This window comes from Mobula birostris, chromosome 3 (genome assembly GCF_030028105.1).
Source record: "Mobula birostris isolate sMobBir1 chromosome 3, sMobBir1.hap1, whole genome shotgun sequence".
Classification (NCBI taxonomy): Eukaryota; Metazoa; Chordata; class Chondrichthyes; order Myliobatiformes; family Myliobatidae; genus Mobula; species Mobula birostris.
In genome coordinates, this window is record NC_092372.1 from 60,150,434 (window position 1) to 60,294,612 (window position 144,179).

General features: G+C 40.3%; 2 protein-coding genes across 3 annotated transcripts; one reads left to right on the forward strand and one right to left on the reverse strand.

The window, feature by feature from the left end:
• Positions 1 to 12,551: 12,551 nt before the first annotated feature.
• Positions 12,552 to 26,603, reverse strand: gsx2 (GS homeobox 2). 2 transcript variants are annotated; one of them, XR_011885250.1, is made up of 3 exons: positions 26,434 to 26,603; positions 26,156 to 26,332; positions 13,394 to 13,454 (listed from the first exon to the last, which is right to left on the reverse strand). XR_011885250.1 is itself a non-coding variant. In XM_072251830.1 (2 exons), the coding sequence occupies exons 1-2, from the start codon at positions 14,416 to 14,418 to the stop codon at positions 13,114 to 13,116; spliced, it is 714 nt and encodes a 237-aa protein (XP_072107931.1). In that variant the 5' UTR covers positions 14,419 to 14,451; the 3' UTR covers positions 12,552 to 13,113. The 2 variants fall into 2 exon arrangements, 1 of the variants encoding a protein (XP_072107931.1); XM_072251830.1 differs by lacking the exons at positions 26,156 to 26,332; positions 26,434 to 26,603 and adding an exon at positions 14,046 to 14,451 and having other exon boundaries at positions 12,552 to 13,454.
• A 48-nt stretch (positions 26,604 to 26,651) lies between these two features.
• Positions 26,652 to 81,083, forward strand: LOC140194601 (cysteine-rich hydrophobic domain-containing protein 2). Its single transcript, XM_072251832.1, has 6 exons — positions 26,652 to 26,866; positions 54,432 to 54,486; positions 60,605 to 60,760; positions 76,255 to 76,311; positions 76,490 to 76,549; positions 80,235 to 81,083. The coding sequence occupies exons 1-6, from the start codon at positions 26,721 to 26,723 to the stop codon at positions 80,283 to 80,285; spliced, it is 525 nt and encodes a 174-aa protein (XP_072107933.1). The 5' UTR covers positions 26,652 to 26,720; the 3' UTR covers positions 80,286 to 81,083.
• Positions 81,084 to 144,179: the final 63,096 nt, after the last annotated feature.

The window sequence follows — 144,179 nt, forward strand, 5'->3', positions numbered from 1 at the left end:
AAGCCATGCTGACTAATCCTAATCAACAAAGCTCCAAATGCTCCTATCTCTAAGAATCCAATTCAAAAGTTTGCCCAGAGCTGATGTCAGGCTCACTGGTCTATATCTCCCAGGATTATCTTCTTGAATAAATGAACATCATCTGCCACCCTCCAGTCTTTTGGTACTACTCCTGTGGGCAGCAAGGATGTAAAGATCATTTCCAAAGGATCAGCAATCTCTTCCCTCTTCCTAGTAACTTGGGGTATATCCTGTCCTACCCCAGGGACTTATCTATCCTAATGTTTTTCAAACATTCCAGTACATCCTCTTTCTGTGTGGCTAGGCATAGCTCAAATGCCATCGATAAATTTGCTGATGATACAATTATTGTTCTCAGAATCTCAGATGGAGACGAGACTGCATACAGGAGTGAGATACCCCAATTCGTTGAGTGGTGTCACAATAACAACCTTGCACTGGACATCAGTAAGACTGAAGAGTTGATTGTGGACTTCAGAAAGGGTAAGACGAGGGAACACAGACCAATCCTCATAAAGAGATCAGGGATGGAGAGAGAGAGACAGAGAGAGAGAGAGAGAGAGAGAGAGAGAGAGACAGAGAGAGAGAGACAGAGAGAGACGGAGAGAGAGAGAGACAGAGAGAGAGAGAGAGAGAGAAAGAGAGAGAGAAAGAGAGGGAGAAAGAGAGAGAGAAAGAGAGAGAAAGACAGAGAAAGAGAGAGAAAGAGAGAGAGAAAGAGAGAGAGAAAGAGAAAGAGAAAGAGAAAGAGAGAAAGAGAAATTTCAAGTTCCTGGGTGTCAATATGTCTGAGGCTCTAAGCTGGTCCCAACATATTGATGCAACTATGAAGAAGGCAAGACAGTGGCTATATTTCATCAGGAGATTGAGGAGATTTGGTTTATCAACTATAACACACAGAAACTTCTACAGATGTACTGAGGAGAATATTCTGACTAGCCACATCATTGTCTAGTATTGGGGGGAAGGGAGCTACTTGTACAGGATCATAGTAAGATGCAGCGAGTTGTAAAATTAGCCAGCTTCGTCATGGGCTATAGCCTCTGTAGTATCCAAGGCATCATCAAGGAGCGGTGAATCAGAAAAGTGGCTTTTATCATCACAGACCCCCACCACTTAGGCACACATTCAGCAATTCGGGAACTGCTTCTTCCCCTCTGCCATCTGACTCTTAAATGGATATTGAACCCATGAACCTTACCTCATGACCTTTTTTAATCCCTTTTTTTTGCATTACATGTCTTAATTTAACTATTTAATAGACATATAAACTACTTACTGTAATTCAGTTCCTTTTTTATTTATCATGTATCAGAATCAGGTTTAACATCACTGGCATATGTCATGAAATTTGTTAATTTTGCAGCAGCAGTATGATGCAATACATGATAAAATAGATTAATATCAAGGCCCCTCTCTGTCATGGTCCAGTCCGTGAAGTCCAGGTTCCGGTTCATGGTCCGGTCCGTGGGCTCCGGACTCCGGGTCTTCCAGCCTTGTTTCAGTTGGGCTTATCCATAGGCACCTGATGCTCATCTTGGGACTGGGAATATAAGTGGCCCTGGGGTTGAGTGTGGTTGCTGGTTTGTCTTGTCAGTATCCTGTCCTTGCCTCTGTGGGGTAAGTCAGGCTGGCTTTGCTGTTACCCTGAGGCTGGACCGTTCCCTTCCCTTCCCCTTCCTTCTGGAGCCTTGCCCACAACCTGTGCCTGGAGCCTTGCCTGCAACCTTGTCAAGTTCTACCACCGGAGCAAGACCGGAGCCTTGCTGTGTCTAGATAAGGAACTGTCTATTGTTGTCTGGAACTGTCTCTGTGTCCACGCCCTCGCTGGGTAGGTCTGGCCGTTTGCCACTACCTAGTGTTGGGAACCATCTCTGTGTCCACGCCTTCACTAGGTAGGTTCAGCTGTTTGCTGCTACCTAGTGTTGGGAACCATCTCATTGTGTTCAGCATTCTGTGTATGAGTCCCAGCCCTACATCCTGTTCCAAAGGAGGGGTCCTGGCTCTGTGTTCCATTTGCCTGTCTCTCAAGTCCAAGGCTCTGTGTTCCCATACTCTAGACCAAGGCTCTGTGTTCCTGTCCTCCCCAAAACCAAGTCAAGGCTTCCGGCTTTTTGTTCCAAGGTTTCTGTCTCCCAAGACCATGTCATGTCTTCGCCTAGTTCCGGAGTCCGAGCCCGAGTCAAGAACCAAGTTCTGAGTCCTTGTCATGTCTGCGGCTCGGAGTCCGAACCCAAGCCCCGTCATGTCCGCGGCTCAGAGTCCGAACCCAAGCCCCGTCATGTCCGCGGCTCGGAGTCCGAACCCAAGCCCCGTCATGTCCGCGCCTCGTTCCAGGGTCTGAGCCCGAGTCAAGATCCAGGTTCTGGGTCCTTGTCCAGTCTCTGGCTCAGAGTCCAAGCCCAGGCTCCTAGTTCCCAGTTCCTAGTCCTGGTCCCGTTTGTCTAGCCAATGTCCTAGCCAAAATCTGTGTTCTTGTCCCAGCTCTCGAGTCAAGTCCTGTTCCTAGTACTTCAGTGTCTGTGTCTTGCATTTGGGTCCGCCTTCAGCACCCCCCCCCCACCCGTATGACACTCTCACTGGTAAATACCATAGCAAAGAAGAGAAGAAAGCCCTTATCTCCGAGTGGAGTCACTGGGACGCCGTCATGACGGCATTGTTTTAGCAGGCTTTCTTATTCTTGAGACCGAGTTGCTAGCTCGACGCTCAACCCAGCACAGATGGAAAGTGTGCGAGGGAACCGGCTGAATTTGAACTCGGGAGCCTTCGCTCCAAAGTCCGGCATTGATGCCACTACGCCACCATCCAGCGGCCATAGTAAAATATTGAATAATAACCTCCCAGGCTCTGCTGACTCCAGGCACACTTTTCTTCTTCTACTTCTGATCACTCCTACACTCACTCTAATTATTCTCCTGTTCTTCATCAACATATAGAAAGCATTTCCTGAATCTTACTTACCAAGGCCTTCTCCTAGGTCCAGTTCCCTGTCTGATACTTGTTTCCTAAACTATCAGTATGCTTCCTTCTCTTGATTTTTCTTTTTCCCTCTTGACTAGATGATCCACATCTCTTGTTCCTTCACTGTACCATCCTTTCCCTACGTCAGTGGGACAAATCTATCCAAAATCCCATGCAAATGCTCCCTAAACAGCCTCCACATTGAACATTTTACTGACTACATCTGTTTCCAATTAATGCTTCCAAGTCCCTGCCTAATAGCCCTGGACACAACTAACAAATTCCATCCTATCTAAACCTTTTGCACTAGGAATACTTGGGAAGATGAAGTCACCTATGACTACAACCTTGTTATTTTTTTCTTTTTTCTTTTCCAGAATCTACCTCCCAGTCTAGTCTTCAGTGTCTCTGTTGCTATTGCAGGGTATAAAGAACACACCCAATAGAATGATTGCTTCCCTCTTGTTTCTGACTTCCAACCACACTGACTTAATAGACAATCTGTCCACTACGTCCACCCTTTCTGCAGCTGCAATACTATCTTTGATTAGCAATGCAACTCCCCACCTCTTTTGCCTCCATCCCTGCCCCATTTGAAACAACTAAACAACACAATGATCAGCAGCTATTTCATTTCTTGTGACAGCCAGGTCTGCATAATGGCCACAACGTCATAGTTCCATGTAATGACCCTGGCTCTAAGTTTATTAACCTTGTTTGATACTTCTGGCATTAAAATAGACATATTTCAACCCATCTATCTGCCTGGTTTTTGTACCCTATCCACTGCTATTCCTTCCTCATAGTCTATCTACACATTGCATCTACCTTAACATTAATTGTTCCAACCTCTGACCTAACACTTTGCTTCCCATCTCCCTGCCAGTCTATTTTAAACCCTCCCCAACAGCTGTAGCAAACCTGGCCAGAAGGATATAAGTCCCCCTCAAATTCAAGTGTAGCCCATCCCTTCTGTACAGGTCATAACTTCCCCAGAAGAGATCACAATGATCCACAAATCTGAAACGCTGCCCCCTGCACCAAATCTTCAGCTGCACGTTCATCTGCCATATTCTTCCCCTCAAGTACACGTGGCATAAGCAGCAATCCATAGATTACAACCCCTGAGGTCTTGCTTTTCAATTTCCTTCATAGCTTCCTACATTTGCTTTTCAGGAGCTCATCCCTTTTCCCATTCGACATCGTTGTTACCAACATGTAGCACGGCTCCTAGCTGCTCACCCTTAAGTCCACTGAGGACCCGATCTGAGACATCCCTGACCCTGGTACCCGGGACGCAACACATCATCCAGAAATCTCATATCCACAGAATCTCCAGGCTATTAAATCTCCTATCGTTACTGCTCCTCTCTTCTCCCTCTCCCCTCCCCTTCTGAACCACAGAGTTCGACAGTGCCAGGGATATGGGTCGCTGCAGCTTTCCCCTGAGAGGTCATCCCCCAACGGTATCCAAACCAGTATACACGTTTGAAGTTTGTATTAAACTGCATTTTAATGGCAAGATAATGCTTTTCAACCGTTCGCCGATCGTTATATATGCCATTGAATGCCAAAAATTAAAATTAAAGCTCAAATCATATCATTCCAACACAAAATATTAGCAGAGTCAGTTTGTGAAGAAGGCGCACGGAGCAGACCTATTAACTCACAACAGAAAGCCCGGCGATCAACGACGACCTTCAATGCTGTTTGCATGGCTTGTACAGGTTGTATCGGTGACTGCCTGATTTTCCTTCGGGTGCTCTTATTTCCTCCCTCATTTCAAAGATGCGCGGGTTGATAGGTTACTTTGCTGCTCCAAGGTGATTGGTCAAATTTTGCGAAGATTGTTGAGAATGTGGGGAGAATAAAATATAAGATTAACTGTTCAAACGGGTGGTTGGTCGAGGGTGGAGTCGGTGGGGCTGAAGAGCATGTTTCCGTTTTGTATGTTTCTATGATCACCCGGGGAGTAATTCCATCAAGGTGCTCTAACACGCGTTTTAAGAAATTGGGTGGATGAGCATGTGGTCTTGCACGTTATTGGACGGATGGTTGGAGCAACCTGGTATTTTATAACGTGTCCCTGATCAGTTCTGGGAGAACCAAAGCGGAGGCCCTCATTCATAACTTAAGAGCGAGAGTTGCCTTACAAAATAAAAAGACAGTTACTAAATAACATTGCCTATTCGTCAGCCATGGTCAGTGCGAAGTGCAATACTCCTCAGAACTCATCACCCTGGATGGATCAAAACGTTAGTTAAATGAGAGTTAAATTAAAACTTAAACTTGGAGTATATTTAATGAATATATATATATATTAGAGGTATATTCATTAACTACTTACGTCATTCTAATATTCTCATACCATTTTAAATGGATGGAGGGGAATGCAAGGAATAATGGTTCAAACACGCACATTTGCTTTTCAAAACAATTGCAAAACTACACCTATTTAGATTCATACTGTACAGGAACCGTAGAGTACCGATCAACAACTTTATTTTTAACTCTTCCCTCCATTTCCGTCAATCCATTCCTTACTCTTCCCTCCAAAAATAACTCACCCTCTCCACCCATACTCTAGCAACAATTTACGGAGGCCAGCTAACCGTACGTCGTTGGCCTGTGGTAGGAAATCTGAGCACACCCGGGGAAACCCACAGGTGAAAAGGGAAAACCCATAATCTTCACTAAGGCAGTGGGGGTCAGGACTGACCGCAGGTCGTTGGAACTGAGGTGGCCACTTTACTAGTTATTCCACTATGCCCTGGTCCTTCTGCATATTCTCGTAACTGTGACTATCAACCATAGTTTTCAGTGCTATATATTTAATGAAAATGATCATTGTCAAGTGATTATTGCATTTAACCGACTATTTCGTAGTTTAACTACCGATATGGGACAGAGTCAAGAATATGGTGCAATGCGGAGTGACGAACAATTATTGTACAATTAGCTCTTGCAATTACACTCTGCATGCGAGAAATAGAGACGTGTTCTGATTAAACGAATGATTTGTAATTTCCATTACATGTATACCAATATTCAACTGCATTAAGAAAATGGAAAAAATGACGTTTAAATATAACTTCTCAGTAGACTGTAGTTATAGTTCACCAATAATTGCCGGTGATGTGAAACTTTGCTTTGGTTGGAGTTACGCCCCTTGGCAAACTGAGTGTCGAAAAGATCGCTGAACAAACCCCAGTCTTGTAGCTGGTCTTGCCTGTGCACAGTCAAATCCGCTGCGCATTTAAGCAAGGAAAAAAGCCCCGTTTACCTCTGTATTAGACAAAGGGTCAATTTTCCTCTGAATGGAATATCTGAAGGCTAACCTCTACGTTTCACTTCCCTAATGCTTTTCTGTGGGGTCTGTAAATATCTGATTCATTGGACCAGATTACAATTTGGAGAGCGCCCGCTAACGTGCCCTTGTGCCGATATATTTATGTGATTTATTTGTATCCTTGCTCTTACGACAAGCTGCCATAAGGTATCAGATGTGTAAAGGACCATTGTAAAAACGCTGTCAGCACTATATAAACACTGTTCCAAGTGCGTAATGTTCTATTCCAACATATTTATTACAATTATAAGATAATTCACAAAACCTTGCATTTTTATCTAGTTCATAACCAATCGACGTCAGGTATATAAAATTGTACCTGTACAAAAAGGCACATGTTGAATATGGACCAATTCGATTACCAAGAACACAAGGAACTCTACCACATTTGGTTTTAGCTCAGAAGCAGATGCACTTCCGCACCTTTTCAGAATCCCTCTCTTTCCGACACACTTTCTGAAATCACAACAGACGTTAATATACGGTTAAAACGATGCCTTCAAAGTTGCAACCTAACATTGAAAATATGAAAGTTTGTGTGGAGTATCAGCCGCACATAAGATTTTACTGATGATCTGAGCTCGGCCTTTAAATGCAACATAAATTAACAAGTCTCGTAGATACAGTTCGGCTCACTGTAATACATTATTTTTATTTGCTAAGTTCTGCATAGGAGGATCACACCACCATTTATTTTAGATCTATGTTACCATTCTCTTTGCTTGGACATATCTACAGCTGTGGCAATGCATGGAGAGCATGGCGCAAAGCGCCTCGAACTCAGAGCTGTTGCGGGGAAGTATACGTGACCACGCAGAGAAGGCCGTTTAAGGTTATGAGAGGTTGCGGCCGATATGACAGTATTATGCAGTCCAAGTTCTTCAGGGCATGATTGCACAATATACTTTATAATCTTTAAAGACGGGTCTCTTAGGTAAAGTTAAATTAACAAAACTAATATTCAAATAGGGTTCACACGCATCTGCGCCGATTTTTAGGACGGCAGTGCTACTATGTGTCCATATTTACAAGAGTTCTGAGTTCTTATTTTTGCTGGATATATATTCAAATTGACAAAACTACCGCAGGAGGACTGAGCGCATTATTGTACCCACAAACTAGCTACAGTGCCACTTCAACGGTGTCCCATGAAGCATTTATATCTTCCAACAAACAATGTAATTGTGCTGGCAATAAAGTATTACAATCATCTGCTAATTAACCTTTATGTGTGCGATTGTCGTAAGATTCGCCTCAACCATATCTATAACCCTTTGACTACTATTTTGGTTTAATTTATTGGAATTACATTCTTTCTTATAATCTTTTCTTCTGCACTTTCTAATTCCTATTGTTTTCTTATAGTTAACATACATTTCTTCTATTGAAGTAATTTAAAACTGTTTAGAGCAATAGCAACTGCATATCGAAGTTCTGATTTCCTTTAGTCCACACAAGTAACGCGGAGTTCTTAAAATCATTCGAATATAAAAGTATAAAATAAAGACTTTTATCGGCCACTTGTTAATACGTTACCGTAATATACTTCTGGGTTGCACGGTGGATGTAAGTAAGCTAGCTGTGTTTGGAGTATGGTGGTGGTGGTGGTGGTGGCGGCGGGGCGGGGGGGGGGGGGGTTGTTGGAGACGATGGCCTTCAATTCTTACAAAAGAAAAATAAATAACATTAAGTAGCTTCATTGGTCGGGCTCCCTTAACACAACAGGTCCAGCTTCTTTCAAGCAAAAGTACGCATATAAAGTATTTCCAGTTTAAATGCAATATTGCCAATATAATTCATATCTTAGCTAAATAAACATGCAAATCTTCAACATGCTCCACGCTATTTTTATATTTTACGATAAAGTTTGTTTCAAAGGAGTGAAATAGGGAGAAGAAACGCACTGCGCTGGTGCGGCGCTTGCCGCGTAATTCCGTCTCCAAACTGATCCGCCACGTGTCCAACCTTCTCCAACATAACCACCTCCGACCAAAGGGTTTTCTAAAGCTCCTGCATTTGATTCGAGATGTTTTATGCTTATTATAAGCTCCTGATCCTTCACAAGTGTTCTTTTTTGATCAACATTGTTCAGGTGGCCGCAGTTCCAAACAGTAGATGTCGGTGCGCAAAATAAAACTTTTGCGCGCATTCATCTCTGATTTTCCCCTACTTTCCCCACGGGGTACCAGCTGCTAGCTCGTGAAAAGACGGCTTATTAATTGTTCTTTGTCATGCAGAATTCCTTGATTTCTAAAGAAACTCACAAAAGAAGCATTTGGAGGATTCGAGTATTTTTCCTTGCGAATATTGTCATTTGCATATATCACCTCGTCTACCAGACACAGGTACTAAGTTCTGGTTCTATTGTGTGTCCCGAAGGCTTCTTAACTAAAGGATCTGATTTATTACAAGCTGCCTTTTCAATCCTACACAGCAAGTTTGAGAAACTTTTAAAATCTGAACATTGTTTAACAAAAAAAAACCTCTAAAGCTGGCGGCGAGATAGAGTCGGCGCGTTTTGCGCTTTGTGCTGGGAACTAAACGGTGTGCTGGCCAGATTATAAGCGACCCCGTTTGCTCAAGCTGTTCTTAAGTAATTTCTTTATTGCCATTTCCATCTCTTGTTTGCTTGGAGAAGTTAAATTCAACGGAGTCAATAGCCCCCTTTGCGGAATTAGTATCAATTTGGGTTCTTCCCGACGACGCGTCTTTGGCAGTAATAATAGGAAGTGTAGCCACGAAAGCAAACGCATTTGTCAGGTGTATCATACAAACTTTTGGAAAACTTACTACAATCAATATTGCAAGCCACTGAGGGGAACAAAAGGTAGAAATAATTGCTATTAATTTGCCGCGCTGGCTGCTGAGCGCTGGTTGATTGACGCTAATCAGCGCTGAATTTCTCCTCTGTGCCTTGTTTTGACAGTTCTCCTCATTCTGTGGGATTTTCATTTGCTGCCTACAAAGAGCGGTATGGTCCCAGCAGCTGGTCCGAAATCTTAAAACTGGGGCCCACAACCCAGCAAATAGGATCTGTTTTTTTTAATTATTAGTAGTAATACTTACAAGTTGATAGGATGGCTTTGATCTCTCCACCTGCGAGACAGGATCTAATTTAATTAATGAAAATTTAAACTAATTGTTATTCTGCGTCTTTCTGCAAAGATAAATTGTCAACAGCGAGTTAAATGGGACCTATTTATTCCCATCCTAAATGCGAGATTGAATGTGCTTGGGCTTCAACTTCACCTGCCTCCCTAGGCAATTAGGAATGTATCGAAAGTTCTGCCAGAAACGAGTTAAATTAACCGTTCGCTAATTTTCTTGTGTCCCTACCACATAATCCTTCTTTTTTACGGCGGTTAACTTGCCCCTAGAAATTACCACATGTTGTAAGGTTCAAATACTGCTTAATGAAACAGTGACTAAATCGTTCACTAAGCCGACATTGGAGCCCTTCAGCTCCGTGTTCAAAGGCTCTGGGTTTGCAACCGTCGGGGGTCCCACTCAATGCAATGCAAGTCTTTGGCAGCAGAATACCTGTCAAAGCGTTCTTTTGGTGAACATAGTCTTTTTTTCTGCTTTTACAGAGGTTCCAAGCGCGAGAGAAATATATAAACCTTTTAGTGCATTGAAACTGAAAATAAACGGCGCCGTTTGGATAAAGTTGTCAACGTTACTCATGTTCTTCAGACTAAACATGTGGCGACTGCGCAATACAGGCTCTACACAGTTCTGAACCATGTACAAAATAAAAATTTAATAACGCTGAAAGATCAAAGCAGTGAACTTGGTGACTTTAATATCCAGAAATCGCACTTATTAAAAATACCCAAGATGTTAAACAATCAAATATATTAAATGCCAACAATCAAAGCCTCCCATACGACGTCTTTTGTTAATAAAAGTTCCTAAACAACATTTTACTATTAAATGTGCGTTGATAGTTTAACATTAAGAAACGAACTAGAAAAGAAATTTTATTGAAACCAACATTAATTTTGACGATCCAGTTCAGGGTGTAGATCATTTATAAACTTTTCCTTTTTTACATGAACATTAATAGCACTGTTAAAAATGAAGGCTTCAACTTTTTGCCAATGAATGTCATCCATTTTACAGAAAAGACACATGCTTATTGTACACCCAACTGCATTTGGTTTAAAGTCAATTAAAAGGACGTCAAAGTCATATATCTTTGACCGATATTGTATAGATAGGGCTAATAAGGCATCATAAAAGCACCTCGGGCCATGTCTAACAGTGACACTGGTTTACGAGTTGCTGAATCACTCCTCTGGGTCCCTCAATGCTTTCCTATCCATCATTGTCGCTTGCATAGAAAAAATACACAATGCGCCCTTCGCCACAGCGAGCTCCGCCGGGCTCTCCACGCTCAGTCCTGGACATTGCCAACTTCGGCCTTTCAACAGATGGAAATTGTCAATAGTTCATTAATCTGTGGCTATTTTCTCCATGCTGCCAATGAATAATGTTCCAATTTATCTTCTCTTATTGCCCTAACAATTCTGCGAAGTGCCCGAAGGACTGTCTGTTGTTTGGGCGATGGCAGAATTCGAGAAACTGATAGCCTATGCTCAGTTGAAAGTTGCAATAGAATTAACAAGAGCCCTACACAACCAAACCTGGCCCTAAAATTCCAAGTGCATTTTCTAGCAGATATTTTAAGATGGGTGTCTTGGACTTGCAGATTTATGTACACAATTGCGCTGGTCTTCTTTACAAGCTATGCGTTGCACAAATGCTGTGGTCCCTTATGTAAGCTGGATCTATTTTAAAATACGTGGGTGATATTTTTGAAAGTGACACAAAGACCAGCATACTTCTGAGATACTTGTAAGTGCACGCACTCGAACCTGGGCCGAAGAAGTGTCTCGGCCCGAAACGTTGACTGTTTACTTATTTTCATAGATGTTGCCTGGCCTGCTGTGTTCCTCCAGCATCTTGTGTGTGTGTGTTGCTTTGGGTTTTCAGCATCTGCGCAATTTCTCGTGTTTATTTTTTCATTGTAATTAAGGTTTAAAATATAGCACTTATTTCCAGAAACCACTGATGTACTCTGCAATCCATAACGTCCGTCCCAATTGACAAGACACTTATGACAGGAGCAACTAAATATATTCATTGGGATTTGCCTGTAACTGACATCAGATAGTCACCCCACGTATTAAAATTAACATTTCTCGAATCATCAGCAGCCTCTCACATAATCGTTGCTTATTTTCAGTAGAAACATTCTCCATTTCTCCCTTCATCTGCTCGTGACAAGTTCGCAGTGAACGTGCCACCTACAAGAAACATACACAGGGACGAAAATGATTGGAAATGTTTCTTGTCATGGTAGGAAATTACAAAAGATGATCTCGGTCAGTAGGCCTCTTGACATCCAAAGCAACTGTAGACTTTCTTGGCGATAATTATTTATTACTGTCAGTGATAAATTAGACTTTTGTTTCTTGGATGAGAAGGGAAGGGTGGGTCACGGGTACAAATAGGTTTTTATTTCGCGTGCTCATGAATGAAGATGATAACACTCACTTCGCTGTGCCTGAGGTTTTCTGCAGCATGTACCAACAGATGAACATGTGCATTGCAGAACCAGATTTGAAATGGCTACTTCCTTCTGAAGGATCTATAATCTATCCAGTGAAGCGGTGATGTAATACAGAATGGAAATCCATATATTTTATCATCCACACTTGCATTCAAAGATGACAGATAATCAATCATTCCTCATAATCATATCAATTTTATATACCGGTATCTTAACATTCAATATTACGACCACGTTATTTTCCATAGGAAGCATTGAATGAACCTCCCTTCTCCCCTAACTCCACCCTCTTTTCCCAGTGACCAAGCAAACAAACACACACACACACACACACACACACGACTTGTTTTGTCTGGGAAAGAGCAAAAATGTGTACCACGAATTATTATTACACAATCAATTAACCGATCTGTCAGGATTTGCTTCTTGTTTGCTGTTTTGTTAAGTGGGAGGCTTTCCCGGATCCGCTGCTGCTTATATTAAGGTGTATTTCAGAAACCACTGCTTCCTGATTGTTGAAATGGAGGGAGAAGAATATAATTCGTGAGAAATGTCTCAGCACTTCTTGCTTTCTCTTTTTCCTTTACATTTTTATGTCTATCGAGTTATATTATTAGCTAAAAGTATTTTTTTCAAAGATCCCAACATTTTATTTTAAATAAATATAAATATAAATGTCATATAAAACTATTCGTAACGAATGAACTTTAACCTCGCCATTTTACAGTAATGTACCAATAGCTAACTATTTACAGTTATTTTCCCTGCTCAAACTACTTCTGTTTTTTAAGTCTGACGCATTTACATAAATGTCTACTTTTTTTCTTTTTACAAGTTTTAACAGAGTATAAAATACAATATTTACATAATTCACTTGGATTTTCAAAAAAGCCAGTGCATGAATATTACTTCACCATTTGGAGAAAAGAAACCCTGAATGATTCAGACAAATCATGTTAGCCTCAAACGGCAGCACTTCAACTAAAGTACTTGCACTTATGAAAACAGTGCTCATAGGACGGTTGCGTGTTCCATCCTAGTACAATTCTACAATGGATCTATTCATGCTAGCAGGGCGAGCAGGCAAATACAACTCGACTTCGGATTTCTTTTAAATGCTAAACGAATGAGAAGATAGGTACGTCGAAGGGATGTAGAACTGCAAATGGCTGTAAACTCTAAAAAGTTGCAGTTCTGTTCCTGATGACTATGCGGGTGACATATCTTTGTCTTCTTTGCCAGATGATATCGGTGAGAGGGATTCCTCGTCCTCGGAGCGCAGACAGTGACCTTGGCTGCTACATTTACAAATGCTGTGCGCGTTCCGCGGGGTCCCTTTGCCCTCTTTTTTGTGCTTGACGCGCCGGTTCTGGAACCAGATCTTCACCTGCTTCTCGGATAGGTTCAGGTAAGTTGCAATTTCAATCCTGCGAAGCCTCGACAGATACATGTTTGAGGCGAACTCCCTCTCGAGCTCTAAGAGTTGTGTGCTCGTAAAGGCTGTTCTCATCCGCTTGCCGTTTTGTAAGTGACTGTTGCTTTCAGGACCTATGAACACGTAATGATACTGCAACATTACCAAATGAAAGAAAGAAAAAGCATCAAACATATCATGCTAACCCGCCGTCAGTTCGACATCAACATAATCCCGCCAAAGTAGATATCTGTGTAATGTCTCCCCCAGTCCCGAATCAAGTCCAAACTGTTCTAGCCTTCTCAGTATTAAATATCAACAGCGCCTATAACTAAATGTGCTTTGTGTTAACCCCATCTTTTAAAATTAAATTTGTTGTTAATATTTACATTGCTCGTATAGTTAGGACACAGTAAATATATCCTATTAATCATATTAATTCTGAAGCACGGTGTCGATTCTGCAACCATTTATCTCTAACAATTATTGTAAACGTTCGATTTAATCTTTAAGATGAAAGCAGAAAACATCTTAATGTTTTCTTCGAAATAACATCACCACTTTGAAGTATTGGATGTGTATATGCAACTCTAAGCTTCCCATTTGAAATTAAAGTAGCAATGAACTTTTGGCCATAAGCCATCACTTCTCTCCCAAGCACATATCTCGCTAAACATGAAACCTGTATTCAAGTGTCTGATGTATTAGTTCCTTTTAAAACTTACCCACGGAAAGACAGTGATATCTTCTAGGGTCTGTTACGCTGTAAGTAGGTGTGCAAACAGGTGGATGCCCGAGCCCAGGGTTTGACTGCTGGTTAATTCGTTGACAGTATTGTGGATCTCCACTTGGGAACTGGCTTTTCAGCAGTGGGATCCCACTTCGAGATGAGTGAATATGGGACGTGACACAGAGGGGGCAGACGCAGAAAGTACCCGTCTTTCTGGACGGACAGACGGGACCAGAAACGGACATCATTGTTGGTGAATGAACGCTAATAGGAATTAGAAAGTCTTGGCCGTGGTCGTTCAAGACGGGAGATGGTCTTACTGAAGAGTCTTTGATGATCAAGGAATCAACATAAAAAGATCGAGACATTGTGTATTCTTCTTGGTTCTTTCTGGCTTTGCTGGATTCCTGGTTCAGTAAACACTGCGCAGGGAGAGAGTCAGAAGGTGCTTATGTTTGGAGGCTAAACAAAAGGGTCTCAGACGATGGTTGGTCTGAACGTCACCCACGTGTGCGCCCTATTCCAGAGCTTTTAAAAAAAAGTGCTGCCAGTGAACTATTAACACGTGATTATAAAGCGGGGCGAGATCAACATTTCCCCATTTGTCAGGCAATCCCTTGAGACGCACTATCAAAGTCTGACAAAACAAGAAACAAAAAACTTTTTAAGTGAATGTTTTGTAATTTTTCTGTGTGGAAAAGGAAAGCTCCACAGCTGACTTAAGACGGATACACCACAAGTTAACCAGCTGCCGTTAACAGTGTCATTGTCATGAGATTTAAAATCACTTTCAATTGACTCACCGAGCAAGGGAATGGTTTAATCTAGTGAAACTTTCTGGACCTTTGTGAATGCTTTGTCGCATGTGCAGACGTCTCCAGTGCAACATAGAAGTCATTCCATTGAACATTTACTTTATTTTTCTGGACTCTGGCAGCAAACCAAATGTATTATTATAAACATATAATTAATTTTTCATACATGGCGTGCGTTCATGATATGTTATGACTCCATCGACTGACAAATCTAGACTCAAAATGATTCTTACTTCAATTTAGAATTATCTGGTTATGAATGTAGTTCCTCAGCATGTGCTTCAGTATCCGAAATGCATAATATATCCAGGCTATTGATACATTGAAAGACAAAGCACACTCTTAACGATCTGCAAAGTGTGTCTTGATTTAGAAATACACCAGTTCATCCCCCAGTGGGTCAGTTTGAAGGGACAAGGGGTGAAGGGTCGCGTATCCAACGAGTGGGCGCTCGAGTTTTACGCAATATCTTACGCTAATGTTGTTTATTACACATCTGAGTTATTTATAATCGATGGAATCGCAGTTGACCTTATTTGTCTGTTCTATTCAGTGGTTGGATCAGCATAAAAGAAATCAAGGGCATTTATTTTAACTGCACCCGAACAAAGGAATGGTATATCAATTTATATTAGCATTACCGGATACGATATGCCCCACCATAACCAAGGGAAAATCGTATTTTCTAAGTACTAATCTTAGCATGGTGCAGAAAATTGATCCTGGACACAGTTCATAAACTTACATTATTATTTGAATATAAAATTGGTAAGAAGCAGGTGCCTTCTAATGTGAGCGTACCCGTGGCGAATGAAACATCTACTTTACGCAGTATATGTCACCATTGGACAAATAGAATATGAAATCCTCAAAAAATCATTAATTTCTGTTATTATGTTAAGTACTCATATCGTTTGAATAACCAACGAGGAGTTTAGAAGTGACTCTGGAATCTACACTGAAACATCTCATTAACAGATACCAATGCCACCAGTGGCGACAATATCCAGATTATAGTTATTAGTAAAGAGTAACAATTCCGAAAATTAGTCATGGAATTCAGGTTATCCTTTTTCCCTCTCTGACGATAAAGTCAGTTAAAATATGCGATACAATTTCGTAGGGAAGCACCTGACATTTAACATAAATGTTATTAAATAGCAAAAGCCCTATCCTTTAGGTTGTTACATACAGTATATTCAATGGAAAGGTACTCAGTGGAAACTGCTCGTCAATTTAACATTTATTTTCAATCTCCTTGCTACAATTACAGCTAACAATTGCAAATATATTAAATAATTGATCCTATACTTCGAGCTACAAGTTGGGGTCTATGAGAAGTATCACTTATGGGCGACAATTCACTATTTCGTGAATTAGCACAGTGACTGATGATTGCGCTATTTGTTTGCGATTATTGTTCAATCAGTAAGTATTTATTATGCACTGGATTAGCGAATATTTGCTGAGATTGTTAGCTGCCTGCTATGTGTTAATCCTAGATCTTGTGACAATTATTAGGGATTTTTGGTCTCCGTCAAGGTCCTGGCGAGTCAATTTGGGGCTTCACACGTCTTAAAGGAAAAGACCTCCAACACGAATTTCTGCAACTTGCAAAAAAAAGACAAATAATCTGAAAATCAAGATTTTCGAGACGCTTTGGGGCAAATAAGTAAAATTTCAACCCATTTAATTAATTTCGTGTTTTCAAACAACGACGCTCCAGTTCCCTGTTCGTAAAATGAACTTTATATTGTCTTTGTTGTAATGGGGTTCACCGTCCTTGTGCCCCGACGAAGCTTCCTTGCAACTAATCAGAGTAAAGTACACTGAAAGATCGTAAATCGTAGAAGAACCAGGCTATTCGGCCCATCGAGTCTGATCTGTCTTTCCATCATGGTTCATTCTCCTGTCTTCTCCCCATACTTCTGCCACCTTTACTAATCACGGACCTATCAACCTTGACTTGGCGTCCACAGCCATCTGTGGCAATGAACGCCACAGATTCGCCACCGTCTGGCTAAAAAATTCTTCCTCGTCTCTGTTCTAAAGAGAAGAATGAATTCCGATAAAGTGAACATCGATGAGAACCTGTTCAAGAAAACCACTTCCCTACTGGACAAAAATGCTATTACATTAAATAATAAGTGTCAATAATTTAGTACATCCGTCTCGTGTTATTATTCCATGTTAATGCTGTGAGCAGATATTTTCTTCAAACCTTTCACCGTCTTGAGACAAAATCCACGTGTGTTCTCAGCAATTTGAACGCCACGAAGTACAGTATTGCTCAGCACTTCCGTAAACAAAGCCAGCAGCAGGGCTGGTTTAACCCAGCATCAATTTCTTTCACTGCTCTCTATATCAAGACAAAACCATACAAGATAATAAAAATATAAGTGACGTACATTGGAATGGCCTAGCTATGGTTCCCTTAACCATAAAACTCTTGTTTTTCAAGTGACGCACAACCTCTTTCGCACTAAAACATAACAAGGATTTTCAACGTCTTTTGTTTTTTTTCGCTCTATTCGCAAGATTTCCACAAGGGCTAAATAGTGAAGAGAAGCATGTAAAATTCAGTGGTCACTTGGGATGGTCATAAAACTCGATCCAGGAAAGTTTCGCAGTGAGTTAGCTGAATGGAGGTCAGGTAGCCTCAATCAAATCACTAGGCAGCTTTGTAATTGTACTAATAAAGCCAGTGAACGATATTACAGAAGCAGCGCGCTGGAAAAAAAAACAATGATTACAGTGAAATAAAATGCAAGAATGTCTAAGCCAGGCGGAATGATGCAAGGCGCGCGCCCACATCGCATAGCCCTCGTTACAATATTATTTTCTATAATTATAACCAATAAAATTTCATTGTTCATGAAGTAATCCCGGGAATGAGAGTGGTTATGAGCCTATAATGAGGTCAAATTGCCTCGACTAGCCAAGACACGTGTAAGGACTTAAGAGGAATTAAGCGGCTGGTACAGAGCGCCGACTGTTACCTGAACATTACTTTCATAATTCAAGTATAAAATTAGCCTATTTAAGGGAAATCTTTTTGAATCCGTTTATTCTACTCGGGTGACAAAGTAGCTTTGTCTGTGTTGGTTAAGCCTGTGTAAAAATGCGAATATAACAAAATTGCTCTTTTGTGATTCCGGTTTCTAAAGAGCAAAAAAGAACGATAGTGTACTGCGTTGGAGGGGGCTGCTGTCTGTTCTGGGTTTTTTTTTCATTGGTTTTCTTAATAATTCTAAATAAGCTGTCACACAACAGGAAATGAATTCAAAACTTCTTGCAAAATGTCTGAAGAAAAGTTTTGTATCATTTCAGTGACTTAAATATTATTGAAATACTGTGTGTGCTACTTGTATTTGTGATGAGATGCATATATTTAAGCAATTTTTCCAGTATATATGACCCTCCATGGAACGTCATGAACGTGGACTTGTCTTTGCTGTAAAGCCTTTGACTGATATTTGAAGGAGGAATGGATGAACCAGCATTACGATTCTTTTCTCCTTTGTCAACATACATCGAGTTTACATACAGTTGATTAAAAAGCTTCAATTTTTTTCATTCATGAATTCCCACCAAAACAACAAATTCTGCAATCTCGAGAAATGAATGTTGCTATTTCATTCTACAAGTTGTAGCTGTAAGTCCATTGCCGACATAAGTATTCGTATTGGGACACTTCTTGTTTATCTTAAACCAAGTCTAATCTGTTGTATTTTCAAACGCTTCAAATTACTGCTTCAAAAAGAACTCGCGCCAAAGCTTTGTTTAAGATGACATTCAGCCGGAAAAACAGTATGTATATTCAATATATCATATTGTTTACTTTAAATCATTGCTTTTCAAACGATTGTATTTACTTGCCTAAAAGTGCAATTTAATCAAATTTTCCAAATGTTGACCAAAATTATGTGGTTAGTCGTCCTGGAGCTGAACAGGTGGACTGATATTATTAATTTGTATCAAACTTTTTAAAAAATCTTAAATGTTATTTTGCGATATTTACCGTGAAATACACTTGCAATTTGTTAAGTTTTTGTTACTAGGCAACAGTTCTTGAATAACAAAAATTGAAAAGAACCGCTCAGTCTGCTGTCCTCTAAACTTCAAAAAAAGTCTTCAATAATAGTGAAAAAGGACAATGATCAAAGAGACAACAAAATGCCACTGGGGTGACTTTTCACAAGCAATTATTCTTCAGTTATCCATTCAAAAAAGGGTCTCTGATATTCTTATTTTGTTTTATTTATTATGTTCGCTTCCAGCGATTTGCATGAAAAATTTGTGTTTGGGTAATAAAATTTCAGATTTGCACAAAAACAACCAGCACGGCAGAAAATGGGCGTTTAGGCGTGTTTGATGTATAATTAAGATCGAAAATATGAAGTCAGGCGTTATGGGATCTGTCCCAAAGTGTCAACGTTGGGCGGTTCGTCCATTGAAACATTTCAAAGGAGTCAGGAAACAAACAAAGTGGAAAGCGCGTGACACCGGGAATGGTTGTAAATGTGTTCATTTCAGACAGCTCATTTCTGGAGAGAATTGAACCCCTTCTCTTCACCACTAGCCAACCCCCAACCACCGTATTTATAAACCGTATTTATATTGTTTGAAATAACAGAAACGACTAAATATATGAATCTATAATTTCCTTTTCACAGGCACATATTGTAGTTGAAAAATGTGATTGTACCCCGATTTTAAATACTTATTTCTTGCTCGATACTACGATTTTAAAATAAAAGCATCGTTTTGCTGTTCTTTGCAGTCAAGTATAAAAGCACGCTAAACGACAATTGTCTATTGATTATCCACATCAATTTCACCAAATTGCAATAAAAGATGCATTAGTCCATCTATTTATTTTGAAGCCAATCCAGATTAGTTCAGATCATTCTTATCAACATCCAATCGTTTGTCTTTCTATACGTAGCACCTGAGATAATTTAAAGTCGGAATCGCATGTTCAATAGAAAGTAAACATGGATGCCCAATTGCATTTGTGAATCACAGTTTGCAAAGTATCTGAATGGAACCTTGCAGATTTTATGTGGTTCCTCAGACCTATTGGCCACGTTCATTGAAACTCCCTACCAAACGTTCTGCCCTTTATTTCCTTTGTGATAGACAAAACAAAAACAGCTGACTTGTTTCATAGATGCTCTCTTATTCACAGTCTTCTTTTTATTGGTTGATAGGAGGTGAGAAATGTTACCCTAAATTCACTCTGCCTCACTTACAAGAGTAAATCAGCTGCAGACTGAGGATAGGTTTGCAGCTGTAGTGCAATGGATGGCAAAGTGACCATGAAGTATGCTTTTAAAATTGGCTTCAGTTAAAAAGACAATGGGGATGAGGTCACATCCTTCTTGGGCACCTGGTAGATTCTATGTGTAAACTAAAAGTGAGAACATAGATTAGTTTGAAGCACCCTAAGCAAATGCATTTCATCCTTGACATTGAGGGTAGATGCATTTTCTACATATTGATATTTCAAACCTTGAAAAATGCTGGTTACTTTGCATTTTTCACTTTATACAGGTTTATTGGCTTTCCAGTAATACAAAAAAAAGTATAGCTGTGACATTTTAACCAATATTGCCTAGCCTATAATATAAATTCAACATTGTAATTGTTAAGGAAGAAAAGAACTAGAATAAACAGACTTTATAAGCTGAGTTTTTAAAGCTTCCAATTCTTCTGCTGGGAATGTTTTGCCCTGTTGATTGTTAGCAAAATAATAATAGAACTGTATTTTAATGAAAAACATCTGACATGCAATTTCAGGGTGATGCAAAGGAGAACAATGAGAATACAATAGCTTGCCCTGCTTTAATATAGTCTGCTATAAATTGATGATCATTCCAAAATAGGGGAGAGTAATACAGACAAATGATCCAGTTAATCAGCAGTTATTCAATTAGACAGACAAATGGCAAAATCAATTTAAAACTAATAATTGTGAAATATTGCAGACGGAGAATAGAAAATGGACTATATTTTCAACTTCCTGCACATGGTAGGAAAATTGGCATTGCATTGTAGCCTCTCATCACAATATTACCTGCAGAAATGGAAATCAAATTCTTTTACTGTTCATTCTTAAAAGTATGGGCAAAGTCAACAGTTAATGCTGAGTTATCTTGAGTATGATATTATTTGGATACATCTGAGTGATTTACTAGACTATGTTGAAGATTCATTAGGAACCAACCACTTTGGTATGAAACAAAAGAAAAAAATAAATAAAAGCAGAAGTGTGACTTACATTTCCTCTTGCCTGTTTCACAACTTAGTGAGTTTATGGTTGATTCTTTACCTCAGCTGTACTAATCCCTCATTCTTTCATTTCCTTAGCAGCCAAAAATTCACTCATCTCTGTTTTGAACTTATTCAACTACACAGTTTCCACTATTCTTTTGAGTAGAACGTTTCATGAATTTGCCACACTTAGGGGTGAAGACATTGTTTCTCCTCTCTAGCTAACCATTTTTTTCCAATGGTGACCATGGTGCTAAACATCCAAGCCACAGCTAAAAGCATACTCTATTAAGGCCAATAATAATTTTTTATGTGTTTCAATTAGACTACATCTTATTCATCTAAACTCAAGAGAATATAATCCCAGTCTGCTTAATCTATCCACAAGGGCCAAATTCACCAATCTTGAATTCAATTTGGTGAAGCTTTGTTGCAAGGACAAAATATTGTTCCTTAGGTAGGGAAACCAGATCTGCAGAATATAATACAGTTCAGGCATGCTCACCACAGCATGATATAGAGTTAAAGTCTCAACCAGGCTAGACCAGCAAAGGATGACATCTCTCCCTAATGGACTTTAGTGAACTTCCAAAGCAATATATATAGCAGAATTTTACTTCTGGATTTTAAAAACTGAAATAAAATTCCTTACAGGACTGTAACTCAATTTTGATAGAGTATTTCAAAGACTTGGAATTACTTGTTCAATTTCTGTGTTCATGTGACCCATTACACCAATTTATAGATTTAACTAAATTTAATTACTCTAGTCCAGGGGTTCTGAACCATTTTAATTCCATGGACACCTACCATTAACCAAGGTGTTCATGAACCCCAGGCTGGAACTACCACCACCACCAGCAACAACCCCCCCCCCCCCCGCCCGGTTCTAGGCCCGATCTGCAGCTCCATTCAACTTGGAAAATTCGGATACTAATGAACAACTCCCAAAAGTCATCCTCAATGGAATAACTTCTGTTCTGTGTCTTAATAACAGTATTTTGTTTTAAGGAAGAAAACAGTAATCTGGAATATTGTTAAGGAGCTTGTAATGTCATGTACAGTAATTGAAAACAATAAAAGCTAACTAGTGGGACCAAACATCTGCCACAGTTACATCTGCACAGTAACTTCAGAGTAAATGCGCTATGAGTCTACATTTTAGCCTTTCCAGGTCCTGCTTCTGCATTGATGCTATTATTTGGAGTTGTTAGAGGTGAAGCCATTACTTGCACTAAATAAGACCAGCAGAATAAAAAATCCATGACTCAGATATTAAAAGGAGATATAGATTACAATAGCATTCTCTTCTAAACAGTTCTAACCCACTCCACATCCCCACAGGCTTTACAATATCTATCAGACTCTACAGACAGGTTCATTAGATATATCCCTTGCAGTGCTAGCTCATGTCAGAAATATTTAAATCAAATTGGTCCTTGCCTGAAATATTAAGTTGGGTTTTCTTGCCACAGATGCTGCCTGACATATTGAAAGTTTCCAGCATGTTTTGCTTTATTTCCTTTTTTCCAACATCTGTAATTTTTTTCTTGCCCAGCCATATAAACATTGGGAAGGCCAACAGCAAAACTTTCTAGCCGCATTTATTGGGGTACATCACCTATGCATTTTTATCTCCAGTATGATATTCAGGTTTGCCTTACTGTAAAAGATGACCCAGTAATACCTGAATTGTTACCATGTTATTTAGTGTTTTAAATCAGTGAATACTCATGCAAACTGCAATGGTAACTGGTATAATTCTTAGCCTATGTTAGTTGCAGAACATTTAGTTCTTACATATTTGAGAACATGAGGAGTAAATATTGGCAGAATTGCCACTACAGTATTACAGTTTGCTACTTAAAATATTACTATTGCCTATCTCGTGAGCTTCAGTCTTTAAACGCTGTCAGCAAAGCAGTATAAATTGCAGCAGCTTCATCGCATCTTGTACTTTTTATTTGCAGTTATTTTGTAAATAACACTATTCTTTGCATTTCTGGTTAGATGCTAACTGCATTTCATTGGCTTTGTATCTGTACTCAGCACAATAACAATAAAGTTGAATCTAATCTAATCTAATGTGCATACAATTGATAATGCTTTGAAAATGCAACTATATTTGCTACTAATGTGGATATAAGCCTATATCTTGAACTAACATGGCTTACAGTGATAATTTGTCATGTGAGGGTAACAGAAATAAAATTAAGAAATGTTTTAAAATGTCAAAGCGGATTTTGCTCCTACTTGGAAGTTATTTTAATTTATCATGTTTGATTAATTAAAAGATCTTAAGAATGGACAATCAATTGCAGGAAAACAGCTCTATTAAATGTGTTCCATATTCACTTGAACCTTTTGACATCTGTTTTGAAAACAAAATTTCTGGTATGAATAAAGATGTTGTTTTCTTATATATGACAGAGGTTTCTGCTCCCATTGTTTCATTCTGCTGTGATTGACAACAGTTGAATTGGTGTGTCCATGATTAGAAATGCTGTGTGTTTGAGTGGGAGTTTTGTCCAGGGTAGAATCACAGAGGGTACATCAGATATTGTGAAACGAAAGCGCATCATGCAAGTTTCACATTGCTGCAAGCAGTAGCCTGCTGATTAATTGTAAACATCTTAAAGAATAGGCAATCTCCAGATGTTTAGTGTGGAGAGAGGACTACTACTATGTAGTGTAGGTGGATGGTTGATCTGCATCGCTAAACTACAGACGTTCTGGCTACAGAATCACCCAAATTGTTTCTGAAGGTCTCAATGTCACCCGCAGTGGGATCATTTAACTGGAATTCTGTTTTACATTCCATTCTCAAAATTTGTCAAGAACATTATAAATCAGCAATTTTAAAATTGCTTACATTATTGAATTGTAAATTGAATTGCAGAATAGACCCGGGGAGGAAGGTTATTTATTCTGCTTTACTTACAGAAAATAAACAACTCATTAATCATTTTGGTCATTCATGATTTTCTTAAGATTTCCAATATAATATATTTAAGTTCCATAAATAAGTGAATTAATTTACACATAGAAAATTCTTGATCCCACAAAGTTGAAAATCATAATAAAGCAAAGAGAAAGAAGAGAGCTTGTAATAATTATTGTAGTTTAGTGTGGGAAAGTCAGAAGCCATCCAATTTAAATATAAGAAAAACAGAAATATTTATTTAATGGGGAGAAAACTAAAGCTCCAGATCAGAAAAGATTTTTCCAACACAAATTATTGAAAGGTTGTGCAGATGTACAAAATGTGCAGCCATGAGTATTTGTTCTAGCTGATCAATGTTCTTTTTTGCATTTTCACAAAAGCCTCCTCCTGGCCTTAGCTATCAACATGGCCTTTGATTTCTTTTTCTTTCATATTTATTCAGCTACTTCATGTTTATTTAACTATCCCGTAATATATCCATGTTATTACCAATTAAAATGCAATTTTGTAATACTGCAAGATTATTAGCACCAAAGCTTAAAGTACAGACAATTTAGACTGCATACTGCCACCAAATGGCATTAAAGCAGAGTGATGGTGGCACATCAGCTATTATTAGACCAGTAATCCTGAAGCTTAAATAAACGATTAAGAAATATAATTTGAAATCCTGCCAAGCCATCTGGGGAATTTAAATTAACTTAACTATCCAGAAATTTTTAAAAGACCAGATTGTTATCGCAACACGTCTGGTTCACCTACATCCTTCATGAATAGAAATGAACCATTCTTGTTGGCTAGTCTAGTTTTTTTTTTGTCTCCTGTCAATAAAGTAATGTTCATGAAATGAACTAACCACTCAATCGGAGATGATTTTGGTAGTGATGTGTACATCTAGTGAAATAATGAAAGAACAAAGCATCTGAGATGGCCTAATCATCCAGCAATGTCGTAACCAAATAGAAATTAGGTGATATACTAAAAAAGCCACACTTCCCTAAAAAAATTGGATTTTGGAATTTTCCAGATAGTGCAGCAGTAGGTCTAATACAATGTTTGACATACATCAACCTATAGTCACACAAGATTATTTAAGAATCCAGATGTGAATAATTGCATTTTTTAGGATATTAACAATGATTTTAAAATTCATTTACAGGGTAAGAATACCAAATAATGTGCCTATTATCACCAAAATAAAAAGTCTGAATATAATATGAAGACATTTCTTTGAAGTGTGTGTTGTGTGTACTTTACTTCCTTGCCTAATGTACAATGCATTATTTATTTAAAATGGCATTTAATACAGGCAAAATACCTCAGCCTTTGATGTCATGCTAGATAAACCAATATGGAGAAAATGGCTGACATTGAGGTTAGCTCAACTAATCAGTTTCAATTGGTTGAAGAAAGTAGGTCCAACACACTTGGCTATCTCAGAATCTGGACTGTTTGCTCTGCTAAAGAAAAATATTTAAAAACTTCCCCAGGACATGTTGTGTTTGACAAGTTTAACAACTAATGAGGGTAATGTGGAATCCACAGACTATTCAATATGCAGAAAAGAAGGTGCTTTATGGGATGAGTGGGTAATGTGGTGTTTTATGGGAGGAGTGGGTAATGTGGTCCTTCTACTTCTTTCATTGGTCTTTTTGTGTACCTAACAAAAATACCAACTTTGATTGCTGGCATTCTCAGAGTTCCTTCTCCATTTTGAGTGGGCAAGACCAAGGATTGATTCCCTTGAGATAGTAAATATGTTGCACTTTTTCAAGAAAGATTTAAAAATGATTTTGAGTTTATGGCCACCATCCCCTGGTAACCTTTTGTTGTGATAAATTTCCATTTTCCTGGAGTAGAACGAATAGCTGCTTCAGGAGTTTAATGTTGAGCACATAAACAACCGTCGGAGCAAGATGAATACAACTGGATCTTCAATGGCAAGTACTAGGTTAAAGTTGTCTACCAGTACATTTGGAGTATTTTATCAGGATAAGGTTGGTGGTATATCTCCAGTCTCTTAAGGTGCCTGTTAGTCCACATATCTACAATTTACGTAACTGGGATTACCTGTCCGTTCGAACATGAGCTTCATTCCTGATTTGAAGCCTTGACCTTTGGATATCCTTTTCCTCAAAAGGCCAGAAAGTGTAGCGAATTTTACCATCAATATTTGCCTGAGAGGTGTCTCCCAAGATATTGAAAGTGGTCCAGGGTCTTGTCACACTACAACTGGGAAGAGATGTTCTGCAGCGGGAATATATAATTAAAAAGCCTTTGGAGTTCTACGTTCAGTGCAAAGTACATCCTTTCCCATACTTCAGTGAGCTAAATCTACGATGACTTACAAGTACGTATTCGTGGAGAACGTAACCGACATCTATGAAGAGATTTGATAAAATATGGGCGGGCGCAACGATCCAGAGATTTAATTGCGATTATTGTGCTGATATTTTATATACATCACAACGCGATTAATGAATCTGAAACCACTAATAGTCGAGTCTCGGCCTCTCCACAGCAGAGTCGGCGGGACACGTCACTTCCTTCCTCCGCGAGTGGGCCGGGGAGCAGCTGTCAGCACGACTACTCTCGCGATTTCTGGTTGCTCCATTGCGCTGCGCGCGGTGTCTCTATGGAATTGGCGGCCTCCGGCATGATGGCGGATTTCGATGCGATCTATGAGGAAGAGGAGGAGGATGAGGAGCGGGCTGTGGAGGAGCAGCTGCTGAAGTACGCGCCCGACCCAGTGGTGGTTCGGGGCTCGGGACACGTCACTGTGTAAGACCGAACGGAAAACCGCGTTGGGTTGGTGGGCAGGCGGCACCGAGTTAGTGACTTACGGAGCCGGGCCCGGACGAAGCCGCAGAGTCACCTGGGGCTTCGAGTCAAATGTATTGGGAGTTCAAGCGATGTAGATCCGGGCCTGTGGTGACAGTCCTTTCGGCGCCACCATATGACCGGAATATCCTCAGTTCTCTAGGTGTTTTTTTACACGGGGAGAAAAGTAGATGGGATTGTTAACGCTGTGTTGCTTCAACAGTGTGAGATAATGAATGACGTGACTGCTCTTGTCAATTCGCGGCAGAGTGGCTTCTCTCAACTGGATTACTCGGTGCGGAGTAACCAGGAAATTGATAATGTAGCTAACATAGTTAGAATATTATGATGTAAATCAGTACGATGTAGACTAAAACATTGACTTTGGTTGGATGTTGATTTCGATTTAGTTCAGTGAACTGAATTAGTAAATATTGTATCAATATGCATAAAAATACTTAGGGGGGTTACCATAGACTAAATGGTGAGAAGAAATTTGTTAATTGTATATTTATATTGTTTTAGTCAGATACGAATATGAGGCAAAATTGCTTAATGTCATTTCCTGTATACAAGTATAAAGGAGAATGAAATAATTGTACTCCAGACCCGATGCAGCACCAAAAGAAACAGAATAAAATAAAGAGTGCAGTAATAAAAAACAATACTTAAGGTAGCTTATATACATTGATTGCATGTCCATAAAGTGACACTAGGCACAGGAGTGTCTGTACATAAGGTGACTGACGAGAAATAATAAAGTAACGGTGGTGGGTTAGTGGGTAGCAGTGTTAATCAGCCTTACTGTTTGGGGAAAGTAATTGTTTTTGAGTGTCCTGGCATGGATGCTACGTAACCTCCTGCCTGATGAGAGTGGGACAACCAGTCTATGAGCAGGGTGGGTGGGATCATTCATGATGTTACTGGCCTTCGACACCTTTATTTACGTATGTCCTTGATGGCAGATAGTTGGTGCCAGTGATGCTTTGGGCAGTTTTGACTACCTGTTGTAGAGCCTTCCCATCCATCACAGTGCAGTTTCCATACCATGCAGTGGTACTCTATACTGCACATCTGTAGAAGGATGTGAGTATAGATGTGCATAGCCCAGCTCTCTTCAGCCTCCTCAGGAAGTAAAGTTGTTGGTGAGCTTTCTTGATTGTGTAGGATGTGTTCTGGACCCATGAGAGGTTGTATGAGATGTGCACTCGTAGGAGTTTGAAACTGCTCGCGGTTTTGACTGCTGTGCTGCCAAAGTAAAGAAGGCTATGAGTTGTGCAAGTTTTTCTGAAGTCGATAATTACCTCCTTGGTCTTGGTGATATTGAGGAAGAGATTACAGGTCGACCTTCACTAATCTGACTACCTGTAATCCGGTTCCTTTGATAATCCGGCACTGATTATGTTTAATGTAATCCTTCAGTAATTCGATGTTTTCACTAAACCGGCATTCCTCAGGTCCCAATGGTGCAGGATTAGTGAAGGTCGACCTGTATTTACCTGGTACCAGCCCTTGAACTCTTCCACCTTCTCTCTGCAGGCCATCTCATCGTTGTTGGTGATGAGACCAATCACTGTCATGTCATTGATAAATTTGACAAATGTGATTACTTGGGTGTTTGGCCATGCAGCCATGTGTGAACAGAGTTTACAGCAATGAACTCAACACACAGCCCTGTGTTAAGGATTTGTTTATCCTGACCATCTGAGGTCTTTTGGTTTGGAAATCCGACACCCTGCTGCACAGTGGTGTATTTAAATCAAGGAGTAGGTGTTTGATCTGTGGGACAATGTGTTGAAAGCCAAATGGAAATCCAGAAGCAGTTTTCTGACAATAGCGACATAGGTGTGATTTGAGCTTTGTATCAAATATTTAGTCAGCAGCTTGTTGGGATTCATCCGCGGGGTGTGTCTTAATAGGTGAAGTACTGGATTATGTCCTGCAGGCATGGAAGATTTACTTCACAAAGGAGATGGTTATTTCATGAAGGATGGAATTGCTGTTGAGGAGAACAAATAAAAAGCCAGCAGGAAGAATTAAGAATTTTAAATTGCACCATTAATAAAGTCGTACAACATGGAAATGGGCCCTTTGTCCCAAGTCAAACTGCGTCATGAATACAAAGTGAGATTACAAAATTTTTACAGTGTTAGGGTAACAATGCATGGTACAGCACTGCAAATTTGCAACTGTAGATGTAGGTACTGATTTTACAACTGATAATGTATTATAAGATTTGTAAATAGTCAAATTCTGTTACAATTTAGCTATTCTTTAATTTCCTTTGGTTCCTATTCAAACTGAATCCTTCGTCCACTTTGATAAATGAGTGGATTGTCAAAGGGTGATTTCCTGGAGTTAAATTAATGTCATCACCAAATAGATATCAGATACAGTCAATTGCAGTATTATGGGCAATGGTATTTGGAAAACTTAAGCTCTTTCATAATATTGATTTCAGTAACTTCTAAGTATTGATTTAATAAGGTCTTGTCATATTTGAGTTTCCAAGAGTATGATTCACAAAAGGTTAGAGTTTTAACAAGGTGTTCCTATTTATTGCTGAGGTAATAGGATACAAGAGCTGGAAGGTTATACACTTCTGCAGTTAATTATGACTTTGGTGAGACGATGTCTGGAGAATTGTGTACAGTATGGGTCTCCTTGTTTAAGGATAAATGTTCATACCTTGGAAGCAGTTAAGAGAAAGGAAGCTTTTATGATGAAAGGTTGGATGGGGGAAGTTTGTATATGTTCAAGTTTAGAAGAATGAATGAAGATTGATGGAGGAGAAACGGTTAGTTAGTAGACCCATTGCTTCTCAGTGCCAGAGACTGAGGTTCCCTCTTGACCTTGGGTACTCTGTGAATTTGCATGTGAACATGTGGGTTTCCTCTGCATACTTCAGTTTCCTTCCAAATCTCAAAGACATGCAGAATGTAGTTTAATTGACCATTGTAAATCGCCTAGAGTGTGTTAATGAGTCATAGAATCAGAGCGAAGGTGATGAAAATTGATGAGAATGAAAACAAATGAGATGAATTTTTGTCTGTGCGAGGAGTGGCGCCCCACACGGCCTTCCAGTCCGTGCCTTGTAAGGCATGAAAATGCCCGACGCTGGCCTCTCAGGCCTGAGTCAACGTCGTCATCATCATCAATGTAAATGGGTTGGTGGTCAACCTGGACATTGTGGACTAAATGACCTGTTTTTGGGCTGTAACTATAACTTTTGGATGTTTCCTTTTTATCTAGAACTAGAGCTTAATCATTTTTAAATATTTACCCATTTGAGAGGGGATGATATGATTTTGTTTTGAGGACTGCAAGTCCCCGAAAGCTCTTTTTCAAAGAGTGGTGGTAACAGAATCTTTGAATATTTTTAAGGCAGAGACAGGTGGTAAATTAGAAAAGTTACTATGGGTAAATGGGAATGTGGAGTTGAGATTGCATTCAGATTGTGTTTTCTCATTAAATGGTGCGGTGGGTTTGAGAGGCCTGGTGACTTACATCTGCTCCTAATTTCTATCTTTATATGTATTCAGTAACACAACAAGTAAAAGCAGAAAAGAAAATGTTCAGAAACGTGTGGTCTATGCCAGTTGTTGACATTAGCTGTTTATATAAGTGTAAATGGGATTTGATTGCATCATTAAAATAATCATCATAAGATCATCAGTCATCATTCAGCTCTTCAAGTACCTGTCTGTGGTCATCTGGACTGAACCTAAAGAATTGTTTAACCCTTGTATCTGTGCATAACAAAATTTATCTGTTTTATTTTTCCAATTTCCCCCCTCAGTCACTATTTTTTGTGTTGAGGGGGTGTTGGTGGAGGGAGACATACCAAGAGTGATCTGTACAGCTTGATCAGATGTCATTTTAAATTTCAAAGATCATTATTATTGCAAGCTTGCACTAAGGTAGTTTTTGGGATCCACTTCAGTATCTAATGATGGAGGTTAGTGCATGAATATATTTAATTGTTTGTTACAATCCATGAACTATAACAAAATGATTAACAGTAAGTAACCTCAGTAAGGACAGACAGCAACACCTCTGCCTTGATTATTCTCAAAGCTGGTGCTCCATGAGGCTACATTCTTAGCCCCTTACTCTACTCCCTAAGCATCCATGTCATTCCGGCAATCTTTGCTCCAACTCCATCTACAAGTTTGCAGATGGTACCACCATAGTGGGTTGTATATCAAATATTAATTAGTCTTCAATGCAGAAAGGAGGTCGAGAACCTAGTAACATAGTGTCATGACAACAACAACTTCCTCAATGTAAAGAAAAACCTAATCATTGACTTCAGGAAGTGGGTGATGCACATGTTCTTGTCTGCATCAGTGGTGCTCAAGAGATTTGAGAGCTTCAAGCTTCTGGGGGTGAACATCACCAGTAGCCTATCCTGATTTAGAGGCATAGACTAACATCTCTATTTCCTCAGAAAGCTAAAGAAATTGGGCCTGTTTCCATCAACCCTTACCAATTTTTATTTATACACCATAGACAGCATTCTATCTGGATGCATCATGACTTGGTATGCCACAGCTCTGGACATGAACACAAAAAACTGCAGAGTTGTGGGTACAGTTCAGCATGTCACAAAAAGCAGCCTAACGTCCATGGACTTGCTTTGCACTTCTAGCTACCTCAGTAAAGCAGCCAATATAATCAAAGACCCCATCAATTCCCGATATTCTCTCCTCTCCTCCCTCCCATTGGGCAATAGATATAAAAGCCTTAAAGCATGTATACCAGGCACAGGGCAGCTATCACACTGTTATAAGACTATTATAACTAAGTAGACTACTGTTGACTTGCAATGCACTTTCTCTGTACTATATCTTGCTTTGTTTTACCTTGTACTACTTCACTGTGTAATAAATTGATCTGTATGATCAGTATGCAAGAGAAGCTTTTCACTGGACCTAGGTACAAGTGAAACTAATAATTCAAATTCTAGTTGATGTACCATCAAATTTAAGGATACAATTTTAAGGTGCTTGGAAGTAGGTACAGAAAAGATGTCAGGGGTAATTTTTTTTACGCAGAGAGTGGTGAATGCGTAGAATGGGCTGCCGGCTACGGTATATGATATGATAGGGCGGATATGATAGGGTCTTTTAAGAGACTCCTGGATAGGTACATGGAGCTTAGAAAAATAAAGGACTATGGGTAACCCTAGGTAATTTCTAAAGTAAGTACGTGTTCAGCACAGCATTGTGGGCTGAAGGGCCTGTATTGTGCTGTAGGTTTTCTATGTTTCTAAATATAAATGGGGCAAGAGTGGAATTGCAGGCAGCAGCCACAGGTGGTATAATTCATAAGTTCTTCATTACCTGAATGTTAGGCTAAAATTCTATTATTTTGTTCATTTACACATATCTATTTCAAGGTAATATAAAGTTTGGACTGCTTTTTTCTCAGATTTAGATTATTCAGCAGGGGCCACTTCATCCAGTCAGTACATAATAAGTGCAATTCAAAAATGAAATTTCTTAAATTACTGACAGATTAATGGAGTGGAAGCTATATGGATTTCTGGAAAATTGCTCCCTTTTATAAAAGCGTAATGGAGAGAGTAAATATATTTTGGTTTCACTTTCTTTCAGCTGTCAAACTAGTTGGTTTAAAACATGTGCCTCATGTAGTATTCCAAAATGTGGGTCATCCTGGTATTGTATTGAAAAGAACTGGAACCAGTCTTCAGCAGCAAAACATTCCTGCAACTTAATTGTCTCACCTAATTGTGCTAAACTGGGGAATGGAACAATAACTGAGCTCGAGCCAACTGTTGATAAAATAGCAGTAAATTATGAAGTACTGCCAAATTGATAGGAGCCATTCTTACAGTAATCTCTTAAATCATAACTTCAGTGCAGTAAACTTTGACCACAATTAGGCTGCATGAGTCCCATCATCACAAGTATATCAATGTATTTAACATTATAAGTGTTACTATTTTTCAAATGTGTATTTTGAAATGTCAAAATCTCAAAATTGTTTGAAATTTATTCTGAAATTTAGAACTCGTGTAGTGAAGCTCTATGGATGGAATTGGGGAATAGGAAAGATAGGACCATGTTAATGGCCTATATTCTAGTCCACTTGACAGTGCCCAGGATTCAGAGGAACAAATTTGTAGAGAGATCACTGACTGTTGCAAGAAACATAAGATTGTGATAGTAGGTGATTTTAACTTTCCACGTATTGACTGGGACTCCCATACTGTAAAAGGACTAGATGGGATAGAGTTTGTCAATTGTGCTCAGGAATGGTTTCTTAATCAGTACATAGAAGTCTCAATGAGAGAATTTGAAATACATGATCTTCTATTAGGGAGTGAGATAGAGCAGGTGACAAGTTTGTGTAGAGGAACAAATTGTATCTCATGATCATAATGCCATAAGTTACAAGGTAACTACAAAAAAAAAGGTAGATCTGGTCCTTGGGTTGAGATTCTAAATTGGAGAATGGCCAATTTTGATGATATCAGAAAGGATCTGGCAAGTGTGGATTGGGACAGACTGTTTTCTGGCAAAGGTGTATTTGATAAGTGGCAAGGCTTCAAAAGTGAGATTTTGAGAGTACAAGGCTATATGTGCCTGTCAGAATAAAACGCAAGGATAACAGGTTTAGGGAACCTTCATTTTCAAGAGACGTTAAGGTCCGGTTAAGTAAAAGGAGATGCATAACAGGTATAGGTTGGTAGAAACAAATGAAGTACTTGAGGAGTATGAGAAATACAAGAGAAAACTTAAAGAAAACAGGAGGGCTAAAAGAAGACATGAGGCTGCTGTAGCAGACAAGGTGAAGGAGAATCTTAAGGGATTCTATAGATAAGTTAAGAGCAAAAGGAATACAAAGGATAAAATTGGAAAATCAGAATGGTAATCTACGTGTGGAGCCAAAAGAGATGGCTGGAGATTTTAAATGGATTTTTTTGCATCAGTATTTACTCGGGAGAAAGCCACTGAGTCTATAGAAGTGAGGCAAAGCAGCATCAAGTGCATGGACTCTATACAGGTTACAGAAGAGGAGGTGTTTGCTGTCTTGTGGCAAATTAGGGTGGACAAATCCCCAGGTTCCTTTGGACCCTGTGGGAGGCAAGTGCAGAAATTGTAGGGGCCCTAGCAGAGATATTTAAATCATCCTTTGAGGCAGGTGAATTATTGGAGGATAGCTAATGTGTTCCGCTGTTTAAGAAAGGCTCTAAGAATAAACCAGGAAATTATAGGCTGTTGAGCTTTATCAGTAGTGGGGAAGTTATTGGAAGGTATTCTAAGGGACAGGATATATGAGTATTTGGATAGATGGTGACTGATTAGGGATAGTTAGCATGGCTTTATGCATGGTAGGTCATGTCTGACCAACTTCAGAGTTTTTTGAGGAAGTTACTAAGAAAGTTGTTGAAGGCAAAGCAGTGGATGTTGTCTACATGGACTTTAGCAAGACATTTGACAAGGTCCCACATGGGAGGTTGGTGAAGAAGATTCAGTCGCTTGGCATTCAAGATGAGGTAGTAAATTGGATTCAACATTGGCTTTGTGGGAGAAGCCAGAGAGTGGTAGTAGATGTTTGCCTCTCTGACTGAAGACCCGTGACTAGGGGTGTGCCACAGGGATCACTGCTGATTCCATTGTTGTTTGACAAGATAGTCTATATCATTGATCTGGATGATAATGTGGTTCACTGGATCAGCAAATTTGTAGGTGACAGCAAGATTGGGGGTGCAGTGGACAGTGAGGGAGACTATCGTGGCTCGCAGCAGTATCTGAACCAGTTGGAAAAATAGGGTAGAAAATGCCAGAGGGAAATTATTGCATGAAAGTGTGAGGTTTGGGAGGACCACCAAAGGTAGATCTTACACAGTGAGCAGTGTGGTAGAAAAAATATGATCTGGGAATACAGGTCCATAACACCAGTTGAGAAGACAGCTGAAACGTCTTGACCCAAGCAAGGCTGCAGGACCGGATGGTGTCAGTACCAGGGTGCTCAAAGCCTGTGCCCCTCAGCTATGTGGAGTACTTCGCCATGTCTTCAACCTGAGCCTGAGGCTCCGGAGGGTTCCTGTGCTGTGGAAGACGTCCTGCCTCGTCCCTGTGCCGAAGACACCGCGCCCCAGCGGCCTCAATGACTACAGACCGGTGGCATTGACCTCCCACATCATGAAGACCCTGGAGAGACTTGTTCTGGAGCTGCTCCGACCTACGGTCAGGCCATACTTAGATCCCCTCCAGTTCGCCTACCAGCCCTGACTAGGAGTTGAGGATGCCATCGTCTACCTGCTGAACCGTGTCTACGCCCACCTGGAAAAGCCAGCGAGCACTGTGAGGGTCATGTTTTTTGACTTCTCCAGTGCATTCAACACCATCCGCCCTGCTCTGCTGGGGGAGAAGCTGACAGTGATGCAGGTGGATGCTTCCCTGGTGTCATGGATTCTTGATTACCTGACTGGCAGACCACAGTACGTGTGCTGGCAACACTGTGTGTTCGAGAGAGTGATCAGCAGCACTGGGGCTCCACAGAGGACTGTCTTGTCTCCCTTTCTCTTCACCATTTACACCTCGGACTTCAACTACTGCACAGAGTCTTGTCATCTTCAGAAGTTTTCGGATGACTCTGCCATAGTTGGATGCATCAGCAAGGGAGATGAGGCTGAGTACAGGGCTACGGTAGTCACATGGTGTGAGCAGAATTATCTGCAGCTTAATGTGAAAAAGACTAAGGAGCTGGTGGTAGACCTGAGGAGAGCTAAGGTACCGGTGAGCCCTGTTTCCATCCAGGGGGTCAGTGTGGACATAGTGGAGGATTACAAATACCTAGGGATACGAGTTGACAATAAACTGGAGTGGTCAAAGAACACTGAGGCTGTCTACAAGAAGGGTCAGAGCTGTCTCTATTTCCTGAGGAGACTGAGGTCCTTTAACATCTGCCGGATGATGCTGAAGATGTTCTACGAGTCTGTGGTGGCCAGTGCTATCATGTTTGCTGTTGTGTGCTGGGGCAGCAGGTTGAGGGTAGCAGACACCAACAGAATCAACAAACTCATTTGTAAGGCCAGTGATGTTGTGGGGATGGAACTGGACTCTCTGACGGTGGTGTCTGAAAAGAAGATGCTGTCCAAGTTGCATGCCATCTTGGACAATGTCTCCCATCCACTACGTAATGTACTGGGTGGGCACAGGAGTACATTCAGCCAGAGACTCATTCCACCGAGATGCAGCACAGAGCGTCATAGGAAGTCATTCCTGCCTGTGGCCATCAAACTTTACAATTCCTCCCTTGGAGGGTCAGACACCCTGAGCCAATAGGCTGGTCCTGGACTTATTATTTCCTGGCATAATTTACATATTACTATTTAACTATTTATGGTTTTATTACTATTTATTATTTATGGTGCAACTATAACGAAAACCAATTTCCCCTGGGATCAATAAAGTATGTTTATGACTATAATTCATGAAAGTGGCATCACAGGTGGATAAGGTCATTAAGAAAGCTGTTGGCACATTGGCCTTCATAGATCAAAGTATTGAGTACAGGAGTTGAGATGTTATGTTGAAGTTCTACAAAATGTTGGTGAGGCCTGATTTAGAGTATTGTGTACATTTTTGGTCACCTACCTATAGCAAAGATGTAAATAAGATTGAAAGCGTATGGAGAAAATCTACAAGGATGTTGTTGGGATTGGAGGACCTGAGTTATAAGGAAAGATTGAATGGGTTAGAACTTTATTTCCTAGAACGTCGAAGATTGAGGGGAGATTTGATAGAGATGCATAATAATGAGGTTGGGTGAGACTACAACTAGAGGACACGGGTTAAGGGTGATAGGTAAAATGTTTAAATTGTTGAATGTCTACGAGATGGCTTTTTAGAGCAGGTTGTGCTGGAGCCTACTTGGGGAAAGGCTACCTTAGATTGGGTGTTGTAATAATCCTGAGTGCCATTGCTATTACAAAGGAAAAAAGTGCTCGGCAAACTCAAAAGGTCTTAAAGTGGATAAGTCACCTGGACCAGATGGACTACATTCCAGAGTCCTGAGAGAGATTGCTGAAGAGATAACAGATGCATTGGTGATGATCCTCAAGAATCACCTGATTCTGGCATGGTCCCAGAGAACTGGAAGATTGCAAATGTCACTCCACTCTTTAAGAAAGGAAGAAGGCAAAAGAAAGAAAATTATAGGCCAGTTAGCCTAACTTCAGTGACTGGGAAAGTTGGAGTCTATTATTCAGGATGCGATTTCAGGGTACTAGGAGACTAATGATAAAATAAGTCAAAGTCTGCATGGTTTCTCTGAAGGGAAATCTTGCCTGACAAATCTGTTAGAATTTGTCAGGGAAGTAACAAGCAGGTGGACAAAGGAGAGGCAGTGGATGTCATTTACTTTGATTTTCAGAGGTATTTGATAAGGTGCCACACATGAGGCTGCTTAAAAAGATAAATTCCTATGGCATTACAGGAAATATACTGGCATGGATAGAGGAAAGGCTGACAGGCAAGAGGCAGTGAGTAGGAATAAAAGGGGCCTTTTCTGGTTGGCTGCCAGTGACTAATGGTGTTCCTTAGGGGTCAGTATTTCACATTGTTTGTCAATGATTTGAATAATGGACTTGATGACTTTGAGGCAAAGTTTGCCAATGATGCAAAGCTAGATGGAGGGGTAGGTAGTGCTAAGGAGGCAATGCAATTGCAGAAGGACTTAGACAAATTGAAAGAATGGGCAAAAAAAGTCTCAGATGGAATACAGTGTTGTGAAAGATATGATGCATTTCAGTAAAGGGACCAAAAGTGCAGACTATTATGTAAATGGGGAGAAAATTCAAACAGCAGAGGTGCAAAGGGATTTGGTAGTCTTTGTGCAAGACTCACTGAAGGTTAATTTACAGGTTGAGTCTGTAGTAAAGAAGGCAAATGCAATGTAGGCATTCATTTCAAGGAGAATAGAATATAAAATCTAGGAGATAATGCTGAGACCTTATAAGCCACTAGTCAGGCTGCACTTGGAGTATTGTCAACAGATTTGGGCCCCATATCTCAGAAAGGATGTGTTGCAATTGGAGAAGGTCCAGAGGAGGTTCATGAAGATGATTCTGGGAATGAAGGGGTTAACATATGAGGAGCGTTTGGCAGCTTTGGGATTATACTCACTGGAATTTAGAAGAAAGTGAGGGGATCTCATTGAAAACTGCTGAATGTTGAAAGGACTAGATATGGTGGATGTGGAGAGGATATTTCCTGTGGTGGGAGTGTCCAAGATTAGAGGACACAGCCTCAAAATTGAGGGGGCGACTTTTTAGAAGGGAGGTAAGGAGAATTTTTTTAGCCAGAGTGTAGTGAATCTGTGGAATGCTCTCCACAGACAGCTGTGGAGGCCAAGACCGTGGGTATACTTAAAATGAAAATTGATAATTTCCTGATTGGTCAGAGCATCAAAGGATATGGTGGGAAGGCAGGTGGATGGGGTTGAGTAGGATCCACAATCAGCCATGATGGAATGGCAGAGCAGGCTCGATGGGCTGAATGGCCTAATTCTGCTGCTATGTTTTATGGTTTTGAGGGGAACATTAGGGGAAACTACTTCACTCAGGATGTGGTGAGAGTGTGGAACAGCACAAGTGGTGGATGCAATTTAGATTTCAATGTTTAAGAGAAGTTTGGATAAGTACATAGCTGGGAGGGGTATGGAGTGTTATGGTCTGGGTACAGGTCAATAGAACTACACTGTTTAAATTGTTCGGCATGGACTAGATCAGGGGTCCCCAACCTTTTTTGCACCACGGACCATTGACAATATTCTTGCGCAGCGGGGGGGGGGCGGGGGTGGGTGTTCAAGTACAGTTAAACTCACCTCAACATGTCTTTTACAGTTAGGGTTGCCAACTTTCTCACGCCCAAATAAGGGACAAAAGTAGCAACAAATACGGGACACTTGTGTTTACCCCAAGAAAGACTACTATGACCATGAAGCCTTGCATGGGCACCTGAGTGCGCATGCGCGTACGTGTCGATTTCTTTTCCCACAAATCGGTTTTGGCTTAATCTTCCCGACTACACTGTACATATATTATTTCTACTTTATGTAGGCTGTGTATTTATCATGTCATTCCTGCTTTTACGTGTTATTTGGTAAGTTATTCTTTGGGTCTGGGAATGCTGAAAAATTTTTCCTATATAAATTAATGGTAATTGCTTCTTCGCTTTACGCCATTTCGGCACAAAAGGTATCATAGGAACACTCTACCTTAGCGGGAGGAATAGGGGACAAGGGTGGCCCGTATGGAACAAACCAATTTAGCCCAAAATACGGGACAGTTGGCAACCCTTTGTTCAAGTTCAACGATGCGTGACAGGGAATGAGGAAAGATGCAGCTGACTCGTATCGTCTCCTTGTGGCCCAGTAGCACATGCTTTGCGGCCTGGTGGTTGGGGACAGCTGGACTAGATGGATCAAAGGGTCTGTTTCTGTGCAGTAGTTTCCTGACTCTAAATGTACTTTGAAACATTTACATCCATAGTTATCTATCCTGAGTTGGCTGTATGGTAAAGCAGTTGATTCATAGTTAAGTAATGTCATGATTTTGAAAAAAAGAATGTTTTCATATTCTTGATCTTTCTCCTTCTCCTTTGTGTTCTGCACTATACAGCACAGTGGCTGCTGTCTCACAGCTCCAGGAACTTGGGTTCAATCCAAACTGTGTGAATTTTGCAGGTTCTCTGTGACTGCATAGATTTTGCCTGTTTGCTTCAATTTCCTCTCATGTTAAAGATGAGCTGATCGATAGTTTACTTGGCTGCTGTAGATTATGCTTGGTGTAGATAGGTGGTAGGACAATAAGGGAAGAGTTTATGGCATATAGAGAGAGAATAGATTACAGGAAAATAAAGGGGGAGTGGGATTGCTCTGAGAGAGAGCATAGACCAGATGGGTCAGATTACCTCCTGCATGACAAGAAAATATGAGAATTGTCTGCTTGTCCAATCCTGAAAATGTGTATATGAATTTAATCACTTTATCTCTGCAAGTTGAGAATTTTACTTATTAGCACAGAATATAGATAGTACAAAGTTCAAAGTAAATTTATTATCAAAGTACATATATATCATCATATGCAACCATGAGATTTATTTTCTTGAGGGCATACTCAATAAATCCATAATAGAGTAATAAATGTAACAGAATCAATGAAAGACCTCACCAACTGAGCATTCAACCAGTGTGCAAAAGACAACAAATTGCAAATACAAAAGGAAGTAGTAGTAGTGATAATAATATATAAATAATAAATATCGAGAACATGTGATGAAGAGTCCTTGAAAGCAAGTCCATAGGTATTGAGAACATTTCAGTGATAGGGCAAATAAAGTTGAGTGAAGTTATTCTCTTTTTTTTTGAGGTAATAACTGTTCCTGAACCTGGTTGTGAGCCCCAAGGCTTCTTTACCCTCTTCCTCATGGCAACAGTAAGAACAAAGCATGACCTGGGTGGAGGAGATGATGCTTGATGGATGCTGCTTTCCTGCTGCAGAACTCTTTGTAGATTTGCTCAGTCGTGGGGAGGGCTTGATTCATGATGGAGTGGGCCGTATCCACTACCTTTTTATTGGATTTTCTATTCAAGGTCATTGGTGTATCTATAGGCTGTGATGCAAGCAGTTAATGTACTACACCACACATAAGACCATGAGATATAAGAGCAGAATTAGGCCAGTGATTAGAGGCCTAGAGCCATCAAAAGCTCCTCATATGACAAGCCTTTCAATCCTGGAATCATTTTTGTGAACCTCCTTTGAACCCTCTCCAGTTTCAGCACATCCTTTCTAAGATAAGAGGCCCAAAACTCCTCACGATACTCTTAAGTGAGGCCTCACCAATGCTTTATAAAGCTTCAACATTACATCCTTGCTTTTATATTCTGGTCTTCTCAAAATGATGCTAACATCGCATTTACTTTCCTCACCACCGACTCAACCTGCAAATTACCCTTTATGGAATCCTACACAAGGACTCCCAAGTCAACTTTGTGTCTCAGATTTTTGTATTTTCTCTGCATTTGGAAAATGGTCATCTTCTACCAAAACTTCCTGACACTGTATTCCGTCTGCTACTTTGCCCATTCTTCTAATCTGTCTTATGTCCTTCTGTAGCCTCGCTGCTTTCTCAAAATTACCTGTCCTTCCACCTACCTTTGTATCGTCTGCAAACTTGGCCACAAAGCCATCAATTCTGTCAATAGATATCACGTAAAAAGAAGCGGTCCAAACACAAACCCCCCATGGAACACCATCAGTCACCATCAGCTAACCAGAAAAGGCTCCCTTTATTCCCTCTCTTTGTCTCCTGCCATTCAGCAAATGCTCTATCCATGCCAGTGTCCTTCCTGTAATACCATGGGCTCTTAACTTGTTAAGCAGCCTCATGGTTAGCACCTTGTCAAAGGTCTTCTGAAAATCCACATACACAACATCCACTGATTCTCTTTTGTCTGTTTACTTTTTCTTCAAAGAATTCCAACGGATTTGCCAGGGAAGATATTCCCTTGAGGAAACCATGCTGATTATGGCCTATTTTATCATGTGCCTCCAAGTACCCCAAAACTACATTCTTAACAAATGCCTCCAACAGCTTCCCAACCGCTAAGGTCAGATTAGCTGGTCTGCAATTTCCTTTCTTCTGCCTCTTTCCCTTCTTGAAGAGTGGAGCAACATTTGCAATGTTCCAGTCCTCCTGAACCATGCCAGAATCCATTGATTTTTGAAAGATCATTACTGATGCCTTCTCGATCTCTTCAGGCACCTCTTTCAGAACCCTGGGATGCTGACCACCTGGTACAGGTGACTTATTTACCTACAGACCAAATACCTTCTCCCTAGTAATGGCAATTTAACAACTTCTGCCCCAAAACTCTGAAACTTCTGTCATACTGCTACTGTTTTCCACAGTGAAGACTGATGCAAAATACTTATTCGGTTTGTCCACCATTTTCTTGTCCCCCATTACTACCTCTTCAGCATTATTTTCCAGTGGTCTGATATCTACTCTCGCTACTCTTTTACACTTTATATATCTGAAGAAACTTCTGTACCCTATTTAATATTGTGTCATCCTGCCTTTAGAATACTACTTCTTCTTTTGGGATGTATGTCTCCTGTACCTTCCAAACAGCTCTGGAAATTTGTCAAAGTTTTGGATATCATGCTGAATCATCACAAACTCGTAAGGAGGTGGAGGTGCTGCTGCACTTTCTTTGTAATTGTACTTGCGTGCTGGGCCCAAGCCGGGTCCTCTGAAATGATAACACTGAGGAATTTAAAGTTGCTGACCCGCTCCACTTCTGATCCTCCAATGAGGAATGGATTATTTCCTCCCCCTAAAGTCAATAATCAGCGCTTTGGTCTTGTTGACGTTGAGTAAGAGTTTGTTGTTGTGGCAGCACTCTGTCAGATTTCTATATGCTGATTTGTCACCACCTTTGATTCGGCCCACAACAGCAGTGTCAACATAGCTGATGCCAATCCAACTCTACCCCTTCTGTTTAGTGTGGCCATCTCCTATTCCTTGCTGTTCTCATGTCTGTCTAAATACTTTTTAATAGCTGCATTGTTGTTTGCTTCCATCACCTCCACTCGCAGCACGTTTCATTTGGGGAAGCGGTTCTGATAAAGTTGTACAGCATTGGAGAAGAACCCTTGGGTCAACTGGAGATGAGTAAGGAGTGTAGGTCGTAAGTGGGTGAAACCAGCTGGGTGGGGGGTCATTGGAAGGGTGAGTCATTGGGATATGGGACAGATTGGAGAAGGGGGTTAGAGATGATGATTGGTGGGATCCTGTTTCGTCTGGCAGAAATGAGGAAGGATAATGTGCCAAAGTTGATTGAAAGAAGTATCACTAATTTGCTTCTGGGTTTTTAGAACATTTAAACTGTGAGCACATAAAAGTAATATTAAATTGAAAAGTTGATTAATTGACCTGCAACTTTAAAAACATTAAGTAGCATGGATGGCCTATTTCACTTGGATTGATCTAGATAGTGAATGACAAGTGAAATAGACATGAACATTTTCCTGTTAGCAGCCCATGCTAATAGATACACAGCAGAGATTTTAATAGAAACAATTGATGAGGAATTGATTAATTTGTAAAGAAAATCAGGAATGTATTTGAACTTTGAGGGAAGCATAAGTTTCATACACTTGTTTAATTTTATACCGCCAGTTGTCTTAAATTCAGTACTTAGAGAGTTTTTAAACAGACCAACCAACTGGATTTGTGGTGAACTTCCTAAAAGTGTTTCAAGACTTTTTGCTTTAATATTTTTGTATGAATATGCAGTTTGATTTTGTCTCATATATAGCAGCTGGGATTTTGCTTCCACATTCAATTTGTTAAATCCTGCAAACCTGATGAAGCAGTCATGAATTTAAGTAGCTTGAACTACCAAGAACGAATGAAGGTAGTAGATTTTTTTTGAACCTTTGAGAAGTTGCTCAGGTATAATAGTGAGTTCCTGCAGTTTCAAAGAATTACAGCTGTGTACAGAAAAATATTTGAAAAATAACTTTAAGGATTGATGTTTTCGTTTCACTTCAGAGTTTTGGATTTGAAATTCCAATATGACAGTGTAGTCACTTACCATTAAGTTCACGTGCAAAATTCATTGCAATTATTTGTAAGATGATTTAAGACTATGATGCTCTAAGGAATGTAAGAATAATACCACCAGATAATAAATGTAATAATTGAGTTTGTTACATTGTGAATGAAAGTTTGACAAGATATTCTGACTTAAAGGCATTGGCCTAAGGAAGTTGTTAAATGATCTAAAGTTTAGAAATATCAAAGATTCAAAGCTATATTGGAACTTCCTGCCACATTCTTTTTATGTAAATTTATTTATTATTTCATGATGCAGCTTTAACTTTATCAAAAGGGCTACTGTTCACAACTGCATTTAATTGAAAAGATAACCAATTAAATGAGGGAAAGAAATTATAAAACTTGTTTGCATATCCACAACTTGGACTTCCATTTGGAATCTGGATTTTAATAGGTTTAATTTTCAATTTGACAAAAAAATAACCACTGGTTGTGTCAGCAGATTGTTAGTGTACAGAACAAATAGCTTGCTGCTAACTGAAAAACTAAGCCTTTTGCTAAAGCCCAGCCTGCAAAGTAGAGAATACAGTCTGCCCTCCACATCCGCGGATTCAACCAACTGCGGATCGAAAATATTCAAAAAAAAAAATTCCAGAAAGTTCCAAAAAGCAAAACTTGAATTTGCCACGCGTCAAGCACTACGCTGAATCCACGCGAATGAAGTGATGTGTAGGCATACCCTGCTGTAGCCTCCCGCCATTTCACAGATCCTCAGTCTCTCTCCAGCACTCGTTGTTTGAGCATTGTTCGCCTCGCGTCTCATTCATTCGCTACTTGTACTGTGAGCGAGAGGAAGTAGTTTAAGGCTAGTAAGGGATGGCTGGCTAGCTATGTAAAGCGCTACAGCCTCAAGAACTTAAAGATCACGGGAGAATCGGCATTGGCTGATGCCGAGGCAGCATCAGCGATCCCAGAAGAGCGTCTGTACTGAACATGTACAGACTTTTTTTTCTTGTCATTATTCCCTAAACAATACAACAATTTACAAAGCATTTACATTGTATTAGGTATTATAAGTAATCTAGAAATGACTTAAAGTATATGGGAGGATGTGTGTAGGTTATATGCAAATACTACGCCATTTTATATAAGGGACTCGAGCATCCGCGGATTTTGGTATCCGGGAGGGGTCCTGGAGCCAATCCTCCGCTGATACTGAGGGACTACTGTATTGCCTTTGCTTTTGTATATTGTCCCTTTTTTTTATTTTAAAAAGTATTTTTGACATTATAAATGTAACTATCTTGTACTTATAAGGCATCTCACAGAATCTTAGGATAACCCGATATACTATGCAGCCAAATAAATACTTTTAAAGTGTTGTCAATGTCTTAAGAGAGGGAAAAGATGCTACCAATATGCATCTGCCAAACTCCACAAGCAATTGAGATGACAACAGTTGTATCAGCTTGACCTGCTCTGTTCCTGCATCTATTTTGACTGTTGATAGATGTGTTATGCCTTGATGTAGTTTGTATTTTTGTGTAGGCCAATTACTAACAATGCAACTAAAAAGAAGTGTTAACCTACAAGCCCATTTTGAAGTTAATCGCTGATTATATTTTGTTATGTAAGCACTGTCAGCTTCATTCATCTTAAGGAACTGCCTCCACTTTAAAAGCATTTCTGAAAGTTTATAAGTTATAGGTTTTAAAATTAAGTTGTCCATTGGATAGTAAAGAAACATTGGTGGGAGTTCTGAGAATTACGTGAAATTTTGCAAACTATTTAATCTTGAAGTACATAGAATGTCTGCTGGTAGTTCTTCAAAAAGCAATATCTTTACCTTAAAGTACTTATATTAAGTGATTATTATTGCAAATGCTATCTAGTGAAAGTAATGTTAATATTGACAAGGGCTGAGAATTGAAATTAGACTTGAAATTAATTTATTGTAAACAATTGCGGCTTTCCTTTCCTTTCCAGGACATCAGAGATGTCCTCCTCCTTCAAAGAACAGGGTTTCCCTTCCTTCACCATTGATGCTGCCCTCTCTGCATTTCTTCCATTTCCTGAATATCCGCATGAATCTCCCTTCTACTGGGCGTCTCTGGAAATTTGGCCTGTTAGCCCCTTGCTAACAGCCACTGGATTCCATGGTGATAAACCTACCTTCCTCCAGCTTCATAACAACTTTGGCCCTGCCAAATCCATGAGAATGGGATGCGTCTCCCAGCCAAACCCTGGTTTGTGTGAATGCTGTGTGATTTACTGCCTGCAGTAGCCCATCAGCATGAAATAACAGATCGCACATTGCATACAATTATAAAGAAATGTATTTGTGAACGATAACCAAAAAATTAGTAAAGAAAAGAAAAAAATCAAAAAGGGCTTATTAGCATTCATTTCAAGAGGTCTAGAATACAAGAGCAAAGATATGATGCTGAGGCTTTATAAGGCACTGGTGAGGCCTCACCTTCAGTATTATGAAGAGTTTTGGGCTCCTCAAGGTGTGCTGGCATTGGTGAGGGTCCAGAGGAGGTTCACAAGGATGATTCCAGGAAAAAATAGGTTATCATACGTGGAACGTTTGATGGCTTTGGGTCTGTACTCGCTGTAATTCAGAAGGATGGTGGGGGGTATCTCATTGAAACTTTTTGAATGTTGAAGGGCCTAGACAGAGTAGATGTGGAAAGGATATTTCCCATGGTGGGAGAGTCTAGGACAAGAGGGCACAGTCTCAGGATAGAGAGGTGCCCTTTCAAAACAGATGCGGAGAAATTTCTTTAGCTAAAGGGTGGTGAATTTGTGAAATTTGTTGCCACATGCAGCTGTGGAGGCCATGTCATTGGATGTATTTAAGGCAGAGATTGATGGGTTCTTGTTTGGACATGGCATCAAAGATTTTGGGGAGAAGGCCAGGAACTGGAGTTGAGGAGGAGCAAAAAATAGGATCAACACTTATTGAATGGTGGAGCAGACTCAAAGGGCCAAATGGTCTAATTCTGCTGCTATGTCTTTTGATCTTATAATTAAGCAGTCAAATGTGTACTTAATTTGGAGCACCTCTTGAACTTGTCTGTCACTCACGCGCTGGACCCTCGGTCTGCATGAAAATACACCACCTTCCGAAAGTCACTCAAAATCCATCTCGAACAAACAGATCTCCCACAGGAGTTTTAGTCCTTTCTCCTCGAAGTCATTCATTTACACAAAGCACCTTGTGCAACAGGGACAACATCCTCAGTCATCTTATCCCCTGTCTTCTCCCAGCTTCTGCCAACAAAGACCTTCAACCCAGTGTTCTTCAGAACCTTCTCCCAATTCCACTATCCTGATTGGCTGATAGCACATTCCTAAGTTGAATAACAAGCCTCTTATCTTAGCTGAAACCCAAACAAGCCGAAAACAGAATAGACTGCTCTTGCAGAACTGCTAAAATGAAATACCTACAGCATTGCAGTAAAATCTTAAACAAGGCATTACACTTGCTTACCCCACCTTCTCGCCGCCTTAACAGTCATAGAGTTCCTCTTGTCCTTGCCTACCACCCTATAAGCCTCCACATCCAATGCATCATCCCCCGCAATTCTTGCCATCTCCAAAGGGATCCTTCCACCAAATATAACTTTACCTCACCCCCTCTCTCTGCTTTCAGCAGGGATTGCTCCATGATTCCCTTCTCCATTCATCCCTCCTCACTAACCTCCCTCCCGGCACTTATCCTTGCAAGTGGCCTAAGTGCTACACCTGCCCATTCACCTCCTCCCTTGCCGCCATTCAGGGCCCCAAATAGCCCTTCCAGATGAGACAACACTTCACCTGATAACACAAAATAATCTGCAGATGCTGGGTCAAAGCAACAGTCACAACACGCTGGAGGAACTCAGCAGGTCGGGCAGCATCCGTGGAAAACATCGGTCGACGTTTCGGGCTGGAACCCTTTGTCAGGACTGAAGAGGGAAGGGGCAGAGGCCCTATAAAGAAGGTGGGGGGAGGGTGGGAAGGAGAAGGCTGGTAGGTTCAAAGTGGAAAAACCAGTAAGGGGAAAGATAAAGGGGTGGGGGAGGGGAAGCAGGGAGGTGATAGGCAGGAAAGGTGAAGAAGGAATAGGCGAAAACACAACAGACAGGATCTCCCAGTAGCCACCCACTTCAACTCTGCTTCCCACTCCCATTCGGATATGTCCATACATGGCCTCCTCTACTGCCATGATGAGGCTAAACTCAGGTTGGAGGAGCAACACCTCATATACTGTCTAGGTAGTCTCCAGCCCCTTGGTATGAACATAGAATTCTCTAACTTCCAGTAATTCCCTCCCCCTCCCTTCCTCTATCCCTATGTCATTCTGCCCCCTCCCCCAGCTGCCTATCCCCTCCCTCATGGTTCCGCCTCCTTCTACTACCCATTGTGTTTGCAGATTCCTTCCTTTCCAGCCCTTTATCTTTCCTACCCACCTGGCTTCACCTATCACCCTTAAGCTATTCTCCTCCTCCCCCCCCCCAACTTTTTATTCAGGTGTCTTTCCCCTTTCTTTCCAGTACTGAAGAAGGGTCTCAGCTTGAAACATGGACTGTTTATTCACTTCCATAGATGCTGTCTGACCTGCTGAGTTCCTCCAGCATTTTGTGTGTGTTAGCATGTTTTTACAATTGCTCTAAGAAGAGCCAAGCAAGTTTAACTGAATGTAGGAGCTCACCTGTAGAATGTCAGATATGCAAATCAACTTAGAAGTCCTTACTTCTAAGTTGAAGTTCAGGCCACACTTAGATCCCCAACAGTTCGCCTACCAGCCCCGACTAGGAGTTGAGGATGCACTTGTCTACCTGTTGAACCATGTCTACGCCCACCTGGACAAGCCAGCGAGCACTGTGAGGGTCATGTTTTTTGACTTCTCCAGTGCGTCCAACACCATCCACCCTGCTCTGCTGGGGGAGAAGCTGACAGCAATGCAGGTGGATGCTTCCCTGGTATCATGGATCCTTGATTACCTGACTGGCAGACCACAGTACGTGTGCTTGCAACACTGTGTGTTCGAGAGAGTGATCAGCAGCACTGGGGCTCCACAGAGGACTGTCTTGTCTCCCTTTCTCTTCACCACTTACACCTCGGACTTCAACTACTGCACAGAGTCTTGTCATCTTCAGAAGTTTTCGGATGACTCTGCCATAGTTGGATGCATCAGCAAGGGAGATGAAGCTGAGTACAGGGCTATGGTAGGAAACTTTGTCACATGGTGTAAGCAGGATTATCTGCAGCTTAATGTGAAAAAGACTAAGGAGCTGGTGGTAGACCTGAGGAGAGCTAAGGTACCGGTGACCCCTGTTTCCATGCAGGGGGTCAGTGTGGACATGGTGGAGGATTACAAATACCTGGGGATACGAATTGACAATAAACTGGACTGGTCAAAGAACACTGAGGCTGTCTACAAGAAGGGTCAGAGCCATCTCTATTTCCTGAGGAGACTGAGGTCCTTTAACATCTGCCGGATGATGCTGAGGATGTTCTACGAGTCTGTGGTGGCCAGTGATATCATGTTTGCTGTTGTGTGCTGGGGCAGCAGGCTGAGGGTAGCAGACACCAACAGAATCAACAAACTCATCGTAAGGCCAGTGACGTTGTGGGGATGGAACTGAACTCTCTCACGGTGGTGTCTGAAAAGGGGATGCTGTCTAAGTTGCATGCCATCTTGGTCAATGTTTCCCATCCACTACATAATGTACTGGGTGGGCACAGGAGTACATTCAGCCAGAGACTCTTTCCACCGAGATGCAGCACAGAGCGTCATAGGAATTCATTCCTGCCTGTGGCCATCAAACTTTACAATTCCTCCCTTGGAGGGTCAGACACCATGAGCCAATAGGCTGGCCCTGGACTTGTATCATAATTTACTGGCATAATTTACATATTACTATTTAACTATTTATGGTTCTATTACTATTTATTATTTACGGTGCAACTGTAACGAAAACCAATTTCCCCCGGGATCAATAAAGTATGACTATGACTTGTTCAGGATTCAGTTAACGTTATTGTTTAGGTTGAGTTGGTAGTAAGAAAGGCAAATGCATTGTTAACATTCATTTCTAGAGGATGAAAATATAAGACACAGTGCATTTGGAATATTGTGAGCAGTTTTGAACCCCATGTCTAACCCAAGATGTACAGGCCCTGCAGTAGGTCCAGAGAAGGTTCACAGGTATGATCCTGGGAATGAAAGGCTCAATGCATGAGTGCTTAACTCTAGGCCTGCACTCAATCCAGTTCAGAAAGATTAGTAGAATCCACCGAATGCTGAAAGACCTGGATAGAGAAGACATGGAGATGGTGTGTCCACATTCAGGAGAGTATAAGATCCCACAATTTTCCATAACACCCACATTTTCAGAATTTTTTGCTGAATTATCCCACTGTTGTCTAAATTTGTGAAGTTATTTATCTTGATCTCAACAGAGCCCAAATTATTTATAAATCACAGGTGGTAGCAGCAACCTAATCATAAATCACTTCTAATTTCCCCATGTTCATTTGAAAGATATTTAACGCTTGAGTATTGTAATTTGTTGGAAAATGTAGAGCAGGGCTGAAACATACTTTTTTTTAACATTTCACTTCCAGTCTGTGGCTTCTGGCAACAGAAATTGTACTTTCTACCCCAAATATTGATCCAAGTGTCCTTGTACTTAAATATTACATTTATCTAAGTTTTTAATTTTCCCAGTTTTGAAAACTATTGAGTCTAATTTTGTAAAATATTAAATAATTTCTTATAGATATATTCTACATAATGAAAACTTCTAATCTGATCATAGTCATAGTGATAAGTTCTGAAAGTCCATCACTTTAGATCAAACTGAAATAATGATATGAAAGTGATTGCACTATCTTAAACTTCAAAAGCTAAGTGACCCTTAATTCTTTGGATTGATAATTGTTTTAGTTATCTAGTTATCATCAGTGAGTGGTGGTCCCTGACTGATGACCCTGCAGCTGACCTAAGGACGATGTTGCAAGTGCGGCAGGCAGTTATGCCAAGCAGGAAACAACATTTTCCTGTAAATCTCACTGAAACTTTTGGCAGCTTTATCTTTTTTACTCCTTCCCTAGGATTATGCAAAAGCAGCACAAAATAGTGCAACCTTAGAAAGTTAGTCCAATAACATATAAATTGAATTTTTAATATTTCTTAAAGACGTCAGTATTATTAGCTTTATATTGAGCAATATTTATGTAACAGTGTTTTTATTCTTCCAAAGTGCCTTACAGGCAACCCAACGAACAAAGTTTTGATACCAAATCACGTAAGAAAGTTTAGACAATTGCTTAAATTATATTTTAAGATTCTTATCAAAGCAGTTTTTGAAGAGATTTGCTTATGTCTTCTGTGTAGAACTGACTCTTCAGATGTTTCTGTGGAGAATTTAAGTGCTCTGGAAGAAAAATGTTAATATTAATGCATCTTTGTCATGATTAACCACAACATCATTCGTGCAACCACAACTCATTCGTAAGGCCAGTTATATTGTAGGGATGGAACTGAACTCTCTCACGGTGGTATCTGAAAAGAGGATGTTGTCTAAGTTGCACGCCATCTTGGTCAGTGTTTCCCATCCACTACATAATGTACTGGGTGGGCACAGGAGTACATTCAGCCAGAGACTCATTCCTCCGAGATGCAGCACAGAGCGTCATAGGAAGTCATTCCTGCCTGTGGCCATCAAACTTTACAACTCCTCCCTTGGAGGGTCAGACACCCTGAGCCGATAGGCTGGTCCTGGACTTATTTCATAATTTACTGGCATAATTTACATATTACTATTTAACTATTTATGGTTCTATTACTATTTATTATTTATGGTGCAACTGTAACGAAAACCAATTTCCCCCGGGATCAATAAAGTATGGCTATGACTATGAACATCTTCCTTTGAGTCTCTGCTGCTTTTATACTACAGGGATTGCACTCACCCTTCTTCCATTTTTATGTTTCAGTTATAGCTTGAGAATCGTGCAGTAGCTTTGCCTTCTATTGACCTTTTCTCTTTCTTTCCCTCTTCATTCATTTTCTTTTCCTTCAGAAGATCACATGAAAGCAAGAAAACCCTTTCTACCCATGTACTTTTGATAGAGTCATTTGGTAATAAGACTGAGCTAGAAACTAGCAAAGAGTGAGTTTGACAACCCGGGTTAATTTCCCACTGCTGCCTGTAAGGAGTTTGTATGTTCTCCCTGTGACCGTGTGTGTTTCCTCCAGGTGCCTCGGTTTCCTCCCATAGCCCAAAGACATATCAGTTGGAATTTTAATTGCCCATTGTAAATTGAACCGTGATTAGGCTAGGATCAAATAGGAGGATTGCTGGGTGGCATGGCTCGAAGGGCCTATTCTGCATTGTATCTCAGTAAAGGAATAAAATAGTACTGAGAAAGATGGGCATGAATTTGGGCGGCTGCCCCACCTTCAAAGCTTTAAAGAAAGGGAGGGTTAAAATTGGCATTCTAGTTCAAAGTAAATTTATTGTCAAAGTACATACAGTTGCAAAAAAATGTTTGTGAACACTTTGCAGTTATCTGGTTTTATGTGTTAGTTACTCATAAAATATGGTCTGATTTTCATCTAGGTCACAATAATAGACAGACACAATCTGCCTGAACTAATAACACACAAACACCAAAGCATAAGAGATAATAATAATAATAATGGATAAATAAGCAATAAATATCAAGAACATGAGATGAAGAGTCCTTGAGAGTGTATCTGTAGGTTGTGGAAACAGTTCAGTGATGGGGCAAGTGAAAATGACTGAAGTTAACCCCTGCTGATTGATGGGTAGCCATTCCTGAACCTGATGGCATGTGTCCTAAGGCTCCTGTACCACCTTCCTAATGGCAGTAGCATAGCCTGGGTCGTATGGGTCCTTGATGATGGATGCTGCTTTCCTGTGACAGCGCTCTGTGTAGATGTGTTCAATGGTAGGGAGGGCTTTACCGATGATGGACCACGCTGTATCCACTACTTTTTGTAGGATTTTCCATTCAAGGACATTGGTGTTTCCATAGCAGGCTGCAATACAACCAGTCAATATACTCCTCCTCTGAATTCTTGATGACAATTGGCTCATGGATCTCTGGTTTCTTCCTCCTGTAGGATTACTCCATTTATGGATTATGTTGTTAAAAAAACAGATATGATGGAGTATGAGAAACAAGGAGGATGGCTTGGAATGTGCCCTAAATTGATCTTGCAATTTATCTTGATCACTAACCTGCTGAAATGGAGATGGAGTTTACTATGTGAGAGACCTTGCTGAAAATCAGTAGCTCTAGTGAAACTTGTAAATTCTTATAAGAGTATGAAGCGACAACAATAGAGCCATCAATGTACGAGAAGCAATGGTGAGGGAGGCAGCCTGAGTAATACTGTTCCACACTTCTGTCAGAAATAGGCATAATCTGAACCTGTGTAGATCCCATAGCTGTATCTTTGGTTGGGAGGGACTGAGTTGAATTAATGGCAAGAGATCCAATCGCTGATGAAAGTATGCCAGTTGGAAAATAATGAAGGAGCAGAAGACATCATATGTTGCAGATGTAATTGGAATTAAAGTGGACAGGGTGTAACAGAGGTGTCAAGATATCAAGCAATAACTTGCAATAACCTTTACCTCAGTGTCTGCCAGCCATAGTGTGCAGCTATCTGCACTAATGTGTAGCTTCCTGTGCATTGGTGGTTCAACAACATCATTAAAGATAAATCTTGTGAGAGTACCTGTTTCCATCATCTTTCAGCACCTTTTGGATGGAGAAAAAAATTATTCCTAAAATGCCTGCCAAGTCTCCTTACCCTCTAAATATACCGTATGTGTCACCATGTACAATGCTGAGATTCATTTTCATGTGTGCATTCACGGTAAATACAAGAAACACAGTAGAACCAATGAGAGACCGCACCCAACAGGACGGACAGACAACCAGTGTATAAAAGACAACAAACTATGCAAATACAAAAAAGAAACACTAATAATAAATAAACAATAAATATCAAGAACATGAGATCAAAAGTCCTTGAAAGTGAGTCCATAGGTTAAAGAACATTACCTCTATTTCTCCTGGCCTGATGAGTACTGCCAGTATTTTCTTTTTTCTATTCTCTCACTGACGTTTCTCAAGCTCAGCTAGACTGTCCATAGCGTTGGTGTCATGTGTGAATCCAAGGTAACCTTTCAACCACACTATGCTATCACTATGAGTAGTTGCTTCCATAACATCTAATGATGTTATCATACATTCTTTTCTTGCCCTAATATTTGGCTAGACAAATGCACATCTAAACTTCCTCACTTTACTTCTTACAAACTGCAGATCTTCCTAACATAGCACTAAGGCCTGTAGCCTCATCGCTCGAAGCTAATAAACTTGGCTCTGAGTTATCAGTACTTTGATTTAAGGATTCTCAACCTTGATTTCAAATAACTGCTGTGACCTCATTGCTCGCTACCTCTTATTTCAACATCTGTGCTTCAATTCTGATCTCATTATCATTGCCAGATTTAATGACTCCCAGTCTTTCTCAGTTAAAGACATTCTTTAAAATTTGGTTCCATTTTAAAAATTTTGGACATCTGCTTTAATATCTCCTTATATGGCTTGGTGTCAAATTTTGTTTGGTAATAAGCCAAGAAAGTTTTGTAGGATGTTCTGCTACATTAAATTCTTGAGGTTAACTTAGGAAAAAATCTTCCATTTCGAATGGAAGTACTTGGGAATGCTATGCTCTGCTGTCTTAATCAACGAGCAATAATACTCTGTTCTGCATGTCTTGAATGTGTATATTTTTTGATCCATTATACCACAAAGCCAAACTTAGTTCCTAAAGAGTTTAAGAATTGTGTGCATTGCATTGTTTTTTTTTGTAATTTCAGGTTTGGTTTGAGCAACAAATTTGAATTTGAATTTCCTTCGCCATTAACAGGAAAGGTGAATCTTTTTATTTCTCTTCTCCAATTAATCTTTTTGCTGTTATTGAGGGTAAAACTGCATTTGAACAAGTGAATAAGTTTACTTAACAAATGTACCTAACAGTGATAATTTGTTTTGGAAGTAAACCTATTAATAGCATGGCTTTAATGTGAAGTGGTCTATCAACAGTAGACACAGTGTGCACAAATTTGAGCTGTAACCTTTGAGTCATCAGGTCAAAAAGATATAAATAAATATTTTGTTGATCATTGAGAATCTTTCTTGCTTGTTTTCTGCATTATTTGGGATAAATCCCAGGTGTTAAATAAATTAGTTTTAGACAAACTCAGCTGAATTTCTACTGTAGTAAATTTGGATACCTACTTCTCCCTTTGCTCCTTAAAGCTTAGAACGTCTTAGAGCTAAGTTACTCTGTGTGGAGTTGTGCAAATCTTTAAAATTGATAACATTAAAATAAGTTAATGATACAAAAATTGAGAAAATATTTTATGTTCTCTGTTTTATCCTTACAGTTGCTTAAAGTAGTTTCTGAGTAATTTGTATATGGTATTGTATGCTTTAACACCACTAAATTGTACTTTTGCAATACTGGCTACTTTAATGTTGATCTTATTAGATATGATCATCACTGCTTTACTGCTGCATCCCAAAAGAATAGCTGTCTTTCTCCAGCACTGATGCCAGCATGATTAATAAAGGCATTTGGGTATTTTTTATTATAGTATTGTATCAGATCATGGAATATTATCTAAAATCTTCAGAAGCCTAGCTTTGAAATATTCCATATTTTTGTTTAAAAGCAAAGTTAATATTATGGACATTGCACTGGAAATATTCAGTAGGTTAAGTGATGTCGATGGATTAAGTGCCTGGTCTTTCATCTAAGTTGAGCAAAATCTCTGGTATGTTGTAGATTTTAAATGTATAGGAAGCATGAGAAGAGACAAAAGAGGAAAATATGAGAGAGCAGTGGTTCCTAAAATGGGTGATATTGCCCACCCCCACTCCTGGGTGCAGTGTGAGTTTCTAAGGGGGCAATAAGGATAAAGATAAAGATGGCAGTGGGGGTGCTCATTAGCAAGGGGGCAGCTAGAGGATTACAGGCTTAATTTAAGAAATGAATTGCTTATTATAAACATTTGATCTTCATTGTCTCATAATTGATTACAATGATTACATAATCTCATCTTTTGCTAGCCCACTGTTCTCTTAGACTTTGCTCGAAGCGCATTAGCGCATTGAAAAGCAATGTGACACTTTTGTATTTGGCATATCATGAGAAATCTGGACTGAAGAAATTGTATTATTTCCCAGCCTGCACATTATTGTCATTCACTACTGTAGTACAGTGTTAGGTAGAATGATTTCCATAGTCTAATCATGCAGTGGTGCAATTCCTGTGAATTAGGGTGTAATGTTGAATGGGGTAAAGTTTAGAATCTGCTCTTTCAAATGGTCTTGACTGCATTTCGCTAGCCCATGGCCCAACCAAGATGGCACTGCCCCACTTCATGTACCTTCAGGCAGAGAGTCAGGTTTTGCCTGAGCAGTTATGACTTTATAACTTTACCCTTTATTGATCGCAGTGCTTGATGTTACACTTAAGCAATAGCCAATTTACCTTGGTCATTAATCCATAACGAAAATGGCAGAAGCAGACCAAACAAAAACAAAGTGTAGACAGTGTAGTGTGGAGTATCTGACATACGGATTTATACCAGCACCAAGCAACCAACAGCAGCCAGTGTGTTTGTTGTGTGAAAAGGTTTTTTCAAATGAGGGAATGAAATTGTCCAGGCTTCCTAAACATTTGAAGAGAAAGCAAACAAGAAATTGGCTTATTTTCAGATACATCGTGAAAACTTTCAGATACATGAAACACTTCAAAACATGTTTGCCAGTAGTTCACAATAAAACAGTGATGGTTTGTGTACTTCATACAACATCTTATTGCTAAATCTGGAAAGCCCTATACAGTTGGAGAAGAACTGATTCTGTCAGCAGTAGGGAGTTTCTGAGAATGGTTTTCCGTAAGTCAGCAGACCAAATAATTAAAGCAGTTCTGCTCAGCAACAACTCTGCTCAAGGATGAATAGATGTAATTTCTGAGAATGTAGAAGACATATTGTGCAACATACTTCAGAGAACCGAATTTACTCTGCAGTTGGTGAGTCAAGTTTGCCAGACAACAAATCTTTGCTCCTTGGTTATGTTCACTTCATAAAAGATGAAAGCATGGTTCAAGAGTTGTTATTTGCAAATGGGGCTAAAAACAGATAAGAAGGAGGTGTCAATATTTCAAGTTGAGCAATTTTTCAAAGAGAAGGACATTCTGCTCACCAACATTCTTTCTTATGCAACAGATAGCGCATCATCAATGACAAGAGGCTACTGTGGGGTTATTACTTAGTTAGGAAAAAAAAATGCTGTACCTAACATATTTACCATTCACTGTGTAATTCACAGACATCATTTTGTCGCAAAAAGCATAAGTGATGGGCCGCACTAACTGTTAAATACTGTTATCACAGGAATAAATAAAATCAACTCGTATGCTCTCAATTCTCGACTGTTTTGAGAGCTTTGTATTGAGAATGATGAAGTCAAATGGCTGTCAGAGAGAAACTCTTTGAGACACATTCCAAATTCAAGATTGGGTAATAAATCCATTGCTGAACATTGCAGTTCAAGCTCAAAGAACATTTTTAACCAAGTATACAACCCTGAGATTTCATCTTCCCACAGACAACTACGCAACAAAGGAAAACCATGAACCCATTCAAAGAAAAACACCTGGCAACCCTCCCCACCCAAAAAAAACCAAATCGCACAAAGGGCAATAAAAAAGTAAAAAAAAAAACAATATAAAACACCAACCCACAAAAGTCATCAAAAGAATTGGGGCAAGTTCAGTTTCAGCTCAGTTCTACTTCAATCTAGCACTGTGTCATTCATTACCTGCAGCTGCCCTGATCAAAATCACACAAAATAGCAACAAGAAAAGGAAACACATCATAATGTGAACTGCAGAGTCCAATCCTCAGATACATTGATTAAACTTTGCCCAAGACCTAGGACTCCAGCACTATCCTCCAACAGCATCGAGGGAGAGGTGGGCCATTTGAACAGAGACCTTCCTCTGGGAACAGTGAGAAAGAAGACAGTCATACGCAGACTCCTTCCTCCAGCAGCAGTGAGTGAAAGGCTGGTGGATGGCCCTGAACACCAGTTTGCATTCCGCTCTCGCCTCAGTGATTTCAATCTTCCTCTATACTTTAATCGGCAAAATTGGTGAGAAATGGAGTCGATCATGGGCTCACACTCCCGTCTCAGCTTCTTGGCTTCAATGCCATGCACCTCCCTCGGAGGCAGCCAAACACCAAATTGGTCAGTCGGCCAGAAAACACACCATCAAAATGTAGATCACAGGTTCCAACAGTAGTAGAACCACTTTTGAAAGAAAAAGAAGACTTGACCCATCTGGATGAATCGCCCTTGGTCGTATTGTTTGTTGGCACTATCTTCTTGTAATGAGGAATTAACATAAAGGATGGAGGAAGAACTGATCTTACCACAACACTTTGAAATGAAACTGAGGTTCAAAAAATCATATCAAAACTGTTGACTTCAGAAAGAAATTGCTGAATTCTACTCTACACTGGAAAATGTCAAGATGTTCTTTATTGGCTTTCCAACATCATACTTAGTGGAGCACAGTTTCAGTTTCAGTACCATCACCCAACTTCTTTCAAAACAACAAAACAGACTGCAAATTAATGAACATGGAGATCTGAGACTCCTGAATGACACTCAGCCAGATGTTGAGAAGCTGATATCACTGCATCAAGGCCATTCATCTCATTGAAAAGTTAAAAAAAAACTATGAAGTAGTGAATAGTTGGGCTACGAGTGTATGCTCTAAAATTGATGATGTAAATTATTTTTACTGTAATTATAAAATTTTTATTTGTAGCTTTAAATAGATTTGAATATTTTTTGCCATTATTTGTAACTACTTTGGATATGCAATTCCTATTTTCTTTCACTGTGCATCACAAGACAAAATCTTATGGTTTTTATGTAATGGCTAGCAAGGGGGGGCGTGGCACCAGGGATGTGGTCTGGGAGCCAAGAAGGCAGTGACCCACAGAAGTTTAGGAACCATTGTGTTAGAGCATTATGGTTTAATTAATAATAAAACCTTATTTATGGAGCACTTTTCATACAAACGATGTTGTTCAAAGTGCTTTACAAAGGGATAAAGTGCAAACAAAATAAAAGACAAAATGATGTTAATTAAAAGCAAAGTTAAATAAATAGGTTTTGAGCTAGCATTTAAAAGTGTCAACTGAGTCTTCTTCCCTTATAGTTTTAAATATTGAGTTCCACAGTTTAAGAGCAAAGTTTTTTAAAAAAAAGGCTGACCTGACAGTTTTCTTTTGAGTGAGATTGTTTGAATTTAAGAGACTGGCGGAAGAAGACCTTAGAGCTTGAGCAGGATTATAAGACAAAAGCAATTCTGTGATGTACTCCATCCCAGGCCACTGAGAACTTTAAAAGCAAGTAAGAGAACATTAAGATCAATTCTAAAAGACCGAGGAAGCCAATGCACAGTAGTTAGGGCAGCAGTAATATATACGCCATCATTCTGGTTTTAGTTAAAAATCTAGCAGTGGCATTCTGAATGAGTTGAAGTTTGTCAGTAGATTGCTTTGAAAGGCCAGTAAAAATTACATTGCGGTAATCTAGAGTATTTGATATAAAGGCATGAATTAGTTTTCCACCATCCTTATGTGACAGAAGCGGATGTACCCTTGCAATATTTCTTAAGTGTAGAAATACTGCTGTGGTCACTATCTTAATGTGGGATTTAAAATTCAAATCTTGAGTCAAGGATAATACCCAGGTTTGTTACTTCTGATTTTACAAGAGGAGCCAAGTTCCCAAGTTTATCAAAACTTGGAAGTCAGAGAGAGAATGGTAATATGACGTTAAAAATCTGAAATAATTAATGGAAATGGTGAGATTATTATTAACAGTTGTGGCTGGATGGCTATTGACCAATATTCAATATAACTACAGACTCCTTAATAGACTTCCGTTACACTTCCATCTGTTTCCTGTAAGGATTTTATATCATTCTCCAACTTTTTCCAAATCATCCATCAGCTATTCTTGGAAGCCAATTTTCATATCTTTACTCAATCTGTTTTTTTTCCCCTCTCCCTCTCACTGTTATGGTAGACAGGACCATTGGCTGCACTTCTGCTTCTTACCTTTTCCTTTAAGTACCAGAACCCTTTTCCACATCAGCCTCCACATTGTGCATCATATTTCTGCCACTGCTAGCATGAAACCACCACAAAGCTAATGTCTCCTTCCTATCTCCTACAAAATGGGTCTTTCCTTTCACCATATCTTGATCCTTGCCACAGTTATCCTTTTCTCCTGTTGAAAGTGCAGCACCTACCCCTTTACCTCTTTTCTTTCCACAGACTAAGGCCCTTAATATGCTTCATGACTGAAACAGTAATTTACTATTTAAAGTATACTTTGCAACTTGTAGTTTATGTGTTAGGATGACAAATGCAAATTTGGTGTTCGATTTTTCAGGGTCTGTTGTGACCGCGAAATTACTAGTTGTCTGTCATTTAATTCCCGAATCCGATTTGAATGTCTCTGCCTTATATGCTTGAGGGGCAGCACCCTATCTTTGTGCAACCTTTCAGACTCATCATTAAAATCAAAACTTTTAGATTGGTTATTAAACAACAGCTGTTGTAAATGATTCCCCTATTCCAATTGCCCTTTTTTGTTTTGCAACATTATTTTCTATTTAATGCTGCTACAATATCCATTCACTACTCAATTTTTTTCTCCACTCCTCATTTTTCTCATTTTTTTTTCTCGCTTACCACTTTCTGCAGTGGAAAGTGAAGATCGTTAACCTTTAAATATAAGGTTTTTCTCTCTCTCGTATCTGAGTTTTTTCTAACCTTGGTCTTAGATTTCCAGCTTCCATAATATTTTGATTTTGTATAGTGCTACAAATGATATCTTTGGAAAAGTTTGGAATTGAATTTATAATTTTAAACTCTTTTTTTTGCTTCAACAGGTTGCGCCAGAGGAATTCAAAGCCAGCATTGGTCGCATTAATGGCTGTTTAAAGAAGAATCTTCCCGTCAATGTGCGATGGCTACTCTGTGGCTGCTTGTGTTGTTGTTGTACTTTGGGCTGCAGCATGTGGCCAGTAATTTGTCTCAGTAAAAGAGTAAGTTTTCTTAGTCTTTAAGATGCCTTTGTGCCTATTGTTCAGCATAAAATTTAGTTCATGTGAAGAATGTTAACTAAAGTTTCTTATCAGTCAGCATCATGCTGCTTTTCTGGTTGCAGGATTATAAATGCAAAACAATGCTCACTTCACTCTATTTTAAGAAAATACTTAATCCCAACAATAGAGAACACCTCTACCCCTACCAACGTGAAGTTTTCCTCTGTTGGTTATCACAGGCTCAGAACAATACAGCACGGATACAGGCAACACACGTCAAAGTTGCTGGTGAAAGCAGCAGGCCAGGCAGCATCTCTAGGAAGAGGTACAGTCGACGTTTCAGGCCGAGACCCTTCGTCAGGACTAACTGAAAGAAGAGCTAGTAGGAGATTTGAGAGGGGGAGGGGGAGATCCAAAATGATAGGAGGAGACAGGAAGGGGAGGGATGGAGCCAAGAGCTGGACAGGTGATTGGCAAAAGGGATATGAGAGGATCATGGGACAGGAGGCCTAGGGAGAAAGAAAAGGAGGAGGGGGGAGAAACCCAGAGGATGGGCAAGGGGTATAGTGAGAGGGACAGAGGGAGAAAAAGAAGAGAGAGAAAAAGAAAAAGAATGTGTGTATATAAATAAATAACGGATGGGGTACGAGGGGGAGGTGGGGCATTAGAGGAAGTTTGAGAAGCCAATGTTCATGCCATCAGGTTGGAGGCTACCCAGACGGAATATAAGGTGTTGTTCCTCCAACCTGAGTGTGGCTTCATCTTTACAGCAGAGAAGGCCGTGGATAGACGTATCAGAATGGGATGTGGAATTAAAATGTGTGGCCACTGGGAGATACAGGCCCTGTGGCGTAATGAGTCCATGTCAACCATGTTGTCAACCCAGCTAATTTCCTGCATTTGGCCCATATCCCTCCAAGACTGCCCCCTCCATGTACCTGATGTACCTGTCCAAGTGCTTTTTAAGTGTCCTTTGAGAAATTCTCAATTTGTCCTATTTATTGCCAACAGCATACTTTCACAAATTTGATTAAATTTTAAATTTGGGATTAGTATTTTTGGAGAACTTGATAGTTTATAACTGTCAATGGTAATCACAGAATCATCTTGTTCATCTTGTCCAGGATCAGTTGAACTTTTATATATTTCTTGAAAAGATCATTTTGAAAAGTTGGTAATTAGAAGTCTATACTATCGAAGTTTTTGGAAATCCTTCTATTACTTGAAATAGATTCTAATCTGTGTTAGAAATCATGGAATGCAAAGTAGGGTGTTAAGTTCAACTTTAAATGATGTTCAGATTTAAGTAGTGATTGAAATTGATTTCTTGATTTGTTGATTTTAAATCATGCAGGTTACTTTGAACCTTAAATCCTTTCAATTAAAGATATCTGAATATTCAAAATTCCAACAAAATTTCAAAATACCTTTTAAACTAATTATCACCACAAAAGCAAATGCTTTGGTACACAAGCTTTTATCCTGAAGTTATTAATTTGACTTTGAAATGTATAGCTATACTAATATATAATCCTTGTGATATAGAGCTTGGAATTTTAATTTTAGGATAGAATTCTGATAATAGTTCAGCATAGTATTCCTGTCATTCATCTAAGTAAGTAAATATGTGATATTCGTGGTTTGCAGTAGACTGTAAATCAGGTTATAGGTCAGGTCAGGATATAAGCACAAGTAATTTTCTCTTTGAAAGCCATACTATTTAAAATTTATAAAGTGGTATTAAAGTAGTTTAATGTAAAATTAATGGATTTCCTGTAAAATGGCTTGAATGTCTGGGGAAATCTTTCAAAAGATTAGTTGTCTTTACTGGGTGAGGGGCAAAGCTTCAGACCCCTTTGCTCTCTGTGTATTGGCTGAGCTGAATTGAACAGGTATGATTCGTGTTGGGCATGGTGTGGAGTGTGGTAGCCACAGCAGTGAGGGTGAAGTTCACACAAACAGTTTCTTAAAAGGCATTTGTTTTCATCTTCCTTTTAACTGATGCATAACCTGAGATTTGGGGGTCAGCTGTCCTCTTTAATGAGCAGGAAGGCTGCCTGCATCTCTAGGTTAAATCCAGAAATGGTTTGTTTGGATTTGGGTCTGAATTTTGAAAGTTTTAATGTCATCCCTGGCTGCTATCTCAGGAGTTGAAAATCAATTGTGCATTAGGTAAAATACCTCTGTCATGCAAATTGATCTCTGTCACTATAATATGATTCAATTACATTGAGTTGGATTCAGTTTTGAAGAAATTCTCTGCAAGGAACTCAGTAAGCATTCAGCAGTTCAGAGTAGCTAGTACGTTTGAGTTTGCAGTAGACTAACAGTCCTCTTGAGTTCCAAGAATGCCAGTGCTGATGGATTCACTGCTAAAAGTAGTGATTATAGCATTATGTGTAGAGATATATTCACAACTACACTGCTATGTCAGTAAAATTGAGTGAACCATTACCTACCCTGAAGCTGTCCTGGGAGCCTTGAAAGGGACTCGGCCATCTACTGGCATTCTTGCAGCAATAAATGGTTAAAGTAATTTCTTCTTCATGTGGTTTGATGTGAGTGAACCCCAGAGTTGACATGCAAGATCTGGGTTTGATGGTAGGCTAGCGCGTGCAATTAAACAGAGAGGGCTAACAGCAGCTTACACTATATCCAAGAAGTGATGGGAGAGACCATATGATGTCAATACAAACAACAGTTACTGATTTCCTTTGGTAATAGCCTAAATTCTCTATGTTGGTCAGGACACTGCTCGGAACCCCAGATCTTAATACCAAGAGTGATGGCCCCAGCCTGCCCAGCTCTTGTGAAGTATTGTTATCCATGAAAACAGTCAAAAATATATTTATTTTTATTCAGCCACCTTTAGATTTAAAATGATCAATGGCTTCAGTATTCAAATATAAATAGCATTCTTAGAATCATAGAAAAGGAAAGCACAGAAACGGGCCTTTCTGCCTATGCAGTCCATGCAGAACCATTTAACCGGACTGCTCCCATTGACCTGCATCAGGACCACAGCCATCCATATCCCTACCATCCATGTACCTATTCAAACTTCTCCTAAATGTTGAAATCAAGCTGGCATGCACAACTTCCACACTCTCTCAGTCCGCTGAATGAAGAAATTTCCCTTCATTTTCCTCTTAAACTTTTCACCCTAATCCATGACCTCTAGTTGTAGTCCCACACACCCTCATCCCCTCGTAATTTTGTATATCTCTATCAAATCTTTCCTTAATCTTCTACGTTCCAAGGAATAAAGCCCTAATCTATTTGATCCTTCCTTATAACTCAGGTCCTCAAATCCTGGAAACATCCTTGTAAATTTTCTCTGTTCTCTTTCAATCTTATTTACATCTTTCCTGTAGGTAGAGGACCAAAACAGCACACAATACTCTAAATTAGGCATCACCTATGTTTTATACAACTTCAGCATAACATCCTATCTCCTGTACTCAGTACTTTGATTTATGAAAGCTAATGTGTCAAAAGCTTTCTCTACAACCCTATCTACCTGTGATGCCACTTTCAATGAATTATGGACCTGTATTCCCAGATCCCTTTGTTTCACAGCACTGTTCAGTGCTCTAGTGTTCACTGTGTAAGACCTATCCTGGTTGGTCCTACTAAAATAAAATAACCTCACACATGCCATTTTTCAGTCCATTTTTGCAGCTTGTCTAGGTCCCACTAAAATTTATGATGGTCTTCCTCTCTGTCCACTACACCTCCCGATCTTGGTGTCATCCACAAATTTACTGATCCAGGTGTCATCAGATCATTGAATGATCTGATCTGATCTGATCTAACCACATTATCATCCAGATCATTGACATAGATGATGAACAACAATGGACCCAGCACCAATCCCTGCAGCATTTCACTAGTCACATGCCTCCGGTCAGAGGGGTAACTATTTACTTCCACTAGCTTCTTCCACAAATCCAATTTATTACCTTATCTTCAGTGCCAAGTGTCCAAACCTTCTTGACCAACCTCCCACGCAGGACCTTGTCAAGTGCCTTACTAAAGTCCTTGTAGGTAACATCTACTGCCTTGCCTTCATCAACTTTCCTGGTAACCTCCTCAAAAAACCCTATATGATTGGTTATACACAACCTACCACACTCAAAGCCATGCTGACTGTCCCTAATCAGTCCATGTCTATCCAAATACGCATATATCCTGTCCATTAGAGTACCTTCCAATACCTTTCTTAAACAGCAGAACAACATTAGTTAGTCTCCAATCCTTCGGTACCTCACCTGTCACTAAGGATGATTTAAATATCTCTGCTAAAGCCCCTGCAATTTCTACACTTGTCTTCCGGGGGAAGCGCCTTATCAGGCCCTGGGGATTTATTGATCCTAATTTGCCACAGAACAGCAAACACCTCCTCCTCTGTAATCTATAGGGTCCATGAAGTTGATGGTGCTTTGCCTCACTTCTTATAGACTCTGTGTCTGTGTCCTGAGTAAATACATATGCAAAAAATTCATTCTCCCCCATCTCTTTTGGATCCACACGTGGATTACTATTCTTCTGGTGGACCAATTTTGTCCCTTGTAATCCTTCATTTAGAAAATTTTATATCTGACATAAATAGAAGAGGAAACTTGCACAGAATGTAGTCCTTGATAGAAAAATTCTTTCCATTTAAAATAATCCACTAATCTTTTCAGTCACCAAATAAATTGCACTTGTGAATATAAACTGGCAAAACTATATGATATGTGGAACATTCCTTGTTTTAAATTACATTGTTCACCATGTATAATTAGTCTTTCAACCAGATAACTGAGGCCTTGAAAAAGAGATTCAATGCAGTCGCTTCTATCTATTTCTAAAGTTCTGAATGCTCTCTTTATGTAAAATGTAACCTTCTTGACAGAATGTATTGACCATAATTAATGACCAGTTTTATTTGGCTGTCAATTAACTTTTGAACAAGAAGTGGCAGCATGGGAATAGCATAGGATTTTTCACACATTTGATTTAATTTGTATCCAGCCATTGAAAAACTGGGAACAACCAAAAAAATAATGCACAAAACTTGACTCTTTGGTTAGAAGGCTAACAATAATCATGATATTGACTTATTCATGAGAAGTATCACTTAGCTATGAAATTGTAACATTGTAAGTCAAATTGTGTTAATACTATAAAAAACATCCTTTGTTACAAGATGCTGCCTTTGTAACTGCACCCATATGCAAGAGAATAGTTGGTTTCAAACTACTTGCACAGATATGCAAATGTATAAATATATGATGCTCTTAGGAATATGTTTTAGAATATTGCAAAATGTGTTGTGGCATAGAGTGCTTGTAAACTTCATTGTAGTTCTTGTAACACCTTTCTTTCAAAAGTAATTTTTCCTCCATTACATTGAATCCTATAATTCTCCAAAGTTGGCCTCAGTTATCCCATCCTCTGTCTTGGAGGTGTTGTGAGTTTCTTTATAACGTCAGCAACGCTGTCTTGTAAGCCAGTTTCTGTTCCCAAAAGGGCTCCAATTCTTAAAGAGAGCCATCAGTGGTGTCATTAGGGAAAACATCTCAGCACCAGGTGAATGCTGCTGTGGCTAAAGATCCATGTTAAACTGGACTTTTTCCCTTACCCACACCATCCTCTAAAGGTTTACTTCCATCTGCTTGCATCTTTTAATATTAGATCTGTACGGTCACTCCAGTGCCAGATCCCAAATGAGCAGAAATTTCTGTAAGGGAGTCCATGGGCCATATTTGGCCCACTTAGATCACCTGGGTATGAATTTATATTCAGGACAATATCCAGCTTTAGACCCATATGTACTGTGCTGACGGGCATGGGTCATTGTAAAATAGGTACAGAAGTGATAGATACAGGTCTCCTGGTGCATTACTGATGGATACACATCTAGCAAGGAGCATGAGAGGCTTGAGTGGAGCAGTAAGGGGACAATGAGTTGACATTATTAAGGGGAGGCAAGAACTAAGGCATGTGTCCTTTTAACATGTCATCACTGGTTTTTATTATTATGTGTGGTAAAATGAAAACACTTTTTTGAGGTGCCTTCTAAGTTTGGATTGTAAACCTAATCCTCCCTGTGAAAAGTGTGCTCTGCTGCTCTAACCATGCTAGCATTGCTCTAACCATAAACTAAGCCACACTTTGAAGAGATTTGTAAAGGGGCTTAAATTTCTTTCAGTGCAATAAAAGGCCTTCTTATGAGTTAAAAGCATCTAAAGGACTTGAAACTAGTCCCCAGTAACTACTGGAATGGGGCATGTTTTACTGAATAGTGAAAACTGGCAGGTTTCCCAGTAGGATTTCTCTGGCAGGAAGAGGAAAGCCTCTCCAAAAATGTATTACTATTACTTTAATTTAGAAATTAACTTTTTCACATTAATTGCATATCCAACCACCTAAAATAGTAAAAAGGAAATGTCTGTGATTATTGTTCATGGATTTGAAAAAAACACTTGGAAGATTCAAATTTTAAAGAACTGCAGATGTTGGAAAACTGAAATAAAAGTAGGCAATGCTCTAAATGGTCAGGAGATCAGCCAGCATTTATAGAGAAGAAAACAGTAAATGATTCAAATCAAGTACCTTTCATCAGAATTTAGAAAGCCTGGAAAACAAGCACATCTTAAGTAATCCTCAATGTGGTGAGCAGATCCACATCTCTGGGCTAAAATAATTCAACTTTTGGCATAATTCAATAATGAAAACACATTTATTTGAGGAACAGTGATCACATTCCCTTTAAATCTGCTGCAAAACAAGTTGAGGTGCTAATTCAGCACACTCAGGCATCCTGATATTAATAAGCTTTACATCGCTTAAGGAGACAGCTGCATTGGCCAAAATCTTACTGGTACCACTGGCAATTACCTGTCTTGATTTGAGGAACTTCAGGATTTCAGCAGGTGTATTGACAAACAAAGACCAGAACTAGTGATCGGATTTGGAAGGTCAAATCTATTGGTTTGGTTTGCTTTGCTGCAGAAGTGCACACAGAATCCAGTAGCAAAAGTCTAACCAGCTGAGGATCCCTAGCATTAATGCTGGTGAATCATCACATAGGTCCTGCTTGTGCCAGGTTCGACATTTTTGTATCTATTTCTTTGAAGCATTCTAGCTATTTTTATCATGTTTTAAATTTTTTTGCCATTTTTTCAATGTTTTTTTAAACATCTGTGTGGAACATTAAAAACCATTAAATGAAATTCCCAACTTTTGCAGCTAACAAAATTGAAGGCATGGCATGCCAGTTGTTGAAGCTTCCTGTTTGGATGGTGGAAAAGAAGGTAAAAGTGGATCCCTTGTGTTTACAAGGGAAAGTGTTGTAGGGTGGGGGAGGTGCTGGGGAGTGAGATTGTTGGTGTTAGTAGCAATGAAAGAATAAATCAGTGAGTCACGGAGAAAATGGTCCTTTCGAAATGCCAAGAGAAGAGGGGAAGATGAATTTTTGGTGGTAGGATGAAGTTGAAGGTGATGAGAATTACAGAACATGTAGACTTGTGGGATGGAAGGTGAGAACCAGGGAAAAACTACAGTGCCTTGTAAAAGTATTCAGCCCCTAACTTCACATACATTTGATCAATTTAATTGAGAACTTTTATTTGTGAATCATATGCTCCTTTTTCACTAAAGAGCCCAAAAGACTCAGAAAATTGTTAAGCTCAAGAAACTAAAAGTTAAAAAGCTGAAATATCAGCAGTTCAAAAAGTATTCACCCCCTTTGCTCAGTATTTAGTTAAACCACCTTTCGCAGTTATTATAGTCAGTAGTCTTTTTGGATAAGTCTCTATTAGATTTGCCCAACATGATGGAGCAAGATTTGTTCACTCCTCCTTGCAGAATTGCTCAAGCTGTGCCAGGTTAGTTGGGGAGTGGCAGTGGACAGTTATATTGAGATCTTACCAGAGATGTTTGATTGGGTTAAGGTCAGGACTCTGACTGGGCCACTCAAGGGCATCAATGTTCTTCATTTGAAACCATTCCATGGTTGCCCTGAGAGTGCGTTTTGGGTAGTTTTCCTGCTGAAGGATGAATTTCTTCCCCAGTTTGCGCTTTCTGGCAGAGGTCAGCAGATTTTCACCCAGGATCTCTCTGTATTTAGCAGCATTCATCTTCCCATCAATCCTGACCAGATTTCCTGTGCCTGCTGTTGAAAAGCTTCTTCCACATCTTTGCAAAGTTTACAGGCAAGGATATGTGTTTTTTTTTAAGCTGAGGCCTTTTCCTTGCATTCTTCTATAAATACCCTTTCTGTGCAAGGCCTTGGAGATTATGGAGCCATGAGCTTCGCTCCAATTGTAGAGACTGGCTTCTGCAGCTTACTCAGAGTGACTGTTGGTGTCACAGTAGCCTCTCTTACATGTGCCATTTTTCTCCAGTGACTAAGTTTCGAGGGATGGCTTGACCTAAGCAGTGTGGCTGTGGTTTCATATTTTTTTCACCTTCCACAGTGGACTGCACTGTGCTCTGAGGTGTGTTCAGTGCCTTTGAGATGGTCTTTGCCCTTCCCCAGATTTGTGCTTCTCTATTATCATTTCCCTGACTTGTCTTCAATGCTCTTTTGTCTTCATTTTGGTTTGGTCTGTTGAAAATTTACCATACTGTTGCACCTTACAGAGAGAAGGGGTACTTACTCTTATGAATTCATTGAAAAAAAGGTGATTTTTTACATTGACAAATTAGGTGAGTGGGTAAGGTAATACTATATATTACCTCTAAGGAAAGTTAGCATAGTAATTAAAGGGGGATGAATACTTTTTTTCAGCCTCAATTAATTTTTAGTAAATTGTTGACAGGTTTTGGAATTTTCTTTTGATTTGACATGATGCACAATGTTGTAGATTAACTCAAAGTCCTACTTCAATATATTTTAAATTTAGAAAATGAAGTAAAATGAAAATATTAGTGGAGGCTGTACTTCAAGGAACTGTATATCCTTAATGTAGGTGAGAGGTGAGGGGGTGAAGAGTAAAGCGAGAAATGAAGTAGGCACAGTTAAGAATCCTGCCAACAATGGTGGAATCAAAACAATGAGAGGCTAATCCAGTCTCTCCTCATAGCTGAAATGCTCTATCCTGGGCAACATCCTAGTGTATCTCCACTATGCCCTGGCCAATGCAATCACAACACACTATAGAGTGTAACCAGATTTGCATACAGTATTCCAACTATTGTCTCACTAATGATTTGTATCATTGCACCATAAACTCTCTGCTCTTGCATTTCACTCCTTAGTTAATAATGATAAGTTTCCTATATACTGCCTTAATCACTATTAAGTTCTGTGCAACAAGTGTTGAGATGAAATTTCATTGTATTTAAATACACAACTAAAGTGGAACATTTTTTTCTAAAGAACTTTAGTTATTTTTAAGTTTATGCTCTGCCACTGAATGTCCTGGTTTTTAGTGTGCCAGCACATTAGAGTTTAGAACTTGTCATTTTGTCAAATAACAAAAAAGTCATATGAATCCAACTTAAAAGAACCACGTAATCAAAAACTTTGCAAAAAAAAATACATTTGGTCTAAGCCTTTCTTATGTACGTATATAATCATGATTTTAGAACAATAGTGTAGTTTAAATGTCTGTTCCAAAAGTAATCTTTAGTAGCTTTGTTAAGAGTTTCTTTTTGGTCTGGCGATTCTTTTTGTATTCACCATGCCACTTAGATTGTCTGTGATTTAGTGACATTCCCCTCCATTAACTAAAACCCAAATGTTTCCTATTTTGTTTTGTGCTTTTTCACCTGCTTCTCACTGTAAATCACTAAGACATCAAGTGTTGTGATTAATTAGGCTGCACGTGCAAGTGTTTTTTGTCACCTGTCACATTGTAAAGAAATGCATTATTAGAGATTGAAGTGCCCTTTCAGTTCATAGTTTCATGGACTACATATAGAGTAGTTTGCACAAATTTTCTTCTTTTGTTTTTAGTAGTTTCAGGTATAGACTTGAATCTTGGCTCCCAAATGGCTATTAGTTAAAACAATTAATGGTCTGATTTCTTTACCTGTTTTATGCAAATTTTTGTATATTAACATGTTATTTGAAGAAATATTAGCTCACATTAACTTCTCAAATTTATTTCCATTGGTCTTTATAATTTGCCATCAAAGAACATTTCTCTATAGAGCTCAGTATAAATAACATGAATCAAAATCACTAAGTCTGTTCTTTGGCTACCAGTACCTCCTTGCAAAGACTTTTAACTAAAAACCCAACACACATGAAGGGATTATTAAAGTTCAATTTATCATTGATATGACATAGTTTCATTCCTTAGACTAGCAACAGATTGGTTTATCATGCATTTAACGCAATGTAATGCAGCTGTGCCAAAGTCTTGATGTCATTATTGGATCAGCTTAATAGAGTTATGCAACACAGCAATGGGCCATTCAGCCCACCATGTTCATGCCACCATTTTGTTCATCTACACTAATGCCATTTGTTTGCCTTCCTGGCATGTGATGAAGAGAACTGCATACACAATTAATCAGTGATTTAATAAAGCAAACACAAAAATAAGGTCTCAAATTTTAATAAAGGAACTTTAAATTTTTTTCTTTCAGTAGTCTGCGGTGCATTTGTTCATGTTTACAGATTTTTTAATTGCGAAGTTGCAAGATAGTGATGGGTTGTGGGAACAGGAGAGAAGTGGTGCTTATTAAAGTGACTAACATCAGCATTAAAAAACAGTGGAATGGATTTTACAAGAAAACACCACCTTCAATATTTTTCCAAGTTAATGATAGTGAGTGTCTTTGAGTGTCTAAAATTCTGGCAACACATACTGGATAAACCCCATCATATATAGTAGCTACTCAGGAGTGAACAAAACCGTAAAAATATTCCTCTAATTTTGACACAATCAAAAAAAGTGCAGATGCTGGAAATCTTAAACAAAAGCCGTAAATGCTGGAAGCACCCAGCTGGTCGGGCAACATCTTGGAATGAACAACAATTAACAGGAAAGAAGGAGGCAAGGCATATCTAACCAAAGTCGCATTTTGCCAAATAAGTTGCCTGAATGTTACACCTCACACCCAGTATTTTAAGTGAAATTTTTGCTTTTTTTCCAAAACAGGGCGTGTATATCAGAGAGGAATTAAAGTGTCATCCTTTGTAGTTTCCCGGTTTTCCTTCTTTCCTCCCCATCATTCTCTTAAATGATCTACCATGTATAAAAATCCAAGTATTCTAAACTTCGCTAACCTCAAATTTAGAAATTGATGCAGAAGTATTTGAATCTGTATGTAAACATGGGAGCTTTTTGGCAGTCACATGAAAGCATTGATACAATTAGAGCTGAATTTCTCAGCAGCAGCCTCTAAGTGCAGCTTCTTGAACACCCTTTTTAGGCTTTGTTTCAGAGACTATTTTAACTTTGATCCATCAGTGAATTTATTAAATGAAAAGCTGAAATTTGTAGAGCACCAAGTCTTTAATGCCGAGCTAGCTGATCACAGCCATACAAATAGGTGAATCCATAATTTTGCCCAGTCCATAATCACTCTCAGAAGCAATGATATACGGGAATCTGACATGTTGGTCTTAGAGCATGCAACAATAAAGCAAAAGAACAGGTCATTCGACCCATGATGTCTTTGCTGACCATGATGCCAATTCACACTAATCTCATCTGCCTGTGCATGGGTAATTTCCCTTCCTTTTCATGTGCTCACCTAGATGCCTGTTAGTGTTGATATTAATACTGCTTCCATCACTTCCCTTGGTAGCACATTCCGTGCACATACCAATCACTGCTAAAAAAAACTTGACTTATAACTGTTTTAAACCTCTACCCCTCCTACCTTAAAACTGTGCTTTCCAGTATTTGACATTTTCACCCTGGGGGAGAAAAACTGACTGCCCAATCTATACCTGTCATATACCCCTCAACCTCAAATGTTTCAAAAAAAGCAATTCAAGTTTGTCCAACCTCTCCTTATAATCCAGGCAACATCCTGATGAAACTCTTTTGCACCCTCCTAAGCATCCATATCCTTCTTGTAAATGACCAGACTACACTCCTGTCTTGTTCTCTCTCCAATGAGCGTCAGGAACCTTTGAAGATTTAACTCTTTCTTACAAACAAAATGTACATTTAGATAGTGGGGGGATGGGGTACATAAAAGCTGAGCAGTACAGAAGTATATTTACTTACAAGCATTATGAATTTATAATTTGAGAAATGCAACAGTGCATTCAAATTTAATATTAGTGGATTTGTCCTTGTAGATAAATGATAAATATGCTTGTAACATTAACAAATATTTAGTTTAATAGGTATTAGCAGGTTTGCTGGAAACAAGACCATAATTAGTGAAACTTCCTTTTATGAGGGCATGACATTGAAATTTGCGATCTGTACAGCTTCTGTTGACAAGGCTGAGCAGTCTTCCAGCTTGTGTTCGAAGTTTTTTGTTCTAGTCTATAATGTGATCACACCCAGTAGTTCCATTTGTACTTTTGTTAAGAAGTACAACCATTGCAGAATGTGGCCAGCCAGCATTGAAAAAAAACACAGAAATGAAGTATATCCTGCACTTAATGTCTGCACTAAAGGGATGTTGGAGAGTAAAATCTGTAGTTTTGTATTAGTGTCACCTTCAAATCAGCAGCGGGTGGGCAGGCAGATGCCAGTTTGAAGTAGAAGAACGTAGTACCGTCTTTTTCCATTGATAAAGTAGCCTTTCAGAGTCAATGAGCTCTGTCAATGCAAGCTTGTCAAGGCTACAACTTCATAGACCTGAGAGGCGGTTTGAGAGGTCAGGCCTTTTCAAATTCGCTGTGATGCAAATGAACTTTGCTGCTTAAACAACTATTGGAATTTTTATGTCCGCTCCTTGTCTGTTTCACAAAGTCATTGACGAGACATTCAGTGCTTTTTAAATTGGGGTAGCATTGTGATAAAGACCAAGTACAGATTTACGGAGGGCTGAAAGCAGTTAGATCATGTTCTTTTCATGGTACCATTAGAATCAAATCGATTTCCCTTCAGCCTTCAGAATGGTAAATTTTAACAAAGCTTGGGGGCTAGACAAGGGCCAAAATGACTGAAGTGAATGTTAATTACACTCCACAACCTTATTTTTTTTCCACATTGACTTGCAAGCAAAATTAAATGTGTGACCATAAACTGCTATATCTTTTACATGCAAGTGTGGTCAGGCATTGATAAACAGCAATATCAAAATATCTGTGGTTGAATGAAAATACATGTACTATATTATATTTATGATCTGGACTGGGAACATTTGAAAAGTTCAGGTTTGAAATCTGTCATATTAAACTTTTGCTTTAAAAAATGACATCCTGTTCTGCACTCTTTCATTATAGATTGTTTTTGTGGCAGGCAGGTACTAGAAGATGCTCGTCTTTGATTGCTTAATAACTGAAAAGTCTGCATCTGGACATCTGATGTAATGGTTAAATATAGAATTAAAGATTCCCCAAGGATATTTTTGTTTTCAAAATATAATCTTTCTACTTGTGAACCACTGTTGATTTATGAGACACTTCATGTAGCAAAATTTAAAATTAATTGTGATCTGTATATTTATCTCTACTATAGTCATGAAAATAAAGTAATAGCATTAAGGGGTATTTCAAATCCAAGTTGGCTGTCAAATTTTTAAGCCTCCCCACCCCGAGTTTTTTTTGGAATTGATTCAGATTTTAAAAGTTCTGTAAATAAAATGATATTCAAGCACCTAATTAGATTTGTTTCCTAGCTTAAAAAAACGTTTTGGCTTGTTTATGGTGGTTCTGTGTTTGCAGATTTTGAACATATTACCCAATGTTCCATAGTATTTAGTAAAATTAGTAAAAGAGTCGTGTTTGTTATGGTCAAATCATGGAATTGGATTATTAACAGTACATTTTAAAACAAAGATCTTGTTGCATTTGTATTATTATGTAAAAGTTGAATATAATCAAAAATGGCTTCACAAATCAAGAATTTTTTTAAAATACCAAAAATATAATTAAATGTAATTTTCAAAACAAATTTAGTTCCTATCATTAATGCCTTAATTTTCACTGTTGTTGCAATGAACAGGGATAGACACCTTTCTGGATTGACCAAAATTTAGCTTTAAGGGATTGTTGCTCCATAATGGATTTCAATGGGAATATATGATTTCCAATTATATAATGATTGCAATATTTTGTAATTAATACTCTGCAGCTTCAGTTATAAGTCAGAACAGGAAAGGCTGCAGTATAACTCTTACCTGTTTTTGTTTCCTGACATCGTTTTAAACAATGATGCATTTTGGTTTCTGAGCAGCAGCTGCATCAGTAGTGCATTTGAACTGTAGGGCAATGTTTAATGGCTTTTCTGCACCTGCAGCTATAGAAGCTTATTTTGACACCTGGCATCATCACTTATTTACCCTTCCCCCTTCCTTTTTAAAAAGAACAATTTTTCTCTCCTTTCTTGAGTCCAATTCCTGTTGATATATAGATGTTAGTGATATGAAAAGGGATAGTCAGTAGGGATTCTTTTGTCATTCTTTCTCAATTAGAAGCAATATTTCCAGTGCTATGTTCTAACTTTGGTTCAAACAGAGTGTGAGCACTAGCTTCTCAGCTTAGTGCTGGACTTGGGCACCACTGAAGAAGATGCATTCTTTTCACTTTGCACAATTAAACCGGATGAATGAACGCCAAATAAACGGGTTTGTTTTGAGAAATGATACTAAATACAAATTTTATAGTCCATTGGCTTTACTACTCTGCATTGAAATAAGCAGACGTTAGGATACATAATTAAATATATGTTTTGACAAGCTTCAACAAGTAATCTAGTTTTTAAACTTTTGTTTAAAATCAAATTAGTACTTTGTAATTTGTGTGTAGCTGAATCAAGAAATTAAATTTATTAATGGAAACTAATTGTAAATATGGTATTTTATCCTTGTAGCTCATTCCTCCCCCCCCCTCCCCAATTTGGTATACTTCCCAAAATGTTCAACATTATTTCTAAAATACAATATGCAGTGTTTGATTTAATTCACAATTTGAGAATTTCTGCAGAATTTTAAAAGTGTGCTGCATTTTGGAAGCTTAATATTTGGGTATTATAGATTTTGGCACTAAGTATGAATGAATTTTACAAGTTGTTTGTATTCATAATCTCCATTTATTATTTGGTTTTGTGTTTAGGATTTTTGGATGTCCTATAGTAACTAATGTGGTGTAGAATTTTGTTACTTAATAATAACTTTCTCTTTTGTCATTACTAAAAGCCTCTTAAAAAGTTGTTGGTGGAAAAGTAGAAGGGTGTGGAAGAAAGAACTATTTTTAGTTGCTGTCTAATACTAAAAGGTGCTTTCATAGCCTGTGCTATAGGACCACCCTGTATTCAGTCACTGTCCCCACACCTCTGTATTTTCCATTCACACAAGCAGCTGCACTACAAAGTTTTTCAGAAGTCAGTCAAGAGTAAAATTCTACCTCATTTGTCTTCCAGACACGAAGATCGATCGAGAAGTTATTAGAATGGGAAAACAATAGGTTATACCACAAGGTGAGTGCCGCAGGGAGCAACTTTAGCATGGGGTTCAGACCATTGGGGTCTGAATTGCACAGTATGGAAACAGATGCTTTTGTTGGTAGAAAAATATGAAAGATGGATAAATGGGTTTGTCTGGATGCAGGAGTAAAATGGAAGTCATTTTTCTTTCTTTTCTCTATTTCTTTTCCAGCTGTGCTTGCACTGGAGACTGAGTAAAAGGAAATGTGAAACCAATAACATGATGGAATATGTAAGTTAAAGGGCTGTTTTGTTACTTTCTCTATTAAATGATCATTTATTTTGCTTCTGATCTTATTCTTTTAGCAGTTATTAATCAGAAAGGTGTCAGGCTACTTAGTCGCTTGAGTGGAAAAATTTATTATGGTCCACAGATGCACGTATTCACGTGCAAGGCAGATTTATAAAGTTATGAAAGGCCTGAAAACAAGGCTTGTACTGTGTTCTGAAAATAATAAATTAATTGCCAGAATGAATTAACTCTGATGTATTGAAGGGTTACTGTGTTTCTGAAATAAAGAATCTTTGAGTTCATCACAAAAATCCTTTAACTTGTTTTAGTTTAATTCTACAAAATAAGATTATCTCTTTTTCATGCACACGTGAGAAAGCACAAAAGAAGAAATTAGCAATAGCTGGAATAATACTCCATGTATAAGTTGTGTTTTGCAGGAGAACCCATTAAAAAGATTGTTGTGTTCAGTGATTAGGTAAAACAAAAATAGAACACATGCAAAAGTAAAGACAAAATTGTATTACATGTTTGCTTTGTAAACTCAGAAAAGAAGTTTATTCACTTAATCTAGTCATGTGTCTATAAAGCACCAGGCTGTTTTTTGAACTTTTTCCCTGAAACTTGTGTTTGCAAGCTCAATTCTACGTAGAATTATTGTTGCATATTCAGTAAAGCATTTGATACATTTTAATATTGAACAGTTAAGTTAAAAACAATCCCTCCAATAATTGTTGTCCTAAATCATTTTGTATTATTCAATTCACATACTTGTTTGTTTTTTTCACCATCACTTAGATTACCTATTTCCACCTAAATAACATGCAAGTCCAGCTCTGTCTATCTAATCATCTGCTCAATCACCCTCATTTATGCTGTTGTTAATCTGAAATGTACAATTCCAACATATTTCTAGCTTTGCTCCCAAAGAAATTTGAAATCTTCCAAAATTCTGGTGCCACAACACTTGACTTGTTTACCCATTATTCCAATGTTTTTTGACTTGGGTTGGCTTTCAGTTAAGCAGTGTTTCCAACGTTTTCACCCTTTGTTTTGAAACATCTCAGTACATTGTCCCCTCTGAATCTGCAACTTCCTTCTTTGCTACAACCCTGCAAAAACATGTTCCTTTACTTCTGGCTCCTTGAACATCCCTATGTTTAATCAATTCATGACCATGCCGGCAGCAACCAAGACACTAAGCTCCGGAACTTTCCAATATTTCTCCACTTCCCTATCCTACTCTTAAGATTCCTTTTAGAACCACTCTTGACAGTACTTTGCAATGTCATTGTGGTTTAGTGTTAAATTTTATTTGATAATATTTTCAAGATACATCATGAGAATGCTTTGCTGTATTAAGGTGCCACATCAATACAAGCTGTTGTTATTATATCCCACTGTAGTTCCTTTACATGGTATCCGTTGCATATTGAGTGTGTTATTTTATAAAGCTCTTGATGTGATGCACGAAGACACACAATTTTTCATTCTTTCTGAACTCTTACTGATTGCTGTTTTCAGTTTGAACATGCACTTTAAGCTCAAAATAATTTTCAAGACTTTTTCATGTCTAACACCACCTCTTTTGAACATTGTAGTTTTTTTTTAATTGTGAAAACCATTGAAGTGTGGTAGCAGTTTCATTTCCAAATTATAACTTTGCAAACTCTTTCCCTTTGGAAATTGAAAATCTTAGTTAATTTCTATTAAATGCCTTATTTAATTAGCTTTTCCCATCACCTTTCTTGCTGTTAACCTTATTGAAAACCCTATTTGAAACCAAGGTCTGCAAGATAACAAAGGCCTTTCAAAAAGGCTTTTTTGTGTAGAACAGCATCCTTTTGCTGAATTGGTTGCTATAGATTATTTGCAACATCAGTAACTATCAAACATGTTGATTTATGAGAATGTGAAAAGCACGTGAAGAGCTTTTTGTAATGCAAAGCAGGAGGACCTGAGTGAGCTGTTGAAGGATTCTCCTATTTTCAGATAGCATCTTCCTATTTCTAGATGTCAAACATACGAAAAGTTTGAATCAGGATGTACTCTTTACTGAGAAAACAGTCTCCATCATTACGGCTCAAGGTTTTCTTGTATCCCTACAAATACTAAATAATATAAAGTTTTTCTTTCCCATATTAACTTCAGGATTACCTATACATTTCTATCTCTGGTTTGAATCTATAAAGATGAAAGTCATTTGCATATTGCCAAATAGAAAATACAAAGCTCATAATTTTGGTGTCATCACTTAAATGAAAGAAACTGTTTTTTTCCTGTAATGAGTACGATCTGTTTAGAGCCCACCCACCAAACAGCTCAAGCTTTGACAAGTGCTAACTTTATTTGTTCTGCTTCCCCCCTCCCCATGTAAGCAGCATTATCATGCCAAATTGCTGCTGCCATCAAAACTGAATGTTATATGAATTCATTTATTCTGGACATATGCAGTCTGCTAAAAACTTACATTCATGTAGTGATTTTATAATAACAATACATCTTGAGGAATTTTAGAAAGAAGTCAGGAATTGGCCTGCAAATGGCCAACAATGGATGAGGTTCAAGACTCAGTTATTCCCTTAAAGAAAACCTTTTAAACTATCACTACTATGCTGAGCACTCCTCCTTCAAGTTCCATTTCCTTACTTTTTTCCAAACTGCTTTAATTTTTTTCTTCAAATATGCCGTTTCTTTACCCTTAAAAGTCATTGGGCACAGCACTTGCACTACATAGGGTTATTTGTTTTTCTTTTGTGTGAAAATTATTCACTATAGTTACTGAATGTCTGGACAGTGGAAATATTCTTTCCCTATTTACACTACATAAACCATATTAATGTTTGAGTATTTAGCAGGTCTCCTTCCTGCAATTAATATTAGATAAAGAAACTTGAGAGTTGTTTCATATCCTTTTTTGTTATTTACATCAAATGGCTATAACATGTCTTACTTGGGGCATTTGAACTTTGGTACATTTTAAATATTAATTGAGTTTCACCTGGCTCTAATCCATTAAAAATGACAAATAATTGATAGATAGTTGGTAACTCAGCACCCTGTAAGTGTTATTGCATCGGTATTAAAATCTAACGATTGTTGTTAATCACATGGCCCACATAAATCCCGCAATTGCAGTTACATTTTCCAGTTCAGCAATTCCAACCAAGCTCTGTCTTGCTTCTGTTGCTCTTCCTCATAGTAGAGTCACCATAGGTGGTAACCAGCCTCAAGGTAGTGGGTTCTGAATCTCTAATAGTCTTTTGCAGCTGTCGGAGGCCTTTTATTTGTTTCTGGAAATAAGAACCATGTAAAAACAGTTTAAATAAGTTTAAATATAATTATTAAAAATTTGAAAAGTTGCATTATTGAAACTGAAAGAAAGTATTATTCCTCTGTCCTGCGATTCATGGTGTGCCCTAGGGCAGAGGAAGAGGACTTGCTCATTTGACATGTGTGATGCACTGCACAGGCACAGAAGCTGGAAATGAGTTAACATATGAGGTGGATATTACTGGCTGTTACTGGCATTTTGGTACATGATCTTCAAGATAAAGAACTGGTATCTCCATTTCTGGGACCTTTTTTGGGAGGAGTACCTGGCATTTATTTTAAGCGATGTTCAGATAAAACTATTAAGAAAACAGTAGAATTTTGTACTTACTTTGTTTTGTTTCCTTTGCAGGTCATCTTAATAGAGTTTTTACCGAAGACACCAATATTTCGACCAGATTAGAATAAGATTTTCTTTTTAGAGACGTGTCTTAGTGTGTTGTCCTTCCAATGGTGCCTTGCATGGTACTTCCTAGTGAAGATTGTGAAAAATCTGACACTTGTAACACCTGCTATCCAGTTTTTCACTCCATCTGCTCACTAGTCCGTCCAGATATTTTTGCTAACTTTTTAATAACAGTTGCATTCCAGACTTCCAATCTGTTTCATATTGTGATTCATCGTAACTAACCTCCCCCCAAAAAAACTTTAAGATTATTATTTTGCTCTTTTTAATGATTGTTGATACATACTTTCTTTTGTACACTCAACCATTTTACAACATTCACTAAAATTATGTATGAAAAGATTATTAACAAATTGATTTTACTGATAATGCTTGTGAATCATCCCAGAATTTTGAATAGTAGATTGAAATTGTTAGCTGTATTTATTAGAAGCAATACACTTACGTATTGAATTCTGTATCTGATACATGTGGAACAAATAGTTTTGTAGTGTTGTCCCACTAAAAATTTAGTTTTAATGTCCTTTATTTCTGTCCATGAAATTTGAACTTGAAACCTACTGTGCACTTATTCAGGAACATAAACTCTTCTGCGATATCGAAGTCACAAATATGAAGAAGTCTGAGTGAAGAAGCAATGTCAAATGGCTGTGGCTACTTCCTAAACATTTTAACACAATCCAAATGGAAAAGAATACATTGAATTAATAAAAACAACAGGAATTCTGCAGATGCTGGAAATTCAAGCAACACACATCAAAGTTGCTGGTGAATGCAGCAGGCCAAGCAGCATCTGTAGGAAGAGGTGCAGTCGACATTTCAGGCCGAGACCCTTCGTCAGGACTAACTGAAGGGAGAGTGAGTAAGGGATTTGAAAGTTGGAGGGGGAGGGCGAGATCCAAAATGATAGGAGAAGACAGGAGGGGGAGGGATAGAGCCAAGAGCTGGACAGGTGATAGGCAAAAGGGGATACGAGAGGATCATGGGACAGGAGGTCCGGGAAGAAAGACGGTGGGGGAGGACCCAGAGGATGGGCAAGAGAACACACATTCTTTATCCCACTCTCCTTTTTCTCCCTCTGTCCCTCTGAATATACCTCTTGCCCATCCTCTGGGTCCCCCCCCGTCTTTCTTCCCGGACCTCCTGTCCCATGATCCTCTCGTATCCCCTTTTGCCTATCACCTGTCCAGCTCTTGGCTCTATCCCTCCCCCTCCTGTCTTCTATCATTTTGGATCTCCCCCTCCCCCTCCAACTTTCAAATCCCTTACTCACTCTTCCTTCAGTTAGTCCTGACGAAGGGTCTCGGCCTGAAACGTCGACTGCACCTCTTCTTACAGATGCTGCTTGGCCTGCTGCGTTCACCAGCAACTTTGAAGTGTGTTCATTGAATTAATAATGTAGCAAAAATAGATGAAGGCTTTTGCATGCATTGTAAGGTCACTAGGAGCCAGGACCATGGAAAATGCAGCAGGTTTGCAAGCATAAAATGAACATTTTGTTCACTAACTGTCATATGTGATGGCTTTATGACTTCTGTTACTATGTTTACTTTGTCCTGAACAATTTAGGTTTACATGTAGATGTTTTGATTTTTCCTGTTTATAATTATAATGTAGACTGTATATTCAACAGATTCTTGGGTCAGGCCAGATAGTTTTATTCTGCACTCTGGATTGTGGAACCTGTAAATTATATTTGGAGAGGTGCTTTCATTTTTGGCACTTCATTGCATATTGGCAGAAATTATGGTGCAGTTTATTTTTTTAGCATTTTTAATTATTAGTTTTACTCTGACTTTTAGAAAGTCAATTTATTACTTTAAAATAGGCCCTTGGTTTTGAAGGACCAGCTCTTATTAAATGTAATAACTGAAACATGAGGGATGATCTTTAATAAATTTCCATGTCCTACTTAGTATCCGTCTTGTTGCCATTGAAAAAATGTATACAATTAACTTTTTCTTGTTTTTGTACCCAGCATATACTAGTGAAATTCAATTTGTAATATATAAAAGTTATATATAATTTCCTGATGTGTGAGATTATCCAGTGCATGCTATAACTTCTGAATTACTACAACAAAACACTTCTTTGCCTTGATCATTTTAGTCAATGTGCATTGCACAAATCTGAAATTGAGATCAAAGGCACAGATTGTGAAGTAAATTCACCAACTTGCTTCACACATTAATTTTGAATAAAAAGTTTTTATTCTGCTTTGATAAAGGAGGAAAGATATGTTTAGTTTAATCTGTCTAAAAGTTACCGTAACCTCATAAACCAAACTCAGTGTTGATACAACATTGTTTGATAGTTAAATATTTTCTGTGGTTAAAAGGCACATTTAGTATCTCCCAAGAAACTCTACTGTATAATCAGTGGATTAATGGCATAGTTTTCTATAATCAGTAACATCTCTATTGAAGTTTATTTTGCCTACAGCAATTTGCTGCCTAATTTTCAGTCAGATAATACATGTACAACTTGTCATATGTTCACTGTTTTTGTTGCATTAGTTTTGAGTTGTGCTCATTTACTTCAAATTCTCTTGAATGTTTCTGCATGTGATTCTCCTAGGGAAAACATCTACAGAGGAAAAAAAAAGCAATTTCTGCAGATGGTTAAATAAGAACTAGTTATTTCTGAAATAAAAGACTGATTTAATGCTGTTATATTAATTCTGCTAATTTGAATGTAAATTTCTTGTGATTTCATCAAAGTTGTGGACATCTTGTAATGAACATTCGTGATGCTTGGAAGTTGAATTTTGCTTGGCAGATTTTTTTTAAGATTGCAGCCTGAAGGTAGCTTCCTCACTCTATAATTGTAACTATAATGTGAAAGAAATCGATGGATATGACTTGCTTTGCCTATCTAGATCCTGTTGCATTCACCAGTTGTTGACGTGAATGGTGTAAAGTCTGGACTGATTTGTCACCATCATTGAAAGGAATTCTAAGTCAATGAGAGATAATGTGCTAAGTATGAGACAGTTATTTTTTCTAGTTCACCAAAATCCAATGCTAAGTTAAGAATGATTAGTTTTATTTAAGCATAGGAAATGTATTGTTACACCAACTCCATACTAACTCTTCCCCCCCCCCCCCCCCCCCATGCCTACAACTCTCTCATAAACTTCAGGCAATTTACAATGCGAGGAGGGCGGAAACTGGAACACTCAGAAGAAATCCAGGCTGTCAGACAAATGCGCAAATTCCAAACAGACAGCATTGGAGCTCAGAATTAAATCAAGGATGCTGGGGCTGAAAGTAGTAGTTCCTGTAGCCTTTAGGTGGTTCTTAAAGAGCTAAGAGCTATTGGGATTTTAATTTGTTTGTCAGCTTTCTGCGGAGCTTTACTTGAAACTGGAGTGTATGGTCACTGCCTTTGTTCCTTCTGACGAGTGGTTGGCCAGCTTCCAAAGCACACAGCAGTCTAGGTTTCTGGGAGCTTGTAGACAACTGCTTGGTGGAAAGGACCAGGAAGTAAGCCTTGCCTGAGATGCATCCAAAATGTTTGCAAATGACTTCTGTATTGAGACCACTTGCTTCAAGGTAACATCATCTTGTTTCAAAATTTGCGTAATTAAATGTAATTTTGTAGTTTTAAATTTATACTCATTTGTAAATGCAAATTAATACATAATAGTCCTGCCTCAACAATCTGGAAAAGGAGGAAGATTTCTCCTCTGCTCTCTTTCCCACCCATTCATCCTCTCTTGGTCGGTACCTTAATATATAAATGGATGTATATTCCCTTGCTGAAAATGAGCTATATTCCATATTTTTTATTTCAAACTTTATAGGACTGGAAACAGAATGAGGCTGAGAGAAATTGAGAAGGTGGTGAACTGCACTCAGCAGCAAAATCATGAGACTTTGGAAGAGCTGAATAATGGCTTGAGATCCTTGTATAGCACTCTTGAATTTTTACAAAAATCTGTATTCCTTACATGAGCCAGAAATGTATTCCAAGGACTATTCATTGCTATAAGGTCCATCTGCTGACATGTAAGTCGTGTTCTGTACATCTCAAGCATAATTATCCATATGAACATAATACCAATTCTTCTTTTGTTATTTGAAAGCTATTGACTAAGTTACCTGGAGAGTCTATAGCGAGATGTAGTCACACACACAAAATACTGGAGGAACTCAGCAGGCCAGGCAACATCTACGGAAAAGAGCACAGTCGACGTTTCAAGCTGAAACCTGCCGAAGGGCTGTTGCTTGGACTTCCAGCATCTGCAGATTTTCTGTTGTTTATGTAGGGAGACTTAGTCAGTAGCTTTCAAATAATGTAGACTATTTTCTAGATTATAAAACTCAGCCTGAAAACCTTTTGTGATAACCATTGATTTTTAAACTGGCATCCACCCAGTAGCTGCTTAAGAATTGACTCCATAGGTGCTAGAGGAGTCCATCCTTTAAAATAGGACATCGTATTCTTGATGAGGTGCAATCAAACTTTTAGAATATAGAACAGCACAACAAAGGACCAGGTTCTCCGGCCCCCAATGTATGTTGACTATGATGCTAATTTGAACTAATCCCATCTACATGCATGTGGTCTGTATCTCCCAAGTTCTTCTCTGGCTGATGAAAGCAAGTGTGTGATACCCACCCCATCTACTTACGTTGCTGCTTTCAGAGAGTTACGGAGCTGTACTCCAAGATCCCTTGTACATCAATGCACCCAAGAATTTTGCTATTTACCGTATATTAACCTTTTAAATTTAACCTCCAGAAGGGCAATGATGGTCTTTTTATGTTCTATATTGAAGCATTCTAATTTCTGTCACTTTGAACGGCTTGTCATATGAAGAACATTTGATGCTCTGGGTCTGTATTCACTGGAATTCAGAAAAATGAAGGGTGACCTCATTGAAACCCATCAAATGGTGAAAAGCCTTGATAGAGTGGATGTCAAGAAGATGTTTCCTTTGGTGGGAGAGTCTAAGGCCAGAGGACACAGCCTCAGAAGAGAGGGGTGCCCTTTTAGGATGGAGATGAGGAATTTCTTTAGCCAGAGCTTGGTGAATATATGGAATTTGTTGCCACAGGCACCTGTGGAGGCCAAGTCTGAGTATGAAGGGATATGGGAAAAAGGCAGGAGATTGGGGCTGAGAGGAAAATTGGATCAGCCATGATGAAATGGCGGAGTAGACTTTGATGGGCCAAATGGCCTCATTCTACTTCTATATCTTATGGTCTTGATCTTGTGCCATGGATTGTGAACTTTTAAAGCCAATTACAAATCCCTACATCTCTCTGGTTACCAGCTTTTGCTTTGAATCTTCCTCATAAATGACTTTCGCCCTATATACTTGGTTAACTGTGTAGTTATCAAAGTTAGAGGTAAATTATCAAAGTACACATATGCCACCATATAGAGTATTATCCTGAGATTCATTTTCTTGTCCGCATTCACAGTGGAACAAAGAAATGCAATAGAATCAATGATAATGAATACACACCAACAAATAATAAATATGTAAATAAATAATTCTGAGAACGTGAGTTGTACAGTACTTGAAGGTGAGTCCATAGGTCGTGGAATCAGTACAGTGTTGAGAGTTAAGTTATCCACCTGATGGTTGAAGGCGAAACCTAGTTGTATGGAACCTAAGGCTCCTGTACCACCTTGTTAGTAGGAGCAAGAAGTCCTGGATGGTGGGAGTTCTTGATGATGGATTCTGCTTTCTTGTTGTCATGCTCATTGTAGATGTGCTCAATGGTGGAGAGGGTTTTTCCTGTGATGGGTTGGGCTGTATCTACTTTTTTTCAGGCTTTTCCATTCTTGGCCATTGCTGTTTTCATACCAGGCTGTGATATAACCAGCTAGGATACTTTCAACTGGCAAACGAGAAAATCTGCAGATGGTGGAAATCCAAGCTACACACACAAAATACTAGAGGAACTCAGCAGGCCAGGCAGCATCAATAGAAAAGGAGTACAGTTGACGTTTCAGGCCAAAACCTTTCAGGTTGTATGATACTCTCTACTTATGCATCTATAGAACTTTGTTAGTTTTGGATGACCTGCTGAATCTCCGCAAACTTGTAAGGAATTAGAGGTGCTGTCATCCCTTTATAATTGCACTCACCTGTTGGTCCCAGGAGAGATTGTCTGAAATGATAACGTCAAGGAAATTAACGTTACTGATCCCCTACATCACCTATCCCCTAATGAAGACTGGCTAATGAACCTTTGATTTCCTCCTCCTGTACTCAATGATCAGTTCTTTGGTTTTGCTGACATTGAGTGAGAAGTAGTTGTGGCACAATTCAGCCACACTTTCTATCTCCCTCCTATATACCGATTTGTCATATCTTAGCATTGTCCTCAAACTTAAACATAGCATTGGAGCTGTAGTTAGCCTCATGGTCAATAAGTAAAAAGCAAGTGGCGCAGTGAGTGTTGAGTACAGAACCTTGTGGTGCACCTGTGCTGATGATGATTGTGGAGATGATGTCAATCCGAGCTGAGTGGAGTTTGCAAGTGAGGAAATCGATCCAGTTTCACAAGGAGGTATGGAGGCCGTTATTTAATTATCTTAATAAAGTAACAACGGCACAGTTAACCAGGTGAAACTAATTGTATTTAGTATGTGTCTATCCAAAATTTAACTAGTACAGTTATTTATATCATTTGCAAATAAGGTATGTTACAATTCATGAACTATGTCATAGAAGTATGTACTGTATGTGCAACTGGATATAGAAAGGACAGGTAGTGTTGAGGAAACAGGTAGGATGCAGAAGGACTTAGATAGATTAGGAGAATGGGCAAGAAAGTGGCAAATGAAATATAATGTTGGAAAATGCGTGGTCCTGCTCTTTGGTATTAGAAACAAAAGAGGACTATTTTCTAAATAAGGAGAAAATCCACGAATCTGAGATGCAGAGGAGTCCTGTACAGAACACCTTGAAGGTGAACTTGCAGGCTGAGTAGGTGGTGATGCAGGCAACTGCCATGTTAGCATTCATTTCAAGAGGTCTAGAATACAAGAGCAAGAATGTAATGCTGAGGCTTTATAAGGCACTCACCTTGAGTATTGTGGACCTTTTTGGGCCCCTCATCTTGGAAAAAATATGCTGGCATTGGAGAGGGTCCAGGGGAGGTCCACAAGGATGATTCCAGGAATGAAAGGGTTATCATACGAGGAACATTTGGCTCTGGGTCTGTACTCGCTGGAATTCAGAAGGATGAGGGGGGAATCTCATTGAATCTTTCGAATGTTGAAAGGCCTAGACAGAGTATTGGAAAGGATGCTTCCTATGGTGGGAGAGTCTAGGAGAAGAGGGCACAGCATCAGGATAGAGAGGCGCCCTTTCAAAACAGTGATGCAGAGAAATTTCTTTAGCCAAAGGGTAATGAATTTGTGGAATTTGTTGCCACATGCAGCTGTGGAGACCAGGTTGTTGGGTGTTTTTAAGGCAAAGATTGATAGGTTCTTGATTGGACATGGCATCAAAGGATATGGGGAGAAGGCTGGGAACTGAGGTTGAGGAAGAGATTTTTTTTAAAAAAGGATAGACCATGATTGAATGGTGGAGCAGCTTCTATGGTCCAGATGGCCTAATTGTGCTCCTATGTCTTATGGTTTTATTTCACTTTCAAAATAAAATGGAACACAAAGGTACTGAAAGTTGGATCCCAATCTTCAAGATCTCTTTTTTGTGCTGAATTCACACTATTTTCAGGTAGAGTCCAGCAGTCCATTCATACAAGCACGATTGTACGAACATCTTGTATTTTAAAAAATTTATTCTTCTCTATTTGCTAAACCTACGTTAATCACTTATTGTAGACGAGAAATTTGGAGTTGCTATTTCTGATGATACTTAAAACTTTAATCCTTAATTCCCAGGTGTGTTGCATTGATGGGAATTTTACTGTATCAGAAGAGAGAAAGGGAGATCAGAAAACAAGTCACTGTCTTCAAATATGGACTTTGCAGGCCAGCAGTAATTGCCCATCACTAGTTGGCCCACAGAAGATGGGAAGGACTGCCACCTTCAACCATCATAGTCCACATGGGGAAGGTGCTCCCACAGTGCTAACGGGGAAGGAGTTCCAGGATTTAGACCCAATGATGATGAAAGACCAGTGATATACACTTAGGACCACTTTATTAGGTACTTCCTGTACCTAATAAGGTGGCCACTGAGTTGTATGTTTATAGTCCTCTGTAGTCTAACAGTTTCAAATTTCAACATGTGCATTCAGAGATGCTCTTGAGCACACCACTGTAGTAACACGTGATTCCGAGTTATTGTCACCTTCCCGTCAGCTTGAACCAGTCTGGCCATTCTCCTCTGACCTCTCTCATGAACAGGGCATTTTTGCCCAAAGCACTGCCACTCAGTGGATGTTTATTTCACACTATTCTCTGGTTAACAGTAGGGGTCCATGGCATGAGAAACAGGTCGGGAACCCCTGCTCTAGAGACTGTTGTAGGTCAGCAGTTTTTGAGATACTCAGATCACCCTGTCTACCACCAACAATCATTCCAAGTTCCAAGTCACTTAGATTATATTTCGTCCCCTTTCTGATGTTCTGTCCATGGCTGCATGCTTTTATGCATTGGTTTGCTGCCACATGTTTGGCTGATTATTAGGTATAACTGTTCGTTAATAAAATACCCAAAATCACCACTGTGTGTATATCCAAGCTACACTATGCATGACTTAGTCAAGTGATGTGTGATGCAAGATGGTGCTAGAGTATAGTGATTAGTTGCAAGCTGCTCCCTGCAGATCCACTCATTTTGTGTGAAATGAGACTAGCCCTGCTAGGTAACTTGGTCAGCATAGACAAATGGGGCTAAGGAGCCTGCTTCCATGCTGTAAGGCTGGCGGTATGTAGTTGTGGTAACAGAATGGCAGCCTGAATTTGAGATCCTGTGCTGAGGAGTGCTTGTGGAGGGAGGTTCTCATAGAGCTTTACCACTTGTTTAATTGCAGTTTTTTTCTCGATTCTGGAACTTGATTTATATTTCCATCAATTCTGATGTGATTATGTTGCGTCTAAGTATAGTGTTTTAGACCCGACTTACGTATTTCCATCCATTCTGGCGTGATTATAAAACACGATGTTCCTTTATTTGAAAGTCTGATAAAGAATCTGATTCACGACTGAAATATGATCAAACATCTACTATTTTTAATATGTGCCTATTAAGCTGTTGGACTTGGATAGAAGATAAACTTATTTTGTTTCTAACCATTTAGCGGCCATACTTCTCGGATTAAGTTTTTCACCACGTGTTTGTTCTTAAATGTTAAAATCCGTTGAAGAGAAGTAGGTGCCGATATTCTTATGACTCGTTGCATTCTGATACTTTGAAGGCAAATGGTTGAATCATTTTGTTTTATTTAGTGGTAGTGCTATTTAGATGTTAGACTTATTTGGAGGAGGTTGGGCGAGGGAACGTTCTCCAGCTTCCTTGTTTGACGTTGCCAGTGAAGAAATTCTCATTCCGGTTGGGTTGTGGGGCTTGTAATTGGGCAATTGCAAACAGCGTATTTTATCGTCAGCCTATTTTATAGATAGGAAACAAAGTAATCACAACTTAGGCGGAATACTCTTTACTTTAAATATTATGTGTACTGGAAGTTTTTCCTTATCTATTCTTTCAGAAGCAAAATATAGTCAGGCTTTCAATCGATCTTCCTGGAATGTGTTTCACTAATTATGAGAAATGTAAAAATTGCAAGCTTAATTAAAGTAGTGTTCTTGCACAAATGCAGTGTTTTGAGAATACAAATTTGGGAAACACGGATTATTTATTACTGCTAACCTATATCTGGTAAAGCTCTTTGGTGTATAAGGAAATGTTGAAATATTGCAAAGAAAACACGAACAAAGCAGTAACATAATGAAATTTTGACTACGCGTTGTTATTAAAAAGTGAAGTGAACGTTTGTTTTTAAAAGTTTTAGGAGGTTTTGCCCTTTCGATGACGGTCTTTGGGGGTGACCCTGTTGGAAATCATACAGCCAGCCGTCAGGAGAGAAGCCGCGGCAGCATTATTCATTAGTGGCCTAGCTCTCGGTTAACTGGGGTGTGGCGTAATGTGGCTGAGAAGAAAAGTTGCACGATCGATTTAATGTAACTGATTGTCTAACGTGTGAAAAAGAGTAACAATTCTGTGAGTTAATTTTGAATTTTTCATAGTCTGTCTGCCTGCTAGGTATTGTGTAGCATTCTCACAGATAAATGCCCATTCCATGTGGCCTGTTGGATCTTAAATGCTCTCGCCGTGACACTCGGCTCTCCTTTTGCAATCAAGATTATGTTGCTAAGGAGATTTGCTTTACTGTTACCACTGATTTGTGTTAATACGTATTGAATACCTTTTCAGTATCCTTTCAGACAAGGGCGAAGGAAAACTTCCCTAAGTTTCTGAATTTACATTACAAATGAATCGGTCGTGTAATGAAGCCGATATAAAGTGCGGAAGAGAAAAGAGGCTAAAGAAGGGCACTCATGTGAGAAATGAAGTGAGCTGCAGGCTGCTGTTGAGTTGAGAGCGTTCACTATCAGCTGGAAGAGGGGGAGAAAAGTTGGTCGAGCGCCTCCATCACCGCCGACCACCCACTTACTCAAACTCTGCAGAAAATCATTAGTATCGCCTTGACAATGTATGGAAAAAAACTGCGAGTCAGTTTGGTTCACCTAAATTCCTGTTTATATCTTTTTAATTAACATTGTGAAACTGTGTATTAAGCTGGGAGTGAAAATCGCTTTTGTAGGACTGAATATAATCAGACCATTCTACAGCTTCCAAATGTAGATATTTCTGATACCAAGAATAGGTTTTGATTTCTTTTGGGGAATTTTAATTGTGCCAGCTGCGTGTGAATTTTGTGAGAATTTTCCCCTTCCCTAGTAGAAGGTGACTTGCTTCTATCCGATTTCTGTGGGTTTGCAGGCGAGAGCACTGTGGGAAATGGACTCTGCCGGAAGAAGTCTAGGAGGTAGATGGCAGGACAATTGGTGATTAGTTCAGGAAGCTGTATCTCTCTGCATTTACACTGGGCTTCTGAGTGCTTCGTCAATGGACAGGAGAATGTTCCATCTCTATGTTGAATGGTCATGGATAGCGATACATACAAGTTGGAGATATACTTTTGAAGGGAGACTTAAAAACATACTTAAACACTATTGTTGTCCATATGGGAATCTCTTTTGGTGACAAAACTCAGATTATTTGCTTTAGGATTCTGGTGTTCAGCGTGCAAGCTGACCTGATTACATTGGGCAATAAATACTTTGCTTCCTGAATACTTTTGGGTGTATCTAATGGATTTTGGGCTGCTGATCATGAAAAGCACCATGAAATTTCCCTATCATGCACCATTTTTTTGAAATCATCCATATTTGTTATTTCAATTCATAATTCAAGTCAATTAAAATGTTGCCTACAACGTAAGCTGAAAAGTTTTCTGTGTTGTATATATAGGCGATTATACACTTAAATATCAAAGACTGGGAATGACTCCTCATTAAAAAGCCTATGAGCTCTACTTTGGGTGTCAGGTTGGTGACCAAGACAAAGCCTAGGATCGTCACATTTTTTGCATAACATGTGCTGTCAATCTTAGACCATAAGACATAGGAGCAGAATTAGGCCATCTGGACCATCTGCTCTGCCATTCAATCGTAGCTGATCCTTTTTTTTTTTTTGAAATCTCCTCCTCAACTCCAGTTCCCAGCCTTCTCCCCGTAACCTTTGCTGCCATGTCCAATCAAGAACCTATGAATCTCTGTCTTAAATACACCCAATGACCTGGCCTCCATAGCTGCAAGTGGCAACAAATTCCACAAGTTCATCACCCTTTAGCTAAAGAAATTTCTCCTCATCTCTGTTTTGAAAGGGTGCCCCTCTATCTTGAGGCTGTGCCCTCTTCTAGACTCTTCCCACCATAGGAAACATCCTTTCCATATCTACTCTGTCTAGGCCTTTCAACATTCAAAAGGTTTCAATGAGATCCCCCCTCATCCATCCGAATTCCAGTGAGTACAGACCCAGAGCCATGAAACATTCCTCGTATGATAACCCTTTCATTCCTGGAATCATCCTTGTGAACCTCCTGTGGACCCTCTCCAACGCCAACACATCTTTTCTAAGATGAGGGGCCCAAAACTGTTCACAATAGTCAAGGTGAAGCCTCACCAGTGCCTTATAAAGCCTCAGCATCACCTCCTTGCTCTTGTATTCTAGACCTCTTGAAATGAATGCTAACATGACATTTGCCTTCCTTACCACTGACTCAACCTGCAAGTTAATCTTCAAGGTGTTCTGCACAAGGACTCCCAAGTCCCTCTGCATCTCAGATTCCTGGATTTTCTCCCCATTTAGAAAATTATCCGTACATTTATTTCTACTACCAAAGTGAATGCCCATGCATTTTCCAACATTGTATTTCTTTTGCTGCTTTTTTGCCCATTCTCCTAATCTGTCTAAGTTCTTCTGCATCCTACCTTTTTCCTCAACACTACCTGCCCCTCCACCAATCTTCGTATCATCTGCAAACTTGGCAACAAATCTATCTAATAAACAGCATAAATAGAAGTTGTCCCAACACCGACCCCGGTGGAACACCACTAGTTACTGGCAGACAACCAGAAAAGGACCTTTTTATTCCCACTTGCTGCCTCCTACCAATCAGCCAATGCTCTAACCACGTCAGTAACTTTCCTGTAATACCATTGGCTCATAACTTGATAAGCAGTCTCATGTGTGGCACCTTGTCAAAGGCCTTCTGAAAGTCCAAATATACAACATCCTCTCCATCCCCTTTATCTATCCTACTTGCAATCTCCTCAAAGAAGTCCAACAGGTTCATCAGGCAGAATTTTCCCTGCAGGAAACCATACTGACTTTGTACTATCTTGGCCTGTGTCACCAAGTACTCCATCACCTTTTCCTTAACAGTTGAGTCTAACATCTTCCCAACCACTGAGGTCAGATCTCAGATTTTGGCCCAGAGGTGCTCAGAAGTCAATGCCGTTTGCTGTCCCAATGATATGGCAAAAGCAGAAGGATTATGTAACAGACTGCTACTTCTGTCTGACCAGTGTGTCTTTTTTTTAATGCTAGAAACAAGAAATCCATCGAATACCCCAATTTCTTTTCAGCCATGAAGCCCATGCCACATGATAATAGTACCAAAGCCACCAGAAACATGAAGTCTAGAGGAGGCAGGCGAAGATGCCATGATGCACAAGCCAGGAATAGAAAATGATAATGATACAGATTTTGAACCCCTTACGTTGAGTGAGCTTCATCTGATAACTCAATCTCAGTTAAATGACCTGGTCAGAGACTTGGGTTTGTCAAAGTCAAAAGCAGAATTACTGGGTTCAACACAAAATAATCTGCAGATGCTGGGTTCAAGACTGCAAAGATGGAATCTGCTGTCACCAGGCACTGATGTTTCCCAGAATAACTGATGCCATGATTAAGGAAGGCATTTTTCTTGGTCCACAAATCAAACATGTTATCAATGAAGAAGGGTCTCAGCCCAAAATGTCGACTGTTTACTCTTTTCCATAGATGCCACTGGACCTGCTGAATTTCTCCAGCGTTTTGTGTGTGTGTTGCTGTCAATGGCAATTTGAAGGACATCTAGTGGGACCAGAGAAAATCAGATGAAAGTCATTCAAGGATGTTGTTGAATATGTTCTTGGCAACTACAGAACACCAAACTATGTGCAGCTGGTTGACAACATGCTGCAAGCATACAAAAACATGAAATGCAACATGTTGCTAAAGATTCATTTTCTGCATTCCCATTTAGACTTCTTCCCTGCAGATCTTGGCGCTGTCAGTGATGAGCATGGTGAAAGTGTTCACCAGGACAATGAAATCATGGAGAAACAGTGTCAGGGCAGCTGGAATCCATCAATGCTGGCTGGTTATTGTTGGACACTTAAGTGAAATGAGAAGCCTCAGACACTGAGTACAAACAAAAATCATCAGCAGTTGAATGCTTTGAGCTGTCTGTTGTAAATAGCTCATGTTTCAGAACGTAGGGGATGGCAGCGATCATCAAGCCTCCTGTTGGTTTAAGATCAGAGATCATAAGAAAATAGGGTAAGAGGTTGGCCATTTCAAACACCCCTTCAGCCTGCTGAACTATTTAATGTGACCTGCTCAAAGCATCATCTCCTACTCTGTGCTAGTTCCCATAGCCTACAGTTGCCGGATCCTTCTCAAAATTACCAATTTTATTAAATAAGCCCCATGATCCAAGTTAAGCAACCTATTTGGGTAGAACATGACTCACCACCCCTGTGGAAAGAAATTTCTGTGTACTTCAGCTTTAAAAGACTGTCCCTTTTAATTATGACCCCTTATTTGAGAATCTCTTACTAGTGGAAGCAATGTTGGAAAATGGGAGATCATGCATTTAAAGAATGTACACAATAACACCACGAGATATAGGAGCAGAATTAGGCCATTTAGCCCATTCAGTTATGGCTTATTATTTTTTAAACATCATTCTCCCACCTTCTCCCTGTAACCTATAAACCCCTTGCCAATGAAGAACCTATCATTCTCTGCCTTAATTACACCCAAGGACTTGGCCTTGCAGTGATTTGTGCCAACAAATTCCACAGACCCATGCCTGTTGGTTGAAGAAATTCAGCATCATTTCAGTTTTGAAAGATCATCCCTTTATTCCGCAGCTGTATCCTCAGATCCTAGACTCCTCTACTAACAGAAACAGCCATGTCTACTTTATTTAGCTTTTCAATATTGGTAGGTTTCAATGAGATCCCCTCCTCATCTTTCTGCACAGGCCCAGAGGCATCAAATACCTCTTGCATGTTAAGCCTCACATGAAGATATACATTGTATGTGGATTTTCTTTCTTCAGCCGCTTGTGATAGGACAATACTCTCATTTCCAGGAATTTTTGTGAAACTTTTTTAGATTACCAATACCAGTATGTACTTTCTTAGATAAGAGGACTAAAACTGAAACTGCACATACAGAAGTACTAAGTATTGTGCATACTAAAGACTAAAACTGTACATACTCCAGATATGGCTTCATCAATATCCAGTGTAAATGTAAGCAAACCCTTCTCTTTCTAAGTTTTCCACTTTCTAAGCAACCTTCTAAATTGCAGTAACAGCCAATATGCCACTTACTTCCCTCACTATTTGCTGCACCTGCCTGTAAACATTTTGCAATTTGTGCACAAGAACACTTAGATCCTTATATACTTTGTTCATCTGCAGACTGCCTCCTTTTATATAACAGTCTGCCTCTAGCTTCCTCTTACTGAAGTGCATGATCTCCTATTTTCCAACATTAAACTCAATTTACCATATTTTGACTCACTCATTCAACCTTTCTCCATCCTTTTGCAGAGTCTAGATATTCTCATTGCAATGCTCCCTCCCATCTATTTTCATGTCATTGGCAGATAAGGACAATTTTCACTGTCTCACACACAAAATTCTGGAGGAACTTGGCAGACAGCATTTATGGAAATGAATTAACAGTCGACATTTAGGGCCAAGACCCTTCATCAGGTCCAGATTATTAGGTACAGGACATACTTAATAAAGTGGCCACTGTGTGTGGATTCAACAAACGTTAAGCTTACAAACCTAGAGTTACCAGCTTTCTGTCGTCTTCTTGAGCAGTAGAGTCCCATTGTCCAGTTCACAATCTGCTAGTAACTTTCCAGAACTCTGGTAAAGCCTTAACCAATGACTCCACACTCTCTGCAGCAGCTTCCTTTTAAATCCCTGGGAATAGACTGCTGAAACCTGTCAATTTAGCTGCCAATAGTCCCATTACTTTTTTCCATTGCCTTGCCCTTTATGATGATGATTGCTACAACATCTTCAACTTTTATTTTCCTCATAGCTCTGCTGAGGTGCTGAAGGCAATGTTGCTGTTAGTTATCAATGTATGCCTTTCTGGGAGTTGGCTTCCAAGAGAGTGGGAATTTGTCTGTTTTTATGGGCTTTGTTGTCAGGTAGGCAAAGGAATCTGTTTTGCAGATGTTGATTGTGAAGACTTTTTCCATACTTTTTAATAAAAAAGTAAAAAGTGTCTTGGAGCTCAACCACCAAATCTGTGCATATTCAAGTGTCATCTATATTCTGCAATTCATTGATCAAAGTTGGGGTTACCTTTTAATCAGTGGATGCTCTGATTTCCCCAATTCATTGGGAAATTTATTGGATGTGACGAGCATAATTGCAGTGAGGAAGATTGAACAAAGCAATGGGTAATGGCAGGTGACATATCAGAGGATCTGTCTTGCGACCAGCATGTAAGTGTCATCACAAAGAAGACACCACAATGCCTCTGCTTTCTTAGAAGTTTGCATAGATTTGATAATCACCACAAACTTTGACAAACTTCTATAGATGCACAGTGGAGACTGGTTGCATCATGACCTGGTATGGAAACACCAATGCCCAGGAATGGAAAAGGCTGCAGAAAGTGGAGGACACAGCCCAGTCCATCACAGGCCCTTCTCACCACTGAATACATTTACATGGAGCACTGCTGCAAGAAATCAGCATCCATCATCAATGGAAAGGGGCTGGGTGGGGGCAGGGGAAAGGTGGGATGATAGCGTATCAATTAGTGCAATCGCTTTATAGAGTCAGTGATGATCAGTCGGAGTTCGATTCCTGCCACTGTCTCTAACAAGTTTATATGTTCTCCCTGTGACTTTCTCCGGATGCTACACTTTCTTCCCACATTCTAAAGACATATGGTGAGTTGTGGGTGTGCTCTGTTAGCATGGGAAGCATAGTGATGCTTGCAGATTGCCCTAGCATAATCCTCAGACTGTGGTCGTTGATGCAAAATGAACCATTTCATTGTATATGCAACAAAAAATTCTAATCTTTATCTCTTTCTTTCAAAAGTCTCCATCATCCAGACTACAATCAGGCAGGAGGTACAGAAGCCTTAGGCCCCACACCACGAGGTTCAGGTGTAGTTATTACCCTACAACAGTCAAGCTCCTGTACCAGTGTGCATAACTTTACTCACACTACTCTGAACTGATTTTATGACCTATAGACTCACTTTGAAGGACCCTTTACAACTTATAAGACAATATGACACAGGAGAAGAATTAGGTCATTTGGCCCGTCAAGTATGCTTCACCATGGGTGATTTATTATCCCCCTCAAAGTCATTTTCCTGCATTCGCTCTGTAACCTTTGATGTCCTGACTAATCTAAGACCTCCGCTTTAAATATACTTAATGACTTGGCCTCCATAGCAATGAATTCCACAAATTCACTACCCTCTGGCTCAAGAAATTCCTTCTCATCTCTATCCTAAAGGGAAGATCCTCTATTCTGAGGCTCTACCCCCTAGTCACAGACTCACCCCACTAAAGGAAACATCCTCTCCTTATCCACTCTATCTAAGCCTTTCAATATTCAGTTGGTTCAATAAGATCCCCCTCATTCTTCTAAACTTCAGTGAGTACTGGCCCAGAGGCATCAAACGCTCCTCATATCTTAATCCTTTCATTCCCATAATCATCCTTGTGGGCCTCCTCTGGACCCTTTCCAATACCAGCATTTCTTTACTGTGATAAAGGGCCCAAAACTGTTCACAATTTCCCAAAAGAAGGGAGTGTGAACCAATGTGGACAGTGGTGATGGTGGAGGAAGGAAAGCCCCATTCCTTGAAGGAAGAGGATATCTCCTTCATTCTGGAATGAAAGGCCTCATCCTGAGAGCAGATGCAGTGGAGACAGAGGAATTGAGAGAAGGGGATGGCATTTTGTTCAAGTAACAGGGTGGAAAGAGGTATAGTCCAGGTAGCTGTGAGAATCAGTGGATTTATAACAGAATTTAGTAGATAAGCTGTCTTCAGAGAGAGAGAGAGAGAGAGAGAGAGAGGGGGGGAGATTGAGAAAGGGGAGGGAAGTGTTAGAAATGGACCAGGAAAATTTTAAGGGTAGGGTGGAAGTGGAGGCAATATTGAAGAAGTTGACAAACTCAGCATGGGTGAAGGAAGCAGCACCAATGCAGTCATCAATGTTGCATACGAAAAGTAGGGGAGTGACACCAATGTAGGCTTGGAACCTGGACTGTTTCACATAGCCGATAAAAGGTGGGCATAGCTGGGACTTGTGCGAGTGCCCTTTTGTTTGAAGGAAGGAACTGGGAGGAGCCAAAGGAGAAGTTATTGAGAGTGAGGACATTCTGTTAGATGGAAGAGACTGGTGGTGGAGTGGAACGGGTTGGGTCTGCTGTCCAGTAAGTAATCAGAACTTTGAGGCCTTCCTGGTGCGGCTTGGTAGTATATAGGGGCTAGATATCCATGGTGAAAATAAGATGCTTGGGGCCAGGGAGCTTGAAATCATTGTAAAGATCAGGAGCGAATGAAGTGTCACGGATGCAGGTAGGAAGGGACTGAACCGGGGGTGGGAGTGGGGGTGATAAAACTGAGTCGAGGTATGCAGGTATGAGTTCAGTGGGCCAGGAACAAGCTGAAACAATGGGTCTACCTGGACAGGCAGGATCAAAGGAGATGTCCCGCTTCTTCAAAGAAAGGGGCTTCCCTTCCTCCACCGTCAACTCTGCCCTCAACCACATCTCTTCCATTTCACGCATGTCTGTCCTCACCTTATCCTCCCACCACCCCACCATCCCACCAGGGATAGAGTTCCTCTTGTCCTCACCTACCACCCCACCAGCCTCTGTGTCCAGTACATTATTCTCCGTAATTTCTGCCATCTCCAACGGAATCCCACCACCAAGCACATCTTTCCCTCCCCCCCCCCCCCCCCACTCCTCCGGACTTTCTGCTTTAAGTGACTCCCTTGTTCATTTGTCCGTCTCCACCGATCTCCCTCCTGGCACTTATCCTCGTAAGCAGAACAAGTGCTACATCTGCCCCTACACTTCCTCCCTCACTACCATTCAGGGCCCCAAACAGTCCTTCCAAGTGAGGTGACACTTCACCTGTGAGTATGTGGGGGCATCTACTGTGTCTGGTGCTCCCAGTGTGGCCTCCTGTATATTGGCGAGACCCGACGTGGATTGGGAGACCACTCCACTGAGCACCTACACTCCATCCACCAGAAAAGGTGGGATCTTCTAGTAGCCACCTATTTTGATTCTACTTCCCATTCACATTCTGACATGTCAACCCAAGGCCTCCTCTACTGTTGTGATGAGCCCACAATCAGGTTGGAGGAGCAACACCTTATATTCCATCATGGTAGTCTCCAATCTGGTGGCATGAACATCGATTTTTCAAACTTCCAGTAATGGCCCCACTTCTCCTTCTACATTTCCCATCCCATTTCCCTCTCTCACATCTCCTTGCCTGCCCACCCATTGTTTCCCTCTGGTGCTCATTGCCCTTTTCTTTCCTCCTTGGCCTTCTGTCATCTCCTATAAGATTCCCCTTTCTCCAGCTCTGTATCTCTCTCACCTGGCCTACTGAGGACCTCCAGCATTTTGTACATGTTGGATGTATATAGTATACATACTTTGATAGTAAATGTACTTTGTACTCCAAGTGTGGTCTGACCAATACCTTAAGTACCCTCAGCATTACATCCTTGCTCTTAGAATTCATTCTGAGAGAAATAGAATACAACGATGCATTTGCCTTCCTTACCACTGATTCAACCTACAAGTTAACCTGTAGGAATCTTGCACAAGCATTCCCAAATCACTTTGCACCCATGATTTTTGAATTTTCTCCACGCTTAGAAAATAATCTACACCTTATTCCTTCTATCAAAGTGCATGACCTTACACTTCACTATAGTATATTCCATCTGCCATTTCTTTGCCCATTATCCCAATCTGTCAAAGTCCAAACTGCAGACTCCTTGCTTCCTCAACACTGCCTGCACCTCCAGATATCTTTGTATCGTCCATGTACTTGGTCATGAAGCTATCAACTTCACCACCCAGATCATTGACATATAACATGAAAGGAAGCGGTCCCTGTGGAATACTACTCACTGGCAGCCAACCAGAACAGCCCCCCTTCAGCCCCACTCTTTGCCTCCTACCAGTCAGCCTATCTTCTATCCATGCTAGTATCTTTCCTGTAATACTATGGGCTATTGTTAAGCATCCTCATGTGTGGCACCTTATCAAAGCCTTTCTGAAAATCCAAGTGAACAACATCCACTAGATCTTTGTCTATCCTGCCTGTTACTTTCCCAATGAATTTCAGTGGATTTCTCAGCAAGATTTCTGCTTAGGAAACCATGCTGACTTTGGCCTAGTTTATCATATGCCTTCTAGTACCCTGAAGCCTCATCCTGAACAATGGACTCCAAGATCTTTCCAATCACTGAAGTCGTGCGAAATTTCCATTCTTCTGCCTCTCTCCTTTCTTAGAGTGTAATGACACTTGCAATTTTCCAGTTCTGTGGAACAATTCCAGAATCCAGTGATTCTTTAAAGATCATTACTTGTGCCTTCACAATCTTTTCAGCTCCCTCTATCAGAACCCTAGGGCTAGACCATAACTAAAATCATACCTAATTGTTTAGCCAGTGAACCATGAAAATACACCAAAATGTAGATTAATAACAATTAATCATGAACATAGATTGCAATACTTATTTAATTAGATTAAATAATCAACATCATGCTTCCCATTTGTAGGTAAATAGTTGAGTACATGCAGCACACAAAAAGGCCATTTGGCCCATTCATTGCATGTATGTTCTGCTTGAGCATCCTTTTCCTTCATTTATTCCTCCTTCATTGTAAAACTTGACAAGGAGTATAATCGACCTTAGTCGAGCATAGATTGGGAAAACTGAAAGGTAGAGCAGATAAGTATAATGTGGATAAGTGATGCATTTTAAAAGGAGGGAGAACTAAATTTGACCTAAATGGTACAAGAAACTGGAGGCATGATTATGTCTTTGAAAGTGGCAAGTTCAGAAGACAATAAAGCCAAGTACACTTGGTGGCCATTTTATTAGGTGCAGTACATCTGTGCACCTGCTCATTAATGCAAATATCTAATCAGTCAATCATGTGGCAGCAACTCAATGTGTAAAAGCATACAGGCACGGTCAAAAGGTTCAGTTGTTTAGACCAAACACACAACAAACTTTAAAGTTTACAGTGGATGGTGTGTAAAAACAAAAGAAATAACATCCAAATGAGAGGCAAATTCTGTGGGCAAAAGTGCCTTATTAATGAGAGAGTCAGAGGAAAATGGCCAGACTGATTCAAGCTGACAGCAAGGCAACAGTACAGTAACTCAAATGACCACGTGTTACAACAGTGGTGTGCAGATGAGCGTCTCTGAACACACAACACATTGAACTTTGAGATGGATGGGCCACAGCAGCAGAAGATCACGGACATACACTCAGTGGCCACTTTATTAGGTACAGTAGGTACCTAATAAACTGGCCACTGAGGGTATTTCTTTCCCTTTTGAAATCATACAAAAACAAAGAAATTATGTTCAGAATTTATAGCAGCTAACTAATCTTATTTAAAGAGAATGTTCAGTTCTACATGCCATACTTTAGGAAAATAGTAAGACCCTCAGTTATGTGGAAAGTCGGGAGAAACTTTGGAGTTTTAAAGGTTGAGAACAACTTTGGAACAGTACAGGCCCTTTGGCGCATGATGTGATGGTATTTAGACAATAGGCAATAGGTGCAGGAGTAGGCCATTCTGCCCTTTGAGCCAGCACTGCCATTCACTGTGATCATGGCTGATCATCCGCAATCAGTATCCAGTTCCTGCCTTATCCCCATAACCTTTGATTCCACTATCTTTAAGAGCTCTATCCATCTCTTTCTTGAAAGCATCCAGAGACTTGGCCTCCACAGCCTCCTGGGGCAGAGCATTCCATATATTCACCATTCTCTGGGTGAAAAAGTTTTTCCTCAACTCCATTCTAAATGGCCTACCCCTTATTCTTAAACTATGGCCTCTAGTTTTGGACTCACCCATCAGCGGGAACATGCTTCCTGCCTCCTGCGTGTCCAATCCCTTAATATATGTTTCAATAAGATCCCTTCTCAGCCTTCTAAATTCCAGAGTATACAAGCCCAGTCGCTCCAATCTTTCGACATATGACAGTCCCGCCATCCCAGGAATTAACCTTGTGAACCTACGCTGCACTCCCTCAATAGCAAGAATGTCCTTCCTCAAATTTGGAGACCAAAACTGCACACAGTACTCCAGGTGTGGTCTCACCAGGGCCCTGTACAGCTGCAGAAGGACCTCTTTGCTCTTATACTCAATTCCCCTTGTTATGAAGGCCAGCATGCCATTAACTTTCTTCACTGCCTGCTGTACTTGCATGCTTGCTTTCAAGTGACTGATGTACAAGAACACCTAGACCTCGTTGTGCTTTCCCTTTTTCTAACTTAACTCCATTTAGATAATAATCTGCCTTCCTGTTCTTACCACCAAAGTGGATAACCTCACATTTATCCACATTAAACTGCATCTACCATGCATCTGCCCACTCACCCAGCCTATCCAAGTCACCCTGCATTCTCATGACATCCTCCTCACATTTCACACTGCCACCCAGCTTTGTATCATCGGCAAATTTGCTAATGTTACTTTTAATTCTCTCATCTAAATCATTAATATATATTGTAAACAGCTGCGGTCTCAGCACTGAACTCTGCGGTACCCCACTGGTCACCGCCCGCCATTCCAAAAGGGACCCATTAATGGCTACTCTTTGTTTTCTGTCAGCCAGCCAATTTTCAATCCATGTCAATACTCTGCCCCCAATACCATGTGCCCTAATTTTGCCCACTAATCTCCTATGTGGGACTTTATCAAAGGCTTTCTGAAAGTCCAGGTACACTATATCCACTGGCTCTCTCTTGTCCATTTTCATAGTTACATCCTCAAAAAATTCCAGAAGATTAGTCAAGCACGATTTCCCCTTCGTAAATCCATGCTGACTCGGACCGATCCTGTTACTGCTATCCAGATGTGTCGTAATTTCATCTTTTATAATCGACTCCAGCATCTTTCCCAACACCGATGTCAGGCTAACCGGTCTATAATTCCCTGTTTTCTCTCTTCCTCCCTTCTTGAAGAGAGGGACAACATTAGCCACCCTTCAATCCACAGGAACTGATCCTGAATCTATAGAACATTGGAAAATGATTACCAATGTGTCCACAATTTCTAAAGCCACCTCCTTAAGTACCCTGGGATGCAGACTATCAGGTCCCAGGGACTTATCAGCCTTCAGACCCAACAGTCTATCCAACACCATTTCCTGCCTAATATAAATTTCCTTCAATTCATCCATTACCCTAGGTCCTTTGGCCACTATTACATCTGGGAGATTGTTTGTGTCTTCCCTTGTGAAGACAGATCCAAAGTATCTGTTCAACTTCTCTGCCATTTCCTTGTTCCCCATAATAAATTCACCCGCTTCTGTCTTCAAAGGCCCAATTTTGGTCTTAACTATTTTTTTCCTTTTCACATACCTAAAGAAGCTTTTACTATCCTCCTTTATATTCTTGGCTAGTTTACCTTCGTACCTCATTTTTTCTCCGCGTATTGCCTTTTTAGTTACCTTCTGTTGCTCTTCTGTCTACACTTAATGGAGCTTGTTCTCAACGTTTGTGACATTCCTCAGGTAAATTTTTCAGTGCCTAAGACTTTATAATGGAACTCAATTACTTCTGTGGACCAGTTGTAACTCATTGCCAAGGGTCGGTTTACCAAGATCTGATCAGGGAGAGAGTGTGTATGGAGGACTTTTCGGGCATAACTAGCAGGCAGCACCCAGAGAAGTGCACTAATAGACACTTAAGCAACATCCAAATGTACGAGCTATCAAGACAGCTAAAGTGTTTAAACCTTTATCGATTTCTCTGACAATCATAAACATTAAAAAAAACTATTATGAAATGTTGAAATAGTTTAAAACAGTTGAATGCATTTAAGTTAAATGGAATTAGAGGGGGTGGGGGAATAGAAATCACTTGAAACCTGCATATCCTAGCAGCCTTTCATCTGTGCACTAAACCAGTTCAACAAGGATAAATCATAAGACCATAAGGTATAGGAGCAGAAGTAGGCCATTTGGCCTATCAAGTCTGCTCCGCCATTCAATCATGGGCTGATCCAATTCTTCCAGTTATCCCCACTCCCTTGCCTTCTCCCCGTACCCTTTGATGCCCTAGCAAATCAAAAACCTATCTATCTCTGCCTTAAATGCACCCAATGACTTGGCCTCCATGGCCACTTGTGGCATCAAATTCCACAAATTTACCACCCTCTGACTAAAGTAATTTCTCTGCATCTCTGTTCTAAATGGAAGTCCTTCAATCCTGAAGTTGTGCTCTCTTGTCCTAGACTCCCTTACCATGGGAAATAACTTTGCCATATCTAATCTGTTCAGGCCTTTTAACATTTGGAATATTTCTATGAGATCCCCCCTCATTCTCCTGAACTCCAGGGAATACAGCCCAAGAGCTGCCAGATGTTCCTCATACAGAAAACTTTTCATTCCTGGAATCATTCTTGCGAATCTTCTCTGAACCCTGTCCAGTGTCAGTATATCCTTTCTAAAATAAGGAACCCAAAACTTCACACAATACTCCAAGTTTCGTCTCACGAGTGCCACATCCCTGCTCTTATACTCTATACTTCTAGAAATGAATGCCAACATTGCATTTGCCTTCTTCACCACCAACTCAACCTGGAGGTTAACCTTTAGGGAATCCTGCACGAGGACTCCCAAGTCCCTTTACATATATGCATTTTGAATTCTCTCCCCATCTAAATAATAGTCTGTCCGTTTATTTCTTCCCCCAAAGTGCATGACCATACACTTTCCAACATTGTATTTAATTTGCCACTTCTTTGCCCATTCCCCTAAACTATCTTTATATCTTTATTCCACCTATCTTTATATCATTGGCAAATTTAGCCATAAATCCATTAATGCCGTAGTCCAAATCATTGACATACATCGTAAAAAGCAGCAGTCCCAATACTGACCCCTGTGGAACTCCACTGGTAACCAGCAGCCAGCCCGAATAGGATCCCTTTATTCCCATTCTCTGTTTTCTGCCAATCAGCCGATGCTCCACTCATGCTAGTAACTTCCCTATAATTCCATGGGCTCTTATCTTGCTAAGCAGCCTCATGTGTGGTACCTTGTCAAAGGCCTTCTGAAAATCCAAGTACACCAAATCTAATGCATCTCTTTTGTCTACCCTGCTTGTAATTTCCTCAAAAAATTGTGGGATTTTCCTACAGGAAACCATGTTGGCTTTGGCCGATCTTGTAATGTGCCTCCAGGTACTCCCTAATCTCATCCCTCACGATCGATTCCAGCAACTTCCCGACCACTGATGTCAGGCTAACAGGTCTGTGGTTTCCTTTCTGCTGCCTCCCACCCTTCTTAAATAGGGGAGTAACATTTGCAATTTTCCAGTCATCCAGTACAATGCCAGAATCTATCAATTCTTGGAAGATCATTGTTAATTCCTCTGCAATCTCTCCAACTAATTCCTTCAGAACCCAAGGGTACATTCCATCAGGTCCAGGAGATCTATCCACCCTCAGACCATCAAGCTTCCTGAGCACCTTCTCAGTTGTAATTTTCACTGCTTCACTTCCCTGACACTCTTGAATGTCCAGTATAGTACAGATATCTTCTACTGTGAAGACTGATACAAAATGCACATTCTGTTCCTCTGCCATCTCTGTGTCTCTCATTACAATATCTCCAGCATCATTTTCTATTGGTCCTATATCTACCCTCAACTCTCTTTTACCCTTTATATACTTAAAAAAGCTTTTAGTATCTTCTTTGATATTAGTTGCCAGCTTCCTTTCATAATTCATCTTTTCCTTCCTGACGACCTTAGTTTCCTTCTGCAAGTCTTTAAAAGCTTCCCAATCCTCTATCTTCCCACTAGATTTGACTTCCTTGCATGTCCTCTCTTTTGCTTTTACTTTGGTTCTGACTTCACTTATCAGCCACGGTAGTGTCCTCCTTCCATTCGAAAATTTCTTCTTATCTGGAATATATCTGTCTTGCACTCCCCTCATTTTTTGCAGAAACTCCAGCCATTGTTGTTCTGTTGTCCTTCCTGCTAGTGTCTCTTTCCAGTCAGCCTTGGCCAGTTCCCCGCTCATGCTATTGTAATTTCTTTTGTTCCGCTGAAACACCAACACATTGGAATTTTGTTTCTCCTTCTCAGATTTCAAAGTGAACTCGATGATACTGTGATCACTGTTCCCTAAGGGTTCCTTAACCATAAGCTCTCTTATCACCTCTGGATCATTGCACAACACCCAATCCAGCACAACTGCCATTAGGGTCATTTTACGCTTGTCATTTCCTAACTCAACCCATAGAGTCTTTACACCTTCCTATCCTATGTCATCCCATTCTAATGAATTAATATTATTTCTTATACACAGGGCCACACCACCCCTCTGCCTACTAAACATATCCGGTGTTCCTGGTGCGGCCCCCTCTACATCGGTGAAACCTGACGCAGATTGGGGGACCGCTTCATCAAGCACCTCCACTCCGTCTGCCACAACAGACAGGATCTCCCGGTTGCCACCCACTTCAACTCTGCTTCACATTCCCATTCGGATATGTCCATATATGGCCTCCTCTACTGCCATGATGAGGCAAAACTCAGGTTGGAGGAGCAACACCTCATATACCATCTAGGTAGTCTCCAGCCCCTTGGTATGAACATAGAATTCTCCAACTTCCGGTAATTCCCTCCCCCTCCCTTCCCCTATCCCTATTTCACTCTGCCCCCTCCCCCAGCTGCCTACTACCTCCCTCATGGTTCCGCCTCCTTCTACTACCCATTGTACTTTCCCTTTTCCTTCTTCACCTTTCCTGCCTATCCCCTCCCTGCTTCTCCTCCCCCACCCCTTTATCTTTCCCCTTACTGGTTTTTCACCTGGAACCTTCCAGCCTTCTCCTTCCCACCCTTCCCCCACCTTCTTTATAGGACATCCGTCCCTTCCCTCTGCAGTCCTGATGAAGGGTTCTGGCTCGAAATGTCGACCGATCTTTTCCACGGATGCTGCCTGACCTGCTGAGTTCCTCCAGCGTGTTGTGAGTGTTGCTTTAACCTATCTTTCTGATACACCGTATATCCTTGGATATTCAGCTCCCAGTGGCAGCCATCCTTTAGCCAAGTCTCAGAGATGGCCAGAATGTCATACTTGCCAATCTGTAGCTGAACTTCAAGAGCGTCCATTTTATTTCTTATGCTGCATGCATTCAAATATAACACTCTCAGTCCACAATTTGTTGTTTTCTGTTGTAAATCATCCCACTGGCTGTGATTTTGCCTCATTTCCTGCCTGTCCTTCCTATCATCTCTGCTGCACGTTATCTTTGATTTATTTCTGTTTCCCCCTTCCTCAGCCCTATCACTCCGGTTCCCAAACCCTGCCAAATCAGTTTAAACCCTCCCGAACAGCTCTATTAGATGTGCCCACTAGGATATTGGACCCCTTTGGGTTCAAGTGTAACCTGTCCTTTTTCTACAGGTCGTACCTCCCCCAGGAGAGGCCCCAATGATCCAGGAACCTGAAACCCTGTCCCCTACATCAGTCTCTCAGCCACACATTAATATGCCTGATCATGCTATTCTTGCACTCGTTAGCACGTGGCACAGGCAGCAATCCTGAGATTACTACTTTTTTTCGGCTTCCTACCCAACTCCCTGAATTCTCTTTTCAGGACCTCCTCCCTTTTTCTACCTATGTAATTGGTACCAACGTGTACCAAGACTTCTGGCTGTTCACCCTCTCCCTTCAGAATACTCTGCACCCAATCCGAGACATCCCGTACCCTGGTACCTGGGAAGCAACACACCATGCAGGTATCTCTACCAGGCTGACAGAACCTCCTGTCTGTTCCCTTCACTATGGAATCCCCTATGACTACTGCATTCCTCATCTTCTTCTCTCCCTTCTGCACCATGGAACCAGGCTCGGTGCCAGAGACCCGATCGCTGTGGTTGTCCTCTGTTAGGTCACCCCCCCCCCCCCCAACAGCATCCAAAACAGGATAACGATTACTAGGGGAATGGCCACCAGGGGTTCTCTCTACTATCTGAGCTCTTCCCTTCCCTGACAGTCACTCATTTACCTAACTCCTGCAGCCTCAGGGTGATTAACCCCCTGTAGCTCATATCTATCTCCTGCTCACTTTCCCTAATAAGCACTAGGTCATCAAGCTGCAGCTCCAGATCCCTAACACAGTCTCTCAGGAGCTGCATCTCGGTGCATCTGGCACAGTTGTGGCCATCTGGGAGACTGAAAGATTCCCAGGACTCCAACATCTGACACCCAGAGCAAAGTACTAACCCTACAGACATGCTCTCTATTCCTCAAAAAATGCAAGGAAAAAATGAGGTCCATTTACCCACTTACCTCACCAAAGCCAGAATGAGCCAAAGCCCTACTGCTCTGATTCAGAGCACTCTGTCAATGACCGCTCCACTAAGCAGTGTCTTCCTTTTATGCCTGAATCTTCCCTGGTTTACTTTCTGTGAAACTGCAGGACATGAGTGTCCTCTCATGATGCCCACTGTAGGAGTCAATCAGTATACTAGTGGTACCAGTCTTTTAAGAGATTTGGGACTTCCTAGTTCTTGTAACTGATCCTGCCCCCATGATCTAGTCCCTTCCTACTTATCTCTGTGACAATTCGCATGCCTTTTGCTATTTTGATAGTTTTCAATTCCCTGGGCCAAACTGGAATAAGAGTTCTACGGAAGGGTTCCTGACCCAGAAAGTTAAGTGTTTCTCCTTCTAAAGATGCTTCTTGACAAGCTGTGTTCTTTCAGCATTGCTATCTTGGTCCTCTTACAAACTTTCTGCAAGTTACCTGGGGAACCTCCGGTAGTGTTGGAAGTGCATTGGCTGAGATTTGCTCACTTGCTGAAGCTTCAGACTGGATTTGCTCCTAAGGTTTCTGCATTCTTCCCAAAACTGACTGGTAAACAATTGCTTTTAACTTCACTCTGGGTGGTCGCAATAACTGGATATAATGTGGTAGCCCTGTGTTCTTTTGAAGTAGTACTACTGCCTTATAGTTAATTTAGTATGATCAACCCAGGTTAATTTCTAAGCAACGTGCCTACAATACTAAGACAATAAATAAAAACATGCAACAGCAATTAAAAAGAAATAATATCAAAATAATATTTATTTAAGTTTGTTGTACTACCAAAGGGCAATTTGAAACTTTAGACCATAAGACAAAAAGATACAGGAGCATAATTAAGCTATTTGGCCCATCAAGTCTGTTCCACCATTTCATCATTGCTGATCCAATTTTCCTCTCAGACCAATCTCCTTCCTTTTCCTGTATCCCATTATACCATGACCAATCAAGAATCTGTCGACCTCTGCCTGAAATGTATATAAAGACAAACAACAGGAATTCTGCAGATGCTGGAAATTCAAGCAACACACATAAAAGTAGCTGGTGAATGCAGCAGGCCAGGCAGCATCTCTAGGAAGAGGTGCAGTCGACATTTCAGGCCGAGACCCTTCGTCAGGACTAACTGAAGGAAGAGTGAGTAAGGGATTTGAAAGTTGGAGGGGGAGGGGGAGATCCAAAATGATAGGAGAAGACAGGAGGGGGAGGGATGGAGCCAAGAGCTGGACAGGTGATAGGCAAAAGGGATAAGAGAGGATCATGGGACAGGAGGTCCGGGAAGAAAGACAAGGAGGGGGAGGGGACCCAGAGGATGGGCAAGGGGTATATTCAGAGGGAGAAAAAGGAGAGTGAGAGAAAGAATGTGTGTATAAAAATAAGTAACAGATGGGGTACGAGGGGGAGGTGGGGCATTAGCGGAAGTTAGAGAAGTCAATGTTCATGCCATCAGGTTGGAGGCTACCCAAACGGAATATAAGGTGTTGTTCCTCCAACCTGAGTGTGGCTTCATCTTTACAGTAGAGGAGGCCGTGGATAGACATGTCAGAATGGGAATGGGATGTGGAATTAAAATGTGTGGCCACTGGGAGATCCTGCTTTCTCTGGCGGACAGAGCGTAGATGTTCAGCAAAGCGGTCTCCCAGTCTGCGTCGGGTCTCGCCAATATATAAAAGGCCACATCGGGAGCACTTATCCGTGTAAGTGGAACAAGTGCTACACATGCCCTTACACTTCCTCCCTTACCACCATTCAGGGCCCCAAACAGTCCTTCCAGGTGAGGCAAAACTTCACCTGTGAGTCGGCTGGGGTGATATACTGCGTCTGGTACTGTAAAGATGAAGCCACACTCAGGTTGGAGGAGCAACACCTTATATGCCGTCTGGGTAGCCTCCAACCTGATGGCATGAACATCGACTTCTCTAACTTCCGCTAATGCCCCACCTCCCCCTCGTACCCCATCTGTTACTTATTTTTATACACACATTCTTTCTCTCACTCTCCGTTTTCTCCCTCTGTCCCTCTGAATATACCCCTTGCCCATCCTCTGGGTCCCCCCCCCCTTGTCTTTCTTCCCGGACCTCCTGTCCCATGATCCTCTCGTATCCCTTTTGCCTATCACCTGTCCAGCTCTTGGCTCCATCCCTCCCCCTCCTGTCTTCTCTTATCATTTTGGATCTCCCCCTCCCCCTCCAACTTTCAAATCCCTTACTCACTCTTCCTTCAGTTAGTCCTGAGAAGGGTCTTGGCCTGAAACGTCAACTGCACCTCTTCCTAGAGATGCTGCCTGGCCTGCTGCGTTCAGCAGCAACTTTTATGTATATAAAGATGTTGCTTTCACAACTGCCTGTGTCAATGAATTCCACAGATTCACCACACACTGGCTAAAGAAATTCCTCCTCTTCTCCATTCTGAAAGGATGGCCTCTATTTTTAGTTTGTGTCCTCTGGTCTTAGATTTGCCCGCTGTAGAAAACATCTTCTCCACATTCTCTCTATCAAGGTCTTTCACCATTTGAAAGGTTTCAATGAGGTCACCCCTCATTCTTGTGAATTCCAGTGAATACAGGCCCAGAGCCATCATAGTCTCTTCATGTGACAATCCATTCAATCCTGGAATCATTTTCGTGAACCTCCTTTAAACCCTCTCAAATTTTAGCACATCCTTTCTAAGCTAAGCGGCCAAAACCTGCTCACAATACTCCAAGTGAATCCTCACCAATGCTTTATAAAGTTTCAACATTACATCCTTGCTTTTATATTCTAGTCCTCTTGAAATGAATGCTAACATTGCATTTGTCTTCCTCACCACAGACTCAACCTGCAAATTAACCTTTAGGAAATTCTGCACAAGGACTCCCAAGTCCCTTTGCATCTCAGATTTTTGTATTTTATCTCCATTTAGAAAATAGTTAACCTTTTAATTTTTTCTACCAAAGTGCATGTCCTTACCCTTCCCTACACTGTATTCCATCTGCCATTTCTTTGCCCATTCTCCTAATTTGTCTAAGTCCTTCTGTAGCCTCTCTAATTCCTCAAAACTACCTGCCCATCCACCTATTTTCATATTGTCTGCAAACTTTGCAACAAAGACATCAATTCCACCATCCAAATCATTGACATATAACATAAAAAGTATTGGTCCCAACACAGATCCCTGTGGAACACTACTAGTCACCGGCAGCTAGTCAGAAAAGGTTCCCTTTATTCCCATCCTTTGCCTTCTGCCTATCAGCCACTGCTTTACCCACATTAGAATCTTTCCTGTAATACCATGGGCTCGTAGCTTGTTAAGCAGGCCCATGTGTGAGACCTTGTCAAAGGCCTTCTGAAAATCCAAGTACATAACATCGACCAATTCTCCCTTGTCTACCCTGCTTGTTATTTCTCCAACAGATCTGTTAGTCGAGGTTTTCCTTTGAGGAAAGCATGCTTACTACGGCTTATTTTATCATATGCCTCCAAGTACCCTGAGACCTCATTCGTAATAATGGACTACAATATCTTCCCAACCACTGAGGTCAGACTAACTGGCCCATTGTTTCCTTTCTTCTGCCTCTCTCTCTTTTTGAAGAGTGGAGTGACATTTGTAATTTTCCTGTCTTCTGGAACCATTCCAGAAAGTAGTGATTCTTGAAAGATCATGAGTAATGCCTCCATGATCTCCTTAGCCACTTCTTTCAGAACCCTGGTGTGTACACCATCTGGTCCAGTTGGCATCTACCTTCAGATCTTTCATTTTCCCAAGAACCTTCTCTGTAGTTATGGTACAGTTCATGCCCCAGCACCTGGAACTTCCACCATACTGCTAGTGTCTTTCACAGTGAAAACTGATGCAAAATACTTATTTAGTTCATCCACTATTTCATTGTCCTACATTAGTCCTCTCCAGCATAATTTTCCAGTGGTCCAAAATCCACTCTCGCCTCTCTTTTATACTTAATGTATCCGAAGAAACTTTTGGTACCCTCTTTGATATTATTGGCTAGCTTTCTTCAGTAATCCATCTTTACCTTTTTAATAACTTTTTAACTCTACGAGTCTGTGGTGGCCAGTGCTATCATGTTTGCTGTTGTGTGCTGGGGGTAGCAGACACCAACAGAATCAACAAACTCATTCGTAAGGCCAGTGATGTTGTGGGAATGGAACTGAACTCTCTCACGGTGGTGTCTGAAAAGAGGATGCTGTCTAAGTTGCATGCCATCTTGGTCAATGTCTCCCATCCACTACATAATGTACTGGGTGGGCACAGGAGTACATTCAGCCAGAGACTCATTCCACTGAGATGCAACACAGAGCATCATAGGAAGTCATTCTTGCCTGTGGCCATCAAACTTTACAACTCCTCCCTTGGAGGGTCAGACACCCTGAGCCGATAGGCTGGTCCTGGACATTTCATAACTTACTGGCATAATTTACATATTACTATTTAACTATTTATTACTATTTTCTATTACTATTCTATTACTATTTATTATTTCTATTACTATTACTATTTACTATTTACTAATAGTAGTATTACTATTACTATTTCTATTACTATTTATTATTTATGGTGCAACTGTAATGAAAACCAATTTCCCCCGGGATCAATAAAGTATGACTATGACTATGAATTACCTTCTGTTGGTTTTCGAAAGCTTCCCAATCCTCTAATTTCCCACTAATCTTTGCTCTATTATATGCCCTCCCTTTGGCTTTTATGTTGGCTTTGACTTCTCTTGTTAGCCATGGTTGTGTCATCTTTCCTTGAGAATGCTTCTTTCTCTTTGGGATGTAAACATCCTGTGCCTACTGAATTGTTTCCAAAAATTCCAGCTGGTAATGCTCTGCCACCATCCTTGCCAGTGTTCTTTTCCAATCAATTCCTTTCTCCTGCCTCTGTAATTCCCTTTACTCCATACTGATAAATTTGAATTTAGCTTCCCCTCAAATTTAAGTGTGAATTTGATCATATTATGATCAGTTGCCCCTAAGGGTTCTTTTACCTTCAGCTCTCTAATCAATTATGGTTCATTGCACAATTTCATGATTAATATTGTATATTACAGGGGTTCCTTGGGTTGTGGAAGACTTCACTTTTGGAAATTTGACTTTATCCAAAGTCCCACATTTTTCAGCACTGGGATGTTAGTTACAGAAATGCAAACATAATTCAGGAATTATGGAATGGGCTAGCTGATTCAAAAGAGAATTAGTCTTCCAAAACACTGATTACTTGCGATCTCCCTAAAGTAATCAAGTTCAAGTTGAAGATTATTGTCATCTGACTGTACATATATGCAACCAAATTAAACAACATTCCTCTGAAACACAAAGAGTGCACACTTAATACGTATATCACATACTATGCATAAAATAAAATCATAACATAAAACCACCAGTAAGTTCATAAAATATAATTCAAAATTCTTGTGCAGTACAGGTAAACAGTACAATAAACAGCTCGCTGTCCTGGTGATGAGACCTTGGTAACCTGGTGGCAGGTTGTTAATTAGTCTTAGCGTGGGGAAAGAAGATGTTACCCAGTCTGACAGTCCTGGTCCTTGCGCTCCTGTATCTCTTTCCTGACAGTAGTGGGTTAAAGAAATTCTGGTATGGGTAATAGGGGTCCTCAACAATGCTCCTTGCCCTTTGAATACGCTCCCAGTAAATGGCACAAATAGATCCTCTCAGTGGACTTTACAATCCTCTGTAGGGTCTTACAGTCTGATGCCTTGCAGCTTCTGTATCACACAATGATGCAGCCAGACAGGACACTCTCAATCGTGTTCCTGTAGAAAGTTTTTAGAATGGGGGTGGGGATCCTTGAATGCCTCCATCTTCTCAAAGTGTAGACACTTCTTTGCCTTCTTTACTAATGAGGAGGTGTTGTGTGTCCCGATTAGATCAACCGTTGTGTGCACACCAAGGAACTTCGTGTTCTTCACTCTTTCCAAGGCAGAGTCATTGATGTGCAATAGAGAGTGGATGACCTGTGCCTTCATGATGTCCACAATCATCTCTTTTATCCTGTCCATGTTGAGATTCAGCTAGCTTTTCTCACACCACTTGACAAGTTCTGTATGCTGAGTCAGCATAGTTGCTGATGAGGCCAACCACTGTTGCAAATATGATGATGCAGTTTGAGCTGGATCTGGCAGTGCACAGCCCTGGGTGGCACCAGTACTCAGTGAGATGGTGCTTGAGATGTTTCTGTCAACTTGGACTGATTGGGATCTTCCCATCAAGGCATCCAAGATCCAGTTACAGAGAGGAGATTTCAATACATTGTCTTTAAGAATGCAGCTGCAGTTCATAGTGTGAGACTAATGAAGGGATTTGTTTTGGAAACTGACAAGGCAAATTTTGTATTGTACTTGTAAAATACTTTACTAAACAATGTAACATCCATTTATACTCAAAGGCGAGCAAAACTAGCCATTAGGTACAGGACATTCTGATTCTGTGTTATTATAATTACACAGGGGAAAACATTAATAAATGTTAATCAGCCATAATTGAAACTGTTTACTTCTGAGTAATAGAATAAAATTGTTTTATGGACAGTTCTCAGGAATGCATAACCCAGAAAATGTTGGTATTCAAAAAGATGGGTCACATGACTTCCTTTACCCCTCCTTTGTAGTTTCTAATTACTGATTAGTATAATTACTCTCAGGAAATAAAACCTTCATGAATTTTTTCACATACAGCCCACACGTTTTGATGCATCGTAGAACCAGCAATTATCAGCCTACAATGATGAAAGTTTCCCATCGACAATGCATTCACTTTCAAGAAGAGTTTTAACAAGAAAGTATGTTAAGATGGACTCTTGACCTCACAATCCACCTTATTATGGACTTGCACCTTATTGTTTGCCTGCATTGTACTTTCCTTGTAATATTTATGCTGCCTTCTGTTATTGCTTCCCCTCATAGTATCTCTGCATGTATATGTATATACAATTATGTATTTTTTCTCTTCCTTATTCATCATTTGATCTGTAGATCACTGCTGGCAAGGTTGACAGTTCTTGTCCATCCTTCCTTCAACTGCTGAAATTTTCTGTGAAAGAATTTCCACAGTGCAGTTGAGACAGTTCCAGGTTTTCATCCCAGCAACAATGAGGGAATGGCAGTATATTTCCAAGTGAGGATGGCATGTGAATTGGATAGTAATCTGCAGTTAGTGGCATTCTTGTGATCCTTTATCAGATAGAGATTGCCAGTCAGTGTGGTGCAATATCCTTGCAGGCAGATTTGCCAGAGCTGTTGGGGAGGATGTAAATTAATTTGGTAGTGGGATGGGAACCAGAGTGATAGGGCTGAGGATAGGATTGTTGGTAGAATGAGACTGTCAGGAAGGACAGGCAGAGATATGATACAGAAAAATTTCATTCTGTGGGATGGGTTGCAGTGTAAAAGGGGGACAAAATTGGAAAGAGTGACATACAGGACTGAAGGTGGTATATTTAAATGCACATAGTATAAGAAATAATGTAGATGATCTTGTAGCACAGTTAGCGATTGGCAGGTGTGACATTGTGAGTATCATGGAGACATGGCTGAAAGGCGATTGTAGTTGGGAGCTTAATATCCAAGGACACACAATCTATTCAAAGGACAGGCAGGTAGGCAGAGGAGGAGGAGTTGCTTTGCAGGTGAAAAATGAAATCAAATCTTTAGAAAGAGGTGACATAGGATTGGAAAATGTAGAATCCCTGTGGGTAGAGTTAAGAAACTGCAAGGGTAAGAAAACCCTGATGGGAGTTTTTAGAGGCCTCCAGACAGTAGCCAGGATGTGGTCTACAAATTACAGTAGTATATGCTCCTCCTTTGGGACATATCTATCTTGCACCTTTTGTATTGCTCCCAGAAACTTCAGCCATTGCTTTTCTGCCATCATCCCTGTCAACTTTAGGAGGAAAAAGACTATCAAAAAAACAATGTTACATTAGTCATGGGGGATTGGAATATAGATACATTGGGAAAATCAAGTTGATGCTGGATCCCAAGAGACAGAATTTGTGAAATGCTTTCAAGATGGCTCTTTGGAGCAGCTTGTGGTTGAGCCAACTAGGGAATCAGCAATTCTGGATTGGGTGTTGAGTAATTAACCTGATATGATGAGGAAGCTTAAGGTAAAGGAACTGTTAGGAAGCAGTGATCATAATATGATAGAAATCACCCTGCAATTTGAGAGGGAGAAGCTAAAGTTAGATGTATCAGTAAAGGGAATTACAGAGGTATGAGAGAGGAGCTGGCTAAAGTTGACAGGGATGATGGCAGAAAAGCAATGGCTGGAGTTTCTGGGAGCAATTCAGAAGGAGCAGGATAGATACATCCCAAAGGAGGAAGTATTCTAAATGCAGAAAGATGTAACCGTGGCTGACAAGGGAAGTCAAAGCCAAAATAAAAGCAAAAGAGAAGGTATATAATATAGCAAAAATTAGTGGGAAGTTAGAGGATTGGAAAATTTTAAGAAATCAACAGAAGGCAATTAAAAAAAAGCATAAGGGGGGAAAAGATGAAATATGAAGGTAAGGTAGCCAATAATATCAAAAATGTTAAAAAAAAGTTATTTCGGATAAATAAGTCCGCTGGACCTGATGGAATACATCCTAGGGTTCTGAAAGAGGTAGCTGAAATGATTAGTAATGATCTTTCAAGAATCAATAGATTCTGGCATGGTTCTGGAGGAATGGAAAATTGCAAATGTCACCCCACTCTTGAAGAAGGGAGCAAGGCAGAAGAAAGGAAATTATAGGCCAGTTAGCCTGATCACAGTGGTTGGGAAGATGTTGATCAATTGTTATGGATGTGGATTCAGAGTACTTGGAAGCACATGATAAAATAGGCCAAAGTCAGCATAGTTTCCTGAAAGGAAAATCTTGTCTGACAAATCTGTTGGAATTCTTTGAAGAAATAACAAGCAGGATAGACAAAGAAGAATCTGTGGATGTTATGTACTTGGATTTTCTGAAGGCCTTTGACAAAGCGCCACACATGAGGATGCTTAAGAAGCTATGAGCCCATGTTATTACAGGAATTAAATGGTTATCATTTGAGCAGCGATTGAAGGCTTTGAACCTGTGCTCTCTGGAATTTAGAAGAATGAGGGAGTATCTCATTGAAATCTATCAAATGTTGAAAGGCCTAAATAGAGTGGATGTTAAGAGGATGTTTCCTTTATTTGGGGAGTCTAGGACCAGCGGACACAGCCTCAAAAAATGGAATGTCCATTTAGAACAGAGATGAAGAGGAATTTCATTAGCCAGAGGGTCATGAATCCATGGAATTCATTACCACAGGCAGACGTGAATGCCAAATCATGGGGTGCATTTAAGGCAGAGGTTGATAGGTTCTTGATTAGTGAGGGTGTGAAAGGTTATGCAGATAAGACATGAGAACGGGGTATCACTATAATACTGATACATCTGACTTTATATTCTTCCTCTCAAACTACAGAGTGAATTTTATCATATTAAGATCTCTGCCTCCCAAGGGTTCCTTTACCTTAAGCTCCCTAATCAAATCTGGTTCGTTGCACAACACCCAATCCATTATTGCCTTTTCCCTAGTGGGCTCAACCACAAACTGCTCTAAAATGCCATCTCATAGGCATTCTACAAATTTCCTCTCTTGGCATCCAACACCAACCTGAATTTCCCAATCTACTTGCATATTGAAATCCCCCATGGCCATCGTAGCATTGTCTTTATTACATGCTTTTTCTATTTCCCATTGTAATTTGTGGCCCAAATCCTGACTACAGGTTGAATGTCTGTATATAGCTCCCATCAGGGTCTTTTTACCCTTGCAGTTTCTTAACTTTACCCACCAGGACTCTGCATCTTCTGATCTCATATCACCTCTTTTTAAGGATTTGATTTCATTTTTTACCGACAGAGCCATCCAACCCTCTGCCTACCTTCCCATCCTTTCAACACAAGCTCTATCCTTTGATGTTGGGCTCCCAACAATGAACTTCTTTCAGCCATGTCTCAGTGATGCCGATAACATCATACCTACCAAACCCTTACTGCGCTATAGTTCATCTGCCTTATCTCTTATACTGCGTGCAATCAAATATAACACCTTCAGTCCTGTGTGTCACCTTTTTCATTTTTCCCCCCATGTAACACTTAAATTCATCCCACTGACTGCAATTTTGATCTATCATCTGCCTGTTCATCCTCACAGTCTCATTATACACTGCTTTGATTTGTTTACCAACAGCCCCATCCTCAGCCCTATCACTCTGGTTCTCCTCCCCCTGCCAACTTAGTTTAAACTCTCCCCAACAGCTTTAGCAAACCTACCTGCAAGGATATCGGTCCCCTTAGGGTTCAGGTGTAAACCATCCTCTTTGCGCAGATCATACCTTCCCCAGAAGAGATCCCAATGATTCAAAAATCTGAAGCCCTGCCCCTTGCACCACTCCCTCAGCCACTCGTTCAGCTGTACCATCGTCCTTTTCCTGCCCTGACTAGAACGTGGCACTAGGAGTGATCCAGAGTTTACTACCTTAGAGGTCCTGTGTTCTTTTCAGCTTTTTCCTTGCTCCCCGTCCTCCCTGCGCAAGATCTCTTCCCCCTTTCTGCCTATGTCACTGTTGACCTCTGGTTGTTCACCCTCTCTCTTGAGAATCTTCTGCAGTCGCTCTGGGAAATCCTGGGAGGCAACACACCATTCTAACTTCTCTTTCATGGCCACAGTATTTCCTGTCTGTCCTCCTAACTATCGAGTCGACTATCACTACCACTCTGCTTGACTTTACCCATCCTTGCTGAGTGTCAGAGCCACTGCTTCTGTACCCTAATGGGGCAACCACCCAGCATATCCAAAGAGCTATACTTGTTGCAGAGGGGAATGGCTGCAAATGAGTGAAATTGAAAGGAATTAAGTTGTTCTAGTGCATGGATCACAAAAAAGCTTTTCACCAGGTTCAATAAGTAGCTCAGAAGGCAAACATTGTGCTTGTTGGCCTTTATTGCAAAGAGGTTGGAATTTGTGAATCATAGGGTTTTGGTACATTTGTAGAGGGTATTGTTGAGGCCACACCTGGAATATTGTGCACAGTTTTAGTCCCCTTGCCTAAATAAGGATATAGTAGCATTGGAGGCTGTGCAAAGGAGGTTCCACAGGTTAATTTCTGAGATGAAGCAGTAGTTCTGTGATGAAATGCTAGGCACTGCATGTTGGTATTCTTGGAGTTTAGTAAAATGATGACCTTATTCAAACATATAAAATCCAGGGTAGATGTTGAGATATTTCCACTAATGGGAGAGTCACAAACAAGTTGACATAGCTACACAATAAGGGGACTTAAAGATGAATTGAAACTGAGATGCACAGAAACTTCTTTTTAGAGGGTAGTGAATCTTTGAAATTTTTTGCTCAATAGATACAATATATAGTAATGATCATGTTGGATGGCGGGGCAGACCTGAGCGAACAAGTGACTTACTCCTGCTCGTATTTTCTTATGTTCATATTTATCTCATCAACTACTGTTCCCATACTTTCTAGTGACTATCATTCAGGGAAAAAATCTTTTTTCTCTGTTCAGTGATTTTATGACTTATTGTTCCAGTCAGACAGTTATGTGCCTTCAGGGTACAAATGGAGAATTCAGTATATTAATTGATGTAAAATCATGGGTCACAAGCATGGGTTCCTATTACTTCTCAACAGTCTTTTGAAGAGTTCAGAATATTCTGAAAAAAATTGTTCGGATCCAAAATTAGTGAATAAAAAAACATAGAAAAATACTTGAAAACCTTATGAAATCAAATAATCCTGAAATCCACACCTCATTTCATTACTGGTTTGATGTGTAGACTTTCAGTACTGTAGAAAATCCACAAAACCAATTCAGGATATGGTTTAAAAGCCCAAGTGAACTTGCATTTACAGATTAAAGTGAAATATCTGAAGAGTGAATAAATCTGCTTTGGTACTGGGGCATAAGTTTGGTGGTCCTCAGTTTTTCTGTGGCAATAGACAAAAATTATGGAAACTAAGTTTTCTGGTATGATAATTCCACACATCTTTGAAACAAAACCCAATTGGAATTCTTTGTAAAATAATTTTTGATACTGCCATAAGTTCTGAAAAGGGTTATGGTGAATTGGCTGTTTCAGAACTGGCTTGTGTATAGAAGACAGAGGGTTGTGGTTAAAGTGACTTTCAAGCTGGAGGTCTGTAATTAGTGGTCTTCCACAGCGATCTCTGCTGGGACTTCTGCTGTTTGTGATGTATATGTAACTTGCTATAAGGTTTCACTGCTGTGTAACATGCTGTAAGGTTTTACTGATAATGTAATGGTTTCTCTGTAGCAGTAATGTTTGGGTTATGACTCGAGATAACAGAGTTTGGAATGCTGTTGTTCTTCCTTGTGAGTCTGGAAGAGAGATTTTTGCAGTCTTTGGTTGGCGAGAGGAGAAGAAGGAAGACGCGTGCGGAGAGAGCTTAAAGACCATCGGACGGAGTGGACTGGGAGCGAGGGTCCGAAGGTTGGCGATGCTCAGAGGAGGTCGATGGTTGATGAATGGCCATATTTGTGAGCTCCAACGTTCACTTTTGACTTTTCTCTTAATATGGGCCCTTTTTTGTTTTATTTTCTTTACTAACCCTATATTCAGATTAAGATTTATAAAGTTCGATCAGTTAATTGCATATGGCGTACTGCCTGATATTTTGTGGTGCAGATTTGTAACCGGGCAACACATCACGCAGCATCCACACAAACGAGATTTCTCAATTTGGTGGGGCCAGAAGTTGTCTTCCCCGAGACGAACAGTGCCGGCTGAGCCTGAGGGTCACATATATAAATGACCTGGATGAAAATGTAGGTGGGTGGGTTGGTAAGTTTGCGGATGATACCTAGATTGGTGGAGACCTGGATAATGTAGAAGACTGGCAAAGAATGTAGCACAATATAGATCAGTTGCAGATATGGGCAGAGAAATGGCAGATGGAGCTTAACCCAGATAAATGTGTTGCACCATGGTACGGCAAGTACAAGGAGACGGTGCATTTTTAAGAGCAAGATCCTTAACAGTGCTGCTGAGCAGAGAGATTTCGGGATCCAAGTTCATTAGGATTCATTAGGAAGAATAGGACCTATCAAGTGTGACAGTGGGAAAGTGTGTATGGAACCAGAGGAAATAGCAGAGGTACTTAATGAATACTTTACTTCAGTATTCACTATGGAAAAGGATCTTGGTGATTGTAGTGATGACTTGCAGTGACTGAAAAGCTTGAGCAGGTAGATATTAAGAAAGAGGATGTGCTGGAGCTTTTGGAAAACATCAAGTTGGATAAGTTGCCGGGACCAGATGAGATGTACCCCAGGCTACTGTGGGAGGTGAGGGAGGAGATTGCTGAGCCTCTGGCGATGGTCTTTGCATCATCGATGGGGACGGGAGAGGTTCTGGAAAATTGGAGGGTTCGGGATGTTGTTCTCTTATTCAAGAAAGGGAGTAGGGATAGCCCAGGAAATTAAAGACCAGTGAGTCTTACCTCAGTGGTTTGTAAGTTGATGGAGAAGATCCTGAGAGGCAGGATTTATGAACATTTGGAGAGGTATAATATGATTAGGAATAGTCAGCATGGCTTTGTCAAGGGCAGGTTGTGCCTTATGAGCCTGATTGAATAATTTGCAGATTATTTTGTGAGTAGATGTAGTATATATGGATTTCAGCAAGGCATTTGATAAGGTACCCCATGGCAGGCTTATTGAGAAAGTAAGGAGGCATGGGATCCAAGGGGACATTGATTTGTGGATCCAGAACTGGCTTGCCCACAGAAGGCAAAAAGTGGTTGTAGATGGGTCATATTCTGCATGGAGGGTGGTCACCAGTGGAGTGCCTCAGGGATCTGTTCTGGGACCCTTACTCTTTGTGATTTTTATGAATGACCTGGATGAGGAAGTGGAGGGATGGGTTAGTAAGTTTGCTGATGACACAAAGGTTGGGAGTGTTGTGGATAGTGTGGAGGGCTGTCAGAGGTTACTACGGGACACAGATAGGATGCAAAACTGGGCTGAGAAGTGGCAGATGGAGTTCAATCCAGATAAGTGAAGTGGTTCATTTTGGTAGGTCAAATATGATGGCAGAATATAGTATTAATGGTAAGACTCCTGGCAGTGTGGAAGATCAGAGGGATGTTGGGGTCCAAGTCCATAGGATGCTCAAAGCAGCTGCGCAGGTTGACTCTGTGGTTAAGAAGGCATACGGTGTATTGGCCTTCATCAATCATGGATTTGAATTTAGGAGCCGAGAGGTAATGTTGCAGCTATATAGGACCCTGGTCAGACCTCACTTGGATTACTGTGCTCAGTTCTGGTCGCCTCATTACAGGAAGGATGTGGAAACCATAGAAAGGATGCAGAGGAGATTTACAAGGATGTTGCCTGGATTGGGGAGCATGTCTTATGAAAACAGGTTGAGTGAACTCGGCCTTTTCTCCTTGGAGCAACGGAGGATGAGATGTGACCTGATAGAGGTGTATAAGATGATGAGAGGCATTGATCGTTTGGATAGTCAGGGCTGAAATGGCTGCCACAAGAGGGCACAGGTTTAAGGTGCTTAGGAGTAGGTACAGAGGAGATGTCAGGGGTAGGTTTTTCACACAGAGAGTGGTGAGTGCTTGGAATGGGCTGCCGGCAACGGTGGTGGAGGCAGATACGATAGGGTCTTTTAAGAGACTTTTGAATAGGTACATGGAGCTTAGAAAAATAGAGGGCTATGTGTAACCCTAGTAATTTCTAAGGTAGAGACATGTTCGGCACAACTTTGTGGGCCGCAGGGCCTGTATTGTGTTGCAGGTTTTCTATGTTTCTATGTTTTTCATTGGTCCTTGAAAGTGGCTACACAGATCGATAGGACGTTTAAGAAGACTTATGGAATGCTTGCTTTTATTAGTTGAGGCATTGAGTTCAAAAGTCAAGAGCTAATGTTGCAGCTTTATAAAACTCTGGTGAGGCCACATCTGGAGTATTGTATACAATTCTGGTCACCCCACCATGGGAAACAATGTTGTGGCTTTGGAGAGGATGCAGAAAAGGTTTACCAGGATGCTGCCTGGTTTAGAGGCATGTGCTATCAGAATCAGAATCAGAATCAGGTTTATTATCACTGGCATGTGACGAGAGATTCATTAACTTAGCAGCAGCCTTTCAATGCAATGCATAATATAGAAGAAAAAAACAAATAAAAAATAATAATAAATAAGTAAATCAATTACAGTATACGTATATTGAAGAGATTAAAAACACAAAAAAAAAGTTATGCTGTATATTAAAAAAAAAGTGAGGTAGTATCCAAGGATTCAATGTCCATTTAGGAATTGGATAGCAGAGAGGAAGAAGCTGTTCCTGAATTGCCGAGCGTGTGCCTTCAGGCTTATGTACCTCCTACCTGATAGTAACAGTGAGAAAAGAGCATGGCCTGGTGCTGGAGGACCTCAATAATGGACGCTGCCTTTCTGAGACACTGTTCCTTGAAGATGTCCTGGGTACTTTGTAGGTTAGTGTCCAAGACAGAGCTGACTAGATTTATAACCCTCTGCAGCTTCTTTCGGTCCTGTGCAGTAGCTCCCCCATACCAGACAGTGATGCAGCCTGTTAGAATGCTCTCCACAGTACATCTATAGCAGATTTTGAGTGCATTTGTTGACATACCAAATCTCTTCAAACTCCTAATGAAGTATACCTGCTATCTTGTATTCTTTATAACTACATCGATATGTTGGGACCGGGTTAGATCCTCAGAGATTTTGACACCCAGGAACTTTAAACTGCTCACTCTCTCCACTTCTGATCTCTCCATGTGAGGTTCAAAACCTTGGGTTGTTTTCTTTGGAGTGGTGGAGTCTGAGGGGAGATCTGATCGAGGTTCATAAGATTATGAGAGTCATAGATAGAGTAGACAGGGTGCATCTGTTTCCCAGGGCAGACGTGTCTAACACCAGAGGGCATGCATTGAAGGTGAGAGGGGGTAGGTTCAAAGGAAATGTGAGGGGTAAGTTTTTTTACTCAGAGCATGGTCGATGCCTGGAATGCGCTGCCTGGAATGATGGTAGAAGCAAATACATTAGAGGCTGTTAAGAGACATTCAGGTAATCAGAAGAATGTGAAGAAGATGGAGGGGTATAGACATTGCGGAGGTAAGAGGGATTAGTGTTCGGGTGTTTTTAGTTTACTTTCTAGCTGGTTTGGCACAACATTATGGGCTGAATGGCCTCTTCCTGGGCTGTACTGTTCTATGCTCTATGAAAATAAACATCTTTATACACTAGCTGATGCGCTACAGTTGAGCATTATCACCAAACCTGGAACAAATATAAACCCACTGTTGTTGTTCATTGTCATTGTTCAATCCTCTGTACCTTATAGTGAAAAGTAATCTGAACAATGGTAGAATTAAATTTAAAGTTTGCCCTTTGAGTATCATTGCCACCTGAGAAAGTAAAACTATGAGGATCATTATAGAGATGAGTATCAAGTAGTTGAGATAGCAGTCAGAGAACTGGAAATGAATACCAATAAATTGATCCTCACAACACGCTGGAGGAACTCAGCAGGTCGGGCAACATCCGTGGAAATGATCAGTCAATGTTTCGGGCTGGAACCCTTCGTCAGGACTGAAGAGGGAAGGGGCGGAGGCCCTATAAAGAAGGTGGGGAAAGGGTGGAAAGGAGAAGGCTGGTAGGTTCCAGGTGAAAATCCAGTAAGGGGAAAGATAAAGGGGTGGGGGATGGGAAGTTATGAGAGTCAGTGGGCTTGTAGAAGATGTCAGTGGACAGTCTGTCTCCAGAGATGGAGACCAAGAGATCGAGAAAGGGAAGAGAAGTGTCTGAGATAGACCAAGTGAATTTGAGGGCTGGGTGGAAGTTTGAAGTAAAGTCGATGAAATTGACGAGCTCAGCATGGGTGCAGGAAGCAGCACGAATGTAGTCTTCGCTGTGACGACTGGTGCTGCTTCCTGCACCCATGCTGAGCTCGTCAATTTCATTGACTTTACTTCAAACTTCCACCCAGCTCTCAAATTCACTTGGTTTATTTTGGACACTTCTCCCCTTTCTCGATCTCTCGGTCTCCATCTCTGGAGACAGATTGTCCACTGACATCTTCTACAAACCCACTGACTCTCATAACTACCTCGACTATACCTCTTCCCACCCTGCCACATGCAAAAATGTCATTCCCTATTCCCAGTTCCTCCGTCTCTGCCGCATCTGCTCACAGGATGAGGCTTTCCGTTCTAGGACATCTCAAATGTCCTCTTTCTTTAAGGATCGTGGTTTCCCTTCTGCCGTCATCAATAATGCCCTCACCCACATCTCCTCCATTTCCCGCACTTCAGCCCTCACCCCATCCTCCCGCCACCACAACAGGGACAGAGTTCCCCTTGTCCTCACCTACCACCCCACCAGCCTCTGGATCCAGCACATTATCCTCCGCAACTTCCGCCACCTCCAACAGGACCCCACCATTAAGCACACCTTTCCCTCTCCACCCCTCTCCACTTTCCGCAGGGATCAGTCCCTCTGCAACTCCCTGATCCACACGTCCCTCCTCATGGATCTCCCACCCGGCACTGATCCCTGTAAGCGTAAGTGCTACACTTGTCCCTACACCTCCTCTCTTGCCATCATTCAGGGCCCCAAACAGTCCTTCCAGGTGAGGCAACACTTCACTTGTGAGTCTGTTGGGGTCATCTATTGCATTCGGTGCTCCCGGTGCGGCCTCCTCTACATCGGTGAAACCCGACGCAGTTTGGGGGACCGCTTCGTCGAGAACCTCCGCTCCGTCTGCCACAACAGACAGGATCTCCCAGTTGCCATCCACTTCAACTCTGCTTCCCATTCCCATTCGGATATGTCCATACATGGCCTCCTCTACTGCCATGATGAGGCTAAACTCAGGTTGGAGGAGCAACACCTCATATACCATCTGGGTAGTCTCCAGCCCCTTGGTATGAACATAGGATTCTCCAACTTCCGGTAATTCCCTCCCCCTCCCTTTCCCTATCCCTATTTCACTCTGCCCCCTCCCCCAGCTGCCTATCACCTCCCTCATGGTTTCGCCTCCTTCTACTACCCATTGTGTTTTCCCCTGTTCCTCCTTCACCTTTCCTGCCGATCCCCTTCCTGCTTCCCCTCCCCCACCCCTTTATCTTTCCCATTACTGGTTTTCACCTGAAACCTACCGGCCTTCTCCTTCCCACCCTCCCCCAACTTTCTTTATAGGACCTCTGTCCCTTCCCTCGACGAAGAGTTCCGGCCCAAAATGTTGACTGATCGTTTCCACGGATGCTGCCCGACCTGCTGAGTTCCTCCAGTGTATTGTGAGTGTTGCTTTGACCCCAGCATCTGCAGAGTATTCTGTGTTAATGAATTGATCCACTTGACCTGAAACAGGAGTGTGTGGGCCATGGCAATCAAAGCTCAAACTGGGCACGGCATCTGATGATGATAATGATCACATAGTTGTTTTTCTGGGTTACAGAGTTCTTAATGGTAGTCTCCTCTTCAGTAAATCAGGCTCTTAAACTTATATTAACACATATTTTATTTAAACACAAAACTTTGCTTTTGTTTTCATTATTTTCTGATCATTACAAATAGCTAATCAGCTAGACTTTCCACTTGGCAATGTTCTGTGATATTCTACTGGAATATTATCATACATAATTTAACAGTGAGCCATGTAAGAAGATACTAGAATGAGTGCCCAAAATTGTGAAAGAGGTGCATTTTAAGGAGAATTTAAGGAAGAGCAATAAAGAGGGAGAGGGGTTAAGAAAATAAATTCTTGACCCGGAGTCAAGCATCTGAAAGGGCAATGATGGAGTGATGAAAATCAGAATATCTGGTTGGCAGATCTTGGAAGCTGTAAGGTAAAGATTTTGGAGCTATACAGGGGCAATTCCATGAAGGGTCTTGAAAACAAGTATGACATTTGTAAATCAGAAACATCACTGCTGCAGGGGCCAATGTGAATCAGTGAACATCAACCTGAATAAGCAACCTGAATTTTGCCCTTCTGCTTTTTGATGGGGAGTGCATTGTAAAAAATTGCAACTTGTAATCTCAACAGAAGATGCAGGAAACACTCAGCAGGTCAGTCAGCATCTATAGGGAGGAACAAAATTAACATTTCAGGTCAAAAACCCTTCTTCAGAAGAGCTCTGATGAAGTGACCCAAAATATTAATGCTGTTTTCCTTCCCACAGATGTCACCTGACTTGCTGAACGTTTCCAGCCCTTTCTGTTTTATTTCAGGTTTCCAGCATCTGCAGCCTTTTGATTTTCAATTTCTCTTTGTAATATCCTTTTACAATGCTAACAGGTGAACAATACTTCAAGGTGCTACATAAGAGGAAGCTAACAGAAGAATTCCCTCTTATGTAGCACCTTGAATAAATTTTGAGAACTATTTGAGGTATTTTTATGGTTCTGCTTAAATACTGTCCCTAGGCAATGAATGCTTCCAGCTCATTTATGAGCTTGGATATGAAACAGAGTATTCCCTTCGGTGGTTGAGCCATACGTTTTAGTTCACGAACCACACGTACAAAGCCCGAGCAATCAATGTACAACAAGATCAGATGAAACCCAAGAGGATCTCAGTTTTGAACACATTCCCAGGCATTTTTTATGCTTTATAAACTGCATATTTTGTTGTATTTTTCCATCAGTAAGCTTTTCCTCTTCATGTTTCATTGTGCAGACTTGCGTATTCCATTATGACTGCCAGTTATTTTCTTACTATCAGTAATTGCCACTAATACAGCTGCTGAGTTTTTCCATATGGCTTAATATTACAAGGCAGAAAGTTTAAAAAAAAACTGCAAGAGCATGACGGTAACAGGAAGAGAATGTTTTTGTTTCCTTCTTGCTATGTGAAGATTGTTACCAGATGTTGGAGATAACTGGAGTAAAGGGATTGCTCTCTCTGGAGCAGCATGCACTGAAAAATTTAACAACTTTGATACTGTAGTTGTCAAGATGAAAATTTACTTGGAAAAGATAAGCTACAGACGCACTACTAAGTGGGAGACTTAAATCTTTCGTAATCTTTATCTCCGTAGCATCATTGACGGGAAGAGGGCAGACAGTTTTGGTCTAGAAATTAATCGTGCACAAAACAAGTCAAAAGTACAGTGTCTCCAAGTCCCAGTCCGTATTAATCTAAGGCCTAGATTTCCTTGAGTTGAAGCAGTACCCCTACACAGACAGCCAGCAGGAAGTCTCTCATGGGATGGATTGGATTGCCTGTGAGACAAGCTGGCTTCAGATAGAAAATTGCTGTGACCAAAAGAATAATTTTATTTTTGTTTTGTGCTTTAAGTTCTGCAGTGAAACTACAGTAGATGTTGAATATCTGAATCAGAAACAGAAAGTCCTGGAAACAACAGGCAAATCGGATATTAGCACAGAGAAAAATTGCTGTTGATGTTTGGAGGCACCCAGTTCCTTATTCACTTGTTGCCCGTGTGCTTGCATCATTTAAGACCAGAATTGCATTTTCAAGTGCCTTACAATTGTTTCAGTCAGTTAGCTCTTGATTGAGCAAGGCTTTGTTTATATAATCCTCATCTTGTTTTCCGCTCTCTCCATTACTGCACCTCTCTCTATCTAATCTTCTCCTGTCTTACAATTTTATAGGATGTCTGCACTCCAGAAATCTTTTGCGCAACTCCTATTTTAAATAATTCACCAATGGATGCTGCATCTTCACAATCCAAGCATTTCAGTTCAGGAATCCACTCACAAAACCTCTTGACTTCTGTTCCTTCCTTTACCTATCTTAAAATCAACCTCTTTAACTCATCTGCTATAGTTTTGCCTTCTGGTCAATATATTCTGGCAATACCTTTCAAAACATTTTAATTCAATAAAACCAGTTCATTGACAAAGTTTTTCCTTTTGCTGATTCTGTTGCCATGCTTAACTTGAGAAATTGGTCTAATACAGGGATTTCGATTAATTGGGGCACATCAGGACCAGTATATTTTGAGCGTAATTCAGGAGCTGCCCCAAATAGCTAAAGTTTCATGGAAGTAGTTAAAAAGGTATAAAAAAAAAGACAACCTACCATTTAACTAAGTAACAAATAGTGTCGTTAGATGAAATACAGAACAAATTAGAACAGTACCAATACTACAGTACTATAAAACTTTATTAGTTTCTTATAGTTATCGACTGAGGAATTCATCCAGTGTTCACATTGCTGTGTTCTTTTGATTGACTAACTGAACAAAATCAATGCAGATACCAAGCATATATAACAGATTCCAATCACAATCAAGAGAAAATCTGCAGATGCTGGAAATCCAAGCAACACACACAAAATGCTGGAGGAACTCAGCAGACCAGGCAGTGTCTATGGAAAAGAGTAAAAGGTCGACGTTTTGGGTTGAGACCCTTCATTAGATAATGGATTGGCTTCATACAATTTTTGATGATTGCATCCTCCAACTCTTCATTTTCATTGTAACATTCAAGATCATTGATGATACCTTCAAATTCTTCATAGTGCCTAACTTGTTGTAGTAGTGAAATTGTTTCATTTTCTCTCCTGGCCGTTTTCAGGCATCTCTAAGCCAGAATGCTTGAAACTGCAGTGAACAAAACGGTTCTGAATTGTCTGACTGTTTATGCTTCGCCAACCATTAGTGACAAACGTCACTGCTGTTTGAACACAAGCACATGATATTAAAAACTGTTTGCTCTAAGCACGGTGTAGCGTCTAATGGCAACACAGGTGCATTCATCTAATGCTAGTTAGCAACTGTTCGGCAAGTCTCCTGACCCAATTAAGCAGCCCAGCGTCCCAAATAAATGAAGGGAGTCCCAGCTATTTTCTTGATTGGTTTTTGTTCTTTAAGAGTTGTCCCAAATAAACAGCTGCCCGAATTAACTGATGGCCCAATTAAACAGAATCCACTGTAATCCGTGTTTGTTTCTTTAGTTACCATGGAGCAGGCTGCACATTGTCTGAACCAACTTCACAAAGGTTGCAAAACATTAGTTCTGTCCATTTGCAAATGATTTGCTGTCTGGATTCTGTAATTGGATTAATAGTATTTTCAAGTACCTTACAACTGATTTAGGCAGCTGGGTCACTTAGCCAATTACAGTCTGCCTGAACATCACAGAGGTGGCCAAGTGCACTGGTAAGTAACTTGCTCCATCGATTTCCATTTATCAGTCACAAAACAAGAGACTCACTCATTGAGTTACTTACTCATTGTATCTGAAAACACTTTGTTTGCTTTTGGTGCTTTCTTGATTTTTCTCTTTGAGCCTGGAACAATTCAGCACTGGTATAGACTAACTGGGCAAGGATGTAATTGCCCTGTTAGATTCCAGATGCAAATATCAGCAATTGTTAAATCGCAAAATCTAAGTCTCTGGCAGCAAGTGGGGAGAAAGGATGTCAGAGAAATGGCAAGTAAAGATCCTTGCAACACACATCAAAGTTGCTGGTGAACGCAGCAGGCCAGGCAGCATCTCTAGGAAGAGGTGCAGTCGACGTTTCAGGCCGAGACCCTTCGTCAGGACTCAGTAAAGATCCTTACCTCTTTTTAAGCATATGTGTATGTTTTTAATCTTTAACTTTCCAAATTAAAGTTGATAATTTAAAATTTATAATGTTATATTTAATAGAATTGAAAATACACTTGGACTAAGATGTTAACTGTCCTGCGCTATCACCAGTGGGATCATCAGTTGATCTGCAACCTGCCTTCAGGAGTTTCGGCCCGCTTATGATCAAGACTCCCTTGAGGTGGTGGGCCAGCAGTGCTAAAGCACCACCTCCCACTGGTGAGCTTAAAAACTTGGCATCTGTGCCTCTATCAGAGTTGTTCCATCCAACAGATAGCCTACTCTTCAGGTGTCTATGCAACTACTGAAGGGTTAGCAAAAGATGGATTCACTGTCCGTCTATCTGCCCCCCTGGACATACTTGGTCGACACCCATGATGGTCCTGTCTCTGCTGCCTCAGCTATAGTCCTGCTGGTTGACTTGATCTCTCTTCTAGTGAACCCAAGGCCACGCAGCCACTTCTGGAAAGTGAACGCAATAAACCCACGGCAACCTACTTCGAATGGATAGCATGAGACCTTCCACCCTCTGTCTCTGCACTCTGATCTTAGTTCTGCATACTTGGTTAACTTGCGCTCATGGGCTTCATCGATGTTGTCTTCCCAGGGGACTGTGAGTTCACCAATAACAACTTCTCTGCTGGTGTCAAACCATACAATTATATCTGGACGCAATGTGGTGAAAGCTATTCACTCTGGGAAACTGCCTTTCCCATCCAGGTCGGCCTTGATGCACCAATCATTGGCTGAAGAAAGTATGCTTGATTGTGGGCCTGCGCTGTACACCCTTGACTTGAAGCCTCCTTTCACAAATGATATGCGATGTTCTGTGCAGCATCAGGCATGAGATAAGTTGTGCTGCAGTACTCTCTGCTCAACCACTTCTGTTACAACTTTGAGAACATTGTTATTAGATTTTATTAGATCCAGAGTGATTGACGGCATTCACAGTCATTCACTTTCCATGACAGCTTTGTCAGCAGCTAGGGGCAGCGAATGACTCCCCTTGTCAAAGCTGTTGTGTGTGTGCAGTGGGCTGGCAGTACTGCGATGATTCCTGTATGGCAGCACAGCGTAATAACACGTTTCGAGCCAGGATTCAAGCGGGTTCAAGGGTGCCACGGTACCGTAGTAGTTAGCGTGATGCTATTACAGATTGCTGCGTTCTGAAGCGCGGAGTTCAATTCCGGTGCCGTCCTTTAAGGAGTCTCTGTGTGTCCTCAGTGTGGACGGAATGTGGGTGTTCTCCCCGGGCGCTCCGGTTTCCTCCCACAAACCACAGACATGCCAGGTCGGTTAACTAGTCTTTGTAAATTGTCCCGGGATTAGATCAGGGTTAATCAGGGTTGTGGGGTTGCTGAGGCAGAGTCACTCAAAGGGCCAGAAGGGCCTATTCTGTGCTGTATAAACAAATAGATAGACAGGTGAATCAGGGAGCAGGTCAAGTGATTATCAGTAACATTCAAATACTGATATATTTTTGATGAAAAAGAAACTTTTTCCAACCTTGATATTCATATGAAATATTTACATTAATGAAGTGACCTCATTCTGTTTTTAGCAAGATTTTGTTATTGTATTTTTGGGTATCATGAAAAGTCAACATTGTACAAAGGAGCCTAAACTCAGATCATTTGGTCTGAATTCCGACAACATTGTACCATGTGATTGAACCTGAAGTGGCAATGGTTTTTATTTCAGGCTGTGTCAAAGTGGAGGAGCAGACCCTTTATATAATGCAAATTCAGAACAGATGCTCAAACCTTTATGAACTGCTTTGCAGTGCTTCACAGCTTTGCTGTGAGATTGCCATTAAGGTTGTACGATAATATTTCTATCAACAAGTTGTTGACTACTTAAACAATGTTATTGTAACATTTAGATCTTTTTTCAAGGGCAAAAGCTGTATTATCACTATGATGAAATATATTGTAAGAAATTTCATCTTAGTATCAATTTCTTAAAATATTATTCAAACATCAATTAACAAATTGACAGAGGCAGACAGATCAGGGACATTTAAGAGACTCTTAGATAGGCACATGGATGAAAGAAAAATGGAGATCTACGTTGGAGGGGAGCGTTAGATTGAGCTTAGCGTAGAAAGAAAGAAAAAGATTATTTTTATTTGTTACACATACGTTGAAGCACAGTGAAATGTATTGTTTACGTCAAATTAAATCAGAGAGGATCGTGCTGGAGGCAGCTTGTAAATGTTCCCGCACTTTCACATCACACTTTCAGCATCATCATATGGTGGCATCTGTTAGTCTCTTGAGACCATGGATCTGTGCCTGGAAAGGTTCTCCAGGGCACAGGCCTGTGCAAGGTTGTATGGAAGACCGGCAGTTGCCCATGCAGCAAGTCTCCCCTCTCCACGACACTGATGTTGTCCAAGGGAAGGACAAGGGCCGATACAGCTTGGCACGAGTGTCGTCGCAGGAGTTGTCAGAACGAGGTTGAAGGCAATGTCGGACTGCCTTAGGGACTCCAGCTCCGGATTTGTCCTCAGGGTTTACTCCCGAAGCCTTTCCCATGAGTGAGTATGGCCACAAGGCAGCGGAGGTTTGAAATCAGTGATTTCCCTCTCTTAGATGGACTGCCTTCCCAGGCTGACGAGCTCCATCTACCTGAAGCATCATCATAGCATGTGCGCAAACCATGTGTCTTTGGAATGTGGGAGGAAAGCTGAGCACCTGGAGAAAACATATGCATTCACAGGGAGAATATAAACACCTTACAGACAGTGGCAGAAATCAAACCACGATCGATGATCACTGGTGCTGTAAAGCAATTGTGCTAACTGTTATGCTACCATGCCACCTCACGTTAAAGGGTCAGCACAACATCATGGGCCGAAGGGCCTATACTGTGTTGCACTGTTCTATGTTCTATGTTAACATCTTCATCCGTCAAAAGTGAGAGGTGAACTAGGGTGTTGAAATTATAATGACTTGATCAAAAACTTCGTATTGTATAAAATTGTGCCGTACAAATGGGAAGTTATATTTGTGCTTGAGGATCATAGAATCCACTTGACACAAAGTCAGGCAATCAACACAATGAGTCGATCCTGCTGTTGGTCAACCTTACTCCCCCACACTTCCGCTGTAATCCAGCTTGGTATTTTCTCTTCTATCCAATATCCTGTAAAACCAAAGTGAATAAATTCACTTTGAACTTTGAACTAGTGAAATTCCTGACTGATTTTTTCCTCTGTCCTTGCAGGCAGATGTTGTCCTGGCTGATCCCAGCAAGAAAGGTTCCAAGTTTCTGGGCTAGGAAGGGAAGCCGGTCTGTAAAGAGATTGTGATGACTATCTATTAACTACCATGTGTAAGGCCTCACAATGAGCATCATCTGAGGACAGGATTAAGGTCACTCTGCCTGTGATCAACTATTCACACCTTAGGCCAATGAAAGGAACTTAAGCCAACAAAAATGAGGTACACGAGGAAGCATAACACAACATGAATTTGTTTCTTCAGGAGAGGAGATAAGAAACTTCAATGAGAACTGCATGCTTGAAATAAATGGCTTGTGCCACAGTTAGCAGTTCAGCTCCTTCATGCTACCAACTGCTGTAGAGCTCATGACAGAACCAATGCACAAGTTACTAGAACTTGCAGTTTAAAAATAATTATGTAGTAAAAATTAACACAAATAAAAGGATGTTAAAGTTAATGACAAAGATTTAGTTATACAAGTTCTAAAGATTGTGGTAGCATATACCGTATTTAAGTTGTACTTTACGGGAGATACATAAGCTATGTGCTGAGACTGGTGTCAGAACACCTTTCAAGAGGACGAACTCTTGCAAAGCATCAGGCTCTGACGATGTTTCTGGTAAGGTATTGAAAACCTGTGCCAACCAATGGGCTGGAATATTCAAGGACATTTTTCAATCTCTCACTGCTGTAGTTGGAAGTTCCTACCTACTTCTAAAGGGCACCAATCACGCCAGAAGAATAGGGTGATCTGTCTCAATGACTATCGCCCAGCAGCACTCACAGCTACTGTGATGAAGTGCTCTGAGAGGTCGGCCATGGCTGGAATTATATCCTTCCTAGACCCTCTGCAATTTTCCTACTGCCACAATAGGTCTACAGTGGATGCAATCTCACTAGCTCTCCACTCAGCCTTGGAACACCTGGAAAACAGAAATACCTACATCAGGCTGCAGCTTATGGGTTACAATTCAGCACTAAACACTATCATCCCCTCAGTACTAATCAACAAGCTTGAAATAACATCTCCTCCTAGCTGGCAATCAGCATTGGTGCACCTCAAGGATGCGTGCTTGGCCCACTGCTACACTCTCTCTTTGTGGCTAGGCACCATTCAAACACCATCTATTAATTTCACTGATGACACAACTGTAGTTGGCAGAATCTCAGATGGAGATGAAGAGGCGCACAAGAGTGAGATACATTGGCTGATTGAGTGGTGTCATAACAACAACATCAGTAAGACCAAACAATTGATTGTGGCCTTCAGAAAAGGGATGCAGGGAGAACACACATTGAGGGGTCAGTAGTTGAATGGTTGAGCAACTTCAAGTTTGTGGGTGTCGACCTCTCTGAAGATCTTTCCTGGGCCCAATATATTGAGTAATTATGAAGAAAGCACACCAGCGGCTATATTTCATCAAGAGTTTGTATGTCACCAAAGATTCTGGCAAACGTCTACAGATATAGCTTGGTGAGCATTCTGACTGGTTGCATCACTATCTGGTATGGAGGTACCAATGCATAGGATTGTAAACTCAGCCGGCTCCTTCGTGGACACTAGTGTCCCCACCATTGTGGACTTATTCAAAAGATGATGCCTCAAGAAGGCAGCATCATTAAGGACCCACAGCATCCAGTTCATCCCCTCTTCTCATTACCACCATGGAGGAGGTACAAGAGCCTGAAGGCATGCACTCAACATTTGAGGAACAACTTTTCCTCTCTGCCATCAGATTTCTGAGCGGTCCATGGACTTAAGAAGACTACCTCACTAATTTACTCTCTTTTTGAATTACTTATTTATGTTTAGTTTTTTAAAAAATCTGTTGCACTGTACTGCTGTTGGGAAACAACAAACTTTGTGACATATGTCACTGATAACCTTAATTCCAATTCTGATTCTGTTCTCTTTCAACAAGATTAATCTATTTCTTTTACTTATGTTTGAGCTGATATTTGACTGTCATTGTAGTTGCAAGTTTTGATTATTTATCTTCTTATGTAACTATATTTTAATCCAGAGTGAAAATTTATAGTGTGGAGAAGTATTTTTCACAAGTTACTTTTGCCTAAAGAAAACTTATAATTATGCCTGGCCTGCTGAGTTCCTCCAGCATTTTGTGTGTGTTGCTCGGATTTCCAGCATCTGCAGATTTTCTCTTGTTTATGAATTGATTACTACTCTTCCAGGGATGCCCACGCTGAAGAAGTTTAAATCTTTCAGTCCTGCCAAAGGGTTTTGGCCCGAAACGTCAACTATACTTTTTTCCTTAGATGCTTCCTGGCCTGCTGAGTTCCTCCAGCATTTTGTGTGTGTTGCTTGGATTTGCAGCATCTGCAGATTTTCTCTTATTTATAATTATCATCCTGGTAATTAAGCATTTTAAATTGGTTTTCAGTAGTTAACATTTTAAGCTTAGCAGGAGCTTTCTGTACCATATCATGTATAGATTCTTAATATCCCCATTTATAAATCAGTTATAAAGGCAGCTGAACTGACTTCCCTAGATGTGGGTGGGCTTGAAATTTAAAAATACCTTAATGTTATTCACCAGTAAAAAAGCAATGGTAGACTTTGAGAAAGTTTTTAAAAATGATATCTATGTGCAAATCACCTCTTGTGGCTTGCACATTCATTGCATTTGGAATCACACCATGCAAAGCTTTACATTTTACAGTTAAACCTTGCCAGTGTTAATGTCCAATCTCTATTTCCACAACAACGCTTTATCAAGCAACAATTTCTAAAGTTAATTAACCTGGAAAAATATAAATAATATACAGGTGTACCATACTGAAGCAGTCATCGATGGAACATCAGTTTAAGCAAATGCTGTGTTGATTTGTTTCCTCAATTTACACATTAAATTGTGAGGTCATTTGGCACATTCTGTCAGCCATGATTATATTTTGTTATGCCAGAGAAACATAGGGAGAGAAAATTTGTTCCAAGAGGCAAGCATAATAAATCCAGATCTGATAATCTTTAATAATGAAATGCTTTAAACCTTCTCAGTAACTTGTCATTGAGAACAAATTGAAAACCTACTCATATTGTGTTACATACAGTTGACCATGTACAGAATTTACATTCAATGTTCGTATGGCTCTTCAGGTCAGTTTTATGCTTCCAGTTTGTGATGCTTTAAATATTAAAACACTTTAGATTATTTTGATTAAAATATGATTGGTAGTTTCATTGTTTGCTTTGGATAATTCCAGCAGATTCCAAGGAATCAGTGAGTTCACCCCAAAAGGTTGTTGTATTTCCTGTAGCGTGGAATAAAAAATTAACATTATACATTCATGCTTCAACTTTAACAGGTTTAAGGCATTCGATGGGTAAAGATGAAATTGCATAATCTGCATATTTGATAAATTCAGCAAGATATTAAAAGATCTAAAACAAACAAATGATTATTTGATGACTGATATGTAGTATGTTTACATATCTTCTCCTATATGACGTGTGCCTTTAGACTGCCAATCTATATATTACCCTGTTAAATCAACTCTGAAGTCATGTCTTTGCAGAAAGATATATTACTTCTAAAACTAATTTTCAGTAGATTTAGCTTTAATTGTAGCGATCATTCATGCATCTTATTTCTTAGTCATGCAGAAAATAAAAGGCAAGAATCAGTTAGAGACAACCATTGTTATATTAAAGATTAATCAAGATTAATTAAATAACCAAGTGAATCAAATAACATACCCAAAATTCCAACACACATATGCTTTTTTAACCTGTTTCTCTTTTTAAGAAGCACCCTGAGTTCATGTGGTTGGCCAAGTACCACATTATGCATACAGCTTCCCCAGAGACGGAGAACACACATTACCCAAGAACACATCAGAAATAAATTCGGCCAAAAAATGTTCGGATCAAGCTACCCCTTATAGCCCCAAAATATACTCCTCTTAGATTTCCAGAAGATAATTGATAAGGTGGGTGCCACAGTAGACTAGTGGTTAACACAACATTTTACAGTACAGATGACCCAGGTACAATTCCCGCCACTGCCTGTAAGGAGTTTGTACCTTCTCCCCATGACCATGTGGGTTTCCTCCGGGTGCTCCGGTTTCCTCTCAGAGTCCAAAAGACAAACCAGTTGGTAGGTTAATTGGTCATTGTAAATTGTCCTGTGATTAGGCTCGGATTAAATCAGCTGATTGCTGGGCAGTGCGGCTCGAAGGGCTGAAAGGGCCTATTCCACACTGTACCTCAATAAGTAAACACTCATTTAAGAACTCGTTGGCTAAAACAGAAGTTCTCAATGTAGGAGCTAATATTTTGGCATTGGCTAACTAACAGGAAACGTGTGCCTTTTTGTTTAGCAAGATTTAATGAGTGTTATGCTGCATAGTTTGGTACTGGGACCACAACTTTTTGCCAATGGCTTGAATGAAAGTAAACAAGTACGCAAGATTGTTAAAATTACTGGTGATGCAAAGATACATGGGAAAGCCAGACCAGACATAGGAGAAGAATTAGGCCTTTCGGCCTATCAAGCCTGCTTCACCACTTGATCATAGTTGATTTATATTCCCTCTCAACCGTAGTTCCTGCTTTCTCCCTGTATCCTTTGACACCCTTACTATTCAAGAACCTATTAACTTCCATTTTAAATATACCCAGTAACTTGGCCTCCACAGCCATCTGTGGCAATGAATTCCACAGATTGACCCACTCTACCCATGTCTTTCGATATTCGGTAGGTTTCAATGAGATTTCCCCCACCCACCCCCACCATTCTTAGAAACTTCAGCAAATACATGCCCAGAGCCATCCAACACTTCACATGCATTAACCCTTTCATTCCCATGATAATCTTCATAACCCCAGGAGCCTCTCCATACTACGTTCTTTCTTGGATATGAAGCATGAAACTGCTTACAATACTCCAAATGTGGTCTGATCAATGCCATATAAAACTTAAGCATTACATCCTTGCTTATATATTCTTGTCCTCTTGAAATGAATGCTAACATTGCATATGTGCATGTTGTGAAGAGGAAGCTGCCAAGGGATATAGGTTTGTGAGCTAAAATCTGGCAAGGTAAAAAATGGCCGTTGGTAAAAAAAATCGTATTACCAAAGTGGTAGGAGATTGCAGGGCTCTGGAATGTAAAGGAGTGTGTGTATTTTACTGCATCAAGAAAAGCTCGTATACCAGTATATCAAGTAATCAGGAAATCTAGCAGAAGGCTGTTGCTTAAGGAACTGAAATCAAAAGTAGTGAGGTTATGCTTCATTTATATAGTGAATGGCTGAGATAGCATCTGGAGTATCACATGCAATACTGATTTCCTTATTTAAGGAAATAGGTTAGCACATTGGAAGAAGTTCAGAGACAATTTACTAATATCTGGACTGGGCAGGTTGCCACATGAGGAAAAATTGAACAGACTAGGCTTGTATCAGTTGAAAGAAGAATTCATTGAACGCACCATAGAAAGTATCCTATCCTGAATGCATCACAACATATTATGTCAACCACTTTGCCCAAGGCTGCAAGAAATTGCAGAAATTTGCGAACACAGCCCAGTCAAAAGGCAAAGTAAATTTCTAAGTTAATTTATTATCAAAATACATACATGTCACCATATGCAACCATGAGATTTATTTCTTGCAGGCATACTCAATAAATCTATGATAGAATAATAACCATAATAGAATCAATGAAAAACTGCACCAACCTGGGTGTGCAACCAGCGTTAAAAGACAACAAACTGCAAATACAAAAAGAAAGAAATAATGATAATAAATAAACAATAAATATTGAGAACATGAGATGAAGAGTCCTTGAAAGTGAGTCCAAAAGGTGTCGAAACAGTTCAGTGATGGGACAGGTGAAATTCAGTGAAGTTATTCCCTTTAGTTGAAGAGCCCAATGTTTGAGGGGTAATAACTGTTCCTGAACCTGGGGGTGTGAGTCCTGAGGCTCCTGTATTTTCTTCCTGATGGCAGCAGCAAGAAGAGAGCAAGATAGATGTTGCTTTCCTGTGACAATGCTCCGTGTAGATATGTTCAATGGTGGGGAGGGCTTTATCCATGATGGACTGGGCTGTATCCACCACTTTTTGTAGGATTTTCCATTCAGGGGTATTGATGTTTCCATACCAGGCGTGATGCAGTCAGTCAATATTCTCTCCACTACACATCTATAGAAGTTTGTCGAAGTTTTAGATGTCATGCTGAATCTTCACAAACTCCTAAAGCAGTTGACGTGCTGCTGTGCTTTCTTCATAATTACACTTAGGTGCTGGGCTCAAGACAAGACCTCTGAAATAATAACACTGAGGAATTTAAAGTTGCTGACCCTCTCCACCTCTGATCCTCCAGTGAGGACTCTGGTTTCCTCCTCCTGAAGTCAATAATTAGCTCCTTGGTCTTGTTGACATTGAGTAAGAGGTTGCTGTTATGACACCACTCATGCTGGCTCATCATCGCCTTTGATTCAGCCTATGACACTGGTGTCATCAGCAAACTTGAATATGTCATTGGAGCTGTGCTTAGCCGCACAGTCATAAGTGTCAAGCGAGTCGAGCGGGGGCTAAGCACACAGCCTTGTGGTGTACCTGTGCTGATGAAGATTGTGGAGAAGACGTTGCCACTTCAAACTGACTGGGGTCTGCAAGTGAAGAAACTGAAAGTTCAATTGCACAGGAAGTATCGAGGCCAAGGGAAATAAAGAAAACCAGCCTTTTCTCCATTGATTCTGTCTATATTTCCTTCTTCTTCAGGGAGGCAGCCAGCATAATCAATGATCTCCCCCATTCCAGTCATTCTTTCTTCTTTCCCCCTCCCTCATCTGGCAAAAGATACAAAAACCTGACAACACATACACTAGGCTCAAGGACAATTTCTGTCCCCCTGTTATAAGACTCCCGAATGGACCCCTTATACCATGAAGATAAACTCTTGATCTCCCAGTTAGCTTGTCATAGGGCTTGCACTTGATTTATCTACGTGCACTGCACTTTCTCAGTAACTGTTGCACTATTCTGCATTCTGTTTTTCATTTCCCTTTGTTCTACCTCAATCTACGCAAGCTAGGAAGCAATATCCAAGATTGGCCCTGATCAACTGAGGGTCTACTGCCTCAGTGTATTTACATATGGGATGACCTGTCTTGATGGCATGCAAACCATTGTTTTTTACTGTATCTCAGTACATGCGACAAAAGTAAACCAAGTACCAAGAGTGAACAGAGATTTGATTGAAGTTTGTAAGATTCTGAGGATGCATGTGAAGACTGGTACTTCTTGTGGGAGAATATAAAACTGAGAGCTGCTAATTTAGACAAAGGTGATTTTTTCCTCTCTCAGGGTTGCAAATCCTTGGAACTCTTCCTCAAAGGGCAGTAGAAACTGAGTTTTTGAATTTTTTTTTAAGCAGAAGGAAATAGATACTGATAGAATTGGAGTGAAAGGTTACCACAGATAGAATAGAACTTTGAGTTGAAGTTACAACCAGGACAGCTGTGGTCTTACTAAATGCTCCAAATTGTATTGCGTAAGAAGCAAGGCCATTCATGTAGCACATATTTTAAACAAAATAAACTTTATTCTAAATAAAAATTATTTACAAGACTAAACTGCTCAATGCCATTTCATTCTTCACAACAATAGTCAATGCTTTCTGTATTGTTCTATTACATTTGTACACTTCAGTCTCATTGCTGGCACACATGGCACTAATGCTACTACAATAATTGAGATGCTTCCTCACCCAACCCGGCCCCTCTCGTTCCAGTAGCAGAACCCTACACTGTGTCTTTTTCCCCACTGAGACCTTACAGTGGCTGCTCCATGCTTCAATGCATCCCTCTACACAGAGTTCTACAACCTGGAGTGGGCCAGTCAGCAGCATCCCTCCACAGACATCTCAATGTGCTGGCAGACCAACAACCTTTGGGAAGATCAATGGGCATCTTTCACTGAACTGATGACCTGCTAGCAGCAGTTGAGGTTTGTTTGTGTGTGTGTGTGTGCCGCTGGGAACATAGATCAGAGAGTCTTCTCTGCCTCGGGTGCCACAGGCCTCTCCATTATTCTTCACACCCTCTTTGAAAATCCACTGTCTGCAAAGAGGTGAGCTCCTGCCTTTTCCCCACTACAGACATCCCATGAGCTGCACACTGTGGGAGTGATGCTCTAGGCATGCAGGCTGGATCTCACTGGGTGGCTTCCTCTCACCACCAGCCAGGCAAGGTCTTGGTGCTTGTTGGTGAGGTCTGACGATGAGGCATTCTGCCAGAAGGTCTGGACAGTCAGTTCAGGAACCACCCCAGTGTCCATCGAATCCTCCTTCGATGGTATCTACAGAATGTTCCATGCTGACCACTGCCTAATGGACTTGTGGTCAAAGGTGTTGGTCTAGAAGAACTTTTCCACAAAGGACAGATATTGTGGCAACATCCAGCTGACTGGGATGTCACACAGCAAAAGGCCCAGACCTATCCTGTTGAATACCAGGGTCAGATAGAACCTTGCCATATGCTCACATATTTAGATCCAGCATTGAAGGTAGTCATCAGGATGAGGGCAATGTTGGGTACTTCTTTGCCCCCACCCCCACTCTCCAGGGACTTGTGCATTTATGTAGCACATGGATAAAGAGAGAGAAGAAAGAATGTATATATACACACACACACGCACACACACACACACACACACACACACACACACACACACACACACATATATATATGTACTTATGTATAGATAGCATTGAAGCTGGCCTTTCTGCCCATCAAGTCTATGCCAGCAACCCCATTTACACTAAAACTACATTCATCTCATTTTTTTTCTCACGCATGCCAATCTCTTTCCCCCAGGTTCTACTGCTCTTTGCATATTAGGGACAATTTACAGTGGCCAATTAACCTACCAATCTGCATATTTTGGACTGTTGGAGGAAATGGTAGCACCCAGCGGAAACCCACATGTTCACAGGCAGAAAACGCAAACTGCACAGATATAGCACCTTCAGTTCTGATTGAGCCCAGCTTTTGGGTCTTGTGAAGAGCATCTCAACTAGCTGTGCCACGAAGCTGCCCATTTTGTCACTGTTCATAGAAAGTAAACGGCCAGAGAATATACCACAAACATATGCCACTGTAAATCAATAAACTGGAGTGAATGGTTTCGGTACTGACAATTATTATATAAAGGGTGCGGAGAAAGATGGCAAGGTCTGTGTCGTGGACCATCGCAGGCAGGTGTCATCCCAGATGGAGGATTCTCTGATCTACGGGCTGTTCCCAGGGACACACACACAGACGAGTATCAAATGCTACCAGCAGATCATCAGCTCAGTGATAGATACCCACTGGTTTTCCAGCATATCAAGATGTTGGCAGACAAACAACTTTCAGGCAGACCAAAAGGTGTCTTTCACTGAGTTGATGTTCTGCCAGCAGCAGTTGATGTTCGTCTGGCTGACCGGCAGATTCCAGGATGCAGGAGTACGTGCTGAGGAACACACTGAAGTATGGTGCAGCCACCGCAAGGGCTTGGTGGGGAAGGACCACAGTCATGACCATAAGCTATGAAGCAGGTTATCCAATCATAACTGTTCGATATCTGTGTATGGGTTAAGCAAGCTGTGTGAATAAC

Bases quoted from the DNA above. Each gene is read 5' to 3' on its own strand.
- gsx2 (XM_072251830.1), bottom strand. From the start codon at position 14,418: ATGTCTCGATCTTTTTATGTTGATTCCTTGATCATCAAAGACTCTTCA. The intron at 13,455-14,045 runs GTAAGTTTTAAA...ACGTGTTCATAG, and splicing joins ATATCACTGTCTTTCCGTGG to GTCCTGAAAGCAACAGTCAC.
- LOC140194601 (XM_072251832.1), top strand. From the start codon at position 26,721: ATGGAATTGGCGGCCTCCGGCATGATGGCGGATTTCGATGCGATCTAT. The intron at 26,867-54,431 runs GTAAGACCGAAC...TTGTAATTTCAG, and splicing joins GGCTCGGGACACGTCACTGT to GTTTGGTTTGAGCAACAAAT. The intron at 54,487-60,604 runs GTGAATCTTTTT...TTGCTTCAACAG, and splicing joins CTTCGCCATTAACAGGAAAG to GTTGCGCCAGAGGAATTCAA.